Source organism: Antennarius striatus, chromosome 6 (assembly GCF_040054535.1).
Source record: "Antennarius striatus isolate MH-2024 chromosome 6, ASM4005453v1, whole genome shotgun sequence".
Classification (NCBI taxonomy): Eukaryota; Metazoa; Chordata; class Actinopteri; order Lophiiformes; family Antennariidae; genus Antennarius; species Antennarius striatus.
The window spans coordinates 5,800,722-5,944,900 of NC_090781.1; the positions used below are offsets into that span (position 1 = coordinate 5,800,722).

The window sequence follows — 144,179 nt, forward strand, 5'->3', positions numbered from 1 at the left end:
AATCATCTTCTCTTACACCAACTACCTTCATGTCTTCCCTCACTACATCCATAAACCTCCTTTTTGGTCTTCCTCTAGGCCTCCTGCCTGGCAGTTCAAAACTCAGCATCCTTCTACCAATATGTTCACTATCTCTCCTGTGGACATGTCCAAACCATCTCAGTCTGGCCTCTCTGACTTTATCTCCAAAACCTCTAACATGTGCTGTCCCTCTGATGTACTCATTCCTGATCCTATCCTTCCTGGTCACTCCCAGAGAGAACCTCAGCATCTTCATCTCTGCTACCTCCAGCTCTGTCTCCTGTCTTTTCCTCAGTGACACTGTCTCTAGGCCAAACAACATCGCTGGTCTCACCACAGTTTTGTACACCTTTCCTTTCATTTTAGCTGAAACTCTTCTATCACACATCACACCTGACACTTTCCTCCACCCGTTCCATCCTGCCTGGACACGCTTCTTCACCTCTTTTCCACGCTCTCCATTGCTCTGGACTGTTGACCCTAAGTACTTAAAATCCTCCACCTTCTTGATCTCTTCTCCCTGTAACCTCACTCTTCCACTTGGGTCCCTCTCATTCACACACATGTACTCTGTCTTACTGCGGTTAACCTTCATTCCTCTCCTTTCCAGGACAAACCTCCACCTCTCTAGCTTCTCCTCCACCTGTTCCCTGCTCTCACTGCAGATCACAATGTCATCTGCAAACATCATAGTCCATGGAGATTCCTGTCTAACCTCGTCTGTCAGCCTGTCCATCACCATAGCGAACAAGAAGGGGCTCAGAGCTGATCCCTGATGCAGTCCCACCTCCACCTTGAACTCCTCTGTCACACCTACAGCACACCTCACCACTGTCTTACAGTCCTCATACATGTCCTGCACTGCTCTAACATACTTCTCTGCCACTCCAGACTTCCTCATACAATACCACAGTTCCTCTCTGGGCACCCTGTCATAAGCTTTCTCCAGATCTACAAAAACACAATGCAGCTCCCATTGGCCTTCTCTGTACTTCTCTATCAACATCCTCAAAGCAAATACTGCATCTGTAGTACTCTTTTTTGGCATGAAACCATACTGCTGCTCACAAATGTTCACTTCTGCCTTCGTCTAGCTTCCACTACTCTCTCCCATAACTTCATTGTATGGCACATCAGCTTTATTCCTCTGTAGTTGCCACAACTCTGCACATCTCCCTTGTTCTTAAAAATGGGCACCAGCACACTTCTCCTCCATTCCTCAGGCATCTTCTCACTATCTAAGATCCTGTTGAACAACCCAGTCAGAAACTCTACTGCCACCTCTCCTAGACACTTCCAAACCACCACAGGTATATCATCAGGACCGACTGCCTTTCCACTCTTCATCCTCTTCAATGCCCTCCTCACTTCATCCTGACTAATCTTTGCTACATCCTGGTCCACAACAGTCACCTCTTCTAGTCTTTGTTCTCTCTCATTTTCCACGTTCATCAACTCTTCAAAGTACTCTTTCCATCTTCCCATCACACTAGTGGCACCTGTCAATAGACTTCCATCTCTATCCTTAATCACCCTAACCTGCTGCACATCCTTCCCATCTCTATCTCTCTGTCTTGCCAACCGGTATAGATCAGTCTCTCCCTCCTTACTGTCCAACCTAGCATACAAGTCCTCATAAGCTTCTTGTTTGGCCTTTGCTACCTCTACCTTCACCTTACGCTGCATCTCCCTATAGTCCTGTCTACTCTCCTCAGTCCGCTCAGTGTCCCACTTCTTCTTAGCTACCCTCTTTCTCTGTATACACTCCTGTACCTCCTCATTCCACCACCAAGTCTCCTTGTCTACTTTCCTTCCAGATGACACACCAAGTACTCTCCTACCTGTCTCCCTGATCACATTAGCTGTAGTTGTCCAGTCATCTGGAAGCACCTCCTTCCCACCCAGAGCCTGTCTTAACTCCTTCCTAAAAGTCATGCAACACTCTTCCTTTTTCAGCTTCCACCATTTCGTCTTCTGCTCTGCCTTTGCCCTCTTGATCTTCCTCACCACCAGAGTCATCCTACACACCACCATCCTATGCTGTTTGGCTACACTCTCACCTACCACTACTTTACAGTCACTGATCTCTTTCAGGTTACACCGTCTACACAAGATGTAGTCTACCTGTGTGCTCCTACCGCCACTCTTATAGGTCACCCTATGATCCTGCCTCTTCTGGAAGAAAGTATTCACTACAGCCATTTCCATCCTTTTTGCAAAGTCAACTACCATCTGTCCTTCTGCGTTCCCCTCCTGGATACCAAACCTGCCCATCACCTCCTCATCACCTCTGTTTCCTGCACCAACATGTCCATTGAAGTCTGCTCCAATGACAACTCTCTCACTTCTAGGCATGCTCTGCATCATTTCATCAAAGTCCGACCAGAATTTCTCCTTCTCCTCCAGCTCACATCCTACCTGTGGAGCATACCCGCTAACAACATTGAACATCACACCTTCGATTTCTAGCTTCAGACTCATCACTCTATCCCACACTCTTTTGACCTCCAGGACATTCCTAACAGACTCTTCCTTCAAGATAACTCCTACTCCATTTCTCTTTCCATCTACACCATGATAGAACAACTTGAACCCTGCTCCTAAACTTCTAGCCTTGCTACCTTTCCACCTGGTCTCCTGGACACACAGTATGTCTACCTTCCTTCTCTGCATCATGTCAACCAACTCTCTACCTTTTCCTGTCATAGTTCCAACATTCAACGTCCCTACTCTTAGTCCTATACTCTTGGTGTTCCTCTTCTGTTTCTTCGTGCGAACGCACTTTCCTCCTCTCCTTCTTCGACCAACAGTAATCCAATTTCCACCGGCGCCCTGTAGGTCAACAGCGCTGATGGCGGTCGTTGTTAACCCGGGCCTCGACCGATCCGGTATGGAAGTCATAGGTTTGATTCGCATCTTTGATTTGGCAAAAGTTTTACGCCGGATGCCCTTCCTGACGCAACCCTCTGTATTTATCCGGGCTTGGGACCGGGCTTGGGACCGGCACAATAAGACACTGGCTTGTGTCCTCTTGTGGCTACACACTGCTTTCAAATAGTAAAATAAAAATAAAAAAAATCAAATCAGTTGTAACCTTTCTCACAGCTTTTATCTGCAATTTTCCCTGAGTCCATTTAACTGAAATATAAATAAATAAAATAAAAAAAATCTATGGCACATAGACAGAACAATACTTCCCTCAAGGAGACATCATGTCTTGTAGAAACAAATGTAAAAATTTAACTGAATTTAAAACTGAAAATACATTACTATTCTGTGATGCTCACTTGTCTGAGGCTGACCCTGATATTTGATGGTGACTCATCTTTCATACAAGTTCATCAATGTTCAGGGTCAGGCTCTGAGCTGAGGAAATCCTCAGGATGGATTGAAGGTGTTTATCAGTCAGACAGCTCCTGTGTGATTTTTTTTCAGCTTCATCAGACAGAAATATTCTTCACCCACATACGTGTGTGAAGAATAGAGAGCGTCTGAGCTGAATGCCCAGCTGGGGCATTGTGTTGGGGATGAAACGTGCAAACTTGACAGAAGACACGTAGGGTTACTTTTTACCTCTTTGAACATGTGCTCTGTCTCCCACCTGGCTTAAAACCCCCTGCTCTCAGCGTCCACCTTCCTTTTAGTCATTTTTGAGTAGGAGAATAGCTTAATCCAACATCCGCTCTGACTGCTGATAAACCAAAGCTCGCTTGTTGCGCTTTATGACTTTTGGTACTGTTGCATTGTGAGAAATGTAGTTTTGGTGTGAGGCAAAATACCAGTGGGCTGATGTGGCCTGCGGGCCGGTTCTAATTGTAATTAAAAATTATCCCGCGGGCCACAAAGAAATCGTCATGGGCTAGATCTCACCCGCGGGCCTTGACTTTGACATATGTGAGCTAGAGCAACGGTCCCCAACCTTTTTTGCGCCACGGACCGGTTTCATCTAAGACAATATTTTCATGGACCTGCTTTCACTTGCTCAGTAATCGTTAATGATGCCAGGACAGCTGTAGTCTAATAATAAATTATCTGCAGTGGTTTATTGTAAAATCTAGACATCAACAGACAATAACAATCTTTTTTTCATATATTGATATTCAAAAATTTCTGTAAACTAAATAATTGTAAGAAATAATAATATTAAAAACTCGATTGAAGTGACTGCACTGATGACGTTTATTTTGAAATATAGCGACTTACAATCAGTGCATTGAACGTAGGAGAAATGCTGACCATTTCCAATAAAAGGGTAAACAAGTCAATCAAATAATAATTATTACAAAAATGACAATTAGTGGTTGGGGACTACTGATCTAGGGGTAACGGGATACAATGACACCTGAAGTGTGTTCCGTATGCCCGGTCTACTCCGCAGTTTGGTTGTCTTTATGGCAGAAAAGCCCCCTCCACCAAGACAGGAGGTTGGAAATGGAAGCAGGGTTTGCAATACTTTTTGGGCGATCTCAGGATAATCTTCCTTGACTTTAATCCAGAACACTGGCACGGTTGTGGGTACTTAATTTAGGGGTAATGGCTGATAACCTGTCACGTGACCGAGACCGGTCAAGTGGGACAGACGCATGCATTCGACTGTGCGTCATTCCGCACAGACGTCACTTTTCAAAATAGAACATCTTTCATACTCCGAAATAAATCAAACGGAAGTAATGTAAATGTGCGTCTGCATAGCATCTGCATAGCATCTGCATAGCATCTGCATAGTGTCTGCATAGCACCGCCTTCTCAGAGTGAGTATCCAATCACAGGACACGTACATGTCAGGACAACCTGGGATAGCTAGCAGTTCCTACAAGGCCAACTCGTGATCTGATTGGCCATCACATCTGTCTATTAACTATATGTTCCCATTCACTCACAGTGCAGGGAGACCTGTATTCTAGATTCTGAAGGTACTGCGCAGATTTCATCAACCTGGCAACACAAGCTAGCTGAATTCTGATTGGATAAAACCTCTCTAACCTAAAAAAAAGAACACTGACACTGACTTATGTCATATTTTATCCCAATTTATAATCATATTTGAACCTATTTATTTAAGGAAAATACATTAAAATATAATTAGGTTTTTGTTAGGTAAAAGGACTTTTATCCCGAAGTCCACCCAGAGCAGTTGTGCATGTTCAAAACCGGAGGGAAGAACAAGAAACAAATCGTCTCGTTTATCAAATATGTATTTTTGCCCTAATACAACATTTCTAAACAGATCTGGGTTCTCTGTCCCTAACACAAAATCTGGTGTTGTATGAACCGTGACAAAGGGCAGGAACAACACATTCCAGAGAATCTCAGATATTTATTATGCCCGTCTCTAGGCTCCACCGTAAAGATGAACCACTATACATTAGCTCATATACATCGTGTTGTTCTCTGGTTGGTTGCTTCTCCCTTATACGGTTCTCCAGTGTCAGTCTCCACCTACAACAGAGAACCAAACAAATTACACAGTCGTCGTCCGCTGCTAAACGGTGGACGCCCATTACACAATGTATTTAGCTATCACATTATTAAGTGAAATACAAAGTAAATACAAAAACTGAGACTTTATTTGATTATATTTTCCTTCAGTTTTATAACAAATATTATCATGATATCTGGTTATGTTAGACCACCAGAGAAGGCCTTGCTGGCCCAGACAGCCCACCACTGGAACCACTGATGACTGGGTTAGGTTTCTGGATGGAAGCAATAACAGATTTTGACCACTGAACTCTGACTGGTTTTTTTTTCAATTTGATGTTAGCTATTGTTTAGCTATTGTGTTAACTGAGAAACTTCATGGAAATCAAACAGAGTAATCGAGAGGCCCCCACGTGTTATTTGCGCTGACTAAAAGCTTGGCTTAGCCTCTACACCCCCGAGGATACAATTCATTCAGTAGAAGTAGAGATGTAACTCGAGTTTTTTGCATTTTTTAATCCAAATGATTGTGGAAAATGTGACTGAAGAAACACAGCAGCTGTAGGAGCTATGAACGACACTGACTGGAGCTGTGATTTGGTAATTGAACCTTAACAGAAGAGAAATAGAGCGGCGTGATTTTTTTCTTGAGAATAGAAGTAAAATTAAAGATTTACTCTTTTCCTGACTTAATAGTTATGAGTTCGAATTCTATATTATCTTAAACCGCTTCCAAAAATAGACCGGAAACACTATTGTGGATAATTTTAACCAACTTCGTCAGCCGCAAAGAAGCAATGGTCACAAAGTGGCAGGAAATGAACTAGCTCAGTGACACGTTCATTGTGTATTGCATCAAACGAGGCCCTTTATTTGTCACCCACAGAGGGCTTTTTTTTTTTTCTAATAAGCATACACAAGAAGAAGAAACGAATCCGCAGTATGCAAAATAAGAGTCGCTAGCAAAATCATGACACTGGTTTTGGATTAAAGATATTTTACAGTCTTCCTTCGACGTTGATACTATAAACGTTTCCAAACAGAATAATCTGTTAGTATGGGTCATTGGTGAGCTGATATGACCCGATTTTCCAAATTAAATTGTTGGTCATTTATTTTGAAGGTTCAAATCGGATGTGTAGTATTTTACCACCTGAATAATAATTTTGCTCTGTGAGCATAAGAAAGAAGAAAAGAGGGTTGTGTATACGGAGGAGGTGCTCGGTTCAAAGGCGAGTACGAAGTGCTTTTTATTATTTTTCACATATTTTGAGTGTTTCCACTTCCTTGTCCTGGCGGAAGGTTGAGCGGTTAAAATGGAGGCGGACAGATCCGGCGGCGGACCAAACCCGAACTCTGGAGGTAGCAGCGGAGTGGGGCGCAACCCAAACGGGCCCAAAGGAGCAATGGGCCAGGCGACACCAGCTTCGGCGACCGGGGTGATGGCAGCGGCAGCGACGGCGGTGGCGGCAGCAGCATCTACCGGGGCCGTAGCCGGATCGTCGCATACCAGAGAACTGCAGGACGGGGACTCGGGTATGACGCTTCCTGGGATTCTCCACTTCATCCAGTACGAATGGGGACGATTCCAGGCCGAGAAATACCGCTGGGAGGCTGAGAGGGACGAACTGAGGGTAAAATGTTATGTCTTTTAACCAGTGTTTGCAACGTTACCGACGAATATGGGCCGGAACAGATATTGCAAAGCTCACAGTGTAGCTTAGTGAAAGCACACATACAACAAAATCAAGTTTTGGTTGGCAAAATGATCAGTAGCTAATGTGAACGTTACCATAACATTGAATTGACCTGGATTTATTATTACTAGACAATGAAGGGAAACAGCATGACTCTTAACTGATGACCATACAAAAACCACTCACGCCATAAACACGAAGCACACCTGGTCATCATATTACCAATACAACCAGTTCCATTTTGTTTACAAATATATGCATAATCAGGTTTGAATTATGCTGACATTTTTTGTAGCAAAAAGTCAGCATAGTACATTTACATATTCTGCAGTCAAAGAGACAAGTAGAGGTACGATTCATCTACCTTTCTAATTAAGGAATCCGGTTGTCTTATTCTACAATGACAAATCAAGTGACCCTCTGTTTTTCTGTTGTCCTTAAAAGATAATGTCACATGGAGTGTGAACAGTGCCAGTGTGAACACAGCAGTATTTGGTTAACTTTTTGTCTGTGCTTCTGAGGTATTAAAGGGAACATTATGAATTGTGACCTGTGTCAAATGGATCAGGTAGTTATGTGACTGATGAACAGAGACTCATAAGTTTGTAATGCAGCAGCATTTTTCAAAGAAGTATTATATCAGTATCACTTATACTTTCTTCGACTGTCAATGCAGTCAAGTGCTGCCCTTGACTTGAAAATGTTTTAATCCAGACTAAAGGTAAAAACCTTGAACAAGGCAGCCATAGCCTGATTCCATAAAAATAATTTTGTCACATAAGAAAAATTTTTGTGATTTACATCAGTGTTTTGGCTTCTTGACCAAAGAAATTGGAGTGCTGAACTGTGTGTGAATTATGTACATTCCATTTTTATACCGCCGGGAGGAGATCAATTGTTTTAGCATTACATGCTGTCCATTGCACTCATTATGATGATGTCACCATGATATCATCGCTTCCCACCGATCTGTCTCATGCCAAGTTTAGTAATATCACCTCATCCCATGATCCACAAAACCTACTTCTTGTGTTTAGAATACTGTTTGTTTTCAGTAGTATGTGAGATATCAACAGAACATGTTTCATTACAGCAGATCTAGATCCAGATCTATTTTTAGTCATCATGGAGCTTCTTACCTTTTACAGCCACATTAAATCTGTGTGATTCACTGTTATCTCAGCTACATATTGATGGTGGTGTCATGTGTCTCTGTTTCTCCTTATCAACCATTCATTGTCAAAATGCCTGTTAGGTTTTTCCTACTACAGTATGTCCCATATTATAATCCAGATTAGGATTCTGATCTTGATTCTGTAGTCCCTTATGGTGGAACATTACAAGCTGTTCATGCCAGAATATTTTTTATTTTGATGGTCTTATTATTATTTTTAGTATGGAAAAAAAATTAATAAAGACCTCACGATGAGAAAAAGAAGATCCAGAATCAATATCATCAGCAGAATCCAATCCAAAACACCCCTTCACAAAATTTCACTAGAATCCATTTTCACCTTTTGGAGATACTGTGTGCCCCTTACCATCTGATGCCAGCCTCAGTCTGCCACTGATAGAGGTCATGAAAAGTGCCCTGATGATTCCAGCCATATGTCTCAGAAAAAAATAATTGAAATGTGTGAAAAGTCAAGATTCCCTTGTGGTTGCAGTGATGATGCCGGCAGAAGACAGAAGTTCTACTCTGCAACTCTCCAGCATTTATGTGTGTGAGGCACTGCATTGTTGGACAAAATTGCACTTACTCATCAAATTGTTTCAGGATTGAGGAAGTTTTTGGGAAATACACACATAAAGATGTATTTATTTGTTCTGTGCTCAGACTGAAAGCAGAAACAGTTCTTTTTTTCATTTTTAAACCCATCTGTGGGTTTCCTCCTGTTGCCAGTTTGCTTGTCATCAGGGTTGATGATGTTGTGCAACTCGCAAGCTTGACAAATGCAGAAAAAAAAGAGAAAAAGTACTGTTGTTTCTCATCTTGAGGCAACGTTATGCGTCCTTCCGGACTCGACGCTATGCGGTTATAAATAGATGCCTGATAAAGTATGAATGAAGAACAACAAACGGGCTGCACTTGCTGCTTTTATTCACATGTGAGAGGAAGACTGGGAATGGAGGTCAGAAGCGAGCCATCACCATGTCTGACATGTTGGGAGCTCGTTATTATCATCTGTCCACATTTACTGGATGTCATGTGGCTTCAGGTATTGTTAGGACCACAACCTGTGCTGAGAGGAGAACAGGATCACTGGCTTTCCGTGTAGCCTCCATTCTAACACTCAACAGCCGCAGGAGTCTGCATTTATCCAGGAGTGCTTTCAACATGCCAGTTAGCCTGCCCCCATGGCCATGTCCCGCTTAGAGTCCTCCTGCTCATATGTCACTTACACATGACATATTGGGCTTTTATTACATTCAAGACTAGCTCAAATGCTGCGGCAAAACCCATCAGCAGTATTTGATAGATCCCCCAATAAGGTTATCACCTTACTACTGAGTGGCAGTAGGAATTTCTGGGTTGGTAGCGCCTGTGACATTGTAACACGTGCGCTCTCTCTGAGTGGAATTTTGAGTGTGAATGTCCAGCTGTGGTTTCGTGTATCCAGTGACAGGCCAGTACTCCCGCCAGTTGGGACGTCCCGTTATGCCCATAGGACGGCAATAGTACAGGAGACAGGTGTCAGCAGCCATGTACCTCCAGGCTCCAGACACCAGAACTTAAGTGTGTTCTGTCAAATGACTGGATGACTGTGGCATGTTTGAACAAGTCTCATGTTATTCAATTCCTGATTGAAACCCTGATCCTCATAAAAATACAGTAGACAGTCAGAGAACGTATTCCAGAAGGAAAGGACATTCACCCGTTTCTCATTTCTTTTCTCGCATTTTTCAACTATTAAGAATAGATTGGATTACAGATTAGATTGCTGCTGACCCAGATGACATCACTTCCTGTTGAAAGTCACCTCTGGGGCCCTGGGTACGGTTCTCTAATTAATAGCTCTCTGTTCCCAGTAATACATACTGAATTATTACAGTGTTTAGCCTACAACCAAGCAGATGTGCAGAGCTCCTGTTATATGTACGGAAATACTTATTTTCGTCAGTTTTGCTGTATAATTTATTTTCTGGAAATAATTTTTTTGACGTGTTTCTCCAATTCACTTACACTTCTACCCAAATCTGGAAAACTAGTTAATTGTAACATGCACTGTTTTCGCAATACTTCTCAATACCTTCTCGTAATCACACTTAGGTGGCAAAACTTTTCGCTAAACACTATATGAACACAGTAACACACACCATCTAAGCTAACTGTCCCAGAACAGTTGGTCTTTGTCATAAGGATGAAGGTTTCAGAAGGTGGAGAGGATGGAAGAGAATCCTGCCCTTGACTGTGTTCTGCAACTGATGGAGCCTTTTCACTCCATCTGTCAGATCTCCATCCTGCTGTGGTGGAATGTTTAAAATAAAATACACACACAGCAAACGCAAATGTAATAAAGAAGTTGACAGAGTGGTAGGGACCATGCAACCTTGATGTTAAGCAGAGTGTTTACTCTTCCTGGACTCAGATGAGTATTGGATAATATGTTATACAAAGATGATATATTAATTTATATTATATAATGTATATTATATATTAATATTAATTAATCTTCTTCTTCTTTTCCTTTCGGCTTTTCCCTTCAGGGGTCGCCACAGCGAATCAATTTCCTCCATCTAACCCTGTCCTTTGAATCCTCTTCTCTCACACCAACTATCTTCATGTCTTCCCTCATTACATCCATAAACCTCCTCTTTGGTCTTCCTCTAGGCCTCCTGCCTGGCAGTTCAAAACTCAGCATCCTTCTACCAATATATTCACTATCTCTCCTCTGGACATGTCCAAACCATCTCAGTCTGGCCTCTCTGACTTTATCTCCAAAACCTCTAACATGTGCTGTCCCTCTGATGTATTCATTCCTGATCCTATCCTTCCTGGTCACTCCCAGAGAGAACCTCAGCATCTTCATCTCTGCTACCTCCAGCTCTGTCTCCTGTCTTTTCTTCAGTGACACTGTCTCTAGGCCAAACAACATTGCTAGTCTGACCACAGTTTTGTACACCTTTCCTTTCATTTTAGCTGAAACTCTTCTATCACACATCACACCTGACACTTTCCTCCATCCGTTCCATCCTGCATGTACACACTTTTTCACCTCTTTTCCACACTCTCCATTGCTCTGGACTGTTGACCCTAAGTACTTAAAATCCTCCACCTTCTTGATCTCTTCTCCCTGTAACCTCACTCTTCCACTTGGGTCCCTCTCATTCACACACATGTACTCTGTCTTACTGCGGCTTACCTTCATTCCTCTCCTTTCCAGGACAAACCTCCACCTCTCTAGCTTTCCTCCACCTGTTCCCTGCTCTCACTACAGATCACAATGTCATCTGCAAACATCATAGTCCATGGTGATTCCTGTCTAACCTCATCTGTCAGCCTGTCCATCACCATAGCGAACAAGAAGGGGCTCAGAGCTGATCCCTGATGCAGTCCCACCTCCACCTTGAACTCCTCTGTCACACCTACAGCACACCTCACCACTGTCTTACAGTCCTCATACATGTCCTGCACTGCTCTAACATACTTCTCTGCCACTCCAGACTTCCTCATACAATACCACAGTTCCTCTCTGGGCACCCTGTCATAAGCTTTCTCCAGATCTACAAAAACACAATGCAGCTCCCATTGGCCTTCTCTGTACTTCTCTATCAACATCCTCAAAGCAAATACTGCATCTGTAGTACTCTTTTTTGGCATGAAACCATACTGCTGCTCACAAATGTTCACTTCTGCCTTCGTCTAGCTTCCACTACTCTCTCCCATAACTTCATTGTATGGCACATCAGCTTTATTCCTCTGTAGTTGCCACAACTCTGCACATCTCCCTTGTTCTTAAAAATGGGCACCAGCACACTTCTTCTCCATTCCTCAGGCATCTTCTCACTATCTAAGATCCTGTTGAACAACCCAGTCAGAAACTCTACTGCCACCTCTCCTAGACACTTCCAAACCTCCACAGGTATATCATCAGGACCGACTGCCTTTCCACTCTTCATCCTCTTCAGTGCCCTCCTCACTTCATCCTGACTAATCTTTGCTACATCCTGGTCCACAACAGTCACCTCTTCTAGTCTTTGTTCTCTCTCATTTTCCACGTTCATCAACTCTTCAAAGTACTCTTTCCATCTTCCCATCACACTAGTGGCACCTGTCAATAGTTTTTTCCAGATTAAGACTATTATATGACACGTACAACTATTAAATCATTTATCGATATAAAGATAGATAGACCTTTATTTGTCCCACAGTGGGGAAATTCTAATTCTATTCTAATTAATTGGATACATTAATTGAATACTTGATGTAGTGGTTCTCTCCTGCGCGTTTCAACACATTCAGCTTCTTGTCTCTTTGGACTCGGAAAACTGCGACAGGGAGCTGAAGTGTTGTAGCAGCAGTGTTGACCCTTGGTTCAAGGAACAACGTGCAACACTGGAGCACAAGGATGTGATTGATGGTTATGGGTGTTGGAGCAGGTTGTAGCTCGCTTGTGTGAGTGGGTGTCGAAATGCATCCCCTGCCCCTGAAGGATGAATACGCATTCCATTTAGAGGCTGAAGCCGTGAAGCCATTGGTGGATTTGCCTTACAGCTTTTGTACATTCTCACTCAGATGTACACAAGTATGGATTTGTCACAGCATGAACGAGTGTTTGTTCAAGAGCCTCACAACAGCTAAAATGTGTGTAAAGGAACACTGTCACTGAGAAGCCAGCATAAATAATACATTTGATAATTAAGTCAGACTTTTTACAGTAATATTTATAAATACGCATATTTATATATGCTAATATATTTTTAGTACTTTGCCTTTGTTTTTTGCAGATAATGCGTTCCAGGAACCATACGTGATTAATGAATTTCACGATAGAGCGACAAACTATTTATTATTTATAGTAATTTAAACATTCATAACCCTCCCCATACTGATATTAAACCACTTTCTATCTATATTACCTTTTCCCACACTCTTATTGACTGTCTAATGCACTTTTGTGTCTCACGTAACTCCGAGACTCACAGACCTGAGTGCACTTCTGGATGCCCAACCCTAACCCTAACCCTTCACGTTCATTTTTGCTTCTTTCTTTGTTCCAATGATTATGAGTTGGAACAATTCTCCCAATAGCATTCAGTAACTTTTCCACAAAACTTTATGCACACAACAATCAAATTTTTCAATTGCTATTTTTTTTAATTATTGTGGCATGTTTGTTATTTTTAACAGATGTCTATGTCAACACTGCAGTCTCCCCCTGCAGTGTTGACATGGTTACTTATTTCTAAAATGATCTCATTATGAATTAACATCATGTCACGTTAATCAGGATTACTCTGAAGAAGTAGTGGTTTGCTTGTCAAGATTATCCTATCCTGGTCTTCGTGTGTGTGTGTGTGTGTGTGTGTGTGTGTGTGGCACGCGTGCCCCTTCATATGTGCATGTCTATAATGCAAATCCTTTTCTGGGTGATCAAGTAGCCTGAGTGCCTGCCCCTTGAGATAATGTCTTTAGATGTACGTGCAGACACGCAACGCCTACAGGAGCAGAACAACACATGATCCATTATAAGAGCAAGTAACACTGAAAGCTTTCATTTACATTATTAACATTGGACATAGAATTCTGTCTCATTCCAAAGTCTTCACATCTTTATGAAGCAAAAGAAAATACAAGCACACTTAAGATGTGTACATTGTAAGGGCTGAAGATACTGTGCAGTATTGGGACAGTGCTATGGATGACTGGATGGTATTTACTTGAAGTCTGTCACCCCACCTTAATCAAACGGTTTGAGTCAGTATCGGCGTCAGGGAACACCTGTGCCAAACATCATGCGGTTAGAGATTTGTTCAGTTGAAAATACACCAACTCACACAATAAAAACAGATTTTGAGCCCCCCTACATTTCAATTTTCCAAACATTTATTTATTTTTGTCTGCTTAATAATAAAATCTGCAAGACAACCTGGAAATTAAAATACAAAATCTACAATCCAGTCCCAGTAGTTCATGACTTACCAACAAAAGTATTATTTTCCATATCTGTTTTTGGTATAGATTTAAGTTCTTGTTTTTCAGAAATACATTAAATCTGTTTGGATGACTGAACCTGCATCATCTTGGCAACAAAAGCCAAAACTTTTACGTAGTTGGTTCATTTTTTACTTGGATTTAAACTGACTACAATCAACAATGCCAAAAATCAGTGTGTTCCAGATTTTTCTTTCATCAAGGACTATGCCATATTACATGATAAATTAAAGAATGTAGAAAAACTTCCTATGCAATATTATAGAATTCTAGAAGCAACCCTGCAACTTTCTTTTTTTTTTCAGAATCATACCAAACTTTAATTGGGTCTCTTCTTAACCGTGAAACATCTTCATACCAAGTTTGACAGAAACACAGTCAGTAGATTTAGCATAAATCAACAACATTAACAATTTTTAAAAAATATTTGAACATACTGTTTTTGTTTAAGGTTGCCCATTGTGAAGCATCATCTGGTTCATAGACTTGACCCAATAAGTTTTTTTCTTCCACTTCTGTCCTGCCTTGAATTGGTTTCCTCAAAGGAAGGCCTTCTCTAAATTTTGTTCTGTCAATCTCTGGCCAACCACTTTGTTGGCCTTTTCCTCACAAAACCGCTTTAATTGTCCAACAAAAGGCAAGAACAGACTGTCGCCGCCTCCATTTTGAAGGTAAAGTTATTTTATCTTTTAAACGAGGAAGGAAGCTGATGGAAAATGAGGGAGGAAACACACAAAGGAAGGACGTTATTTAGTGTGTGTTTGAATTTGGCCCAGCTGTGTGTTTTTTCTCTGCTGCTGTGCTCTGAGGCTTCGGTTAAGAGATGTTAAAAATAAAAGCCTTGTTCAACAACCCTTATTCTGGCTCCTCAGAAGTCAAAATAGTTATGGCAGAGTCCTGGTGTCTATGTAAACTTTGAGACATTTGAGGAGTGTCTGTTTCTTATGGGTACTTTGTGTTCCTTTCCATCCTCTGTGTGGTTTCAGGCTCAGGTGGCATTTCTACAGGGCGAGAGGAAAGGTCAAGAGAATATGAAGCAGGACCTGGTGAGGCGGATCAAAATGCTGGAGTATGCCCTCAAACAAGAGCGGTGAGACAAATGTCCCTGTGTCCTTGACATGTTAAACATTCACTATCAAATTTCATTGCTGAAATTTGATAGTGAATTTTTTTTTCTTGCGTTTGCTCCAAATGCTACCCTCATATGGCCTTTGTTGGGGTTACAGGGCTAAGCACCAGAAGCTAAAGACAGGAAACGACCAGAGTCCTGGAGAAAAGAAACCGGACATCGAGGCGGACCAACGTACGTTTAACCAGTGTTACTTGGAGTTATTATAGCCTCACCCTGTTGTTTCTTATAAGCACCTTTTCTTTTAGAGCTTCTGAAATGTTTCTGTTATTCTGCTTATGCCTTGCCGTTGCCTAACTTTTATCCAATCTTTTGTCTGTAGTTCCAAATGGGCCAGCCGAGTCAGACTCTGAACCAGCCAATCAGATGTCCTGGAAGGAGGGGCGTCAGCTACTACGCAAGTAAGTCCTGTCATCTCAGTATCATGCTAAAGTGTTTTAGCAAGCGCTTAATGACTGGTTTGAAGATAATCAAGATTACAAGCATTTCTTTATATGCGTCTTGGTCTATATTAATGCATGTGATTTCCTGTGACTATAGATATCTTGAGGAAGTGGGTTATTCAGACACCATTCTGGACATGCGGTCTAAACGTGTGCGTTCCCTGCTTGGGCGGAGCAGCCCAGAGGCCAATGGGTCTCCAACCAGTGAAACCTGTCCAGAGCCAGAGCCCCGGGCAGGTGGAGAGTCGTTGTTGGTCAGGCAGATAGAGGAACAAATCAAGAGGTGAGACGGCAGAAGCAAATTCCCTCCTGCTCTCTGCTGGTGTTCAACTGAAATAAATGGTAACCCAAAAAATATGCAAAACACTGCATTAGTACTGTAAATTCCACACTATTGGGTGCACTTGAAAATATGTCGTACCTCTGCCCATAATTCACAGGCATCAAGGTGTTGTAATGTGAGATATTTACTCCAAAGATTTTTAAAAATTTTAACTGCTGCTTTTTCTGTAACACGGCAGTAAATCAACAGTGCTATCTCCAATGTCTTGCCATCAATTCTTTGATGCCAAGCCTACTTGCAGCAGCTGTTTCCTATTTAAACAGCCAGATAGATTGCTGTTAACTTAAAGCTGCATCATATGGCTTTCTTTTCATGTTTCCTATCATAAGGGTGTGCATGATGTGCACAATTTGTCCAAAACACAACCACCCTGCGGTAGTCTTCTACGCCGCATTATCCCTTCTACCTGTATGTCTTTCTCTTGCTCTTCCTGCTGGAGAAAAGCTCTCCCTTGAGGCTGTTAGTACATAAAATCAACAACATTAACAATAGATTAACCCAATTGTTGTTTACACTGCATGGTTCAAAGCGGATGGAGAAAGTAGTGGCTTGTAGTCCGGAATTAACGGTAAAGCCAAAGATTTAATTTGTTTTTAGTTCTATTATTGAATAAATTATTAGTGAGAATTCTTCATGTTAATACTGACACCATAGACTCTTCAATCTTGTACCAGTCTTTATAGTCTGTCTGTTATCTAGTTGTCTTTTCACTGACATTTTGGTTCAGTGGACTAAGACTTGAGATGGCAAACACAAAGATATCTGACACAAAGCATGGAGGACATTTTGTGGGTTGGTTCTGGTCATGTTGTAAATTCCAACAAATCACAAACCCTAATTAGTGGCCAGTTTAACCACAGTCTTTCACTTATTAGAGTATTTCACAATATCCCAGTTAAATACTAGGTTATCGCATAGAATTGCTGTGCAGTAGTTTAAAATAGTAGTTTGACTGCAATCTGTTGTTGGACAGTGCTGTGAATAAAATGTAGAGTATCTAGTGTCTATAGTATTGTTTTAGGTAGAGGATAAATTTGATCTACTACATATAAAATGTTCAATTGGCAATAATGTAGTTTTACTTAGTACACTCACCACGCTGTTCACAGTGGACTAATTTAATTCTTTCGTTTAGTTGAGAGCTGAGTCAGCTTTGTGAATTGCACCCATGTGCACTTCTCTGGACGAGGAGGAATGTGATGACAGCCAAATAATAGCAGATCCTTGTTTGAGAAGTCCAAACAACAGAAAATATACTGTAGGTATCTGATAGGCATTTACATCTTTACTGTTTGGAAATATTAAAACTGGGAGAAGTTTATCCAAAGATTTGTTGTTTTAAAGCTCTTAATATTCTATTTATAAAAATAGGTAATTGCTACACTACTGACCATGGATACACTTTAAACATTCTAGTATAGTACAGTTCAGTTGAGGTAATGCAGCCTCAATCTGTAATTAGTTGTCCTTAATGCTTCCATTTTTGCAGGAACGCTGGCAAAGAAAGCTCTAAGGAACGTCTGGGTGGATCGGTGCTCGATAAGATTCCTTTCCTACATGGCTGTGAGGATGATGATGAAGACGACAGTGACGAGGAAGATGACTTCCAGGGCATAGCCACCGACTGTATCGATGGACCCCGCAAGAACAAGAAGTCTCGTGTAAAGGTTTGATCAGTGGTTCCAAGATGAAACAATACATAAGAACCGATCACAGGCGTGACTTGAGTTTCCTTGATCTACTCTCATTTTTCCAGATGGGTTCGGAGCCCATGACCACAGACCTGGACCCGGAGGATGAGGAGGACGAAGACGACTCGGAAGATGCCCTCAATGAATTTGACTTCTTGGGCTCGGGGGAGGATGGGGAGGGGGCGGGAGAGGCCCGGATCTCAGGGGACGGCCGGGAGTTAGGTACGATGTTTCCGTAGCAAAATCCATTAGCACGTTCACTGTCATACTCATCACCACCAGTGCACCTGGTGATGATGATTCTTTTGTTTTTGCCTCTCTTCTTGGCAATAAAACTAATGTCTTCTTTCCACCCACCTGCCTCTCTGTCCTGTTTGACTACCTGTCAGTCTGTGACTTATATTTTTGTCATCTCTGGGGGTAGATCTCATCTACTTTTTATAGTCAGAGGTCATTTTGTCTTGCCAGGTTTTGTATTTTTTCCCCCTACATTTCATCCTTTGAGCCATTTTCATATCTGTGCATTATCTTTGCAAAATGATATTTTTATAATGTTGTGTTTATGAAGTGAAAGAATGAAGTCTTTACTTTTTGCCTCCATTTACATCCATTTGTCCATCCCCTGCTTCACTGCATGACTGGATGTTTGTGTCTCCTCTTTCTGGGTTCAGAGAACCACAGGAACAAGTTACAAGGCATGATGTCAGACTTCCCTCCTAAACCCGCTTCACCCCCCTCTGTATCGGGACAGACTCGCTCCGGGGAAGGTAAGACTCCCCCTCCCGGTATGCCCCGTAGAAAAACATACTCTTCTCTCTCATATCCTTCTCCCAATGAATGACTTGAATCTCAAATTTAGCTCCTGTTTGTCTGATTCCCATTTAATGACCCGCGTAGGCTCACGTATAGTTATTCGTACAACTGTAAATATTTCCTCTGGTACACAGTGTGGGAGTAAGAATTGACAGGATGGAGTCTTGCCAGTTAGTTGATAGTATCTCTAATGTTTTACATTTTTAAAGTTGGAGGTTGTATTTATTGGACGTTGAGTCAGTAACTCTCACTCTTTTCCACGTCCCACCTGCAGGTGGTGCTCTGGGTTTCTCATCTGACGTATTCATTATGGACGCTGTTGGAGGAGGGGACATGAATCTGGGCGAGCTGGCTGATCTCACTGTTGCTAATGACAATGATCTCTCCATGGATGTAAATACACTCCCAAACAATACATAGATATCCACCCCTTACGTATGAGCAATCAAAATGGTTGATTCTGAACTTGAGTATGTTTTCTGTTAGATTCAGGACAGCCGAGACGAGTTCAAGAAGACGTGGAACCCTCGTTTTACACTGCGCAGCCACTTTGATGCCATTCGAGCTTTGACCTTTCACCCCAGCCAAGCTGTGCTGCTCACAGGCTCAGAGGATGGAACATTAAAACTGTGGAACCTCAACAAGGCCATGCACTCAAAAAAGTAAGAACTGCAGCATCCACAGGGAGTTCCACAAGGCAAATGGATTGTCAATTCATTCATCACTTTTTATATCTCATACCAAATAACAGTTGGAGAAATATGATAAAATAAATCCATAATAAAAGAATGGTATTATGAATGAATGCAGGGATTATACTTTAAAGATTGTCCCTCCTCAGGAATGCAGCGTTGGATGTTGAGCCCATCTACACATTCAGAGCACACAGGTAAGTTCAATCTGTGGTACCTGCAGGTTAAATGGGAAAGAAACTGACATTCATAATTTCAAAAATATATTACAACACTGGTCTCCCACTTTTTCTTGGTCCAGTGGAGCTGTTCTGTCTCTAACCATGGGCGAAGATGGTGACTCGTGCTACAGCGGCGGTCTGGACGGAACTGTCAGATGTTGGAAGATGCCCGACCTCAATGTGGATCCTTATGATAACTATGGTTAGTCTTTGTTTTGTAACTGAAGTAAAGGTACCCCATTGTTTTGGGTTGATAGTTTTGTTTGTCCTTTCAGATCCCGGCATTGAGAGCAGCGTGCTAGCTGGTCATGAGGATAGCGTGTGGGGTTTGACTTACTCGGCAGTCCACCACCGTCTGGCCTCATGCTCAGCCGATGGCACCATTCGCATCTGGGACCCACAGAACTCCTCTCCCTGCCTTTCTGTTTTCAACAAAGAGAGAGGTAGAATTACTGCATAGAGACTTTGTTTTGCCCTGTGTTATATCCACACCACACAACTTCATCATCTCACGTGTTCCCCCAGAGCACGGGACACCTACCTCAGTGGCATTTGTGGCCACTGACCCCAACCAGGTGGTGGTATCCTTTAACGGCGGTGAGACGCTGCTTTACGACCTCCATACAGAGCAGAGCGTCAGTGCGCTGGAGACACTGACCAAGGATGGTATGCTCTGTTTGCATCATGTTCCACAGGTTGAAGTCATAATTATATATTTAGATGAACAGATCAAACATGTTTGATGAAAACGAAGTTGTTCTTCTTTTGCAGGTAGTGAACTGATCAACCGTGTGGTCAGTCACCCGTCTGAACCTGTGTCCATCACTGCACACGAGAACCGCACCATTCGCTTCCTAGACAACACGACAGGCATGTGCGGGGGGTGGGGGGTGGTATTAGTCATGACTTTATTTACTCCTTAGAATCTGTTTTTATGAGTAATTTAAATTGATTTATTTAAGCCTGTTTTTTATGTTGACACAGGTAAAGTGGTTCATTCTATGGTTGCTCACCTGGATGCAGTCACCTGTCTCACCACAGACCCTAAAGGCACTTACCTCATCTCTGGCAGTGAGTCGCATTCAGCTCTACTACATCCAGAGTGCAATTAGTAGCGGCGGTGGGATGGGGTTGTTATCCCCTCTCCAGTTTTTACATCTCTACCTCTGCTGTATGAATTTTATCCTTGGGGGTGCAGAGGCTAAGCCAAGCTTTAATCCACTGAGGTATTGTACTGTACTTACGAGAATGATGCGCTGATGCACCTCCTGGTTATCAAAAGTCCGACACGCCACTGAGTTTGATTACTCTGTTTTATTTCCATTAACTTTAACTTATCTCAACCAATAGTTAAAATCAAATAGCAAAACATTCAGAGTTGAGCAGTCAAAAGGGGTAATGCTTCTGGGCAAAAACCAAACCCTGCCAACATTGGCTCCTACTTTTACCTGAGCACCAGTAAACCCCAGGAGACCCAATACATCATTTGACTTCTACAGGTAGACAACCTCATCAATAATTAAAAATATATATGAAATAACAGACAGGTTGTGATGGAGTCTTTTTACAAGTGGCCTATAGCAGTGGTCCCCAACCCCCAGGCTGTGGACCAGTACCAGTCTGTGGGTCATTTGGTACCGGGCCGCACAGAAAGAAAAAATAATTCATGTTACTTCCGTTTTATGTATTTCGGTGTCCGAAAGATGGTTTACTTTGAAAAGTGATGTCTGTGCAGAATGACACACAGACAAATGAATGCCTCTGTCCCGCTCGACAGGCCTCAGTTAAGTGATAGTTTGCCAGCCGCTACCCCTAAATTAGTGTGCTGGATTAAAATCAAGGCAGATTATCCTGAGATTGCCCAAAAAGTATCGAAAACCATGTTTCCATTTCAAACCTCCTGTCTTTATGGAGCAGAATTTTCTGCAGTGACCATAAAAAAAAACCAAAGTGGAGAGTAGGCCGGACATCTGGAACACACTTCAGGTGTCATTGTCTCCTGTTACCCCTAGATCAGTGGTCCCCAACCACTAATTCTCATTATTGTAATTATTATTATTTGATTGACTTGTTCGCCCTTTTTAATTGGAAATGGTCAGAATTTCTCCTACGTTGAATGCCCTGATTGTAAATTTCTATATTTAAAAATAAACCTCATCAGTGCAGTCACTTCAGTCGAATTTTTAATACAATTATTTCTTACTATTATTTCATTTACAGAGATGCTGATTACAAATTTATGAAAAAAAGGTTGTTTATTGTCTGTTGATGTCTGCATTTTACATAAAACCACTGCAGATGATTTACTAGGAGACTACAGCTGTCCTGGCGTCATGAACGATTATCTAGCAAATGAAGACCGGTCCGTGAAAATTTTGTCTTAGATGAAACCGGTTCCTGGCGCAAAAAAGGTTGGGGACCGCTGGCCTAAAGTCTACATCGCTGGAACTAACTTTCAACCTAACCCTGAATTGTTAGCAATCTCATGCACATAAATACATTGTGCGTTCATCCCCTGATCAGATGTTCAGATATGTTAACAAAAAGATGAAACTGTGCCTATCACATACAAACAGGAAAGCTGAAAAGTCCACATGAAGTCCGACATCAGAACAAACTGTTCATTTAGTCTGATATTTGCTGAGTTATTATGACACGTGAAATCTTAATCTGTGGGGAGTAAATGTTGCATTGTACACACCGTTACCGGTACACATTAAGCTAAATCCTCAATGTTCGCGTGATTCCCCATTATTCATGGTCCTGATGTCTAATCAGGTCATCCTCATCTTCATCTTCTACAACGTGGCGACACAGAAAATTAAATGTTTTGTTTGAAATTTAGGCTCATAGGGGCTACCATTAACCTAAAAAATATTTAGGCCTGGTGATTGCTTGATGGCTTTTTTCATGATAAAAAAGTCACCCACTGTTTGGCTTTCTTTTTTTTTGACAAATCCCACCCTGACTACAACCACACATGTCTGAACATCACAGACATGACGGGTGTCATAAAGACAGACACTTGCTTCCACTTGTAGAAGTTTTAAATGAAGCAGCTTTTAGTAATATTTCATCTCTTCTTTATAGAAGTGGAAAATTAATTTACTGATAAAGATAAAAATAACTGTCAGTGATTTTAAAAAACATGTATTTCTTAAAGTTTTGCAATGATTCACACAAAGTAGAGATTTACTCATACAGTTAAGGTTGAACAAACCACTAATAATTTATGTGTGAAATTTTATGTACTCTATTTTGATGTTAAACTTCTGGAGAAGGAAAAAATCACTTGACAAATCGAAACATGAAGTTTCACAAACCTAATAGATTGTGGCGCTGCCACACTTCCATTTATAGGCTCGATCGCAGTCGCTGCTGACTCAAATACACTGATTTAAGCTACTAGCTGGGATATTTTCACACCTGCTCAAATGGGCTTATCTTTTTGAAGGCCTACATAATGTCAGTATGTTTGTCTGCTCCTGTTGCAGGCCATGACTGCTCAGTGCGACTGTGGATGCTGGACAACAGGACATGCGTACAGGAGATCACAGCTCACAGGAAGAAGCATGACGAGGCCATTCATGACGTGGCCTTCCACCCGTCACAACCCTTCATCGCCAGTGCCGGAGCAGATGCACTCGCTAAGATATTTGTGTGACAGCACTGATGTTGTTCTGGTGAAACGGAGGTAAGTGGCTGTGGACTGCAGACCAGAGAGAGTTCATCAAGATTAGACAAGCTGCAGAACTTTTCCTGTTATTATCTGATGTTCATGAGACAGTGTGGGACACAGCACAATTTTTCCACATCAACAGATCGATCAGTCGTGCAATTGGTGTACTAACAGGAGTAAAGCAGCATCACGTTCTGCGGCTTAGGAACAAGGTAGCTGAAATTTATAACCATTACTTTATAACCATCAGGTGATGAAGATTAATGAAATGAAAAGCTTAGTTGAGTGTTTTTGTTTTTATTTTACTCACACTTGGAACCAAAAGTTTGTTTCTCCACTTTGAACCAATTTTTGTAAGGAATATTTCCCTTGAATAACCATCATTGTTGTGGAAGGGCAATATTTAATGTATTAAATTTATTTTTAAGTGCAATTTATAATGAGAAAGATCTACACCTGACCTCAAAACACTCAGAGTAGAGTCGCTGCTCCTTCATATCCAAAGGAGTCAGCTGAGATGGTATGGGCATCTGGTGCGGGGTGCCTCCCTAGGGAGGTGTTCCTGGCACGTACAGCTGGGAGGAGACCTCGGGGCAGACCAAGGACCAGATGGAGGGATTATATCTCAACACTGGCCTGGGAGCGCCTTGGGATCCCCCAGTTAGAGTTGGTGGATGTGGCCAAGGAAAGGGAAGTTTGGGACTCCCTGTTAAAGTTGCTGGCCCCACGACCTGACTCCGGATAAGTGGTGGAAGATGGATGGATGGATAGTTATTTTTTATTGTATTTTCCCCTGTGCTGTCAAATCTGGTACCAAAGGGAAACTAGGGAGTCACTTGTGTCACTGGTGGGTAGATTATATCAGGTCTCCATACAATTGATCATCTGAATACAATGACATTTCAAAGGCATGCTTTACTTTTTTTTTTTGTTTCTTGTATAACCAAATATACCGTTTGGATTTTTTTGGACTTGATGTTTTTTATTCTGTGGGGAACTTATGTGTGTTGTTCTTGACTCTATCTTCTTTTTTGCCTTTGCAGATATCTGGGCCAAAAGACACTGATGACCACAGTGGACAGATCTCGCCACAACACTCCTGTCCTGCCCTCCACAGACTGTGTCAACGCCACAGGGCGTCTGCTCCTTTCAGTCTCCCTCGTTGTTGTCTAATGCCTCAGTGACTTCTTGTAATACTAATCCCATTGCTTTTTATAACTCTGATCTTGGCTGCTCTGTTTTCAAAAATCCTGTCTGGAGTAACACTTTTATACACTACAATATCCTGTTCGGTTTTACAAAGCGTCTTTTGAGTGTGTGTTTGTCTGCAAGAACACACAGCTCGCATTTCACAGGCAATCACCAAGGAAACATTTGCATTGCACCGCAAATACAAATGCCTCATTTCTTTTTAGGTATCTTTTTTTAAATAGTTAACAGGCTGCTTGGGACTAACATTCATATTAACCACGCAGGACTAAAAACAGTGAACTTTTTTAGATAATTTCATCAGAAAAAGACCTGACTGACCTCCTCCGTGGGAATCAATGTATTATATTCCAAGCACTTCAGGTAGTGTGTGTGAAACTATGGGGTTGGAGAATGTTATACTTGGGTGTGTGTGATGTGAGGAGGCTTTAGACAGTCACTGAGCTGTGGAACAAATAGCTTTAATTTCAATGTAATGGCCAAGTGTCGTCTGTCTGGGTATTAAAACATCCCTGTGATTCTGCCTGTAACTGAGTGAGTGTGAGGGTCACTGTCACTCTGCTGTACACGATGAATGAACACATTTCACGTCATGTCAATCACGTTCTATTTGCACAGATGTACAAACTGAGTTCGGCTCCGAAAGCTGACGTTCTCAAAACACATCCAGCAGCCGCACAAGAACGTCTGCAGAGGCGGGAAGGCGGGAAGGATGTGAAACCGGTCTGTGTGTGCTTGGCAAACGAGGCAGATGTGTCATTTGGTGCTTTTAACTGTACAGAAGTTTGTGTGTTTGTATATGCACTACTCAACTCACGGTGCTATGAAAGACTTTGTCAGTTTTGATTCAGAATCAGGGATCTGTGTGTGTGTGTGTGTGTGTGTGTGTGTGTGTGTGTGTGTGTGAGAAAAACTGTCATCGGTCTAAAGATCTACATAAAATAAAGCTACTGTTTGTGTTGCGATTTGCTTCATTAGCTGTGGTAGCATTTCAGTGGAGGAAGTGGATAATGGTGGTCGTACGGCTTCAGGATGTTGGGTAGTGCAGAGCTTATGGTCATTCTATCACAGCGGTGACCCTCCGGACTGAAAATGTTCAGACAAGAGCAGCTCAGATTGTCTTTCCGTTTTATCCTGCAGTGAGTTGGTAGTGCTTGGCTTCCAGCTTCTTATTTATTGATTCATTAAAAAAAACAAAAAACTTGACAGTTATTGTGTGGAGATTTTCCCTTTTCTTGTTTGACGTGCATCAGTTGCACGGTAGCACACCAGCTATGTGGAGCTCCTCTGAAATGTTACACAGAGAGAAGTGAAGAACAGAAGGATGCCCATTTTAACTTCAGCCATTTTTGTCATTTGATATTACTGGTTCTGATATTTGTACCATGACAGTGGGCTGGTTGGTGGACAGCGGTCCTTTTGTAGAACACCTCCCATTTCTTTGAATGATGTGTCCTATATTCATATTCATAAGTGCTGGAGAGACCTTTAACATTAACAGCTGACATGATTTAAAAGTACTTAACTGTTAATATTCCTCTTTTTGGTTGGAGAGGAGAGATTGATTCTGTTTTGAGTTCACTGGGTTATATGGACCCCTCCCTGTTCATGATTGTTGGGTCAAACCACAGGTCAAAGGTAGCCCCTGGAGGAAGCACCTCTTTCTTATCACTACAGCACAGCATTCCATTTGCTTCTGAACAGGGTAGAAGACTGTCGTCTGGAATCAAAGAACAACTACGTGACATTCTTGCGCAGCTGCTGTCCATCATGTTCTTATTGAACCATTTGGCTTCCCTTTGCACTACGTCTATCAGTGGATGTTTTTATTGAGGAATGGAATTATTTCTTCAACAATCTGCAGTGAAGCCTACAAAGGGTGGAACCTGCTTTTGTTCATGATTGTGAGAATTACTGATGACTACGTTGATGCTTTCTCTTCACTACGACCCCCTTCCTCATCTAAGAATATAAAGACAAATCAGTTTGACACAACACAGAACAACAGTTGTAAATGATGACTAGAGATGTGCTATAAATGTCCGTTTTCTCATTTTCTTTCTTGCATCTCTTTAAGTTTGATTATTAGAATGTAAGAATACAGTATTATCATAAGTGAATCATTCCTCTTTGCTAGGCATAGAACTTGCTTGTGATTGATAATGGAAATGTATAGCTTGTAAAAAAAAAAAAAGGACAAATTTAAAAAAATGTGAAAATTTTTTAAAATGACTAAAAAAAATATTACCTGTCAGAGACCAAGGTAAAGGACTCTCATTCTTTGTGTTTTTATTTTTTAATTAGCAATTTATCACTGTGTGATATTTTGTATATCATATTAAGCTTAAACTTCCTCCAACTACAAGGGACAAGATACCTGCTTTTTATTAATTTGTTTTATTATATATTTTTGGACTGCATTCTAGCTTGTATCAAATAACTTTCTCTTTGTTTACGGGTCCCGTGTTATATGTCATAAAGGAAGAAAAGAAATGAAGATTTTTGTACAGTGACTTGACAGCTGTGTTTGTCTCCTTCTTTCTTGCCTTTTGATAAAGGGATACAAAATGTAAAGTGTCAACTAGACATAAAATCAATCTACCTTTCCTGTATTCAAAACCAGCAGAGAAATAACCTGTAATTACCTAAAATGCTCTAGTAGAGAAATTTAGTATTGCAATTAACTCTAAAAACACTAGGTGGCGCACTTCCTGTAAGCATGACTATGGAACTTAAAACTGAAACTGCCTGTTTTTACAAATGAACCAAAACAACTGGACAGTTTTCTCAGTCAAAAACTGTCTTTATAGTTTGTTCTGTTCTCATACGTTTAAAAAGTCCTCAAAGCTCATATAAAAAAAACCCCCAAACAATTATTAAAGTCTGATTTGGCTTAAAATATGCACGAAATTAATCTTGATTTGAAACATTTCACTTCTAGATTTGAGTGAAAGACCATTGTCATCGTGGGCTGGAATTTCTGCATCTCTCACTAAAATGTTTGTTGGATCATGATTTACTTACAAGGTATTTGTTAACTGTATGTATATGTGTGTTTTAATGTAATCACAAAAACTCCTGCTGATGAAATATTGAAAATGATTTCTACTGGTCAATGAGAGCCAAACCTATAAAAATAAGAAGAGCATGTTTTTGACTTGAATTGGTGGGATTTTTATTATAGCCACCCAAACACTTAAACAAGAACAGAAGTACTGTAAAATAATTGATAAATCCCATTGTTTATTGGCTCCATCTTTAGTGCTGTTTTATCCCAGAATAAAACAGGATTTATCTGAAGTCAATGGTACACTGGTGCTTTTTCTGAGTTCATGAAACGGTTTTATCTGTATTTTAAAGCCTTTTTCCTCCGACATCACAAATGTGTACTATAAACACCAATAAGTATTGCTTTTTGTTTTTCTCCCTACATAAAAATTCAATGACACATATTTGATCTGTTTCACATCTTAGTCACTAAAGTTTACCCTCTAAGGGGAGTATAAGATGTGGTTAAACTACTTCTATTTGTTTTATAAATTAGGATTGGGGATTAGAAACGGTTTGATTAGAAATGTATTTGTATGGAGACTAGTTTGGGTAATCTGTCATATGAAAATAAAAGCTTGTATTTTTATCATTAATTTTCATTTATTATCATTGATCCACAAAAATTGAGACATATCTAAAACGACACCAAAACCTTGAGTACTATACTCTCTCAAGTGAAAAAAAATGGGATTAACATTTTACACTAGCATGTTTCCATCAGCTTTGATGACAGCAGTAATCCTCCTCTTGGATTGGTACAACCTTTGAATAGTGACCCATTCTTCATTCAGAGTGAGTCTGGAGGATGTTCACGCTCTGTGGGTTTTCAGTGGGTTTTAGGCAGGACTCGTTGCTGACCAGTCCAAATAATGAGAGCTACCTTCAGCATTCCAAATGCGTTATCTCAGTCAAGTTGCCTCAGTTGTCGTTATCTGGATGTCATTTTCTAGCATTGGGTTTGTTTAAAAAACGGACGTGATCATCTGGGATAAGCCACATGAAACCATTAAGGTTCCTTTTTCCAAAATTTAGTCAAGACAAGTCCTGAAAATAATTTAGGTAAGTCCAAATCAAAAGTTATGAAACCTACTGTCCATATCAATGAAGAAATGTTCTGAATTTGGGCTACAAAAATTTGTCAAACTTTTTCTATTCCCTAGACTTCATGTTTACATGAAATGTGACCAATTAAGTAAGCTGTCACCAGAACAGTCCAATAGGCTAATTCTGACTTGAATATTGTATATAATATTTTCACATATTTTCTTGTGGTGGCAGTATTCGCAACAGGAGACATTAAGGTCTCTGATGACATAACATCAGCATTTGTTATAATGAACTGGAAATAGTTTTAAACTCTTAACAGGGTGAGGAGTGATGTAAACTGGTGATGAGGATTAAGTGTTTGGAGAGTTTAATTGTTAATATCCAGTGTTAAGAAGTAATGTGCTTTCTTTGTAAGATAATAATGGCAGTGAAGAGTGAGTTTAGCTTGTTCTTGCAAAGCTTTATTGGTATTTGCAAGAACCGCCCATCTGGTCATGAGTGTTTCCCTTTTTTTGGCTGAAGCCTGCAACCAAAATTTCAAGAAAATACATCTACCACTATTTGAGATCCTAATCTGTCAGGGTTGTATGCAAAAAATGGAAGAACAAGTGTTGTAGTGGGAAAGATTAGGCAGGAAACACGGCAACAGAGGGACAAAAAGGGGCAATAAGAGGAAGAGATGGGAGGGCATCTGAGCAAAGAGCTGCCCCCTCAGGCAATGTAAGAGGATCTTTTTCAGGCCTCAACTCAGGGAGGGAGCAAACAAGATAACCTCAAACCAAGGAAGGGGGAGAGGAAGAGGAAAGGGAGGAGGGAGAGGCTTAGTAGTAGGGAGCTTATTGGCTTCAGGTGGTGTCAGTCACTTCATTTCCTCCTTGGTTGTGACAGTAGCGCAGAGGGGAGGGAGGAGGAGGAGGAACCCTCACACTGTTCTGTCTCTGAGCTTTCTCACTGAGAAGACTGAGCTGGGGCAGAAACTGAAACAAGGCAAGACCGTGAAAACAGCTCAGTCCTTAACTTGGCTTCATGCTCACTGCTTCCTGTTGATGAAAGAGGCCATTTTGAACCTCAACTTGGAGGAGAGCTCAAAAAAGTTTGCTTTTGTTTTGTTTTTTTTCTCCCCCACGACTCGAGAGTTTCACAATCAAGCTTGGACTTTCTCCTTGGCAGGAAAACTTCCGTGGACAAGAGAGGTGAGACCGCGGAGAAGGTGGGAGAAGAGGAGGCTAATTTCACCCACCTCAGTGTGTTTTTTCTTCTTCTTGCATGACTCTCTCACATACATTGCTTTTACGCGTCATGCCGGGGCAATAACAGGAGCTGAGGGCCAGCAAAAACAGCGGCATAAAAGAGGAAAAACCCCACTTCCTGGATTTGGATTTCTCCTTTGATCCACACGGAGGGGGTGAACTCAAATCACAGAGGGAGCAGGTTTGTCTACCCCTCTCTCCTTGGCTGAGATCGATTTAATGACTGGGGGTTTTCTGAGAACTCTAGACTGTATTCTAGTGTGTGCCTCAAACTGAATGGCCAATGCTACCCCTTGCATGCCCTCAGGGGCCATATCCCAGGTCTTTTTCCCACCTGGGGGTTCCTCACCACCGGCTGTGGTGCATCAAGGGACTTCCTTATCCATGCACTCTTTGCCCACTCAGGGTGGTTTTCAGGTGATGGAGATGGCACCAGGGCAGGGTCCTGGTGGGTCTGTGATGCCCTCGCTGCTTCCCACCCCAGCAGGGGTGTCATTCATCATCCAGATCGGCCTCACCAGAGAATCTGTGTTTCTGCCCCAGTCTGCTGACTTGGCCTATGTGAAACAAATTGCCTGCTCCATTGTCGACACCAAGGTAGGAAACGTGTGTGTGTGTGTGTGTGTGTGTGTGTGTGTGTGTGTGTGTGTGTGTGTGTGTGTGTGTGTGTGTGTGTGTGTGTGTGTGTGTGTGTGTGTGTGTGTGAAGTGGATGTCTGCTTTCTCCAAGTGAGAAGCTGTTCATGCACATAGCAGTCATTCCTGGCTTTCAAAAACATTTTCGGTTTCTTCTAGTTTATAGCATCGCAATCTTTTCCAACACACTGTTTACTGTACACTCCGAATGAAAGTGCACACAAAAGTGAACAGAGAAATAAAAAAAACATTTAAACTCTGCAAATTTAGCACAGCAGACCTATGGCGGGATGTTAAGTGTCTGAGTGTCAGTGACTGGAGTAGATTTGTGGAACTTTCGCGCCATGCATGGCTCATCAGTGAAAACATGGAAAAATATTTCTCACTGGTTGTGGCAAAATAGCAAAATCTAGCTTAAGCCAAAATGCAGTATAACAAAATTAAGCACATTGACTTGTTTTCTAGAGCCATGTGAATCTGACAGAGATGCTGTGGTATGGCTGTCCAAATGCATTGCCCTGTGACCTTAGCTTGTCAGGTTCAAAAGTCTTCTTCACCTGTTTGTGGCTCAACTTCTTGGTTTTCATTCTTCTTCCTTTAGTGGAGACTAAATCTCTTTAAATGCTAGCTTCGCATTAAAACTGATCATAAACAAGACCTTGTGTCTTCAGTTAGCTTCGCAAATAATTATAATTTTGATTTTTCTTTCTACTCACAGAACACACCTCTTACTTTTATGCAAGTGTGTATTCAAATTGGACTTCCATTTGATATTTGTACTTGTTTGCTGTATCAACATCTTGAAATTATAGTGGTGTTCAGCATTTTATTTGCATGTCAATCAAAACCTACATTGAGTAGTAAACATATTGTCTTCCTTAAATTGAAAAAGAAGATGCCAGAACAAACATACCAGGTTGAGGAGGAGGGAGAAGTTGTAACATCCTCTTCGAAGCAGGAACAATAGGCCTTATGGGGAAATGCACTGTTCTTGTGAGAGAATGATGTCATTCAGGTATGTTGTATCATCTCTTATTGGTGTGGCAGCTTCAGGAGGCCGTGTGTTTATATCTACCTTTCAAACTGTATCATAATTGCATGAGCAGATTTCAACATCCTGTGATTTGTAGAACCATCAAAAGTCCAAAACAAATCAGGAAATACAAATATCTCCCCCCACCCATCTCACTCATCTAAACTGTATTCATTGTCTTCTGTACGGACTCTAATGGTTTGCTGATATCTGCTAATGTCTGCTTTGTGTGAGTCAGTGAAGTGGAATCAAGTCTCAAATACGATAACATGCACTTGTCACTTGTATTTCAACAGCGACTTGGAGATGAGGCTTTTGGCTTAAAAACAAAACAACTTGGTAACTTCACCCGTGGACAAGATTAAAAAGTGTGGGGTTTTTTTTATCAACTGCCACAAATCAATTACTTTCATGAATCCTGATTAAGACTGTGAGTTGAAAATACACATTTGCTCAGAGCTGCAATTCAGAGATTTACTCACGGTGTGCTCAGTAAATCTTGGAATACTGTACTCCATAGTGTAAATGTTTAAACTGAATCAATTACTGGTGCATTCAGGTGCAGTTATTTTTGTAAACTCTGAAATCTACAGGAGTGGTAGAGTCCTGGCAAGCAATGTGTGCTGCATTGGAGTGCACTGATGGCTACAAAAGTAGTTTAAAATGGAAGCTCTTTATTTTTTAACTTGATATTCTCAGAGAAACCAAAACTACTTTACAGTGTGACATAGATGTGGCCATTATGATGGGTTTTGTTACTCTTTTGATTTGTGTTTTTCCAGATGCCACAAATGCCAGAGTTCCTTCATTTTATACAAGTGTCCATAAAAAACCTCCACAAAATGTCCCAAAAGACCTATAGCTTGTTATACAATAAATTTTGAGTGGAAAAATAATTTTAATGTTAGAAACTCTCTCTATAAATTTGAGTTCATAAAAGAAACATGTTTATTGAAAGTCTTTAATGCTGGATGGCTTTTTGTAGGTCACTGCAATTAACCAGCAAGTTATATTTGGCTTTTTAGAAGCACTTCCTGGTCAGTATTTCAGTATAGCACTGAAATAGCACTATGGAACTTTGAATGTATTAAAAATATGACTTGGAGCATTGTTGACATCCCCAGGAAAACAGAAAATAATGTAATTGCTATTTATACATAAAATAGATGTATATAATCCAGCCCAACATATTGAGACATAATAGTTATGTGGCCTAATTTCCATCAGTTTACACATGTAAATACATTCCAAAGGGCTGCCTCAACCTTGTGATTTCATTGTGTGGTTACTTAATGACAAAATATAGCTGCTTATCTTATCTGCTTATGAAATGATGCAGTTCTGTGAACAGCATTACTGAAGGAAGAATGGCACTTGGTTATACTGAAGCATAGCAAAAGTCTGCCTGTATTCTTGGGTCACTCCACTGTGCATTGCCCTCTGCTTGCTTGTGTGCGTGTGCATTAGTGTGTGTGTGTGTGTGTGTGTGTGTGTGTGTATGTGTGTGTGTATGACGTTTTGGATGATTTCCCACCAGCAGCGACCTGCCGGTGTCAGGAAACACACCCAAAGGTCAGTTTGACATGTAGTAAATAGAGTTAATAAACTTGACTCTGTCACAAGTACCCTGACGTTAACCTTTCCTATATTTTGCACAGAGAGGAATGTTGACTGCATCTAAATTCATAATGGGTACAAATTTGTGCTTCCTGTCTCACAGTATCCACAAAGCTTGAAAGAAATATGGTTGTTCCGATGGTGATACTCACCAAAGTCAGAGAATATATATTTTGCCCACATTTCATATGACAGTTTTTTTTGAAGTGTGTGTTCATGTTGGAATGAATCTCTCTTGGATGTTGTTAATGTAACTATCTTGTAATATCGACTTCCTGAATAAATGTGATTTTAAAAATCTCTCTCATATGATTGTAGAAGAGATGATTGTGGAGAAGGGATAATTGTTTTTTTTTCTTCGCCTGATTTTTTAGTTTGATAAATGTTAAAATGATACATATTTCTTTGTTCAGAAAACACACAGTATTAATGAAAATTCTCTTTACGTGAATCGTTGTTGGATTTCGTGTCAATGCGATTATTTTGTAATTTGACTTTTCTAAATAAACGTGATGTTAAAAATCAAATCTCTCTCTCTCTCTGTCTCTCTCTGTCTCTCTCTCTCTCTCTCTCTCTCTCTTTCTCTCTCTCTCTTTCTCTCTCTCTCTCGACTGACCCTTTCCCTATAGTGAGCTTGTCTCTGTGCTCTAACGACTCCTTGTTGGACCCGATCAGCCTCAGTGACAGTAATAGAAAAAACATGTATAAATTGATTGTAAAGGTTCTAAACAATGACAAACAAACATAGGGATGACACACCATGGAGGGTTCACCTTGGGCTGACAGCGAATGTAAACCCTTCTTTGGAGTCTTTCTACAAACAGCCGTTAACAAAGAGAGTTGGAGATCTCCAATGAGGAGTTTTACACGGTGCTATAGCCGTCAACAGTTTTATTGTATTTTTAAATCCAAATATATTGGAAAACTGTCCGTTCTGTTCTCACAAGGAAACTATTTTTTACTGATTCCTAGAATGTCAGAGACTTGACAATCTATCCCTGTTTTTAGAGGGAATCTTTCTCTCATTCAGTCTTGTTTTTGACAGACAGATATACATTATAGGTTTGAAGCGCAGGAAAAATCAAAAAAAGGATTTGCAGATTCTAAACTTTCTTCTGGGCCAAGCAAAGATGGCGATTTATTTAAGCAGGAAGGAAAAGGTTGAAAGTTCATCTGACTTCAGTCCAGAAGCCATTTTAGAAGAATGTGTCAAACAAGAATCAGAATCGATTTTAACTATTTCAGAGCTATGAATGATTTAGACGCTATGGTGTGTCAAAGGTGTCTCGTGTTCCGTGTTAAATGAGGAACTCATGTTCAGTCAGTCTTTGGTTTAGTTCAAGTATATTTTGTCCACATTTCATAAGATAGTTTTCTCTTTCTCACTCTCTCTGTCTCTCTCTCTCACACACACACACACACACCCTCAGCAATCCCCCAAATCCCCTAAATGCAGAACTCCTGCCCTGCTAGGAGCTTTAGGTGGGAGATTTGGACAATAGACGGCTTGTCCGGGTTTGGCCAGCTGAATGCGACACATGACTTGAACTGTGTGTACATGCACAAATGCCTACATTGGTGTGTTTCAAGGGGCAGCAAAGGCAGTTTGGTACCCCACACCCCCGCCTACGGTCGTCTCTCCCATCCCAGAAAGGGTGAGTCACCAGTTCTGTTTATTCACTGGCTCCCTTCTTGTGTTCCATTGGCATGTTTTTCCATTCATTTTTCTGGGGAAGATCACCCTGTCCTCGGGCTTCAACTCCCAACACCAACCCAGAGTTGAGGAGAATCCAACAGCTACAGCGTCTTGATTGAAGCATTCATCTCAGTGTCAGACCAGAACTCAAAATACACCTTCAGTCACAAAGCTGAAGACGTGACAAGCCCCACAAATTTTATAGCCTATGTTAAACAAGTCACCCCCCCAGCCCCCAACACACCTCCAGATTGCCTGGAAAACAGAGATGTGTCTCCATTCAGCCATGATGTAACTCTGGTTCATTTGCTCTTGATCGGATAGACCTCACTGACTCCCTTCCTTTTGGCACTATTTCCTCTGAAATGTCATTCAATAATTTCTTAAAAGAGTTTCATGCTTTGCTGCTTTTAATGGCAACGTCTGTGATGTATGAAGAAAGTTTTCCTCTCCTCTTCTTTTGCTGGGATTAAAAACTTTAATTCTAACTTCAGCAATCCTTAGAATCTCTGCTTTCTCTCCTTATCCGTCCCTCTCCCATCCGTCTTGTCTGCCTCAACATCAATTCCTTACAGTCAGCCTTTTCCGCCTCCTATTCAACTTCCTGATCATTCACTTTCCTTTATCTTTGCTTTCATTCATTCGCTGCCTTCCCTGTGTCACCTTGTAATTTTATTGTTTAGAATGTTGAATACTTCAGATGTAACAGTGTGAGCAAATTAACACCATTTCCTTGTTGGATGAGACAGGGCATCACTGGTTTGGAGCGCATATAGAGGCTGTACGCCAGTCAGACAGAAAATTCAATGCTGGTCTTGTCACAGTAAATTCACCAACAAATACGGCATGGAAGGTCAACCAAGTGTCACGGCTTTGTCTGACTTCGAGCTTTGTTTTAAATATTTTCCCGATGTTGAAATCGGATACATTTCAATGTCAAGAAACCCGATTCCTGTATTTTGGTGATTTGGAAGATTTCCTCCTATCTTTCTTTAATTTAAGGCGGTAATGGTTTGTTTTGTGCTCGCTTTGTTCAGTTTTGCTGACTGAAGGTAACCATGTTGTCAATTAGAGTCACTGAGGGGGTGTCTTACTTTTGGAGGGTGAATACCATTTGTACTCTAGTTTATCCAGTCTGCTTGAAGACATTACACTTAAGAATGACCCAGGCCCTGTATTTAAAAGTGTATAGTACTCCAGGTTCTGCATCTGTGACCAGATCTGGTCTATATTCACTTGTAATCCAGATTGTGTGTGTGTGTGTGTGTGTGTGTGTATTTGTGTGTGTGTGTTTGTGTGTGTGTGTGTGTGGCTTTGTTGTCTCATAATTTAGACCTATAAATTCAAAATCATGTCATGTCTACTGAGCCTGACTGCAGACTCATCTGTAATGAGTTGCGACACAGTGTGTGAAGGAAACACTCCCTTCTCCATTCATTTAGTTTGTATGTGTTTTAACATTTTTGCTTAACTGAAAAGTTCAGAAGATTAAAGATGATCATTTATCAATTGTTATTAGTCCCCTGTAGGGGAAATTATTTTTCCATTCATGTTGTCAGTATTCATTACGCATACACACACACACACACACACACACACACACACACACACACACACACACACACAAAATGTGCTAGTCGGGCATGCAGGTGATAGTGAGGGGTAGCTCCCTCTTGGGGTGTCCCCAATGAGCAATTTATAAAGGGGACTGCACCTTGCTCATGGGGACCTCAGCGGTACTTCGGAAGTGAACTGGCACCTCTCCACTGCCAGTTCACACTCCAAAATTTTTACCAGACATGCGCAAAAAAACAGCCACTCTCCGGTACCCAACCCAAGACTTAGTGGACTGAGCTACTGCTGCTGCAACTGTCTGTAATTATAGACTCTTTATACATCATACCAGTGTTCTCAACAAATAATTGCAATCTTAGGTACACCTTTTGTTCATGACAGCTGCCTAGGATGTTATCCATAGATGGGTTTCAGAGCTGATATTGCCCCCAGAATATCAACACTACCTCCTAAACAAGCTGCACTGTGCAAACCAGTTTTGTGACAGTATTGCAAAAGGGGGGAGATTATCACAATTTATTCACATCTCAAAAATTTTAAAATTTGTATTTCATAACTGGTTTGTACAATTACCTTGCCCTTACCTGTCTTGGGGTTTAGATTTAGCTCTGCCTTTATTCTACAGTGGTAAAGGTTGAGGTCTATGTAGACATTTGTAGTTTGTCTTTTTATGTCTCTGCTCACTGCTTTACCTTCATCCTCATCAACTTCGGATTACTCAGTTTTGGCACCTTGTGGTAAACTATAATCCTCATTATTTGAGTATGTCAGCAGAAAAGGTTAAAGTTGTATGTGTATTTTCCAGTTACGGTAATTTTGTCCAGCTGTTGTCCAGCCATGATTGACATTGAAAAACTGACTGATGATAAGTCATAGCTGGGACATATATTAATTGCTGTTACCACATTCATGTTTTTATGTCAATTATAATTTCCTATTGTATTCCTATTGTGACTTGTTTTGTGGAGATTCACAGTTAATCCTGTCATGTTGTTGTTTTGTTTTGGAAAATGGTGACAACCTGGTTTAATTTATTTAATAATCTAACTTTAAAATTTAATCTGTGATTTTTTTGTTTTTGCAAGGTTGTTTTTTAGGAAGAGAAATTTGAACAGAAGTTTGTGTCTTTGATTAGACAGAAATACAAAGTAAAATCACACACAAACACATGCAGCTGTGAGTGAGAGGACTGGCCCTGGCCATTGTTTCCATCTCCGCTGTGGAAGGGGCTGTTTCTGTCTCTCTCCCAGGAGAAGCACTTTGGCCCTGGGAATGGGATCATACACACCGCCTCCTGTTTACCTCACTCTCTTGCACATATATTCTAAACACACACACGCGCGCGCGCGCACACACACACGCACACGCACACACACAAAATCGAATAGATTAAGGTCTGCTGAAGACAAGGCCATATTGTTTGCATGAAAACGACAGAGTTCCTCTTGCATCATAGATAGATTATTAATCCCGTAGGAAATTGTACATATCCACTGCTCAGGCATTACATAAAGAATAAATACTGGATAAACACCAGGAGAAAAAGAAACACTGACTTCACAGGACATACCGTACACTACACTAACAGACACATGCAGCATTAACAGGACTTATATACTAAACTATAAAATATAGACAGTATAAAATTACATTAAAATATACTGTAAACAGTATAAAATTAAGATATAAACAGTATAAAATTAAATCAATTCAACCGCATGCTAACCTCACCACTTCCCCCTGCTCTTCCTGAGAGAGTCATTGCCCCCCCTGATGGGACGGGGTACGAAGGAGGACCTCAGCCTCTCTGTGGAGGCGCTGTGTGACAGCAGTCTGCCGCTGAAGGTGCTTCTCTGCTGGGAGAAGGTGGTGTGCAGGGGGTGGCAGGTGTTGTTCATGATAGCCTTAACTTTAGACATGGTCCTGCTCTCCAGAACTGTCTCAAAAGAGTCCAGGCTCAGCCCGACCACTGAGCCCGCTCTACAGATGAGTCTGTTAAAACGGTCCATATCTCTTTTCCTGGCCCCACCACCCCAACACACAATGGCGAATGAGAGCACACTGGAGACTACGGACTGACAGAACTTGAGAAGGAGCTTAGGACAGATGTTGAAGGAGGCCAAGCCTCCTCAGGAAGTACATCCTGCTCTGCCCCTTCTTGTACACACAGTCCGAGCTGAGTGACCAGTCCTGTCTGCTGTCAAGCTGCAGTCCCGGGTACTTATAGTTTCGTACCACCTCCACCTCACTGCCCTCGATGATCACTGGCTGTGGAGACGGAGGTGCCTGCTGGAAATCCAGCACCATCTCCTTCGTCTTGGAGACGTTGAGCTGGAGCTGGTTCTGTTGGCACCACTCCGCGGAAGTCAGCCACCAATTCCCTGTACTCCCCCTCATCACCCTCCCGGATACATGCCACAATCGCAGTGTCATCGGAGTACATCTGTATGTGGTATGTATCCGAGTTGTGCTTGAAGTCCGATGTGTAGAGGGTGAAGATAATGGGGGAGAGCATGGTCCCCTGTGGTGCCCCCGTGCTGCTGGTCACCATAGAAGACAAACAGTCCCCCATCCGGACGTACTGGGGTCTGTCCATTAGGTAGTCCGTAATCCAGCTCACGAGGTACGGGTCCATAGCTATGGAGGTCAATTTGTCCTGCAGGAGCCGGAGCTGGATGGTGTTGAAGGCACTCAAAGTCAAAGAAGAGCACCCTGGCGGCACAGCCCCCGGCGTCCAGGTAGGAGAGTACACGGTGGAGGATGTACAAGACAGCATTGTCAACCCCAACCTTGGCCTGATAGGCGAACTGGGGAGGGTCCATTGCACCCTTCACCTGTGGACGCATGAGCTCCAGGACCAGTCGCTCTAGGGTCTTCATTACATAGGAGGTAAGAGCGACCGGTTGGTGGTCGTTGAGCTCAGTAGGGCGTCCTTTCTTGGGTACAGGGACAATGCAAGAGGTCTTTCACAGTGACGGGACCCTCCCCAGCCGCAGACTGAGGTTGAACAATAGCTGCAGGGGGTCCCCCAGTTCCGAAGCACAGGCTCGGAGGAGTCTTGGGGAGACCTTATCCGGTCCAGCCGCCTTTATAGGGACGGAGCCTCCTCAGCGTTGTCGTCACCAGGTCTGCAGTTATGACGGTCTTGGTCGTGGTGGGAGCAGGAGGTCGTGGAGCGGTTGGAAGTCCAGTAGTTGAGGTGGGGTCATTGAGCTTCGCAGTTCTTGGAGAGAGCTCGGGAGAAGTGGAAGGAAAGGAAGCACAGGAGGAGGGAGCATCAGTGGAGTGGTCTGCAGGGCTGGGAGAGGCCTGGGACGAGGAGCCGGGAGTGGTGGGGGAGCTGAACCGATTGAAAAAGCTGTTTAGTTCATTCGCTCGTTCAATATTCCCCTCCACAGTGCTGCGCCCTTTCCCGTGTCCGGGGATGGTTCTCATCCCATTCCAGACCTCCCGCACCTGGTTGCACCCCAGCTGCTTCTCCAGCTTCTTCCCGTACGCCTCCTTGGCCTCCCTCAGGCATAGTCTCACTTCATGCTGGGCCTTCCTCATCTCCTCCTCGTTCTTGCTCCTGAACGCCAGTTTCTTCCTGTTCAGGACAGCCTTGACTTCCTTGGTTACCCATGGTTTGTTGTTGGGGTAACACCTGACTGTCCTGACAAGGGCCACTGTGTCCACACAGAAGTTCATGTAATCTGTAAAAAACTGAGCTGCCCCCTCAATGTCTTCCCTTGTGAGCCCACTATGATATCCCAGTTGGTGGTCTGGAAGCAGTCCCTCAGCATCTCCTCCACTTCCGGGGACCACCTCCTGACCTGTTGCTGGCAGCCCTTTCACCAGCGGAATGTCGGTGGGCTGTAGGTGCACTAGCTTGTCGTCTGATTTACCTAGTGGAGGGAGGGGGGTGGCGGTGTATGCCTCCTTAGCATTAATGTAGGACAGATCGGTGGTTCTGTTCTTCTGTGTGGAGCACTCTACACACTGGACCTTTTTGGGGAGAGATGAGTCCAAGGTGACGTGGTTAAATAATGACGAGCGCCTCCGGGTGCCGGGTCCGAAGAGCAGAGGTGGTCCCACAGATGGTCTCTTGTGCAGTTTCAAACTAGCCCTTTCAACGCGACCCGCTCGGCATCCGCGATATCTCCGTCGGAGCTCGGCGGGGATGTGATCATGTGTTGCTGGGTCTCCTTTGACCTTCAGAGACATTAACTCATCCCTGTAGTGCACTAGTATATTGCTATACATTATCTAAATTTATTTATAATAATATACACAGAAACATAGAAAAAAAAGCAAAATTCAGCATAACAAACTCACTCTGGGCAGAGGAAACAGCAGCCTGCTTGCGCATGTGCAAAGGAAGTCACTGTGAATTCATTTGGAATGAAAACTGCTCTCCATCCACTAATGTCATAATCAGGGTTTGGGCTTGCTGCTCATCCATCCATCATAGAATAATTTGGTAACCGCTGCTAATCAGCCCAAACTTGTTCAGGTGAATACATACATAACAGTTAGCAAAACACTAGGAAGGTGACCAAGTGAAAGAAGAGGATTTTTTTAACCTGCAGGACATTTGATGAGTGTGTGGGGATAAAGCATGAACATTAGTTTTTACTCACATGTTTAAAATTGTTTTAACAGGAACAACCAACAGCTGCAGGCCATTGGCTCTACAGTATTGTTAAAGGGGTTGTAAAGTGTGTGTGTGTGTGTGTGTGTGTGTGTGTGTGTGTGTGTGTGTGTGTGTGTGTGTGTGTGTGTGTGTGTGTGTGTGTGTGTGTGTGTGTGTGTGTGTGTGTGTGTGTGTGATATTTGCATTATAACTGAGCAGCTATGCGTGACTGACCATGACTGGTCCCTGCTAGATGTTTTTTGATTGGTTCTGGGTAAAGTTAAAGACATTTGGTTATTCAAATCATTCACACAGCCACCCAGATCATAGGTTTGTGCATCAGGAGTAGATTTCTTCTAATCTGTAGCGATAGCTGAGTTTATGTGATCCAAAGAGGAACGTTTAAGAGAATGCACAAAACACATCTGTCTATTCACTATTTGTGGTGTGGTGTTACCTTTGATTCACATTTACTTGTTCAATCTCCTGAAGCTATGAATCAGTCTTTTTTGTTACCTTAGAGTCAGGGGGCAGATCCGTCTCCCTCTTTCTACAGTAGCCCAGAAAAGGCCAAGCTCAGAAGCACTTGCTCTCATGATGGCCAAATGCATTTTTTCCCTCTTTTTAGTACATGATGAGATCAGGGATGTTCATTTTGATGCATCTGCTAAATTCAACTGAAATCTAATATTTAAATATTTAAATTTTACTCATTACCAGATGGATCTTGTTTTTGTAGTTTATGCCAGTTTATTTAATGGTAGCATTTGGTAGTAGTTAATTCCTTAAAACTTATTTTAAAAGCAGATAAAAACAAACAAAAAAACCAACAACAAATTTTTGCCAGATCTAGTTGGAATGGAAAGCAAAAAGAAGCTGAGTTATTGGTAAAAACAAATAAATTTTTTTTAAAAAAATCACTGTTCACTGATTACTATGAATGTGTCTCTTGTTTGATAAAATGCCCTTCTTGTAATTGCAGAAATGCATAGAGGTGTACGGGACATGAGGACTTAATGTTCAGTAAAAAAAAAAAACAGTTGTTCAAAGTCCAAGATGTCTGTGAAGGTAAAAACACAAAAGATTAGATAGATAGATAGATACTTTAATAATCCCGGAGGAAATTGCATATATCCACTGCTCAGGCATTACATAACAAATAATACTGGATAAACACCAGGAGAAAAAGAAACACTGACATCAAAGGACATACCACAAGATATACATTACACTAACAGACAGAACACATGCAGCACTAACAGGACTTATATACTAAACTATAACTAAAATATAAACAGTATAAAAAGATTATAAAGTTATATACAGTGTATATATAACACCAATGATCGGCAGCCAATGGTCAATGTGTGTTGAGTTGGCTAACAATGATTGTGATAAATGGTAAAATGTTGTTAAAGTAATTACATATTTGTATAATATTTTATTTTTACATATAGTTTTCTATCAATAATTTTCTACCTACCTACCTATCTACCTCTATATTTTCATAGATCCTCCAAGTTGCGCAAATGTGGAGGAAGCGGTCCATAAAATGCGTGAAAGATATACATCTACTATACCATTACATCTACTACAGAGGTGTCGCTTTACTCTGACCTGCCTCGCAGCTCATTATATTCATGTGTAATTCGTACTGTCTCAGCTACATATCGCAGATGGCGTCATATTCTTGCCCTTGTCTAGGGATACAATAAATAATATGTCCCTCCAAATAAATTTTAAATCTCTCAGACCTGGATCTGTTAGCTCAAATAGTTGTGAAACATCATAAATTGTCTTACGGGTCTGTTGAGTTTAGAATAATGCTGAATTAAGACTGCTGCATTCCAGCTTTGGGCAAAGGGGACCTTATGATGCTAATCCAGAGATAAGCGTCGGTGAAAATGGTTTCGTACTGTAATCCAATTGGGAGCCAAAGAGCAGAGCTGAGCGACATTTAGTAGAGAGAACCATGTGGAGTCTGTGAGTCATGAGACATGAGGAGAGCATGGCAAATCAAGGACACACACACACACTCACATGTACACTAAGATTATTTTATAACACACAGAAAGGCTAAAGTGCGAGACCTGTTTGTAACTTTTTGCTTTTGAGGCTTGTGTTCCTTTATTCCACCTCAAACATTTGTGTAAATGCAACAGGGTTCTGTTTATTCCACTTCTGTGATGGCAGTGGAGGAAAAAACAGCGCTGAATCATCCAACTGTATGCGTGGGAGGTGGAAAGGCAGGATGGGGCTGTGATGTTTTGATCACCATTGTGCACATATCCCAAACCACAACACTTAAGAAGCAGCAGGTAGCACGTAATTCAAAGAAGAGGAGAAATCAACTGAAAATGGACTAGTTCATTTTTTTAAATCACGTTTCTCGAGACAAAGTTGATAATGTGTGTGTTAGATGTCACACATATTCCCCAAACAAGGTGTAGAACAAATTAGAATCATCTATGGTGATCTTTTACTGACATTATGAAATGCCATTTTCACAATGTCATGACATGGGTTCGTGAAAGATGATGTGATTAAAAGTTATGTTTCGGTTTTCAACATACTGTATGTTGATAATTTGAACCTAATCTAATGTGATAATGTGAAAACTGATCTAGAGAACAGCCCAAAAAATTAGACTGGTAGGACAGGTATGAAACACTGCTGAATTTGATTGTCGTAGCCATCAGAGCTACATATAAGATAGTTGTGAAGCTTTGCTTTTAAATGCCAAAAGTCAAACTGTGTTTCTGTGTTGTGATAACAATTAATAACAGAAAACATTCACATCAAGTTTCCACTGTCATGCTGACATTATAATGATTTTGATTTATAGGTGGATTTTGTATTTGGATCAAATCTTCGGGAAATCTGCTTTCACCATTGTGTTAATCCTCCATTTTCTCATTAATGCTTGAAGGCTTCCAGAACAAACTCGTCTCCCCTTGGTGAGGATTGTCTCTTCCTCTTGTCATGAATCAGTGAGTTCATTGCACAAAGTGGATTGGATCCAAGGTTAATATCATTTTACCTGCTCAGAACCAAGCCAAGGAAACAGACAGACGAGGGAGAGCGGAGGAGGAGGATGGATGAGGATTGTCTGCAAAGACTGGTTTAGAATAGTGGAGTGTTTCCTTTATCCCAGAGCCCCTCTCTCACGCCCAGTCACGGCGCTCATGTTACCTCCTCATCCTCCTTCATGCTCAAAGCAGAATGAGATGCTTTGTGCTTGTGTTTCTGCTCAAGACTAAGCCTCTTCCACTTACCGGTTGAACGCACGCACACACACACACACACACACACACACACACACACACACACACACACACACACACACACACACACACACACACACACACACACACACACACACTTTTCAGTTGATGGACTTTATGACTGATGTCTCCATTTTGTCCAGAGATATGCTTTGAATTCCATGTTTTATTTTTTGCATTTGTTCTTGTTTGAACGTTGTCCTTCTTGCTTTTAAAAACGTAAATTTCTGCAGGAATACGATTTTCATTATGGCACTGTTTACTTTTTCTTTTCTTTTTTTAAATTTAGAACAATGCAAATGAGAAATGTAGGTAACTATTATAAAAATCCTACTGACTGACAAACCAACCACCAGAAGAATAAGAGACAAAAAAATAACCACCTTTTCAGCGCTAGTGAGATTTTCAGACTTCTGGAATAAATCAAGGCTGGAGTGTTTTAATTGATAAACATGGACTCATTATGTTAGAGAAGAAATTTACATAAATCTGAGCTTTTACATTACAATCCCATAGTTAGTTGTTTGTAAATTTTCTTTTTTCAGTGTGACATGACAGGCTACATGAAATGACAGGATTTTTTATTAGTCATAAACATCCCAGCGGCATCAGCGTCCAGAGACGTCAGCAGCAACAGTCACTTTTCTAAAGCGGTCAGACTAGATGTTCTGCTTCAGAGTTGCAGACTGTATTTACAAGTTTGCTGTTCCACTTTATCCCATGTGTACTGTATTTAGTTACATTTGTATAAAGTGATATACTGTAAACTGTGAATATTTTGCCCTGTCAGCCGTGTCTGTAGGACATGCAGTAGAATGTAATCATGCAGTAATTATGGCTGTCTACTCATAGAGGCTGCAGTCAATTCTCATAGTCAAAATTACACCTTTTATATTTTATATATATATATATATATATATATATATATATATATATATATATATATATATTAGTGTAACTAATCTTCTGTTTTATGTTAGGAAATGAATTTCTTGTATTTTTATTTGGTTAAAGCCTGTTAAGTCAGTCTTTGATTTAAAGCTTGTTTTATTAGCTAAATTTGGCCGTATTCACACTGAAGCCTTTTTTGTACAAATGATGTGAATGAATGTAAATAAAATGATTCCATCTGTTTCTGTTGCCGAACAAGGTAACGCGGTTTTCAACAGGTCAGGACCCTTGTGATCTACACCTCTGGATCTTGAGAAGGATCCTGAATCCCACTTTGTGTCTCAGTGGCTGTTCCGTGTGTGTGTGTGTGTGTGGGAGTGATTGTGTGGGCGGTTCTCGCTCCAGACAAACAAGTGACACCTTGTATGGGAGATTCCACAACCACTGTGTGAGTTTGTGTTTAAATGAGTGTATTTTTGTTGTTTTGGATGATACAATTACTTTGAATTTATTATATATGAGTGAATTTTACAGAATTAATTACAGTACATTTGAATATATCACTGCTGCAATTTATGGTTGTACTCAGCCCCAACTGTGTTTCTACTTCATGTGCTGGAAGTTTGTGTCTGGGTGTGTGCATGGATGTTTACGTGTGTGTCTGTAGCATCCAGAAACACAATCCGGTTTAAATTCCTGACCTACAAGTTTCTACATACCAAAGATAATTGAAGAATCTCAGAGACTGAGAGAATTATTTGAAAACACACAGGTAAAAATACTAGTGTGAGTGCCAGTTTGCATTAGCTAGAGTATACACTGTACATTTACACACCAACCAATACAAAGAGCGAAAACATGCCCTTCCTCACTATCCTGTTTCAGAAAGAAGCTGTTTGTTGCATTATTCTTATTCACTCAACCTTTTTGCGAGGAGATTGATGTCAATTTGTAATGGGGGTCTTTTTTTTCCACCTCTGTGTCAGCAATGGAGGTAATAACCATGAAATCCAGTGAAGATTCCCAAGGTTCAACAACAATATTGGAAAAATGTACATGCTAGACATAAAGAAACTCACAATGGTCACCTGTGAATAAATGAGATCTAAGTATCGGAATTTTTTTCTTCACTTTTTTAATTCAAACTTTTCTTCTTAGTTGTGTCCGTACACATAATAATATCATGACTTGACATTATTGCAATTTCTCATCCCTCAACATTTCCTAGTGGAATTGCTCCATCTCGTTTTTATTGTGCATATCCACGAGCCACCTGAAAACACAACTGAAAAATTAGAAAATGAGAAGACAAACAGAAGACTCCATCCCTATCCATATCTGTCTGTGATGTGGAACCCTCACGTCTTCCTTCCTTTGTTTGCTTGTTTCATCCTGTTCATCATAAACAAATGGAAACCTGACAGAGAAGGGACTTCATTGCAGCACAATTGTGATTTCTGTGTAGGTGCTATTGCAAAGATCCTGATGACAGAATGGGTTCCACTTGCTTTGAGTCTGCCACCATGAAAAGGAGAAAACTCCAGTCCAACTGGAGTTTTCTCTTTTGTATATTTATTTCTGAATGTTTATGCTTGTTTGATTTCACAGGAAGGCTCATAGTATGTAAAAACAGCAAACTCAAAAAGGACTGTAACTATAAAAATCAACAAGCGAGTGAGTCAGTTCTCCTTTGTGACGTCATGAGACAATAGCAAAATGGACTTACGTCATGCAACTATTCAATCATCCCTTGTGTACACATTTGACTTTCCTTCTTTGTATCTGCCAGGCCCAGCAGGTGGTTAACGTCACGGCATCACTAAATTTGTTGCTGTGCTGGCAAAGGTCTGTCATTCCAGTGATTTAACATGAGAGATGTTTAAATAGAACAAATCTGCTTCTCTCTCTTTTTTTAGAGCAGTTCAGTTTGCAGTTCAGACTATGAGAGACTGAGAGCACAGGGAGGACAGAGAGAGTGTGGAGGGATGGAATGGTTGTCACTTTTGTCATCTGCTCTATCTCTTCGTCACCGTGTGACCTCACTGCGTCCTAAAATAGAGCGACGGGCCACTAATGTGTTTGTTCCGTCATCAACCCTCTCGACACAAAAGGAAAAATTCCTGCGTTACAGCAAGTTGTTGTCAGGAGCGAATGGGGGCAGATCATTGACGTCTTTACATGCTCGTTGTCACAGCAACCTTTCATTAAACACTTCATCACGTTCAGAAAGGTGGGGTTGCACTTTTTTGAGTCCTTCGGCCTTAATATAAAAGGATGGAGGGAGTTGTGCAACAGTTAGGGTATGTGTAAATACGGCTTAAGAAAATAGAGATGCATACACACTAAAATAACGCAGTGCACTACAAGCCTCCATCGAAAATAAGAGCATACACATGCACACACGTGTGCAGGAGGCCGTATGATTTGTTACACAGTAAGACGTGGATGTTTAAACAATGTCTGTTGTTTGAAGGGATGCAGCATGTTTCCTCTGGACTATAAAATGGCTGGATCAGGTTCCTGTTGTGATAACCAGCTTCTGTTGCAGAAATATGTCAACGTGGATGACCATGTAGGGCTGTGGAGATCACATGGTTTACACAGCTACGCATCATAAGTGGCATGTTTTTAAAAAAATGGTAATCCATGCAAATTCACAATTGTTGGTCTTGTGTTTTCATCTTCAGTGCTGCAGTGATTCAGCAGAACTGCAGTGTTTATGTAATGTACTTTACTGTAAACATGAGTCCAGCTCCTGTCATGCTGGAGTTCGACAACACTGCTGTTAAAGAAACAAGGCAGAAATGGCAAAGAACATCTTACCAGGGACATAAAAATGTTTTTTAAAATGGTTCTTACATATTTACAACAAAATGATAAGTTTACTTTTGAAAACTACCAAAAAGTTATTAATGTTGTGAGAGCTGTGGTATATACTGTATTTTAATTTAAAAATATTTTAATGACTGAATTGTCACCTCAGCTTGTGTGTATTTTCAGCCTGATATTGAACATTTCATCACTATTCCTCTCCCAGACAATAAGTTTAAAGATATGAACTATAAGCTCAAGCTTCCTTTGTTAGTCTGTTGACCTTGTGGGGAAATTTTTCAAGTGTTTGTATTGAAAAACCTCAGCAGCAATCTCAATCAATAGGTGTGTAAGATCCATCGTAAATATTATGTTCCTCATATATTACTTTCCAACTAAGTAAAAGCAAAACGAAGCGAAAGGTAGCCATGAGTTTACATAAATATAAATTCACAAGCTTGACCTTACTTACATTGTGGAGGTGCTATTGCTACTAAAATACAGCATGTGCTCATGAATGGTATTGCTTAAATTTAATTTGATTGAATCTTCGAAATAAATCTGATGCATGTGAGGGCTGATGCCAGGATTATGGAGGACAAGTGATGAGGTAGATGAATGAAGAAACCTGTTTTTCTCAACTGGACTGTCAAGTCTTGTAATTAGAAGAAGTACTTTATTTATATTTACACCTATTTTTTTTACAAGCCTTCAGAGTTGAAGTGAAACCGTCTCAAATGCAAATCGGCGTACCTGTGTGAGACAATTAGTGCCTTGATGAGGACACATGAACCTATTTGTGACGGGAAACTGCATACACCAGCCGAGATAAGGTGTCACCATTAGAGGAAGTTAATCTAATAACATGTAAGTAGAACATGCTTGAAATGAACTGGAGAAAGCAGAAGGAATTAGGTTGTTATTTCCTCTTGTACAGGTTCCAGACTAACTTCACTTGTAACTTATCAGACCTGGGCCTCTGTGTATGACCAAAACCAACAGAATGCACTCAGAGGAGGGGAATAATGGACAAAGCGTGTTGTTAAGCTTACCGGTATTTCTTTCACAAAAGTCTTATTCCATGACTTCACACAAATATGACAATATTGATATTTCTGTGTTTAGTGTACACAACAGAGATGTCACTTTTTTTAATATATATTGTTGAATGTTCATATCCCTTTGTGTGAGTGTTTAGACTAGTGATGCACCATTTGGATGAATGTGTTTGAACGTATTCCTGTTATTGAAAGTAGCAACAGCATGATTTAGCCCACGGCAACAGAGAGTGACAGCTATCACTGCTCAGCATGACGGTATGCGGGTTTCATCAGTTTAGCATTTTGTGTGGTTGTTAACTTCAATTAACAATAATCCCATTGTTTTAAATGATATTTATTTAGGGCTGGAGATAATTATTGTTTTATGATCATAAACAACACGAACAAATAAAAAGCTGTACATACTATCTTTTACATTGTATGTGTCTAAACATGTTAATATGACATTATAAACAACATTTTTTCTTCTCTTCTAAAAAAAATATATATCTAGATTTTATTGATCTTGAAACTCCGCTCCACTCATGACACATATCCTTCCAAGACAAACAGATCCATCATCCCAGAATTTAACCGTTTGAGAAAGCTGATTAGTTAAGTCACTGGCAAGGACAAGAGCTGCTGTCCAGCATTACCAGTATAACCGCTTCTGACGAAGACAATTACATTTAGGAAAATGTTAGTGGTGTTAAAGTTCTAAAAAGATGATGTTTGTGCTGCCTTTCAACAGTAATTCCACAGGTCGTGTGTTTGGTTTTCCTTCCACAGGAACTCATAAAACATACAGTACATGCGTGAGATTGTTATGTTTAAGAATAAGAAGGTAGAGTTTTCAAGGAGACTGGATAGCCTAGAAAAACTAAGGAGGACATGAGGGAGTGGTAAAGAAAGTCTAGTGCATAATTCATATCACTCATAATGGCTTCATTTGCCCAAAGAGCTGCAGGAATAGTCCAGGCAATACAAGGCAACCTGATCCCTGGTAACCCGAAGAAACCAGCCGGAGACACGGCCCTGCCTCCAGGCAAACCACACCACACTGTACTACAGTGCAGTATAATACAGCTGGCTCCACGCACACACAATCTCATGCAACAATATTGTCCTAGCCTGTACTCTGTATATATGTAATGTGCGCACAAAAAAACAGATGATTATGTAATTATGAGAAAAATAATGTCATTTTCCCCATGCTGATGTGCAGATTTTGTGCTGTTCCTATCCTATACTTTGCCGAAAGTTGGAAAAAAGAGCAAAGAAAAATGGCCATTTTCTCTGTGGTGACAGTGGTTTTGGAGAGTCGGTGGATATTTTTCTTTTTAGTAGAGCTGTAAAGACATGTGGTCTCCACAGACGTGGCAACTGCAGCTGTGGTTGGTGCATTGTGTAAGTTTTGGACAGAGGACACGTGATGGTACGGCTTGCCATGTGTCTTGATTTTCTCTGGAAAGAAGCAAACTACGCTAACACATTTGGGGTAAATGTCAAGAGACGCTGAGTGTCTGATAAATGACTTGGGCTGAGGATTGCCTGTGGATTTGGGCAGAGCTGGGAGTTTCCTCTGATCTGGGCTTTGTGGGTGTTTGTAATTGCATGTGGGAGTTGTTGGACTAATGCGTTGAAATCCCACGTACCCATACACAGCAGCATTTACATGATTTACTGTAGTCCTCCCATAGAGCTTTTGGGTTTTTAAGACTGGTAAGATTGGTGCCTCCTCTTGTTAATATCTGTATACAGTAGTCTAAATGAGCCAAAGCCAGTAATTGTTGTGGTTAAACTGTCTGCTCAGCAACAATTGCAAATTAAAAAAAAAATAATGAAACATAAAGCGTTCTCATTGACTGTAACTGGTCATGCTTAAAAATACGCCCAGTTTTGAATTCATCCATGAAGTTTCCACCCCGGCAGTAGATGGTATTTCATTTCAACACTGTACAAAATATCCCACAGTTTTGTACTGGAACCACTACCAGTAGTTTGTCCAAAGCTGTTACCATTCATTCTGTCAATGCAACAACATCCATTTATTTCCAAGCATGAATTGTTTATTAAATGTCAGTCGGGGTACTGTTTAATGTAGAGATCAGTCAATAATGCCACAAAAAATATGCTCTGTGATGTTTAGCCAGCACATGTAAAACCGGCATCAACGAGATGTCAAGATTCATTCATCTTCAGTAATGTTAGTTGATCTTATTCTTTGCTCAGACGGTGAGGAGATCCAGGAGATGTCGTGTCTCCCTAATTTGGAAACAATCTGAATAATACTGTACACAGCTATCTTACTTCCTTGGCAGCTCTCACTTTGTACTTATGTTGAATCAACACTTTTACTTGGTCTGCTACCGAGTCAGAGGCAGAATATTGATCCCCCATTATGTGTTTGTCATGCTCACAGATTCCTTGCAGAAATCAGCACTGACAGATACAGGCTGTCTCAGCCTGGAAGATATTAATTACATAATAAGGCAAACAAAATGTGTCTAAGCACCCTCTGGTTGAACCCAACCCTACTGTACTGGTAATTATAACACCACAAAGACCTAAATGCATATATTATTATATGTCAACTTACATCGTAACTGATTCAGACTAATGTGAAAATAAACGAATTGTGGGGCCCGCTAGCAGAGCGAAGAGAATCAAGAATTTCAACGGTAGTATCTACAAATGAATGAGTTTTTCCTGTTTTTATCTGGAGGCGGAATGGAACTGGCGTGAACCAACAGTGCTCTGCCCGTTCTTTAACCACATACCATACCACTGATCCAAAAGGAATGTCATTGCTCGTTTTTGTGCATACAGCACTTCAGACGTCCCACCACCACACCAGTTTGTTTGGGTGGATGTTATCGTCGTCATTGTCATCATCCATTTCCTGATATTTAGTGTACCATGTTTGGTGTTTCCACCTGTCTAACAGTAATGTTTCACTTTTTAGCAATAACATCCAGTCTATTCCACATGACCTGGCTGACTGATTTGACATTCCTCTGACCAAACCTCGGTCAAACTGTGTAGTCTGGTGGGGTGTTCTGATTTCCTAATTTTGCGACTCCATGGGACGTGTGCTCAATCTTGTTCTTGTCCCGTTCCCTGTAGTAGAATGACCTCCTGAACTCCTGGTCCTCCTGGTTTTACAAACTACCTTCTCATGTCCTGCTTGATGCAAGTCACTAGAAGGACAAAGGACATGTTCCCCAACCCTTCAGAAAACATGAAGCTGTCCCCCACTTTCTCGGTGGGGTGGGGGTGGTGCAATATAATTGATACTTTTAATAAAATGGGACCTTAATTTTGAAATACGTCACAAACAAACACATATTGGCCTTTTTTGAAAGGCAAAGTCTTGCTTTTATCTTATTTTTTAAATTAAAGTTATATATTAAACAAACATATACATTTTATTAATACTCACACTACTCGGCTTTATTTTTTTCCATCTGTTTGCCACTGCAGGTTTTACATCACTCGTCTTTATTGTGATATTTTTGTCGTAAACATATTTCTATTTATGTTTGAATATTTGTGGCGAAGTTAGGTTTGTGTAAATTTTGAAAGAAGGCTTCTGTGTGTTGTTAGCGTCTTGTTTTTGACAGACTGCTCAGTAGCAGTAGCCCACTGTGAGGCGTGGTAGATCACTGTGGAGCTTGGCAGTCAAGACTGGATTTGAGATGTGGTGATGATGAGTCCCAGTTGGGAAACTGAGGGGAAGGCTGTGTGTGTGTGTGTGTGTGTGTGTGTGTGTGTGTGTGTGTGTGTGTGTGTGTGTGTGTGTGTGTGTGTGTGTGTGTGTGTGTGTGTGTGTGTTTAGCAGCATAGGAGGGAAATAGGGGGAATGGAGGGTGTGTATTTCTGTTTGCAGGGAGAGGTCAGTGTGTTTGATTGTGTCGTTCTAAGGAGACCGGGGTTCCCCTTCCTGTAAGTCGTCAGTGAATCTTGACTCCATCAGGGGAAAAACAACAACAAGAGACACAGTGTGTGTGTGTGTGTGTGTACGGTCTCGCACGTGTTCTCTCTATTTCCCTGTGTATGTTGTAATGGTTAGGTGTGTGTTTGTGCGTGTGCGCACCTACGGCGTCCTGTTTTGTGTGCCCACTGTCATGAACCAGACATCATTAACTATTCAGGAGAGCTAGGTGTCCCTGTGACAGCCTGCTTTGCTCTGCTGACTTCTGACTGACACACACACATCGCTCATATATTTGGAATAGCTTCATGGAAACACTGTTTTGTTTGTGTGTATCGGTAGATAAAATGAGTCTCTCTTGTCTCGCTGTGAAATTGATTGTTGCACTTGATTTGTGAAATTGACTCCACATGTCTTTGATGCGAGTAGTTACATAGTCCAGTGTTACACCTTTATGAACTACATTCATAAAGTCAAAACATTTGGAGAGTGAACTGGCAGTGGGAGGTGCCAGGTCACCACCTGAGCACTGCTGAGGTGCCCTTGAACAAGGGCACCTCAGCAGCACCTCAACAAATATTTCTTGAATCATATGAAATGTAACACATTGCTTTTACAAAATCCTGCTTTTCTAATCTTTATCCTCCTGATCCCCTTTTCTTCTGTTGTCTTTGTATCATCTAGTTCCCAGAATGTGGCTTTTACGGCATCTATGACAAGATTCTGTTGTTCAAACATGACTCATCTACCAGCAACATTCTACAACTGGTTAAAGGAGCTGGCGACATTCAGGGGGGTGATCTGGTGGAGGTGGTCCTCTCTGGTAAGTCTTCTTCCTCTCTCCTTCCCTCCTCTCTCCTCACCTAATATGGATAACTTGTATCATTAATGTACAAATAGTTCATGTTCATATCTAAATTATGATCTCATTTCCTCCTGAAACCTGTCCTTATCTGCTTATTTTACTGCCACATATCTTATGCTGGCCTAATCTCTGATCTCCCTCTTTCAAATTATAGCTCTCACTTGCAAAGTGGAACATCCATGTAATTTTCCATCCTGCTTCCATCTTATCCATTCAGTCATGCCTTATTTTGCCCTTTTACAGCAATATGATTACATATTAACACCCTCTGTGACCACACTCTCCTCTTTTCATCCCTTTAAGCTGCAGCCACATTTGAAGATTTTCAGATTCGGCCCCACGCACTCAATGTGCACTCGTACCGAGCCCCCGCCTTCTGTGACCACTGTGGAGAAATGCTGTTCGGACTGGTCAGACAAGGACTCAAGTGTGATGGTGAGGGACAGGAAGGCCAAATATGAACAAGAAAATACTTCATTGAATTAATGTGCATCACAAATTTCTCTAACAAGTAGATTATAGTAAACCACAGCTCCTCACTGTCTTGTGTGTCTGTCTACCTCTGATTCTTTGATTCATGCTGCCCCCCACAGGATGTGGACTGAACTACCATAAGCGTTGTGCATTCAGCATCCCTAACAACTGCAGCGGAGCTCGCAAGCGGCGTCTGTCCACCACCTCACTGAGCAGCAGCCAGTCCCTGCGTCTGTCCACCACTGAGTCCGTGTTCAGCGTGGGAACATCCTCCAGCTGCGCAGAGGACATCAGCCTCATCCGCTCACACACACAGATGGTAGTGGTGGTTTCATGCATTCAGATTTCTCTCTGATTGTATTAACTCTTCATGTGCAATGTTTTTGTCAACTGGCAACAGTTTTTTGTTATTTGCAAATCCATTTTTCAGAGTAAATATTTGTAAGCTTTTCAGAATGATTACACAGCTACATTATTCTATTTTCACTCATGTTTCATTCTGCCAAAGACATCAGTGAGGATAACTCAAAGCCTCTGCAACTTAATCAAAAACTGCATGACTGCATTCCATTAATTTGTTTGAACCCTTAAAAGCTGATTAAATCAATTTAGGAAAATGCATTGCTGATTGATTTCCCTTTTACATTAATTATAACTGTATGAAGCCTTCCATGTGTCTTCCATAATGTGGGTGGAAACTAACTTCAATCAGTTGTAATCACTTTTATTTTTACTAAATTAAATACTGTGAAATCAATTAAACTGAATTAACACCTGAATCTGCAGTTTCCATCAGTTTTAAGGAGATTTATAGTGAGTATCAGCCAAAACCTAAATGTTTCAGTTCACATTCAAATGATATCGGTGAAAAAACCCTCTGCTTAGAACTTCAAAAGCAGACAGACACAGTTTGAAACTAGATGTTGTTGCATTTAGCATCTAAAAATATATTAGAATGTATGCTTCCTGTCCTGCTAGCCACGGACGCCAAGTGAGGCCCGGCGCTTCTACACAGGCCGACCTGTTCATTTGGACAAGATCCTGATGAGTAAGGTCAAAGTGCCTCACACATTTGCCGTCCACTCGTACACCCGACCAACAGTGTGTCAGTACTGCAAGCGGCTACTCCGAGGTCTTTTCCGGCAGGGCCTTCAGTGCAAAGGTGAGGGCTGGGGGGGTGAACTCATCTCTAAATGTCCAGTGTGAAGCAGGACATGAGTTCTGTCTGTCTGATTGTGAGCTGTGTTTGGTTTCTTTCAGACTGCAAGTTCAACTGCCATAAACGTTGTGCCTACAAGGTTCCCAACGATTGCCTTGGGGAAACAATTGGAGGTGAGGGAGGAGAAAAAGACATTATAATAGTCAACCATGCATACAGTATGCTTCAAGTTTGGTTTGAGTCAGTTTTCTCAACTGCATATTGTCAGAATAAGGTCACCTCCTAAACCATATATGATATGACACAGTATCTCTGACTGTAACTCATGGGCAATAATGTTTTTGTCTTCTCAGACAACAGAAGTAACTGTGGTAAGTATTTATGCATGTGAAACTGTACTCTTCCGATAGCGGTCTTGTTAGCACTCATAGCAATGGGAACTGTTTTTTTATGTTTTGTTATTGCACAGCATTTGAGGCACATTGTAATTCCTTCCATTCACTTTCTTCCCTTTTTTTTATTTTTGAAAATTTTCTTTAGATATGTTGAGTCCCACCGCAGATCCTGAGGTTCCCATGGACTACAGCTCCGAGTATGATTCAGCAGACAAGTCATCAATCGATGACTCGGACGAAGCCTGCAGCATCCCTGGGTCCTTTTCGCCTGAAAACAATAAGGGAGGAACTAGTGGTGATCAGAGGTATGAGTAAACACACTGATCTAGAAAATGACATAAAATAACACAACCTCAAACATTTCCTGTCTTTCCTCTTGTAGTGTTTACATCCCGCTGATGAGGGTGGTGCAGTCAGTGAGACAGACGACGCGGCGATCCAGTACAGCCATTAAAGAAGGATGGATGGTTCACTACAGTAATAAGGACACGCTGGTAAAATCTTTAGCTGCTATACAATCTCTCAACCCACTAAGTTACTACAGACTCACTGATATGATGCCATTTTACTGACTTATGCGTTTCACTGAAGCAAAAGTTTTTAGTTTTCCTTCCACTAACTTTTAGATATGTAAAGCCTTCTGCTCTGCTCATCGTTTCTTGTAGACAGCAATGATACTTGCAATTGTTTCCAGTTGAAAACCCAGTTTCTGCCTTTACTTTCTCCTTCTTTATTCCCTATATTTAATTCAGAAGAAAACTTTTTCCTGTCTCTCTCTCGTCTTGTTACTTCTTGTATTATCCCTCCTGTCTTTCCTGTTCTCCTTTTCTTTTTCTCACTTTTCTCTTTCTTTGTTTCCATCTTTTCATCATGCAGCTCCTGCACATCTTCATCATCTGGCCAGGTATCACTTCCTCTGGGCATCAGCTTCTAACTTTAAAATGTGTTGATGCTGCTCCCTGAACTTTGCTCTATCCCTCACTCTTTATTCTCTCTCCTTTTGAACCTCAATGTCCCACTGCACCATTCATCACTCCTTCTCATCCCTCCATCCTCCAACCCCAACAGAGAAAGAGGCACTACTGGCGTCTGGACTGCAAGTGTGTCATCCTTTTCCAGAACAACACCTCCAATAAATACTATAAGGTAAACAAAGCAATGAAAAGACTTGATCTCAATTCATTTGATGTGTGCAGCCTTTTTTTAAACTGCACCACTGTTGTATCCTGCCTGCAGGAGATCCCTCTGTCTGAGATCCTGGAGGTTCGTCCTGCTGGAAACTTCTCACTTGTCCCTCCAGGCACAAATCCTCACTGCTTCGAGCTCATCACCGGCACCATATGCTACTTTGTGGGAGAGAACGCCAACACTCTCCCTTCTCTGACGCCCAGCAATGCCCAGAGTCTTCCCTCCACCCCTCCCTCTCCCAGCCAAATGGCTCCTAACAGTGGAATCGGGCGTGAGGTGGCTAAGGCGTGGGAAAGTGCCATTCGGCAGGCCCTCATGCCGGTCATTTTTCAGGACGCACCACCGGCTGGAAACACGACTCACAGTAAGTTTGGAGTGACCAAATACAGTTGATGGTTTATGAGATTTATTGGCATCTGGTACCCTGAGATTTATGGACTGATGACACATTGGTAGCCAACTAGATGCTCCAGCCTGCCAACTCTTGCTGACTCACTGGAAAAGTCCGTTCCTTGTTTAATTCTTGCTGCCCTTGTTAAACCCAGTACAATGCACAAAGTTGTTTCCCATTTTTAGTTTGCAGAGCGGAGGGAGATTTTTTTATTTTTTTTTATTTGGATTAAACATAACACAGAACACACAAAATATAAACTGTTGATGAAATGATGCCTAAATAATAAAACGTGTGTTGTATTTTCAGGACAAGCCTCGATCAGCATATCAGTGTCCAACAGTCAAATTCAGGAGAATGTGGTATGACCTTTTTTTTTCAATTTGATCATCTAAGTTGAGAATAATGAGACATTGAAGAAAACAGTAAATGTTTGAAATAATGTGCTCCCGCAGGATATTGGTTCAGTGTACCAGATTTTTGCAGATGAAGTGCTGGGATCAGGACAGTTTGGAGTGGTGTATGGAGGTATGAATGTTTATGCCCAGTGATGCTGAGTGAGTTGCAGATTACTACAATGGAAAAGATCGAGTCTTAAGTTCAAAGCTCACGAGACAGTGAATCACACTGAATCTTTAACCGACCCATCCTCATTGGGGTTACTTTCAAGCCCTTTTCAGAATTAGCATGAAAAGAAAAGAAGAAATGTTTTAACATGAGTTTTTTATAATGATATAGCTTCCGTCATCAGTCTGACAATGTTAAACAGCTAGGGTTAGGGTTTTGGTGTGCGCTTCAGCTTGTCACATGTCACTCATCCTCCATTTCTTCATCAATGTTACTCACCCTCCATCTCTTCATCAGGAAAGCACAGGAAGACAGGAAGGGATGTAGCCGTCAAGGTCATTGACAAGCTTCGCTTTCCCACCAAGCAGGAGAGCCAGCTGAGGAATGAGGTGGCCATACTGCAGGTTAATACACTATACTCTTAAGTTCACTAGATTGAATATATATTAGATATCGATATTGGTAGAAGGATGCTGAGTTTTCAACGCCAGGCAGGAGGTGTAGAGGAAGACCAAAGAGGAGGTTTATGGATGTAGTGAAAGAGGATATGAAGGTAGTTGGTGTGAGGATGCAGAAGACAGGGTTAGATGGAGGCAACTGATTCACTGTTGCGACCCCTGAAGGGAAAAGCCGAAAGGAAGAAGAAGAAGATCGATGTTGCTCTAAAATATAAATATGAACCTACCTTGGGTTTGCAATGAGTCAATTAGATTAAAACATTCTGATTCATCTTTACAAGGAAATATGTGTTCTTACTTTACAGGAAGCAGCAACGTATGTTTATTTATGGTTTGGCAGTGTTATTCAGTTTTATGTTCATAATAAAGTGACAGAAACAAATGTCAGTGACACATCCTGCCAGGTTCCTGTGATTTGGGCTCCTAAATCCGTGTTACATCTTTTACCAGCAGATGGAGGCATGCATGTGTTTGGACACAAAATGACTCACCTGGCTTTTAACACTAAAAATATTCAGCAAAATTCTTTAGGTTTTTGATGGATGGATGGACAGACAGACAGACAAACAGACATCCTCGTGACTCATATAAAGGAGTAGTAAAATGTCAGGCTAGCTCCATAATGTTATAATTATCGTATTTCTGTTCTCGTTGCTGTGATTCACATTCTTCATTTGTCAACATTTTCTTCCTGTTCCTCTTTTTCATTCTGCCTCTGTCGACACTTCTCCCTTTTTTTTCTGTCAAACAATTCCAATATTATTTTCTGTCTTTCCTATATTCCCCATCTTCTTCCCTCTACCAGAGCTTACGTCACCTGGGCATTGTGAACCTTGAGTGCATGTTTGAAACTCCAGAGAAGGTGTTTGTGGTGATGGAGAAGCTTCATGGTGACATGCTGGAGATGATCTTGTCCAGTGAGAAAGGCCGATTGCCTGAGAGGCTCACAAAGTTTCTCATCACACAGGTTTCTATTCACTGACAAAAGGGGATTTTTGTGTGTGTACACCTGCTAGTATATGGACAGAGTTGCCAATGTTTTCTGTTAAAAAAATTTCTGACATCATTCCCAGAGTACAATTATTGTGATAAACCTCTGTGGGCACAAATGTGATGTGCACAAATGTGTCTCATATCCTGTTTTTGTGGTTTCCATTTTTTGTGCAGATTCTTGCAGCGCTGAGACATCTGCACTTTAAGAATATTGTACACTGTGATCTGAAACCTGAGAATGTGTTGCTTGCCTCTGCTGATCCCTTTCCCCAGGTATGAACACACAAACTGACACCCTCTCATGCTAGATTTTTTGCACTCTGTAATGAAAACATTGTTGCTCATGTTGAACACAGGATTAGACGCCCTTTATTTTATTTATTTTTTATTCTCAAAAGCTTTGCTATCATCTTTTTAGTCTGGTCAACAGAAAGGCTGAGTTCAACTCTATGATTGGTCTTTTGGATATAGCTGCTGCTCAATCAAATCAAGTGCATTATTCAAATTTGATTTAGTTTTAAAGGTAATCTTGTAAGTATTTGCTTCCCAAATACTGTATGAATTGAATTTGTTTTTTAATCCAGAAAGTACAAGTGACTTTAAATAATTACTGAACCACAGGGATTCGTCTACCAAAGAGACAGCCCAACTCCCAGCTTAATATCCCTCACTGTTTCTTCCACTTAGGTGAAGTTGTGTGACTTTGGTTTTGCCCGAATCATTGGAGAGAAATCTTTTCGTCGCTCCGTAGTCGGCACCCCTGCCTATTTGGCCCCAGAGGTTCTGCTTAACCAGGGCTACAACCGCTCACTGGACATGTGGTCGGTTGGAGTCATAATGTACGTCAGCTTGAGTGGAACGTTCCCATTTAATGAGGATGAAGATATCAACGATCAGATCCACAATGCCGCCTTCATGTACCCCCCCAACCCCTGGAAACAGCTGTCCAGTGATGGTAAACATAGAGCTGAGCCTATGTAGTCAAGCACATCTAGATTTTGGAGTGGAAATAATGGGATACTTCGCACAGGAAAACTGGTTTTCATCTACTTTGTGATGACACAGTCATATTAAACATTTATTTTTTTACCATAACAATTTATAGAAATAGAATTGTTCAGATGAAGGTGGAATGATTAGATATGTATATTTTTGTTGTAGTTCTTGTTGTCGACTGATTGTACTTTTTTGTATTCCCAGCAATTGACTTGATCAACAACCTGCTCCAGGTTAAGATGAGGAAACGCTACAGTGTCGACAAGAGTCTAAGCCACGTGTACCTACAGGTAGAACATAGGAACTGATTTCATGCATGCACTGTTTATTCATGAAAAACAACATGGCTTTGAGGTTTGAGGATAGGAAGCCCCTCATTTTCGGATATAGTTACTGCGAATAGCATCAGGTATTTATCTTTGAACAAACATGGCAGCCTTTTACTTTCATCCAGGACACTGTTGTTGTTCTTGCTGCAGCACCATTCATTTAGGTAGTAACAGCAGCACTGATAAAGATTGAACAGACCAGTAAAAGTCATTCCAGTTCTAATTGGCTCTCTCACACACACACACACACACACACACACACACACACACACACACACACACACACACACACACACACACACACACACACACATAACCTCAAGTCATTATTGAATGATTCACAGTAATCACATGAAAGCCCATTTTACCTTGATCTGATTTAAAGGATTCTAAATCTGAAACTTCATCCCTCCGTTTGCCCCCACTTCTCCATTTTCAGGACTATCAAACATGGCTGGACCTGCGGGAGCTGGAGACTAAACTTGGTGGACGCTACATAACCCATGAGAGCGATGACAGCCGCTGGCAAATGTTTGCCAAGGATAATACTCTGTCTTACCCCGCTCACCTTGTCCCTCCTCCTCCTGCACCAGCCTCGGATGATGAAGAGGGTGGGGAGGATGCAGACGTCCAAGGCCTCACTGAGAGGGTCAGCATCCTTTGACCCGAAAGAGAGAGACATAGCACTCAGTTTTCCAGCGGAAAAAAAAAATCACAGCTTTCTTTAGGCTGAGGTCATTAAAACATACTTCTAATTACATCTGCTTATGTATTTTTTATTAAATTATGTACAACCAGTCATGCAAAAAGTGCTTGATTGACTTTCATGAAAGCTGGTGGAAGGCTGGAACATGTGCCAAAGAAGGAACTGTTGGAATTAGGAACAGATCGGAAACAAACAATATGCAAAATTTGATAACAGGCAATACGTGTGACTCTTATCATAATGGAAGTTTTCATTATATTCAAGTGTGATTCCACTCAATAAATTCCAGAAAGAAACATTCTGCCTTCAATCAGGACATTTTCACACAATAAAAGGTGCCACTACAATACAGCAAAACCAATGAGCCTGTGAGACGACTGACTCTAAAAGCTGTAAATGCTTTTAGAGTCAGAATTATGTGTGTTCAGCCAGTAGTTGGTTCTGACACACAAAGAAATCACAAATCACTAACCGTCAGAATTTAATGTCCATCCAAACATTAAATATGTTCATAACCTCTTTCCCTACTTGAGTTAAGGCACTGAATAACGACCAGGAAAAGCATGTACCATATTGGAGTTTATATTTGTCTCATTGGACCTGGAATTCAAAATATCTATTATAAACTCCATAGTAATTTCAATAGCTTCTATTCCTCAACCCAGGAAACATCCCAAGTGCTAGACATTTGGAAACAGGTCTTAATTGTCAATTTCTACTTATGTGTTATAAACTCAAACATAATTATCCTCATTCATCTCATGGACTGCTTTCCATGATGTAGCATCACACATTCAATTCACAGGTGGACTAGAATTTTTAATCAAAAATTGTCAGAATAAAAAAAGCAGGATATAATTTCCTTGGTGCTTCATAATGAAAGAGGATGTATTCATTTCTTCCATAAGTCACAAAAAATAGTTTGGAATAGGTTTTTTAACCATGGTGTTTTTTAAACAAATATTTAATATTTGGAATGACGTTGCCTCCCATTTAGAGAAAAGCAATGCTTTTAGTATTTAAATAGACTGATGGTAATCACATTCAAACCACATGTACCTCCTCAGAAAAGATCGATTAAATCTTTTTTTAGTGCTTAATGAGGCAAAGGACCGGCTCCATTCTGGTAATTACCAATGTGCAGAGATGGAATTAAAACTCATAACAGTGTACCCACAATAGATGTCCTTTAGGGAAAATTCAAAGTATCAAAGTAGTGATCTGGTGATGATAAATGACATACTGGAACATATGCAGTATGTCTTATGACACAGGAAGTCTATCATACAGGACGTTTGTCAAACAGTGTGTCAGTATTTCTGTCTTTTTGCGCATCTCACACAGTATGTATGACACATATGAAATCTGATATACAACATATCTGTCACATAGTATGTCATATAGTATGTCACAACTACAGGTATGTCACATAATGTGTCTATCATACAGTGCATCTGTCATATAGCATGTTTGTCATGAAGTATGTCTGTTACACACTGTGTCTGTCATACATTGTGTCTGTCCAAGACAAGTGTGCCATCAAAATGCCTGGTTCCTCGCAATGTTAAAAGAAGACACGTCTTAAAATTTTTTTGGATGCGCCCTGTAATCTGGATCTACTCCAGGACACAGCAATTCCTCCTTGGGCACATGCTTCTGACTTCTATTACACTGCATGAGTAATTGAACTCAGCTCGATGCTGAACCTTGTACCAAGTTTCTTCAAGCTCTGTCGGGTAGTGATCATGAAAATGATGGAAAAATTATGAGTCAAAGTCTACCAATGTTAACAAATGTGAAAAAAAAGAAAAGCCCGGATCCAGCCCTTTACATGGATCCACATAAAATGCACAAAAAAAAAAAGGAAAACATTCCTCAATCTCTACAGCTGGATCTGAATCAAAATGAAGTGAGACAACTTGTCTTACTGAACTAGAGTTTGGAGAGTATGTGGTTTGACTACATGTCATAGCAATATTTTACATGTTTCTGTGAAGTAAAATTTTTAAAATGCATTATGAAACATTTGTTATGATGGTCCTATTATCATGTGTAACCGTGCTGTTAATGTAGCAGGCGAATATGTGTAGGTGTTTAAAGGATGCTATCATTGGCAATGGATAATACAAACTTATAACAATATTTTTTGTGTTGATTTATTGCTTCATTTGACCATAGACATCTGTCATCTTGGAACTGAAGCTGACTTAATAGATGGTACATTTTAAAGAATGATATATAAAGAAATAAAGACCCTGTTTATTTGTAAGTATTGACTAAAGAAATGATTTCATGAAGAAATACAGTTCCAGATAATGAGTTGACTTATTATTAAGAAAAGACAACTGTTATTCATTGAAAAACCTGTTTTTCTTATTTAAGAAAATAATCTCATTCATTCATTCGTTCATTCTCTTTCTCGAAAGAGGAGACAATCAGTAATTATCTCATTTTCAGGTGCTTAACTGAATGTGAGTACTGTATTTTTTTATGAAAACATTTAATTTTGGATACAGAATTCTAGGAAAATTTCCATAAAAATTACTCTGGTTGGATTCTCTCAAGTGACTAGAAGATTTTCATCTGAATCTGGAAACACAACATTCTTTTCCCCAGTGGAATGCATTGCTCCTTAAGAAACAGTCATAACTTGATGATTCATTCAGTTCTAGAATACTTACAGAGCACATGTGCTCTACTTTTCTACTCACAATTGGGCAGATTCATTCTATCCCATTCCAAATCTTACATATGCAGACTATAATTCCTGTTTATTTATATCACTGTTGTGAGAAAGCATGCATCATTGATTTAAATGATGTAAATGGTTTTGAGCACACAAAGGAACACTCAGCTGTCTGAGCCAAAAGAGCTTCGTTTTTTCATTTATATTATCCCCCACAGACCAAGTGGCACTCCAGAGTCCATTGTAGCCATAGAAGTAGAGAGAGAGAATTGTTTTCCATTCTGTCTTGAGCACCCTTCAGCCTGCTACTCCCACAAAAGTACATCCTCATACCTACTTGAAGCCATCTATCATTGGTAGCAAACACCTTTCCATTGTCTCTTCTCAGTGTCTTCATTGTGTAAATAAGCTTTATTACTTTCAGACTACCAGATGTCTTCATCTTCCTATCACATAGTAAACACTGTAGAAAGTGTCAAATATTAGAGAAATGTAAGTGATGAAATCTACTGACCTTCATCTTAACCAGTAAAATGATAAATCATGTGAGAAAAAGGAGAGACCTGTGGAATCATCCCACTATTCGGTCTGATCCACTGATGTCCTTCCTGCAAAAATTATACTCTGCTGTAACACAGGGTTTTAAGGTCAGTGCCTGCCACTGACAGTAGCGTCTTTGATATTCATGAACAAAAACCTTTACAGTATTTACAGAGTTCAGAGCATGCTCCGTAACTACTGCAGTATTGTTGAATCCTTAAAGTCTGGTAAGTGTTTTATTTTACTCATTCATTCTTTGTGAAACACTGAACCATCTGACAACCAGACTTCAACTGAAACGTATTAAAGTTGTATCAGTCCTCATGAGAGATGATCAAAAGGTTATAATCACCAATCCTGCCAAATCCAATACCATTGATTCCAGAACTGATGATGTGTTTAGAAACAAGATCCAATTTAAAATCAAAATAAATTTTGTTTCATAAAATTCATTTATTCATATAAATATATGTACTACTATATACTTCATGTATTGAGACTCAGATGGAATTAAATCAAAGGTAAGAGTAGTTCTTGCTGATTGGAAGTGATCACTACTCCTTTCTCTGCACCTACTGGTACTGAAACTCCCAGTAAAGTGAGTGTCATTGTAAAGAAACAACAGCTGGGTACTGTGAGATTTATTTTGGCATATGTTAGTCAGAGAGGTGTAAACAGGGGGTTGTTTGGGGACTACTGCCAGTAGTGGATTACATTTCATCCTTCAGAGAGTATTTCTATCAACAGAAACGTTTATGTAGGATTGACCCACCAGAAGATTTATAATGAAGCTCTATGACATAAAGAAAACAAGCATGATCTACTGCTGCAGGTGCACGTTAGTAAAAAAGACAGAAAGAAGTTATTTAAGTTCACTCACGTAAGTCAAGTGAAATATTTAGCATTAAGTCAGCAGAATGCATTGAGTTAAGCATCTGGATATGGCCTCATCACTCTCTGCTAAATATGTTCATATTTAGGTATTGGGGAGTGACGAACAACTTTTCTTGAATCCCCACTAGAGCCGATTCGTGGATGTAAGGACAATGGTGGGCCTAAAACTGCAAAAATGGGGAAGGTTTGTCTGATGACAACTACAGATATTGAGTTGTGTGTGTGTGTGTGTGTGCGTGCATGCGTGCGTGCCTGCCTGCCTGCCTGTCTGCGTGCGTGCGTGCGTGCGCATGTGTGTATCTGAACTCTATTTGCTCCATTTGTCCCTTGTTAATTGCATTTCTGAGAAAATGCTTATTTTGTAGAATTACGTCTGAGAGATGCTCTGGACATCAAATATGGAGGAATGGGAAGGACACCCATTTTTTAAATCTTCTTCTTTCACTCTTCATTCTATAAGATACGATTTTTTTGATTTTTGCAAAAACACTTAAATCACATTCAAACATTTTACAATTTTACATTAGATGAAAGCACTTAAGTCCTTCAGAAGAAGAAGATTTTTTTGCAAAAAACTTCAACATAAGAAGATGCATCAGGTTTGGTCGACACAAGAACAACTTGTTTGTAGACTGTTTATTGTAGGCTGTTGTAGGGTGAAGTAGATATAAACAAAGAAGATAGATTTAAGAAGTTTCAATTGGAAATTGAGCTCATCCTCCTTTTGGATGACGAAGAGCTCCCAAACCTCATTCTGTGTCCCCAGATTTTCCTCTTCTTCTAACTTCTTTTGAAGCCCTACAGTTTAGGTCAAAATAGGCCATCAGAACAACACAGGTCAAGGACTGATGTCCAGTTGTGCAGCATTTGAACAGCATCAGTTACCAGCTGGGTAATTTTGTAGAAAGTGAAAAGGTGATCCAGGTTCAACCTCAGCATCAGGAAATAGATTGAGAATGAGAAGGGAAATCGTGCTAGTACACATATAAACTAGTAAAACAAGCCACCATATGCCTTCATGTCTTGTTCATGTATTTTCCTGTCTTAGAAATCAGATACTATGAATGTGAATATCAGAAAATTGGATTCCTTGCCACACATGAATGTTCATGGGCTGCTGATGGTTCAGTCATTTTAAAAAGATATAGAGTCCATCCAATTTTAATTGAAGAGGAAACATTTCTTTCCTTTTTCTTGCCTGGGCAGCACGGCTGTGCAGTGGGTAGCATTGTCGCCGCAGAGCCAGGCGGTTCTGGGGTTCAAGCCCGCTCTGTGCGCAGTTTGCATGTTCTCCCCGTGCGTGGGTTCTCTCCGGGCTCTGCAGCTTCCTCCCACCTGCAAAAACATGCACTTCAGGTGATTTGTCCGGTCCCAAATTGCCCGTAGGTGTGTGCCTGAGTGTTTGCATGTTTGCATTTGACTCCGTGGTACACTGGCATCGCGCCTGGAGTGTACCCTGCCTCAAGCCCTCAGTAGCTGGGGTTGGCTCCAGCAACCCACGATCGGCGACGGCGTAAGATGCAGTATAGAAAATGGATGGTTTTACCTTAAAGGTAGGCATTAAATAAATGTTTAGTTTAGTCTGACAGGTGGGGTGTCATCTAGCTGGAGCAAGACATCAGTTCATACCATCTATTACCTCATTGGCAAAATATAAGAATCTTGCCTTGACTTCACGTCCACGGTGCCAGTTTGCGCCACCTCCTCAGTGCTATTGAATGTCTTAGTATTATCAGAGTTGTTTCCTAGAATGTTTCTCCTGTGTCAGGATCTGCAGTGCCAGTTTCCAGCTCATGGTGGAACAGCCACCCACCTCAAGGCTCTGTGTAATTGTCTAACCTCTCACATTTCCTGCCTACTGCCTGCTTTCATCAGCTGAACCTTCCTGTCAAGTTATAATAAACCTTTTACTCAATGTCATGTGTGGACACTCGCTGCATCTGCTGTCGGGTCCTGATAAAAATAGCTGGAGGCACAGCTGTGGCCGAGAAAAGGATCAGGTCAATGCTGGTGTTGGTTTACATTGAGAAATAAAATATCAGCAGAATGGTATTTGAGGTTTTATTGGAATAGTGTGACCTACAGATGGAAAGTGTTTTCTCCTTCAAGCTTGTGAGAAAAATGTGATGTTAACATATCTAAAAATATTTTAATGATGATCTTCTACTCTTGAGTTATAAATTGTATTTGTGTTTACTTTTTGCCAATATGACATCATCATCAAATATAACACAGCATGAACACACAAAACAAAAACCACATTAGCTCAGGAAATGTTCAGCCTTTTATTGTGAAATTCTGTATGATCACAAAACCTGATTGCACTTTCCTCATCTGTCTTTAGGACTACAGAGCAAAAGACCTACAGTTTAACTGTAATGTAAATTTGAATCGTGTCCTAGCTGTTGATCTTACTCCTGCACTCAGGAAAAATACTTTCTCAAAGTAAATCAGCAATGTAGAGCAATTTTCAAAATAACATTGAATCGCAGAGCAATCCTGGTTCTCAGACAGATGAAAAACCAGAAAGCACATCCTGGCTCATTTCACATCACAGTAACTGAATTGAAAAGCAGGTTCAGCATGATTCCTGAGTCGCTTTGCAGCTGTGAGTGAAAATCCACAATTAAATGTTTCAAAAGACGTGTTTCATAAATTCATCATGATAATAGTTTGTGTGTGTGTGTGTGTGTGTGTGTGTGTGTGTGTGTGTGTGTGTGTGTGTGTGTGTGTGTGTGTGTGTGTGTGTGTGTGTGTGTGTGTGTGTGTGTGTGTCATGGATTGCTCCTGCTTTGAACAGCCTGGCACATAATAATAATGTGTTCATTCCAAACAGATGTAGACAGAACTCTCACACAGTCACACGTCAAAACACTCGATAGCTATCAAGAAGAAAAAACACATTATGGATTGTGAGGCTAGAAAGTCCCTTTCAAAATATTGTAATGGGGGACATAACGTCAACCATTTCGTCATTGTAATCTACCTCTTTCAGACTCCACCACATTTCTTCACACTTCATATTCTCAATTCTAAAAATGATATAAGTAAATATGCACATGATACAATGATTCTGGGTCTATTGCACAGTGATAGCAACCCACTATCACTCTGTAATGCAGTAGTATGATAAGAACCGTCTTGGTGGTGGTGGACAAAAGGGTTTCACCTGCAGACAAAAGGTGACCACAGGTCTGACGATGTATCTCTGGGTTCGCATTGACTAGACAACCAGCTGGAAGCTTTTGTCTTGAGCTAGTACTCAAATTCAGAGTGTGAAGAAGAGCAGAAGCTTATCTTTCTTTTTTATATAATATGAGGTATCACAGACTGCTATGGTAACTTCACAGTGCAGTGGCATAAATATTTACTGTACATATTAACATAGAGGCTGCAGGCCGCGGTACAGATGCCTTTCATAAACATTTAAAGGATGTTGGACATTCCACTGATAGGGTTCCCATCAGTAAACGACTGCATCTGATAAGCTCACAGTTCAAACCGCTTGCTAGTGTCTACCCACCATATTTAAATTTATCAGTTTGCACCCATTGCTGGTCTAATATACATTTAAATTTTATTTAAAACATAAAAAAACTATGAGAGAATAAAATAAAGGAATTAAGATTTTGTGTGTTGTCACCTTGCTGTCTGACTACAGGGTTTCATTTCCCTGAATGCATTGTTCACGTCATACAGTCATTTTCAGGGTAATGTGGTGCACCACAGTCCATCATTTCTCTCCACCCATGAAGATCACATCCTCCGTGCGTGCGTGTAAAAACCAAACCTCCCCACCTACATGCATCTTCCCCTTTTATGCTTCACTCCATACCTACCCCACTCACTGTGTGCTGACATTTCAGCTGTGGCTGTCAACAGTAAGTTATCTTGACCTGAGAGGAAAAAAAGAACACACAGAGAGAGAGAGAGAGAGAGAGAGAGAGAGAGAGAGAGAGAGAGAGAGAGAGAGAGAGAGAGAGAGAGAGACAGAGAGAGAGAGAGAGAGAGAGAGAGAGAGAGAGAGAGAGAGAGAGAGAGAGAGAGAGAGAGAGACAGAGAGACAGAGAGACAGAGAGACAGAGAGACAGAGACAGAGAGCTGTGCTAGCTGTGATTTCAGAGTCAAGAGTATCATGGGGAACTGCAGCCGGTCAGTAGCATGATGAAGAGTCTCTCCTGAGTTTGTCTTTTGACCGTCTGGGACTGAATTTGAACAAACCAGCTCTGGAATGAGTCAGAAATTCCCCATCTCCTGAAACGCCATCTACAATCAAGAGATAGTTCTGACCACAAACAAAGGTGAGGCCATTACTTCTGGATTTAAGAGTTCTAAGAGTATACAAAAAGTTATAAAGACAGTAAATAAGTAAAATATTTATCATTCTGGTGTTAAGGGTAATGCTTACGTTTGGACAAGTCCCTTGTTTTCCTTTTTGTCCCCTGTTGAGTTGCTTTCAAGACCAAGACAGCATCCCTGCAGCTCCGTGTACCAGCATTGCAAATTTAATTAAGCTCCCAGGACAAATCTTTGCGAGGTGGAATATTTTGTGCAGTTTTGTGCAGTTATCACCACAACAGGTTAAAGGATGCAGCAGGAAATTGTTTAAACAGTGGAAATTCACAGGAGTGTGCTTGGCAGAGAGGGAGAGTGATGCACTGCTTTGGAATTAGGGAGGCAAGCGATGAAACATAAAATAAAATTTGTTTCACTGTTTTTTTTGAAGGAAGAGATTTGACACACGCTTTCCATCTCTGTAGGGAAACAGCTGCAGTTTTTGCACTTATAAAGTCTCTCTAGTGACAACACGTCTGTGTAATAACAACAAGGCTTAGTTCAGCTTAAAGTAATGTTAACACATAGTTGGCTTGACTACACAAATGGACAAGCTAAAGTATGGACGAGCTGTGTGAAGTAGGTTAGGATTATATGATCAGATAAAATGGTCATGCTTTAAAAGATAACCTGATGACAACAACATTTAAAGATCCTTCTAAAGCAGAGCAAACATGAATGAAACTTTATATCCTGGCCCATTGTTATAAGAGGGGAAGACCTCCTTGTGATTCATCAGAGCCAGACTGATGACAAAACAGCAGCGTGGTGAATACGTTTAGAGGAAGTCTACAATTTACAAGCAAAAATTTCCAGCAAAGTTTCCCCAACCCACATTACATGAAACCACTATGAATATTCCATTAAATTGAACCAATTTCCACATATGTTCACCTGCACTCACACACACCCACACACACACACGCACGCACGGACGCACGCACGCACGCACGCACGCACACACACACACACACACACACACACACATACACTCAAATAAACACACATGTTCTTGCAGACACATTATCATTCACCAAAGATGGTCTGCCTCTAAATGGCTTCTCCATTATTGAGTTTGGATGGGACGGTCTATCTCTGGTCAGGCGTTAATGGCATTAGATGCTTCCTGAGACTGTGAACACAGCAGGAACAGGCCCAAGCGATAGAACACAGCATGGGGAGGGGAGACAAATACGAACGACTGCTGCTGGGAGAAATAACCATGGCGATACAGATCACAAGCTTGGCTTCGTGATGCAGAATAAAATCTACATGAAAGCTAAGCGATGGGGGACTCGTATGATTTTTACAGTGAAAAAAGCCATGTGGCCTTTAAGGAAGTGATTCAAGTGATCTACACTTTTAGAATGAATTACAGTATGTTTCAATGACATTAATGTCTGTGGGCAGTCGTTTCTGTTTTTTCAATGTTTTTTCTTTTGCTGATCTAAATAATTTCGAACAGGAAGAAGTGCAGAGTAATATTCAAGAAGTGTCTGCCTGATATACGGGAATTATACGAACAGCTCCAAGACAAGATGGGACTGACTATGCATTTATATCCTAAATCAGGGTTGCATTGATTGATTAATTTATTTAGGGCATGACAGAGCTCACATTACTTATCCCTCAAACCAGAGTAAACACTTAAATCCCTCATTCAGGGGGAGATGCTGTGGGCGGTTCTAATGAGGATATCTAGTGTACGTATGTATTGTGTTTACAGTGCAGACAACATTTAATTCATCCAGTATACAGTAATAAAATTGTGTTTCTCAGTTGCTATGAGACAGAGACACTTATGAAGAATAAATGTGACATTTTCAAGTCCAATCCAATTTTCAAGACCAATCAGTGTAGTGAAGAAGTCATTTTTGTAATCTTGTGGCCCACGGTGCAATGTGTTCAACAGGCAACATGATATGCATCTTCAGTGAGGGAGAAACTTCATGTACCAAATGTCTGCTGAACTGTTGATATATGTTATTTAATTCTACCTGACAAATACACCCTAATTGAGATCTTGTTTGTTTTACAGGTGAATTTCCTATCATCAAAGTGACAAAAAAATGAGAGAAACAGTGAACATCACTATCCCGCCTACACGAACAACTACAAATGCTACAGAGTGCGTTGAAATTGGCGACAGCGCTGTCAGCGACTTCCTGATGTCTGTTTACATCCTTGCTTTTATATTTGGTTTGATCTTCAATGTGGTCACCCTGGGTCCCATCTGGCAGCAGATGCAACGGCAAAATGTTCTGGGTATCTTCCTGCTCAACCTGTCCATCTCTGACATACTCTTCCTTTTCACTATACCCCTTTGGATCAATTATTACCGGCAGGAACACAACTGGCAGCTCGGAGTCATCTCCTGCAGTATAGCGGGCTTCTTCTACTACTCCAACATGTATATCAGCATCTACCTACTCTGCTGCATCTCTGTGGACCGCTTCCTGGTGGTCACCTTCCCGCTCCGCTCCAAGACCCACCTCTCGTCACGTTACGTCTGGACACAGTGTGTCGTTGTTTACGTTGTAGTGGTTGTCCTCCATATTATGGTACTGGTCAACGATAACCTCAAAGATGCACATGATGACATGAACAACAATGACCGTTGTTATGAAACGTATCCTATGGAGAAACCCATTGCCTTGTTCAACATGCTGAGAGTGGGCTTTGGCTTCCTGCTACCCTTACTGGTGTTGGCTTTTAGCTACTGGAGGGTGCTGGCCACAGTGGGCCAGAGCCCCGGCTTGAGTCCACAAGCTAAGAGGAAGGTCCGCCTCCTGTCCTATGGCGTGATTGGGATTTTCTCTATGTGCTTTGCTCCATATCACATCCTTCTATTTGCTCGCTCCTTAGTCTTCTACCTCAGCGAGAAAAAAAGTTACTGCCAGTTTGAACAAAAAACACACTTTTACTTCTCTTGCACGCTGGCATTGTCCAGTCTGAACTGCGTGGTAGACCCTGTGCTGTATGTGTTGGTCAGTAATGGAGTCCAGGAAGAGGTGAGACTGTGTTGGAGGAGACACAGAAGGACACAGACGGACACAGACTGTGCTCTAAATGAATTTAACAGGGGAAACCAGAAATCAAATTTAATATAACAAAATAATCCAATGACTTGTATACATGCGTGTTTATTTTCATATAAGTATTAATATATTGTACATTATTATTCATAATAATGCATAAACACGGCCTCATTTTCACATTTCATGAATAGAAAGATTATTTTTGCCCTGTGATTAACCCTTTGAGTGTCCTTTTCATCACATCCTGCACACCGGGGAGGAGGTTGGTGCATGACATGCATGTCAGAGCTCTGTAACTGAATTGCACTCCCAGGTTCTGCTTTCTCAAGAGTTCTTCAGCAGTGATAATCCTGGGTTCATCGCTGGATATCGCTGGGGCTGAAGTGCACTTTTCGTTTCTATGTCCAAATTATTCAGTGTTACTGTGATTGTGATACTGTGACCCTGATGCAGCAAATGATGCATTAAATCTATAGCATGCTATAAGATAGTGGTTATTATATGATTCAAGTAAACCAGTGGTTTGAACCATCACTCAAGTTTTAGGTTCTATTGAAGGTTCCACAGGAAGAAAAAACTTTGTAGATGATAGTACATAGCACATGTTGATGATCTGGTGAGCTGGAAATTAAATCAGTAGAGTAGCTGAAGTAGGCAGATGGGTGAAGAATTTAAAAAAAAATAAAAATAAACTACAGACAGAACAACAGAAAGTAATAAAAAAAAGGAAGGATCATGTGATCCAGCTGCATTTAAGTTGTTGTTTTGTTTCATATCTTGTCAATTATTCACGAAGTGTTTCTCTCCTGCATCGACAGAACTCTTCTGAGGGAACATCAATACATTGCCAGCTGAGCACGTTGCATTTTCCAGCATGAACCTTCAGGTCAGCTTGGTTTGTTCAACCTGCTCTTTATTTGCAAAAGCTTATACTGCTGTGTCTGTGGTCTATAGATGACAAACAGCAATCATATCTGACTGGCTTTTACAAAATTTCTTGCAATAAAACATTAATAAAATTAATATATGGGTTACATTCTTTCATAATGTTTTAATTTAGCCCCTGAATGTAAGCTTCAATTCAAATATTTTCAAAGACCAACTATTTTCTATGTAAATAAAGCCTGACATAATTTTATTACTTTGCCCCATTAATTTTTATTCTGAGAAAGATAATGAATTACTGTAGTCACATATGAGTATGTTCCTTCATTGTGATACTAACAGCACTACTTTGTAAGATGAAAGCAGTGAGCGATGATCTGATACACGGTTTGAATTTGGTGCTTTCAGAATGGTTGACAAAAAAGCATGGCAAGCCATAATTAATAAAGTCTATATGAAGATAATTTTCCAGATGATGTCATGATCTTGCTGTATTTTTCCCCTCAGTACTTTCAACAGAGCTGGAGAAGTGGCACTTTAAAAAATCCTCATTTGTAGTTTGCAGTCGATTGTCCCGTGGAATTGGAACCAAGATATTAGAGATGCATTCCCTCTAGAAGGAGCTAATGCAGATTGCAGGCAGACTCACTTAAAAATCAATATTGCTTTTCTGACTCCTGATCCCACAATGCAGGACTGGCCTAATAGCTTATACACTACAGTATAAGCTTTCCTAAGATGCTTAGGCCCCGTCCACACGACGCCGGAACTTTTTGAAAACTCAACTTTTTTGTTCCGTTTACGCCTTCCGTCCACATGACAACGCAGATATCCGGAACGAAAACACAACTTTTTAAAAACGCTCGCCGAGGTGGATTCTTTAAAAAACACTGGGTCTGCGTTGTCGTGTGGACGGTGTATCCACAGCTTTTTAAAAACGCTGACGTCTTGCCTGCGACGATAACCTCTGTGACGTCATATTTATGGGCCCGTGTGTTGTGACAACAAAACATGGAGGATTCCTATTGGATAAAATTTTACTCAATACTGCCACCACATGGTTTGGCATGCTTGTAGTCGTCTTCGAAAATGCACTGGTGTGGACAGAGATATTTTTGAAAACGCTGTCGTGTGGAGGCGAATCATTTTCGATGCGTTCTTAAAAAGTTGCGTTTTCAAAAAAATCCGTCATCGTGTGGACGGGGCCTTAAGTATCGCAAGGCGTAACCTGAAAACCTCCACCGAACAGAGAGACTTTTTAAATCTACCTGCTATAGTAATAAAACCACTGCTCTTCTTTTGTTTACTGTCAGTCTCTAATGAACAAATCTTGATAATCAAAATAAAACCAAATGCATGCCTTAACCACAACTTTGAAGTAGGTTTTCATTAGATTTAATATTTAGTCAGCTAGGCAATAAAAATGGTATTCGATTATCATAAGTCACAGTACTATCTTTATCTCAACAGACCAGAAATATTTTTGTTATGTACATTTTTATTCAGGTTTCACCAATGCATATTTATCATATTTCTGTATGTTGTTATTTATTTGCTATTTTTCCTGTTTTTCCTTTTCGCCCATCTTTAAACATAAATGCTTTATGTACTAGACACTTGACAGTATATGACACACTGACACACAGCAACTATTTGGTTTCAGTGACTGCATAATTGTGTAGTGTTTTTATACACACACTCATACACACACACAAACACATGTGCGTAAACACACTCACTAATGTGTAGATGTGGTTGTCACTATCATGTAGGATTGTAAAATAAGTATATTAAAGGTAAACAATAAAATCCATCACTTTATTTGACTGACAGAAAACAAGAAAACAACTTTTTTTTCACATACTCATAATGAAATATCTACAGTATGTCTTTATTTGTCTTAGCTACACATAACTTTTAACACGAAGTACAAAATTATACAGATTATCACTGCCATTTATTTGACCAATCACCCTAAACAGCTTATAATGATCAAAACAACATTCATTTTTACTTTTTATGAACATGCAGATATATTTCTAGTTAGATTTCAGATAGAATGAGCAGGTCTTCATATTTACATACACATACAGTACATATTCCTTCTCATACTCGTACTATATAGCTACTCATGACCGTAATTTTATATTTTTGTTGGCCCAAAATATTTTCCTGTAGTCTATATTTTTAAATATGCTCTTCTTCACTTTCCCTTTGCCAGAGCTCTGAATCTTACATGACTTAAGTGAAATCCAGCTAGCAGCCAAGGGACAAACAAATATCAACTCTTGCACTGCAAGATGGTTGTACCCATTCACTCCTCTGGAATGCAATGGTAAAACCATTATTTACATATTGTTATTTACATATATTATTTACAAGTTTACACCACTGAAGTGGCAAAGATTGCATCTTAACCACTTTAGTCCTTCTTTCTAATGTCGTCACTGTGTCCTTTAATAAAACACTTCTGAGATCTTACTGTAAAAATCACACTGATAATGTAATAATACAATTTACTTTACAATACTCTTCTTTGTTCATTTTTACTAAAATAATAATAAGAATAAATTAAATCTGTAGTTAGAGGGTCGATAACTATGTCTGGTATGCTCCACAGTAACATTATATACAGCATATCACACTTCTCATGTTGTAAAATTTTTACAACATTATTCATTCACTCTTCATTCATACTTGGTGATGGTAGACTATCTATGTAGCCACAGCTGCCCTGGGGCAGACTGACGGAGGCGTGGCTGCCAATCTGCGCCTACGGCCCCTCCGACCACCAGTGGAACAATCACACACATTCACACACCAGCGAGTGCCCCACTGGAGGCAAGGAGGGTAAAGTGTCTTGCCCAAGGACACAACAACAAATGACTCGGCGGGAGCGGGAATCAAACTGCCAATCTTAAATCATTGGACGACCCGCGATACCACTGAGCCACGTTCGCCCCAAAAACGCGTTTGTTTTGTGTTCGACTTCCAGATTTTGTTTGACTTCTAAGACAAAAAAGTTTGTTTTTGGTGGAATTCCAATTTGTTCGATGTCTAAAGCATTCAAAAACCAAGATTTGCTTGTAATCTGATTGTTAGGATGGAGGGGGCAGGGTGCTTCAGTACATCAGCTTTCATCACAGCTACACGTTTTTTTTTGTCCCTGCCACTTTGGATGAGTTTCACAAATAGTGCTTTGTCTCTTTTGAACTGATTGACTTTTCTGAGGGACAGTCTGTCGTCCATCTGCATTGTGAATGCATTATGAAACTTCTTTATCTAAAGCAAATAAACATATTTTTTACTATATAAGCAGGACACCTTATTAAATCTGAAAAAACTCGACAGCCTTCAACCCTCTGAGGTACGTTACCAATCTCTTGATATTTTTCCTTTAATTTTATTATTTCTAAAGCCTTCAATCTTTTTATATTACTTTTTTAATGTTTTGTTTTTATTGACACAATTTTATTGTATCAATAAAATCAATTGACACAATAAATCAATCATGTATGTAAAACGCACAACATATAGCCTATGTGAACAAATATGCATTACATATACAGATGCTACGCAAATATGTGAAATCATGTGATGAAACATACACCATCAGAACAGTGGGAACTGTAAATATCTACTTAAATAAACATATATAATATATAATAAGTCTTATGTAATTAATAAATAATGTCCATCGCACCCTTGTGGGGTGGTATCTGTGTGTCATCCTCAAGCTTGGGTCCTCTACCAAAGGCCTGGGAGTCTGAGGATTCTGCGCAGTATCTTAGCTGTTCCAAGGGCTGCGCTCTTCTGGACTTCAGATGTTGTTCCAGGAATTTGCTGGAGCCCCTCGTCAAATTTGGGGGTCACTGCCCCACCACGGGGACAACATTAACCTTGATCTTCCACATATGTTCCAGCTGTTCTTTCAATCCTTGATACTTATGAACTGTTTCATGTTCCTTCTTTCTGATGTTGGCGTCAGCTGGAATCGCCATACCTATCACCACGGCTCTCTTCTGCCCTTTGTCCACCACCACTATGTCCGGTTTGTTAGCCAGGAGCTATCCAAAGCTGTTCTGTGTTCTCATGCTAATGAGCCTCATTAGTATCCAAAGGTGGAACTTGCATTTAAACGACCCCCCTTTGACACTCCCATCAACAATCGTTGAGGAGTCACATGGGTTTCAACGATGGTCGTTGGAATGTGAATAGCACTGACCACATCCCACAGGGTTAATAAGCTGGGACAAGACCAGCCAACTTTAGAACTGAAGAAGTCTCTTGGATGAGAGACGAAACGTCTTCAAGAACTTTCTTAAAGTCCAGTGGATTCCTCTAAACAGCTTTGGATAACCATGACCTGCATAACTTAGAATCTACACAGACATTCAGCCAGAAGTTGTTTGTCAGTCTGGAAGCTGAAGTCCCACAGTATATATATTGTTATATATTAACAATAACCATTTGGAGGACAGCCATTTAGTAATAGGGAAAAAATAAACAAGGTAAAATCATGTTTTGCTCATACCTCATCCACCTTGTATCCACCTTCATTTACTGTTTAAAGCATGTCATGCAACCGTCGTAGTAAATCCTGGCATCAGCCTCCGGCATAAGTACACTAAAGAGCCTTTCAGCCTGAGGGTTTGTTTATGCCACAGCCTGCATTTTCAAGGCTGCAGGATCTGCTGTCTACACCAACAAAAAAGAAAAAAAATCGATTGCAATCCCGGTGGATGGCATTGGCATGTCCATCGTCAAGTTAAAACTAAAGCCTGGTCTGACTTTGGCAACAAACACTACATTGACAAATGGTGAATGATGGAAAATGTACGAAATACTTTGAGAAATGGATATTGAGTAGTTGGTCTATTTTCTCTTGGAACTCTCAGATTCTAACAATGGTGCTGGAGGTGTTTGTTAACCTGTATGCAAGGACTTGTGCTTCACTTGGCAGTTGAGGCCCAATGAGAAATCAGCTCCTGGATGTCGCTCTCTCCATCACGCCCCTCTGGCGAGGGTGACAAGGACAGAGGTAGCCTCTCAGGTGCAAGCGTACCTTGCTGTGCAGCGAAGCGTAGATGAAGGGGTTGTAACACGCAGAACTCATAGCCACTAAATGACAGCAGATTTGTAAGATGTTTATGTAGCGCTTGCCTATGATCATGAAGTCTGGGTCCAGGTCCAGCAGCAGATTCAGCACCTGCACCGTGAAATGGAAATACTTTACTCACAGGCAATATCAAACCCATCATGATGTCAACCACTGGTTTGGTAAATATGTTAATGAAGCCCCATGTTTGGCATTACCACCTTTTGACGCCTTCTTTGTTAATAGCTAGTAATGACCATGTCAGGGGAAAAGGTGGAGCTGTGGATGTAATGATTTGCTATTCCTGTCCTGAGACCCTCTGACTAAAACATCAAGATCAAGCCTTATTTTGCAGATGATAATTGGAAGTAATTACCATTATCGATTGAAACATGGGTCTGAAAAATTACATAATTTAAATTAAGTGAAGTAATTAATTAGACAGAAGAAAGACCTTTTTTAAAAAAAAACAAAAAACGAATTAAATCTTAAAGGGAAATTAGTGGCACACTCTAGATCACGTGTCAAGCTCAAGGCCTAGCGGCCAAATGTGGCCCGCCACATCACTTGATGTGGCCCATGAGACCATAAAAGGTCAGAGTCTCTAAAAATAAACAGGTCAAAAGTGTGCCTTTGACCAAACTACATTTCCCACAATGCAGTAATTCAGCCCATTTTAACTGACAAAAATGTTTTGAACAAAGCTAATGTTCTAACTTGTATTTGATGTTTTTCTATATTCGCTCAGATAGTTTGATCCTTGATTGATGAGTTATGTAGGTTTCATAACCTGACAAATATAACAGAAACAAACAAACATGTTTTTTCTGTGTAACTGTAATTTCATTCAACATTAAGGAGTAGTTACATTTATTTTGCATAACATCGAGTTACTCTGAAACAATTATTAGTTACATCTGGCCCTTTGAGGACAGCCATTATGCTGACCTGGTTCTTGGTGATAATGAGTTTGACACCCCTGTTCTGGTTAGTCCCCTGTTCTAGTTAGTCACATGCATATATATATAAAAAAATGTCCCTCTCACCCTTGTGGGGTGGTATCTGTGTGTCATCCTCAAGCTCGGGTCCTCTACCAGAGGCCTGGGAGTCTGAGGGTTCTGCGCAGTATCTTAGCTGTTCCTAGGACTGCGCTCTTCTGGACTGAGGCTTCAGATGTTGTTCCAGGAATCTGCTGGAGCCACTCTTCCAGTTTGGGGGTCACTGCCCCAAGTGCTCCTACTACCACGGGGACCACATTAACCTTAACCTTCCACATCTGTTCCAGCTGTTCTTTCAACCCTTGATTTTCTCAATCTTTTCGTGTTCCTTCTTCCTGATGTTGGCATCAGCTGGAATCGCCACATCTATCACCACTGCTCTCTTCTGCTCTTTGTCCATCACCACAATGTCCGGTTTGTTAGCCAGTAGCTGTTTGTCGGTCTGGAAGCTGAAGTCCCACAGGATCTTAGCCTTGCTGTTCTCAACCACCTTCGGTGGTATGTCCCATTGGGATTTGGGTACTTCTAGTCCATACCGGGTACAGATGTTCCTGTACACTATCACAGCTACTTGGTTGTGCCTTTCCATGTATGCTGAGCTGGCGAGCATCTTACACCCTGCTACCACATGCTGGACTGACTCTGGGGCTTCTTTACATAGCCTGCACCTTGGGTCAGATCTACTGTGGTAGATATTGGCCTCTATTGCCCTTGTACTTAGGGCCTGTTCTTGTGCTGCCATGATCAGTGCCTCTGTGCTGTCTGTCAGTCCAGCTTTATTCAGCCATTGGTAGGTCTTCTTGATATCAGCCACTTCCTCTATCTGACGGTGGTACATGCCGTGTAGGGGCTTGTCCCTCCATGTTGTCTCCTCCTCCTCCTCCTCCTCAGGTTTCTGCTGTCTAAGGCATTCACTGAGCAGTTCATCTGTTGGGGCCATCTTCCTGATGTACTCTTGGATTTTTGATGTCTCATCCTGGACAGTGGCCCTGATGCTCACTAGTCCTCGGCCTCCCTCTTTCCGCTTAGTGTACAGCCTCAGGATGCTGGACTTGGGGTGAAACCCACCATGCATGGTGAGGAGCTTTCTAGTCTTGATATCTGTGGCTTCTATCTCCTCCTTTGGCCAGCTTATGATCCCAGCGGGGTATCTGATGACCGGCAGTGCATACATGTTGATGGCTCGGACCTTGTTCTTGCCATTCAGCTGACTTCTCAGGACTTGCCTTACTCTCTGGAGGTATTTGGCTGTGGATGACTTCCTTGCGGCCTCCTCATGGTTGCCATTAGCCTGTGGGATTCCAAGGTATTTGTAGCTGTCCTTGATGTCTTCTATCCTGCCCCCTGGTAGGTTGACCCCTTCAGTTCTGATCATCTTGCCTCTTCTTGATACCATCCGGCCACATTTGTCTAATCCGAATGACATCCCTATGTCGTCGCTGTAGATCCTGGTGGTGTGGATCAGTGAGTCAATTTCTCGCTCATTCCTGGCATACAGCTTGATGTCATCCATGTAGAGGAGATGGCTGATTGTTGTCCCGCTTCGGAATCGGTATCCGTAGCCACTCTTTGTGATGATGTGACTGAGGGGGTTCAGGCCTATGCAGAACAGCAGTGGTGATAGTGCATCCCCTTGGTATATGCCGCACTTGATGTTAACTTGGGCAATTGGCTTGGAGTTAGTCTCCAGGGTTGTCTTCCACTTCCCCATTGAGTTCTTGATGAAGGCTCTTAGTGTCCTGTTGATCTTATACAGTTCCAGACATTCCAGTATCCACGTGTGTGGCATTGAGTCGTAGGCTTTCTGGTAGTCAATCCAGGCGGTGCACAAGTTGGTCTGTCTATTCTTACAGGCTCTGTGTACTACTCTGTCCACCAGTAGCTGGTGCTTGGCTCCCCTGGTGTTACTACCAACTCCTTTCTGTGTCCCGCTCATATATTGATCCATGTGCCTACTCATCTTAGCTGCCATGATGCCTGACAGGAGCTTCCATGTTGTACTGAGACAGGTTATTGGCCGGTAGTTGGATGGGGTAGATTCCTTCTGTGGGTCTTTCATGATCAGGACTGTCCTGCCTTCAGTCAACCATTCTGGGTGCGTCCCATCCCTTAGCAGCTGGTTCATCTGTGCTGCTAGACGCTCGTGGAGTGCTGTCAGCTTCTTTAGCCAGTATGTATGGATCATATCGGGGCCCGGTGCTGACCAACTCTTCATCTTTGACACTCTTTCTTGGATGTCTGCCATTGAGATGGTTACTGGTTCTTGTTCTGGGAGGCAGCTGTGGTCAGTCCTTAGGTCCACTAGCCACTGGGCATCGGTGTTGTGTGATGCTACTCTTTCCCATATGCCCTTCCAGTATTTCTCCACCTCAGCTCTTGGTGGGTCTGGCCGGATGCTATTTCCCTGCCACTGAGAGTACACCTTTGCTGGTTGAGTGGAGAAGGTCTTGTTTATTCTCCTGGCCTCAATCTCCTTGGTGTATCGCTTCAGTCGGGTAGCCAGAGCTGTTAGTCTCTGTTTGGCAGTTTCGAGTGCTTCAGGTATGGAGAGCTTGCTGTATTTCCTGGGTGCCCCTTTATTCACCATGTTCCCCTTCTGTAGCTCGGCTAGCTGGCTGACTTCTCTCCGTGTCGCCTTTATCTTGGCCTCTAACCGTCTCTTCCATGGAGGGTATTGTTTGTTATGCCCTGTGTTGATCTTGTATCCCAGCATCTCGAGGATTACTGTTGCTGTACTGTGGATCAACTTGTTGGTCTCAGTTATGTTCCCTGTGGGGATGGTTCTTATTGCAGCATTCACATCTTCTAGCAGATCTTCTGAAGGTACTTGACAACTTAGCTTCGGTATTTGTCGGAGGCTCCAGGTTTCCATTTGGGTCACGATCTTCCTTCGCAGGTCAGCAGCTCTTGTATTGAGGCTGTCTATGTCTCTTGGGGCTTGGTACCCAATCACGGATTGTGGGGGGGGTGATATCCCCCCGCTGACCTGGCGTCCTGGCTCCCCCTTGCCGTAGCATTGTTGTTGTATTTCATCGATCTCTAGTTGTGACAGCAGTTTTCGGTTACGGTTATATATATATATATGTGTGTGTGTGTGTGTGTGTGTACAGGCTCTGAACACACAAACACACAAGGGGAGGTAGAGTGGTGGGCAGGGTGCCTTGGCAGTGCTCCAGAGGTGAGCTGACAGCTCCCACTGTGAGCTCACACTCCAAGTGTTTTTGGGCAGGCGCAGGAATTGAACCGCCAATCTTGGAAGATTGAACGACCCGCTCTACTGCCCACTCTACCCCCATGTTCTCCGAAGCTTTGCTTACAACCAGTCTTTTAAGAGAATGCAGATTTAATGCACTTCTGCCTTGGCTTTATTTTACAGTTTACATATAAAATGCAGTAGGTAGCGTTACTGGCTAAATTTAATCACAATAAATCTGTGAAATACAATACAATATTGTTCGGTAGAAATAAATCTGTATATGCTTTGCATACAACAAATCAGGTGTAATCCTGCTGCGAATGTGATCTGTATGTGGAAAGTCCTTGCAAAGTACCTGAGACAAAAGGGTCCAGATATGTGCAACCAGGTGACAGCCATAGACTTAATTGACATAACTGAAAACAGCACTGGCTGCAGGCAGTGGGTACAAAATGTATTCATTTGCAAATTAACTGGTTTTATGGACTGGCTGATTCTTAGGCAGTGAAGTAATCCTTTTGTTTAGCTGGCCGATGACAGAGCCTTATATTGGCAGCTCTTTTGTGTTTCAAACAGGTGTTTTTCCAGCATGTAACAACTTTCCCAGTATTTTATGGCTTCGTTTGCAATGTTTTTGATGACATTAGATTGAAAATAAAGCTACTTTGGCAAAAATCAATGAATTTGATGAGCTGAAAAAATAAGTAAATTTAATCGTTAGTATGAAGAGCACTTTATAATTTCTCTTGCTCATTTTACCAAGAAGGCACACCTTGAACATATCAGGTGATCCCCTTCCATATGCAGTCAAATAGTGGTACAACAATAGTATACTATAAAAACTTGATGTCTTCTTCTGTTCATATGAAGATGAAATTATAATCTGCTGTGATTTTACATGTCTCATTGTGGTGACAATGAAGTTTTTTGCACAATGATGGCCTTTTAATGATACATGAAACTAAATTCTTTCAAGGACGGTTAAAGCTCCACTTTGTCTAAGACATCACTGCTTGGCGATTTTGTATTACCAGATAAATGGATGATTGAGATCTCCCTCCTCCTAATAGCTTCCCAGTCACAGTCTGCAAACCCTGTTTTTCATTATGTGGCCTCTTGTTTGCATGTAACAGATTGACTGTAAGACTCACCTGCAGGGGTAGCCAACACAGTGCAAAAGCCAACACTGAGGCCACCAGGAGAGAAAAGGTCCTCTTCCTCTTTTGGCTCCAGAGCTGCTGGCTGTTGGATGGCTCCCCTGGTACCGAATATCGTTTCAGGCTGATGGTAATAGCAAAATAAGATATGCTGACTGACAAGAGTGGGATCATATAAGAGGCTATGAGAATGAAGCAGGAATAGAGCAGCCTTAGACTGCCACTGCTGGGCCAGAATTCCTCACACACAACCAGGTCAATGCCACTTGGTCGTAGGTCGACATAGCGCGTGTAGAGAGATGGTGGTGCAGCCAAGGCCAGCGATAAGAGCCAGATGCCCACTACCACCATACCACACCCCCACACAGAGATCCTCCTCCTTATTGGGTGAGCTGAGACAAGGGAAAATAATACATTCATCCATACCATGTTTCCAATTTTAAAATTCTGTTGATTAAAAAGTGGATCTGACAGACCTGTCATGAGAAAAAATTTCTTACCTACAACAATGTAGCGATCTATGGCGATGGCAGTGAGTGAAAGTACTGATGCAAACACCGTGGCACATTGTACCAAGGGGACTAGGTGACAGAAGGGCCTCCCAAAAGCCCAGCCATGGCTGTCAAAGGCATAAGACACAGTCAGTGGTACACAACTCAAACACATCAGAAGGTCCCCGACTGCTAGGTTACCAATAAAAAAGTTGGTGGCGTTGTGGAGTTTCTTGTCTGCCATGATACAAGCCAAAAGGAAGGAGTTCCCAACTCCTGCAACAACCACTATGAGGGAGTAGAGAGGCACAAAGAGGCACTTGTAATGTAGAAGAAGCTCCAATCCAACAAACATATCCAGGGGATCACTGTAATTTAGTCCTTGGCTCTGTCTGCCCTCAAGTCTGTCTAGTTCAGTTTCCCGACTGGTGTTAGTGGTCACATCCATCATGATATCCATGTCTCTAGAAGGCCAACCTAGAATGAAAGCATGATCAACAAAAAATCAAGACACTGCAGGAAAAAAATAAGAAAACAACCTATTATTTGAGATTCCTCTTTGAGCACATAAACATTGGGAACTGACTGAATCTGAAGGTCACTGAATTTCCTCTGCATGTGTTATTGAATTTTGTCATTCTGATTTGATCACATTAATTTTTGCAAAAATCACAGAAACACAGCGAACACCACGTATGTTACTGATTCAAAGTTAACTTGAGCAACTCCAATTACACGTGTACAGGTCTTGCATTGGTAGTTTTGTTTTCTGAAACGATTTTGGGATGTGGCGATATTTGTCATTCACTCATTCATCCTCTGCCGCTTTATCCGCCGTAGCGGGTCATGGGGAGCTGGAGCCTATCTCAGCTGGCATAGGGCGTGAGGCGGGGGACATTCCTGGCATGAGGCCAGTGCACCGCGGAGCTACACACAAAGACAGACAACCATGCACACACACACTCACTCCTACGGGCAATTTGAGACCGGCCAATTAACTTGATGTGTATGTTCTTGGAGGTGGGAGGAAGCCGGAGAACCCGGAGAGAACCCACACAGACACAGGGACAGCATGCAAACTCCGCACAGAGCAGAACTCGAACCCGGAACCGCCGTGTTGTGAGGCGACAGCGCTACCCACTGCGCCACCGTGCCGCCCAGCAATATTTGTATTTCAGAAAAAAAGTCTAAGGAGAATTTTTTTTTTTTCAATTTTATATACAGATTTTGATCCCCGAAGGAGACACTCTAGTTAGTCGTTAGTTCAAACACATGCATACAAATTAGTGAGTACAGGCCCCTGTAGCACACACACACAAGGGGGCCTGTAGGCATGCAAGGGGAGGTAGAGTGGCGGGCAGCTCCTCCTTGGTGTGCTCTACCGTGCACTCCACCATTAAGCCACTGCCGCCCCTGAAAAAAAGTTGTTTTAGAAAAAGCTTTTTAAAATTGTTAAAAACTCATTTAGTCTTATGTTTAAGTCTCAGGGTATTCCCGGTACAAATAAATAGATAGGCCTACCTTATTCATTCTCCACATTACCAACATAACAAAAATTTGTTGTTGCAATTACACATTTAATTCAAAATATAATTCAATAAGGAACATAAGGGCTGGTAAGGAAAGGAAAAAAGACTTCAGCACCACCCAGATAAACCACTGATTTTAAATTCCAAGCTCCTTCAAACACCTTCAGACACTCATACAGTCATTCTCTCAATCAGTAAAACTCATCTTTAGCCCATCACTTACACAGACACCTCAGTAGAGAGCAATACTAAAGCAAGGAGAAGATTCAAAAAGAGGGAGCTGAGTTGAAAAGACAGATCATGATTTTCATAGAAAATGAGATTGAATGCTCTTCTAAAGTAGTTGTGATCAGTCTAAGAGATAATATGAGATAGCTGAGAATACAGAGCAAGCTTGGATGAGAACCCTTGATCCTATAACATTAGATGGAAACAAGTTCATCAGAGCTTTACGGTCATTTCAACCTGGTATAAGTAGTTACAAACTGTTCTTGCAGCACTGTTCCGCAACATATGAATGTGGAGCGATGTAAAGTACACAGTTGGTTTTTTTTGCTTTGTTTTTTTTAAGGGGGGCAGTTTACACAGTTTATCGTCAAACATGGTAAAAAAGCACAGACAACATGAAACAGGAAACAGAAAACAGCATACAGCACTGCTTGAAATTCATATTTGAAAAATACAGGGAGTCCCCAACTCACAAACAAGGTAGGTTTGAGAGGCTGTTCATAAGCTGAATTGTTCGTAAGTTTTTATCAATTAAATTTCCATCTATACAGTAATTGTAAGAAGGAACTGAGTAAGACAAAGGCGATAAGTGTTGGAGATGTGTGAGTATGGAGCAGTGCTGCTTGGGGGGGTTGGCAGAACTGGGAACTCATTAGATGTGGCGTGAAGAGATTTAAACATTGTATACAGTGGTACCTCTACTTACGAAATTAATTGGTTCTGCAAGAAATTTCGTAAGTAGAACATTTTGTAAGTAGAGACGCGTTTTCCATGCAAATGCCCTAATCCATTCCAAGCCCCCCAAAATTCAGACACAAGTGTTTTATGAAGCATAAAAATGCATCAAAACATGTAAAGAAAACATGTTACAAATAGATTATTACACAATAAATGAGAGTTGTGTATAATGTAAAAAAAACAAAGAACAAAGAATAAAATTGATGGTCATCTACCTTTTAACTGCTGTCCTCATTGTTTTTTGCCCTCTTTGGTTCATACACTCTTGCCTCACCATTAACAACATAGTGTATTGCAGTCCTCCTTTTGAACTTCTCCAACCACCCACGCAATGCCTTAAACTCCTTAAACTTCCTTATGTTTTAATAACGTGGCGATTGTAGACGCATTAGCAATTCAGCATTTCATGAACATTAAGATGTCTACAAATGTTCGTAAGTTGGATGTTTGTGTCTCAGAGAGCACCTGTATTGAGGCACTTAAAGTCTAAACCATGTAAACGTTACTGAAAATTTTGAAGAAAAAACAGTAAACATGCTAGAGACTGCTGAAATGTTTGTCAGTTGGGGTGACAGTGTCTGGTCAGTGTTGTGTGTACGTGTGCTTGTGCTGTGTGTGCTGTGCTGGGCTGAGTTTCCAGGCCAGTCTCTGTATGCCAAAAACTGTAGTTGTGGGGGCTTGAAGTAAGGAACTGTTCCAGAGTCTGGCTGTGAGGGCATAAATGCTTCATTAGTTTTTCAGCAGAAGGATGAAAGGTTTGTGAGAGGGTTGCGTTGAGGGGTCATACTCAATGCCCCCGGCTTTCCAGATGCAGCGCATGTTACAAATGTAGTCGATCCAGTTTATGTGGTTTGGGTAACTTATTAAGATGCTTCCTGAGACACTGCCTTTGGTGGTTTTCTAGTCATGTCGACCTGGGAAAAGACCAAGACAGACCTTGCTTTGACAGCCTGGGATAGCCATGTGCTGCTGGAGAAGTTTTTTTTTTCTTTTTTTTTTTCTGAACGGTCCCTCTAAATTGTATTTACCAGCGATCTTTTCATAATCTACGGGTGGAGGGGTCGGGTGTGGTGTGTGTGTGTGTGTGTGTTGGGGAGGTGACCCACAGTAGGTGATAACAGTTTGTCTTTCTCTTTAATTATCTTCAGCAGGACAAACATTTTATCTCAATTTCAACATTTACCAGTTTCCTCCAAAGACCACCAACATGCGTCAACAGCCTCGCAAGCAGAAAAAACTGAGAATGTGGAAACACTTTTAATAGGTTTAAAACACCAAGCACACAATAGCAAAGTGGCAGCTACAAAGAAGGGATGCTTCATTGATTGGATTTAACAAGCCTCAAGCCTCATTAATCGGTTATTGCATCCACTTCCAAAAAAACAAAATTTCCACAGAGCATCAGGCTTTTCTGATAAATGTGCTGTACAAAGGTAAGTCCATTATTTGACCATTGCAGTTTTTGACTTTACTTTACTACTAGTCACTTCGATAATCCTAATTTTTTACAACATTCCTACATCAGCTCCATAGTTACAGTGATTCATGGGCCAGGAAAAAACAACAGGCAGTGACATATTTGCTGGCAAGGAAAATTGTAACATATAAAATTGTCTGAGAGCACCAGGTACCTGCTTGTGGAGAAGAAACCATTCACTTGTGAACTGACTTACCATCCATTTGGCTCGACAGTTGATGCTTTTTTTTTTTTTTTTTTTTACCTTTCTTTGCTAATTTTGAGGTGTAGACAAGACAAATGAATGGAATGCAGTCCAATGTTCCATTACATGAAAGATTAAAGTGGTGCTGTGAGCTCGTGTTGATATAACATGGTGATTTGCAGCATGTGTAACATTAACCATGTTGACTAGTTCAATCCAGGGTAGCAGGATGCAAAATTTGTAATCTCATCTCATTTGCATCAACACATCCGAAAAAAAAAAAGGGCTAATGGGTAGAAGCCATCTGCCTTATGAAGTTCCCGTCCCAAGAATAAACGAAACACCTCTCTCATTACAATATGTTTTCAACCCATTCATGCAATTAATACAATAAATATTGACAGTAATTGTTGCACATTGTTGTTTCAACCCATCCATTCAGTCCCAATAGATGTCTTCACACATCTACATCAGTTCCTATCGTGAACATTGTTTAGTGTCCTTTAGCAGCTCCAATGTGTCCTAGATCATGGTTACATTGACATTCTTCGAAGGAAAAACAAGTTTTCTAAATGTGATAGATGTTAATCTCGAAGTTAATCTCGCCAGTGTTTTATAGTTGCTGTATAACAATGTTATGAACATATTATCCAATAACCATATCAAGAGTTAACCAACATTTACATCAGTTCTGTAGCCTTGCAATGTCAAATCTTTATATTCTTTTTTTAATTAATTAATTTTTTAATGTAGTTCTTACATTCTTCTGTAAAAATGCTGTGTTTCCTCTCAATTAATAGTTGGAATCACAATTCTGGAAATGTGCTGGCATATTTTGTGGTAAACAGTTGTTGTCCACCTTATATACAAGAACAGTCCTATAGCTTATGAGGTCATGTATCTTTAGTAATTTGGATGTAATGAATAATTGATTTGTGTGCGCTCTATAAGGAGCATTCTTAGTTTTTTTTTCTGTAGTAAGAATAAAGACTACCACTTTTATGTGTTTCCCCACACTTTAGCACAGTAGTCCTGATAGGGTAGGACTAATGCATACTAAATTATATGAAGTGCCTTTTGATTTAGCAGTTTTTGGGTTTTCTATAGTATGGACACACTTAAGGCTAGTTTATTGCATGTCCTCAATTATCACCCCTATCACTTTGTATTCAGTAACCCGTTCATCAAGGCATGAGACTTCCTAAACACGATTTTATCTTGAGATCAAGAGATAACATTTTTATCTCAAGTAAATAAAATGTATATTCTCAGTAAGTACAAACGACTAACCTTTTGTCTCTTTCATCACAAAGCAAAGGATCCATAGTTTACTGAAATACACATATGTGTTTTGTTGATCTATGAATTCTCCTCATGTCTGAGATCTAAGGAGTCAAAATCAGGTCTGATCATATTAATCTGATGTTCATTTTTGATTAATGTTATTTCATTAGACAGAACATTTTTGTTATTTTTTTTCTGAAAAAATCAAGTTAAAATAAATCATTACCATGAGCAAAGGAAATTTGTCAACTAGAGATGACAAAATAGTTGAAGCATGACCTGTATGTATTTCATACAGGTCATGTCATGACTGTGAGGTTCATCATTGTCGTAAAGCAGAGTTATGATCCCATTTAGAGTTGGAGGCCCTCTGTGGAGTTGTCACCAAATGCAAAGTTTGTAAGAATCCCAATTATGAATCTTGATCAACCTTCTTTTGATAATATCTAGGCTGATACAGGAATTTTAAAATGTTTTAAAATGTATGCAGATGTCTGCAGACCAGATTGCACATCTATGCAATCAATTTGAAGGCTGCGTTACATTTTTCCACATTCAACTTAGAAGCCTTTAGTAACCCTTGCTTGGTATACAGCACTTTCCTTTAAAGGTAGCATCTCCAGGTAGATGATTGCGTTGTCTCTGATTTGTAATTCGTAATGCACTTGTCTATAATCAACAACAGGAATATGTTTCTGATCCAATCTAGTCTTATGCCTCAATTGAGGTGGATGAAACCCACCCTTTCCTAGAAACGCTGTTGCCATGGCCTTTGTTGGATCCATCAAAACCCTGCAGATAATGTGAGGCGTGATGAGAATTGAGAACCCTCAAAATGCAAAACAGAAGAGAACTCCTGATAACTCCTCCCACTCTTTTTTCTCAGCTCTTTTTTCTGACTTTCTTGAAGTGTACATATCTTACTCTCACTAATTTTCTGAGCACCAGAACATTTTGATGTTTGGATGTTTTGGAATATTTGAATCAATTAAGTCCAGGCTGATGCTGGTTTTAATTTGAGTGTGTGAAATGTTGCTGTTTTTGCTTAACCTATGGGCTGATAATCTGCTGCTGGTTAAATGTTCTTATTTTCTCTTGACCCTTTCTGCAAAAGTAAAAAACACTAACAGGAGCTGGCTCTTCTAAGTAACACTCACAATTTCAGCCAAGGAACAACTACAAATTATAATGTGCAAATGCATTGTACCGAGGGACGAACAACACAAGCCATGATTTTAGGGCTATTTCATTGTGTTAGTCTGAAAGCCAGACGAAACAAACTATGTGGTGACAGACAGCATTTTGGAGACACTCCACAAAGCAAAAGCCAGGAGACACAACACAACCAGATACAGAAACATGTCACAAATACAGCACAAGGTAGAACAGCACAAAATAGACAGAGGCGTGGAAGTGTTTTCAACAGAAATGACTGCAGGAGATGATTAATCGTACCTTTGTTTATCTTATATTTACATCATAGACTATCCGCTGTTCTGCTGTGTATGCATGGAAAGTGAATCCATACATCTTAAAACAGTAACAACAAGTGTGTCTGCCCATGTTCCCTGTTTCCGTATGTTTCTCTATTTTGATGTCTTTGTTTATTATCTGCACTGTATTTCGTAAATGCTTTCCATGTTTCCCAATTCTTAAAAAAGTAAGACTTGATGGACAGATAAATGATGCTTCACCACTTGCCAAACTACTTTTCTTTGCCGTTTCAACTATGTTGTAGTAAATGGATTACAAAAAAATATTTAAAATACCCCAACACTGTAAATCTAAGCTATGCCGAACAATCACATCTGATTCATAATCTGCTGCTTGTCCCATAATTGGGAAAATAGATTTAAATATGGGTGAGGATCAAAGTACACACAATATGTTTGAGAAGCTGCTCAAATTATGTTTATGTCAATCTCAATTAATTCAATAACTGCAGTTTGATTTCACGATTTCCCAGAAAAAGGGTTACATGAAGCATTCACTGACAAAAACATAGGGGTTTGAAATTAATCCTCTGCTTTCGTTGAAATAAGCCCCTTATATAATAGCAGACTGAGGCAACTGCTGCTTGATCCAACATGTTTTTGCCTCTGCAACAATGTTTGCCTGATGATCCTAGAGAACTATGATTTTTCATTATTAAAAAATTCACACAGCTATTTGACTCTCTTCTGTGATTTCCTTACAATTGTGATGCATTCATGTCAGCATTCATTTCATTTTTTTTACATTTATGCCAAGCTCTTTAATGCTGATTAGAAGACATCAATGTGAAAAGTGATATTTGTCATTAAGCAAATTAACAGAAAATCATCACAAATAAAACAGGTAATTCATATTATATATTAAATTTCACTCACAAAACCAAATATAAAGAGGAAAACCATTGATATAATATTTGCATGCGTGTGAATGTAAATGCATGCAATGAATCAGCTAATAAGTTTCTTACCTAAAATTGGAGACTTCGATGATATCCCTTTCTTGTTTTGTCTTGGTTTCAGCGAAAATGTTTTTTTTTTCTTTATTGTTCTCTCATTGTTGCATTTTCACTCAACTCCTGTTCCTTCCAGCAGCGGATCTCAAATCTCAAATTTAAATGCTTCTCACTTGCTTATAGTGAGGACCACAGTAATGAGTCAGGCGGAGAGATGATGTTGCCTCACTCAGCACCCAGTGAGAATGACAGGGGGGTGCGAAGAAAAGGGATAACCTCAAATCCTTGTAAATCATATTGCCTCCTACCTATTGTCCTTTATTTGCCGTCATTTGTGTGTGTTAATGCGCACACACACACACACACACACACACACACACACACACACACACACACACACACACACACACACACACACACACACATACAGAGAGAGAGAGAGAGAGAGAGAGAGAGAGAGAGAGAGAGAGAGAGAGAGAGAGAGAGAGAGAGAGAGAGAGAGAGAGAGAGAGAGAGAGAGAGAGAGAGAGAGAGAGAGAGAGAGAGAGAGAGAGAGAGAGTGCCGACCTGTTGAGCAGCTAAGGAGAGAATTAGTCTGTTCTGTTTGCTTTATTTGACGCATGAAAGCCTTGTTTGTCGGCAGACTCTCCAGCTACTCAAAAGGGAACAGAAATAAAAAGAGCAACCTTGAGAAAAAAACAAACAAATGTACCATTACCTTTGCGTCAGGATGACACAACATATAAGAAAAAAATATTGTGGCTGCATCAACAAATTAATGAGGCGCAGACACTCATAGATGACTTAACTGAATTCCGTTTTCTGTTTCAGAATTATAAACAAGTTTGGTAAGACATAAACACTTCTACTAATCCTGAATGCCTTTACAGACTGATCACAATTTCTGCATGCACACTTAAAAGCACACAAGTGCTCAAAAGGTGGCATGCATCAACAGCAGGCAGTGCTTTTAATGTAATTTATCCTTCTTTTGCCTTCTGTAATGTAGTGCCCTCTCAAAGAAACCCCTGCTGACACATTGACAGCAACAGCTGAAATAATGTTGAGAGAGTTTTTCCTCCTCTCTGCTATTCTTTTTATCACTCCGCTGAAGGCTTCTCCTTGTCACTATTGTCAGATGTATGATGAAAAGCCGACCGCATCAACTGGAGGACCAGTTCGATACAAGATGGACCACTCAATAAAAAACACTTTTCTGGAAAGCCCTGACAAGTCTGAGTAACAACAAGAACGGTGCAAAAAAAGAGCTTGTAAAGCCAATCACTGTAGGATCGCTGTAGCTCAGTGGATGAAACATTACCAATGTTTTTTTAAGGAAGCTTAATGCTTACTTCAATTTGATGATTGCTTTGTAATGCAAATGTAAAAAACGCAATATTAAAAAGAGATTGACTTTTTAGCTGCAGATTTAAAAACAAATAGTTAAATAAACACATAGTATCTAAAGTGCATAAATACAGGTTGAGTTGTTTGACAGAAACAGCATTTTATTATTACACAAATATATTACACAAATTTTTCCTTCAACAGACTACAGTACATGGATCGATGCCTGCAAAGATATTTCATACAGACGACTTGAGCACTGATGGGATAAGCTACACATTTTAAATTTGAGCCCTTATTTAAAATACAATTTTTAAAAAAAATCTCTCTTAATGATATTAATGGAATGCTGCGTGTGCCACACCTTCAGCTCAACCACCATCCCAACTTCCACCTGTTGGTTTGGTCAGAAACTTTAAGGGTGACTGCAGCCTAAATGCCAAAGCTTTTACGTGTGGGTTGATGGATGCTTTGTCTGATTATTATTCTAAACTGTTCCCTTTGCCTGAATACCAATCATGATTGCTTTTAATGTATCTTGATGAGTAAGTTCACAGACTTGAAGTACTGCTTTCAAGCTGCACATTAATCTAACCTTGTTATCTGTTTTCTGTAGCTATCTGTAAAACTGTCCTGCCAGGATAATCAGGTCCTTATATTTTATATTTTACATGCATTTTTTTCAGGTTGCTGACAATGCGTGAAAGCGAATGTGTAAATACGTGTCTTTGATTTAAATTTTGTTTGCTGTCAAATTTATGAAAATGTGTATCTGTGCTAGTGTCTAATGTGTATCCAGCTAGTGCGACAGCAGTCATTCATCCTTTCCAAAATCATTCAGATGTACATTGGAGGGGAAATCTTCAGATCTTTAATTAAACATTTTAATGAATGATTTTAAATTAACAGTGTACCGATATGAAAACATTGTGAAAGCAACAGCCCTAGCAATAAACCTGCAGGGAATTATGATCACAATCTATGAGTTTGTACTGAGTTAATATGTTTTTATATAAGGCACAAACCCCTGGTGAAAATGGTGTCACTACCTGTGTGCAATAAATCAAATTGTAAGTAAAGATACATGTGTTGTTGAAACCTAGTTTTCCATCACAGCAGGGAGCTGAGTTCTCCAGCGTGCTGAAACCGAAATCAAAAACAGGAGAACACAACAACAAATTAATAAACACAAGAGCATATTACAAATTACTATGACAACTCAGCAGTGGTGGGCCGTCAGGGCCTGCAAGGCCTTCTCTGCTGGCCTAAAAAATATCTAAATCACAGATTGATGTTATTATATTTTGTCCATGAATACTTATTAAATAATTCCAAATTGTCTGTCAGCTTCCTTTCATTGCTTTTCTCCTGGTTGCGCTGCTTCCAGACGTGTGTTTTCATATTTAAGCATTTAACCAATCACATTTCAGCCATTACTTGTTGCCAGGTCAGAAATCTAGCTGGACGCCTTCACAATCAGGTTCAGAGGGCGCACAGCATAAAATAAGTGTCGGTAAAATTGTTGCTTTAACCAATCAGATTTAGGGTTGGTGACACCAACGCCTTCTGGCAAGCGTATGTAACGTCATCGTTGACACACCCTCTGATTGTATAGTGAGAGAGTGAACTAGCCAGAGCTAGCAAACTGCATCTGTAGAGAGCTGCACAAGCAAATATATTGTTGTGTTGATTTAATAGCGATTTTGTCAACCCACAATGGCTGAAGGAGGAGAAGAAATGGATTTGGTTGCAGATTTACTGTGAAAGCCATTTTTAAGACGGACTTTTCAAGAAAAGCTGGACATCCTTAAGAAAGGTCTGGCAATTCCGAAGCTAGCAAGCCTGTCACAACCGGGAAAAGGATTTCTCCACCACTTTCAGTCGCAGTACACATCCAGAGTGGTCAATACAGTATTTGAGAAGAGAAATGCTCTAAAGGAACTGTTACATCACATCCTGGCATCATGATGAGTACGACGAGGAATCTGTGCGCTGTACTGATGGATTGAAAGCACATCTGGATGATTTTGAGTTTTGTTTTTTGCTTCACACATTTAATGGCATTTTTGAGCATTCAGACCTGCTGTTTTCAATACTACAGGACAAAAAACTGGATGTACAGTTTTGTCTGGCAAGGGTAAAGGAGTTTTGTGAAATAGCTGAACAAGAGAGGAGCCGATACGAGGAATTCTACGAGGCCACTGAACGCAGCGCTGCCACTCCGAGCGCATGTAGAGGTCAAGTGCGGGATCCTCGTGCGCACTACAACAACTCCACAGCAGGGTTCTGGACATTATTATTTGCCAGACACAGACCAGATTTCACGACCACAAAAAACTGATGTTTGTCTCCCTCCTCGACCCGCAGAAGTTTCGGGAATACCAGAAAACTTTCCCGCATGCTGCCTTCTCCAGCTTAACGAAGAGCCACGGAACACTTTTAGATCTGCCTCTGCTAAGAACACAACTGACTGTAATGTATCCCATGGATGATTTTGCAGGAAAATCTGATCTTCTTGACTGATCTCCATGACAACCCTCAGCAGAAAAATATGAGTGAGAGCATGGGGCAGCTGTACACATTTGTGTGTTTGGTGGTGACCATCCCCTTGTCCACTGTTTCTGTCGAACAGACATGTTCAGCCCTAAATCAAATAAAAACTTATGCCAGAAATACGACAGGGCAGGCTCGACTTTCAGCATTAGCTTCGATGGCGATAGAAAAGGACTTCTTGATGGAACTGAAATGCACGGATAATCTGTACAACAGAGTAACTGAAATCTTATTCAGGAAAGAAAAGAGGATGGATTTGGTGTACAAATAAAAATAATTTTTGGTGAGTAAAATGTGGCTATATTCCTAAATAATATTGCAATTTTATGAAGTAATTATTGATGCTTTTTATGTGTGTCGCAAGTCAGCATATAACAAAGTCAAAGCATAGTAACTTTGGGAAATGTAGGGATCTCCTCTTGACAAAGATCAGAAATTTACATAGTAATAAAGCAAATTCTGACTTGGTTTTAGGGATTTTATTTTGTGTAATCATGGTTTAATCTCTTTGTGAAACGGTTGATCTATATTAAACTTTGTTGTCTGAATCTGATTACGTTCCTGAAGAAATTGGCCTTCAGTGTAAAATAGAAATGTTAATAAGAAATTCTCAACAAGATATTTTTTGAAGTGGAATACATTCTTGGACTTTTGCTGGTTGGTTTTTTGGTCGAGAAAAACCCTGTTAGCCTTCTAACCTTGCCACCATGTTTTGTGAAGGCTTTCCTTGTGCATGGTGAATGTACAACAGATCTGACAAACATTAAATATCAAGCTGCTATTTTTTCTGAAGTGGTTAAGAGGCACTTAAAACAAATTTATCAAGTCAAATGAACTAAGTCTAAGTTCAGTTGGGTTTCTCTGTCTGTTAAAGCGCTGAAGGAAATTTTAATTTCATTGTTCAGGTCTTTACATGGGAAAAGCATTTAAATCCTTTGATTATCTTTTCACCCTTAGGTTTGTTCTCCAGGGTTGTTCTGGTTTATTGCTCAGGTTTATTGCATACGAAGTACTGATAACATTCCAAGACCTTCTAACCTTTAGGGTTAGAAGGACATTTGGTGAAATCTATCCACAGGATTTACTCCCCCAGACACACACTTGGTTCTTTTGTTTAACTGTAATAGTAATATTAGTAACTGTAATAGTAATATTCAATGGTTATTTTGGTTATTATTAATGTGGCAGGATAGTGCTACACTCTCCACCGTGAGGGGGTAGTGTAGCAGACAATTAGCGAGTGCCGAATAAATAGACCTGGTCGGACCCTTCTCAATCCTTTTTCCGCTTCCTCTTCCTCCTTTACGGAGCTGACAGCTGGGCGTGGCAGCGTTTTGCGGTGAGCAGTTGAGTTGGAACATAAGGTAGGCATGCTCGTTCTCCTCGATCTGTTCAGTGTATGGGCCCCGTATTTACTCCGGTTTTGCCCCATCCGGCAGTGTGGTGTTACTGGGACCTGGGCTGTCTCCCTTGGGCCGGTGCGCGTGCGGTGCGCATCCTGAGGGTAAGACGCTTAGTTGTCTGTCTTTTTAAATCAAGCTGCTGAAGGTCTGGTTGCGTTATGGGTTATGGTTCTCTCCCAGAACCACCTCTCCTGGTCTGGGCTGCGGGCTTCCTCCTCCTGCAGCGAGTGACACCTCAATCCTGCTCTCCGGTAGGATGTTTATCTGTAACTTTTTATTTTGTAATGTCCTATAGTCGTATTTTAATTAGGTTAATTTGTTTATTTTGCAGTGCGCGGCCGTCATCGCCACTGAGAGCTCACTGCTGTTTTGGTTCTTGGTTCCTTGTTCTCTGTTCGTTGTATTATTTTTTTTCCCCCTGCATCTGTGTGTCTGCTCCGGGGTTTGGCTCATCTGGAGGCCTCCACCACCACAATTTGGCGCTGATTCGGCCTATATCGGGCCAGACACCATTACCGGTGGTCAAGACCGTATCATACCGCGTCCTCAACGCGAGCCAAGAGAGGACATCCCGACCCTCTAATTGACGCTGAGCCACTACCCCTGGAGGGTGGTTTTAATTGGAGGGGCAGACTCTCCCCATTTTTTTTAGTTTATTTATCTGTTATTTCTTCCGTTGAGTTATTATTGATCAGTTTGGGGGTTATATTTGACTTATTGTGTAGTAATCTTTTTTTTTTCTCTTTTGGATAATTTGTGTGTTAAACAGTTTATTTTGGGTTTATTGCTATTTGGTTATCGTGTGTGAGGGTTGCCTTGCTTTTTTTGTTTCTAATTGTGTTCTTTTCGTTGACAGGTGCTGCGGGCCCAGAGCGGCAGCGGTCCCCCTGGAGGTGGTTCCTTATTCCCATTTTGGTTTGCTGTGTCACGGGTGCAGTGTAGTTTTTTTGGATCTCTCCCCTTTTTGTTACTGCTGTCGTGGTAAGCCCCAGCCCTGTTTTTGGTAATCCCTCATACTCTTTATAATCATATTTGTAGTATTCTTTTCATCTGTCCTCATTTTAAAATAAATGTTTAATAAAGTCTTTTTTTTATAATTGGAAATCACACTCTGGTCCTGTGGAGTATTCTTGAACCGTGTGCCTTGGATCAATTCAAAACCTGCACATCCATAAGTCTTGTGCATATCCTGGGATGAAAGCCCCCAGGTGGCGTTGTCGGCAACGGCTTCACGGCGCTCGCCTTGCCACATTTGGCGTTGTCGGCAGGATCCACAAATTAAAAAGGACAGAGATGTGATTTCCATTTTTAAAAAGAAAAAAATGTTTGTAGTGTATGTACTGAACAGTTGATTCAGGTTTTAAAATAGAACCAAAACAGCAGTAACGCAACAGTCATCTTTTATACCCAAAATCATTATCTTTTCCCTTCCTATCGGAGGTCTGGGTGTGGTAGTTTCGTTGTCGGTATGGAGGAGGAAGTGCAGCAGCTCAAGGAGCTTGTGCTGCAGCTTAAGGCAGACAATGAGCGGCTGCTCCAGGAGCGTGCTGCGTCTCGTTCGGCCCTTGGTGGGGCGGCGTCAGTGTCCTCTGGTGCAGATGGTGGTGCTCCTCCTGTTGTGACGGAGCGGCTGGTGGTTATTCCCAGGGACCACAGATGTCCCATGTTTAACGGTAGGTCAGGTATCGGGGTTGCTGAGTGGATTGAGGAGATACAGGCATGCATGCGAGCCCGCCACCTCTCTGTTGCTGACCAGGCCCTCTTTATCATAAACCATTTGGAGGGAGAAGCGCGTGAGGAGATTAGGTTTCGACCAGGTGTAGAGCGTAATGATTCAGCTCGCATTTTTTCCATCTTGCAAGAGCTGTACGGCCATTCCCTGTCCTATGTCACTCTGCAGCAGGCTTTCTTGGCGAGGCAACAACAGGAAGGTGAGTCTCTACAGGAGTTTTCGTTAGCCTTGTTAGCTTTAATGCAGAGGGTCAAGCAGTGCGCTCCTGATGGGATGCCAAACTCTGAAATTCTGCTGCGCGATCAGTTCGTAGAGCATGTCCTTGACAGTTCTCTGCGACGGGAACTAAAACAAATGGTTCGGCGCCAGCCCTCTGCTTCACTACTAGAGGTGCGTGGGGAGGCCATTAGATGGGAGAGGGAGGGTCTTCCGGGGGGTTCTCGTGGGCGCAGTTGCTCTCTTCCCTCCGCTCATGGGTTACAGTTTAGCGTCCAGGGTCGTTCTGTCCCGGCCCCGGCGGTTGTCCCCCAGGGGCCTGGTTTAGCTGAACTGATAGACCTCTTAAAGAGTCAACAAGAGCAGCTTAACCAGCTTACCCGCACCGTAGCTTCCTTGCAGGCCCCCCGAACCCAAAGTCGGACATCACACAATTCTGTCATATGCCGAAGGTGTCAACAGCCTGGGCACTTTGCCCGTGAGTGCGATGGGGAGCGAGTTCCATCTCGTGCTCATGCTCACTCTGTCACTGGGCTAACTTCTAACCCTTCTAGGCCTGCTTTGTCCACTCAGCAGCCGGAAAACTGAAGCCCGCTGAGCTTTTGAGCCACGGCTCGGTGGGGGCTCCTCCAGGCTCTGTGGAAAGTAAGCTGGCTGGTTTAATGTCCCCCTGTCCAAATGTAAATGTGTTGATGGGTGACGTCTCGGTGTCGTGTTTGGTGGATACTGGGTCCATGGTTTCCACCATCACTGAACGTTTTTTTCAGGAGCATTTCGCACCTTGGGACCATGATCGCCTGCAGTCCTGCAATTGGTTGCGGCTCCGGGCAGCTAATGGGTTAGCCATTCCATATGTTGGCTATTTAGAGCTTGATGTGACCCTTTGTGACAAGGTATTGTCCCGTTGTGGGATCTTGGTTGTGAAGAACCCTCCTGTAGCTGTGACCTCAGTCCCTGGAGTTTTGGGGATGAACATTATCAGACGTTGCTATCAAGATCTTTTTGGGGCCTATGGCCGGTCTCTGTTCGAGGCACCCTCGGTGCTACAAGCCCCTGGCCCAGTCATTGAGGCCCTTCAGAAATGTCACCAGGCCACAGCCCAGGTTCCCAAAAACCCTACTGGTCCAGTAAGGGTGCAAGGTAAGCGGGCCCTTCGTATCCCTGGTGGGGTAATGAAGATAGTGGCCAGCACTTGCTCATCACATCTTTCCGATCAGGCTGTGCTGTTTGAGCCCCCTGATTCTGGTCTGCCACATGGATTGCTGGTGTCTCCCTGTCTGGTTCTTGTTGTCCGGGGTATGGCTTATATTCCGGTGGTCAACGTGGGGACAACTGATATTCTCTTGCACCCACGGACCTGTCTGGGTGCTCTCAGTAGCGCCCAAGTTGCCAGTCTACCCACAGGGGTAACTGAGGTGAGGCCGACTACAGCTACCGTCTCCTCCCAAGTAGCTTCTGGCCCAACCTCAGGGGTTGCCCCACAGGTAGACCTGTCCATGTTGACAGAGGAGGAGCAGGTGGAGGTGAGGTCCTTGTTGCAGGAATACAGCTCAGTCTTTGCAGCCCATGAGGGCGACTTGGGCTGTGCCAACCTCACCTCCCATGACATTCCTCTCCTGGATGATATCCCTGTGAGGCAGAGATACCGCCGTATCCCCCCCTCTGAGTACGAAGCTGTAAAAGCTCACATCAACCAGCTGCTTGAGGCACAGGTCATTAAGGAGAGTAGTAGCCCTTATGCCTCGCCCATTGTTTTGGTCCGCAAGAAGGACGGCAGTTTGCGCTTGTGCGTAGATTACCGTCTTCTTAACAGTAAGACTAGGAGAGATGCTTTCCCTTTGCCGCGCATTGAGGAAAGCCTAGATGCACTCAGTGGTGCCCGCTGGTTCTCAACCATTGATCTTGCCAGTGGGTACAACCAGGTACCAGTGTCGGAGCCAGATCGGCCTAAGACCGCTTTTTGTACCCCATTTGGACTTTTCGAGTTCAATCGGATGCCTTTTGGGCTGTGTAATGCCCCAAGTACTTTTCAGCGGCTGATGCAGAGAATGTTTGGAGATCAGCAAGGTCAGTCTCTCCTTCTGTACCTTGATGATATTGTCATCTTCTCCTCCTCCGTGTCCCAACATCTGCAGCGGTTGAAAGTTGTGCTCGGTCGCCTTCAAAAGGAAGGCTTGAAGGCCAAACTTGAGAAGTGCACCTTCTTCCAGACGGAAGTTAAGTACTTGGGCCATGTCGTTTCCAGTGAGGGTGTCTCCACAGACCCCGAAAAGATTGAGGCTGTGTCCAAATGGGAACGGCCCCGTCATGTTTCTGAGCTACGCTCTTTTTTGGGTTTCGCCAGCTACTACCGGCGTTTTGTGGAGGGCTTTGCCCAATTGGCCAGTCCTTTGCATAAGTTAGTGGCTGAGCTCACCAGCAAAAAGTCCAGAAAAGGGTCTGAGGCTTTACTTTACTTGAGGTTTTGAGGCCTTGAAGTCAAGGTTAGTGTCAGCCCCGGTGTTGACTTATGCCGACTTTTCTCGTCCTTTCATTTTGGAAGTTGACGCTAGTCACAGTGGCCTTGGGGCTGTGCTTTCCCAAGAGACCGACCGAGGCGTTCAGCCTGTAGCTTATGCCAGCCGAGGCCTCAGGCCCACTGAGTGCAACCTCGATAATTACAGCTCCATGAAGTTGGAATTTTTGGCGTTGAAGTGGGCCATGACCGAAAAGTTTCGTGAATACCTGCTGGGCCATAAGTGTCTGGTTTTCACTGATAACAACCCGTTGAGCTACCTGCAGTCTGCCAAGCTTGGAGCCACTGAGCACCGCTGGGCTGCTCAACTGGCTGCATTTGATTTTGAGATAAAGTATCGGTCAGGTCACAGTAATCGCAATGCTGACGCACTTTCTCGGCAGTATTTGTCTGGTTCTGGCTTGGCTGAGAGTGTTGTGCCAGGCACATCAATCCCCAATGCCCTCCAGCTTGCAGCGCGTTCAGACCTGAGGGTTGTGGCTACCCAGGGTATTGTCTCTGCTTTTCCCTCTCACTCCTCCGCTGATATCCGTGCCTTGCAGGAGGCAGATCCCCTTGTAAGGGAAGTTCTGGTGTTTTGGCGGAGACAGGCTAGGCCAACTCCCACCGAGAGACCGCAGGTTTCAAAGCCAGCGATGGCTCTGTTGCATCAGTGGGACCGTTTGGTTGAAAGGGAGGGTGTACTCCACCGACAGGTCTTTCCGCCTCATGGCGGGGGTGAATCCTTCCAGCTGATTTTGCCGGCTGTCCTGAAGCACGAGACATTAAACCGGTTGCATCAGGAGCATGGCCACCAGGGCATTGACCGGACCACCGACCTGGTGAGGCAGCGCTGCTACTGGCCGGGGATATCCACAGACATTAAACGGTGAGTCCAAGAGTGCGAGCGTTGCCAGGTTGCTAAAGACTCTGGTTCAGTTCCACATAGTTTCATGGGTCACTTGCTTGCCTCAGAACCCAATGAAATTGTGGCTGTCGATTTTACCCTGCTTGAGCCTTCCCGCAACGGTGTGGAAAATGTCTTGATTATGACGGATGTTTTTAGCAAGTTCACTGTTGCTGTCCCCACACGGGACCAACGGGCCTCCACTGTGGCCCAGGTCCTCATTACTGAGTGGTTTTACAAATTTGGTGTTCCGAGCCGTCTGCACTCAGACCAGGGTAGAAGCTTTGAGAGTGCCCTGATTCACCAGCTTTGCTGTTTGTATGAGGTAGCTAAATCTCGCACTACTCCGTACCATCCGGCGGGCAATGGGCAGTGTGAGCGATTCAACAGAACCCTCCATAACCTTTTGCGCACTCTTCCAGCTTCCAAGAAATGGGACTGGGTCTCCTGTCTACCTCAAGTGTTGTTTTCATACAATACCACCCCTCATCAGGGTACCGGAGAATCCCCTTTCTATCTGATGTTTGGTAGAGAACCTCGTCTCCCCATTGATTTCCTTTTAGGGCGAGTTCAGGATCCTGTGCGGGGGGAAGTACAGGATTGGGTTGTTGAGCATCAAGCCAGACTTAATGTGGCCTTTGAGGGTGCTCGGGAGCGACTGCTGGCTGCCGCTGGGTGTCGAAAGGAGCGCCACGATCAGCGAGTTCGTGAGTCGCCATTACCAGTGGGTCAGCTGGTGTACCTAAAAGATCACAGTGCTAGGGGTCGGCATAAAATCCAGGATGTTTGGAGCCCTGTTGTTCACCAGGTACTAACAGCTCCAGAAAATCAAGGGGCAGTCTACACTGTTGCTCCAGTACATAACTTGCACCAGGCCCGAACAGTCCATCAAGACATGTTGAAAGCTGTTCTTGGCCCCGAGGCTCGAGTAGCCCCTCATAGGGCCCGCTCGCCTTCCAGATCAGAACAGGTGGAGGCTGACTCCCTCAGTGATGGTGACTTGTGGCTCTTGGTACCCGAAACACCCTTGCCTCCTGCGGGCCCGAGTAGTTCCTCTGCTGAAATCCATCCAGAGATTCAGGCCAGCTCAAGTGCGTTACCTACATTCAGGGGCATTTTACCATCTGTTCATTCTTTGTCCCCCTCAGAGCAACCCAGTACCAGTCAGCATGTTCCGCGTTGGACTGCTCGCACTACAGCTGGCCACCATCCCAATCTTCACCATCTCCCCTTACCTGCAGGCCAGCATGGTAATCCCGCACAGCTTGGGTCTAATGCCCAAATCGCCATTTTTAGGCCCTGGTGTTAGCATATGCGAGTTTCTGTTTCATCGTCGTGCCGACGATGCAAAATCTGGGGGTAGATGTGGCAGGATAGTGCTACACTCCCCACCGTGAGGGGGTAGTGTAGCAGACAATTAGCGAGTGCCGAATAAATAGACCTGGTCGGACCCTTCTCCATCCTTTTTCCGCTTCCTCTTCCTCCTTTACGGAGCCGACAGCTGGGCGTGGCAGCGTTTTGCGGTGAGCAGTTGAGTTGGAACATAAGGTAGGCAGGCTCGTTCTCCTCGATCTGTTCAGTGTATGGGCCCCGTATTTACTCCGGTTTTGCCCCATCCGGCAGTGTGGTGTTACTGGGACCTGGGCTGTCTCCCTTGGGCCGGTGCGCATCCTGAGGGTAAGACGCTTAGTTGTCTATCTTTTTAAATCAAGCTGCTGAAGGTCTGGTTGCGTTATGGGTTATGGTTCTCTCCCAGAACCACCTCTCCTGGTCTGGGCTGCGGGCTTCCTCCTCCTGCAGCGAGTGACACCTCAATCCTGCTCTCCGGTAGGATGTTTATCTGTAACTTTTTATTTTGTAATGTCCTATAGTCGTATTTTAATTTGTTTATTTTGCAGTGCGCGGCCGTCATCGCCACTGAAAGCTCACTGCTGTTTTGGTTCTTGGTTCCTCGTTCTCTGTTCGTTGTATTATTTTTTTTCCCCCTGCATCTGTGTGTCTGCTCTGGGGTTTGGCTCATCTGGAGGCCTCCACCACCACAATCCGGCGCTGATTCGGCCTATATCGGGCCAGACACCATTACCGGTGGTCAAGGCCGTATCAACGCGAGCCAAGAGAGGGCATCCCAACCCCATAATTGACGCTGAGCCACTACCCCTGGAGGGTGGTTTTAATTGGATGGGCAGACTCTCCCCATTTTTTTTAGTTTATTTATCTGTTATTTCTTCCGTTGAGTTATTATTGATCAGTTTGGCGGGTTATATTTGATTTATTGTGTAGTAATCTTTTTTTTTCCTCTTTTGGATAATTTGTGTGTTAAACAGTTTATTTTGGGTTTATTGCTATTTGGTTATCGTGTGTGAGGGTTGCCTTGCTTTTTTTGTTTCTAATTGTGTTCTTTTCGTTGACAGGTGCTGTGGGCCCAGAGCGGCAGCGGTCCCCCTGGTGGTGGTTCCTTATTCACGTTTTGGTTTGCTGTGTCACGGATGCAGTGTAGTTTTTTTGGATCTCTCTACTTTTTGTTACCGCTGTCGTGGTAAGCCCCAGCCCTGTTTTTGGTAATCCCTCATACTCTTTATAATCATATTTGTAGTATTCTTTTCGTCTGTCCTCATTTTAAAATAAATGTTTAATAAAGTCTTTTTTTTATAATTGGAAATCACACTCTGGTCCTGTGGAGTATTCTTGAACCGTGTGCCTTGGATCAATTCAAAACCTGCACATCCATAAGTCTTGTGCATATCCTGGGGTGAAAGCCCCCAGGTGGCGTTGTCGGCAACGGCTTCACGCCGCTCGCCTTGCCACATTAATATTTTGTTTATTATTAATATTTTGTTTATTCTTACCATGTCAAAGGACGTTAGGTTCCACACTAGTGTGAACTTCTTGTCACGTGGTGTATGACATCACGCATTCACCTGTGGGGCTGCGGGTCGCTAATGATGTCACCTGCAATAAAAGCCAGTGAGAAGACAGCGTTGGGTGTGTGTGTCCGCGAAAGAGAGAGAGATCCGGAAGCGCCGAAAGCAGCCGGCATTGGAGTTACCTGATCAGCCGCAGGCTACCGGAACAGACCTTTGTGGAGGAGTTATATGAACTATAACCAACACCGGGACGATAAGTCGGTCATGTTGAACATTTTTATGGATTTTGCCGGTGAGGACTCGACTAAACGATGGCGAGCTAGGACTCTGATTCAGAGCGGGGACAACCGATGCAGAGAACTTCGCCTGGTCTGGTAGGAGGCTCTGGAAGCCGGTCCCCCACGTCACCTCCGGACACACCCACATACACACACGCACACATACGCAATTGCCAACGGACCAATTACGGCTTGGAACTTGACACTGGATTATTTTGGACAATCAGTGTGTTGATAAATATTGTATGTTGGTTTATCTGAAATGTACTTTACTTTAGTTAATTTTATTCCTTCTGCAGAGTGTAAATATTGGGGTTCACTGTATATATATATATTTTTCACAAATTAATATAACATACTATTTGCACATAAAGTTCTGTGTTTGTGTGGTTCATTGCACCACTACCTCCATGAGTCAAATCGGTCTTCTGATTGAGTAGTCCAAAAGCTAATATCTTTAAATAATGTAGCCTGGAAATTTGCTACAGAGGTCTGCTCACAGGATACAATCAACACTTGCGGAATAACCTCAGTTTCCCAGCCTTTGAAGTTGTAGTTTATGGACCCTGAGGTTATCATGCATTCACCATTTATCTGTTTCACTGTCCCTTCAACATTTGTTTCTCAGACTGTCCCTTTGAATTTAATTGCATTCCTGTAAAAGAGTCATGTAACATCATGCGTCTTCAAAAGTATAAATACCACTGTCTTGTCTTTGTCCTTCTCGTACCACATCCACCATTGTTCTGTAGTATTGGAGAATGACCCGGAGCTCTGTAAGTAAAGTACCGTGAACTTCCAACTATCGTCTCAAGAGTCATCTGTATGCCCTGATCATCTTAACGAATGCACTGCGGAGCTAGTAGGTCGGACTCCGCTTCAGAGCTTTGAAATGCCTCTTGCCATGATTAAGTGCTATATAAATAACACTTGATTGATTGATTGATTGATTGATTGATAAAGACATTCACTCTATCTATATGCCATTCTCTTTCTGTCTTTCCCTCTTCCTTTAATCTGTCCCCATATCAATTGTATTTCTTTTCCAACCAACTGGTCAAGGCGAATGGCCGCCATCCAGAGTCTGGATCCTGTCCAGAGTTTCTTTCTCAATTATGGAGTTTATCCCCATCGCTTATGCTTGCTCTGCAGGGTTCTATTGGATTTCTGTGCTTGTAAAAGCGCTTCAAAATGTCTGTTGATATGATCAAATAATTGACAAATAAAAGATGATTGATTGATTGATTGATTGATTTGTTACATAGTATTCACATCATTATGTTAAAAATAATACACAAAAAGGCTTGGAACTTGCATTTGTAAAATGGATTGAATTTGAGAAATTCAATCCATTTGTGCTGCCATTATGTTGCTATGGCCATGTCATAAGGGCCACCAGCATGCTGGGTCTGATTGTAACGTACAGTGTAAGATAATTCCGCAAGAGGATGTTTGAGTCCTGCTCTGTGCGGACTTTGCATGCTCTGCCCTTGTCTACATGGGTTCTCTCCGGGTTCTTCGGCTTCCTCCTACCTCCAAACACATGCACTTCAGGTGAATTGGCCAGTCTCAAATTGCCCGTGTGACCTGGCGTCCCACCCAGATTGTACCCTGCCTCACGACCCAAGTCCGCTGGGATTGGCTCCAACAAACCCAAGACACTCGACAGCAGAAGAAGCGGGTTTTCAAGATGAATGAATAAATGAATGATAGTTTTACCTTATGAACCGGTAAGGTGTCCGGTCTGATTATGTGACTCTTATTTTGAAAAAACTGTGGCGACGTTCTCTGCTTTCTGTTGCAGGCTGGCAGTGGCTGTGCAGTCAAGGGATGGTACACTATCTACTTCCACACCTGTCACCTATGAGTGATCAACACTTCTCTTCTTAATCCCATAAAACCCCAGCCTCAGGCGCGAGTTGATTGTGATGCAGCTCACATGTCTCCTCATCACTTTTCACTGCTCCAGCGCCCAGCCTTGCCTTTTTGTCCCATTCCAGATCTGATCCTGGACCCTGGTATTTTGTTCTTCTCCTATTTTGAGTTATCTTTCTTCTGTTTTTTTTAAACTTTTTGTCAGGGTTCTCAGTCCACGACCAGCTTTTCGGTTGATTTTCACATTCTGGCTGCAGGGATTGGCTAGGATGAACTGACCTTGAAGGCCCTTTATTTGTGTAACCTGTCCAAGAAAAGGATGTTTATTTACTGAGATGAGCCTTCTTTCCTAGAAGAACTGATTTTCCTTCCATTAAACTGGACAACCACTTAAGGCAATGTAGGATAGAGAGTAGTTAAGTCACATAGATGTGTCTTGGAGTGCTATTCGCATTCCAACGACCATTGTTGTCACCTGTCTGGCTCCTCAATGATTATTGGTGGGGGTGCCAAAGGTGGTCGCTGAGATGTGAGTTTCACCTTTGCATTCTAATGAGGGTCATTAGCATGAGACACATCACCTGGGTCAATCTGTTGAGACAATCTTTTTGGGAGTTTTGAAAGGACATGGTTGTAAATGGGAGAAAGGTGATGTCGCAGACCACCCCCCCTGTTCAGAGATGGCTTCTCCACTTTGTCATGGATGGCCTCTTTGAGAGAGGGGTGAAAGAAGAAGAACAAGAAACTCCTAGTCACTCTTGTCCCATGTCTCAATAGATTTTGTGACTGGATTACCCCTTCTGATGGAAATACAGCAATATAGTAATACTATTATTGATCATTTTTCCAAGTCTGTTCCTTACATTCCTCATGAGACAGCTAATCTCCTGGTGTACCACATTTTCAAGTTTTCATGGTGACTCCGTGGATATCGTTTCTGATCGTGGTCCTTAGTTCCCTTTTGCAGTCTGGAGGGAAGGTTATGGCCCTGAGGAGTGTTCCTGATCTCCTGACATCTCAGGAGATCAGGATCACAGGGGTACTGTAGTGATTATGCTACTCTTATTTTGAAAAGACTTTTTCCTTGTGGATGTTTTCTGCTCTCTGTTGCAGGCTGGGCGGGGCTGTGCACTTGAGAGGTGACACATTATCTACCTCCACACCTGTCACCTATGAGTAATCAACACTTTCTTATTCCCGTCCAACCTCTTCAGCCTCTGTTCTGCTTTTGAGTCAATTCCTTGTGCTTGATGATTTCAAAGTAATAATAGGTTTAATTTTCTAATGACAGTTCTGAATTTGTATATGATAGACAATGCTTCTTATTTATTTAGTGTTCTGATTGGTTGTCAGTCCTGTCATGATCAGGCTTTTGGAAAACATATACTGTTTGTAATGTCTAAGTTTATACTTAAGGGTATTTATGAAAGCTGGCCGAAATGCCAGCTTTTTTCAGAATCATTTGTTTCATCTGTGGCAACTATAGAAATTATTCTTTAATGTCAGATCATGGCATATAGAATTTCCGATTTTGATTGTTCCAGAACATTATTGTAAGAAAAGTACAGCACGCTTTCCTTGTTAAATGTCATTTTGTCTGAGTTTGAATTAGCGCTGCCCAGGGACACCCTTTGTAACAACAGTCATGACAGATTGAAATCTGGTCTCATCTCAGCTCAGACTCTGATGCGTCTGTTTGGACATGAACCACCATCTCAAAGGAGACACTGTCAATATGGAAGGTGGAAGGTAGGTACTGTAAATTCAAAGAATTGAGGCAGCTGAGATTAAGAGATAGTGTTGTTGATCTAAACAGAAGATTACAGTATTTTCCGCACTATAAGGCATGCCTAAAAGCCTAAAATTTTCTCATAAACCCGTATTGCGCCTTATGATCCGGTGCGTTTTATATATGGGTTAATATTCATATTAATATTGGTTAAAAACATGATCGCTGAAAAAAAGCCAGCAGTCTGGCCGGCAGTCATGCCGCAGTCCGCCACCAGAGGAGCTCCCTCACAAGGCACACGGGCCCACGCCCCCTAACAACGGTAGTCAAGGGGCGTCACCAAAGTCCTGGCTCTGACTGAGCTGCTCTCAGACGGTAGAACCGACTGTAGGAGCACCGGTGATTACGTGGCAAAACATAAGGAACTTTCAACAATTCTATTAATAAAGTTTGACTGACTGACTGATCTCAGTATTTCCTAACTATTTGGCGTCGGAAATAACCCACTTTAAACTTAATTGGTCTTAAAAATGCCATTGTGCTGTCATCTGGAATCTAGTGACGGTCCATTCTATCAGTCTGTGGAAACACACGGAGAAACTGCCATAAAGGTGAATGAAAGACCCTCAAAGCTGAACTTCCAGCCTTTTCTGAAATTTCAAGAGCAGAGTCACTGCCCTGCAGAGGTGCCAATGGGTGTGCTGCAATTGATTTACAAATGTAGTTGATACCTCTTGGCAGGCGTCGGAGGGGCGCATTCAGGCTTGTGTATTCTGTGACGTGCTGTGAGATTCATGGCGGTGAGACACCGACGTTAAAGTCAGTTCTAGGAGTAAAACAGTGTCATTTTGCCAGTAAATTAGCAGCCTGACATTAAAAACTAGTTAAAAAATTGTTTAGGACACACACAGCAGCAAATAGCTGCACCTCGACTACCGATCGATCGAAACAATATTTAATTAATAAACGAAGACGAACATCGGAGCTTAAATATCTGCTTCGAACTTCAGATCAGGAAATAATCCGCTCTGTTTGCACTGACTGCACTCGTAATGAATTTAACCAGTTTTTAATATCAGGTTTTTTAATATGCGTGTTGACTTCTTTCTAAGATGGCAAAGTGATCAAGTCTTCAGGTTTCCTTGATGAGGATCAGAATGGCTTATTGACATAGCAATAGGAGCAATTCAAAGGTAGTCAGGAAGTCATGAATGTAATCATGACTGCCTGAGCAGCGCCACTCTATCTAGTGGACGGATTGCACAACTACAGCCGCTGCAGTTTATCAAATAAATTTTATTTATTTTTTATTGTGTGCGCCTTATAATCCGGTGCGCCTTATATATGAAATAAATTATAAAACAAACAAATTACTGAGGGTGCGCCTTATAGTCCAGTGCGGCTTATAGTGCGGAACATACTGTGTTGTATTGGTTTAAGTCAAATGCATGAATCAAACAGATACTACGATTTAAGTGAAATTAAATCTGGATGACATGATTGTAGCAGACAACACCATCTTAAAATGTCATTCTCCGATGCCAAACTTATTAAAGAGAATGATGTGAAAATATATTCCACAGCAACCAAATGGTGATACCTGAGTCACTGTGATTTTTCTTACTCTGTGGCAAGCATGTCAATGGAGTTCATGGCACAGCAGTAAATACACTAAGGTGCAGCCAAAGAGAAATAAAAAGCTCTTTGTCTCATTTCAATTTGAAGTGTAAATGAAGTTAAATAGAAAACAGTACACTATATATAGTTCACCTGTCAGTGAGAAGCTTTTTAAATTTAGAAAACGAATTACATGACATCAGTCAATTTCGCAAAACAGAATTTTCTGTGTCACACATGAAATTGTCACTCGTCGTTGCCGTTTTCTCACTTTCCCCTTGTTCCAAGGTGTTTTTATGCTTGAAACAATTACGTTTTTAGAGAATAGTGACACATCCATCCAATTCAATTCTATTCAATTCAATCCATTCAATTCAATATTCAATATTCAGGTCATCACAAATTCAAATTATTGTCAGTCAGTCAGTCAGTCAGTAGGGCTCTTGCGATGGGGAGGTGTCCTGTCCCTGTGCGTTGAGCCAACCAGATGACTCAGTTTTTTCCAACGCTGGTAGTCTTGTGCCAGCTGCTCTGCATCCTCCACAGCAAATCCCTGTTGTCGGAGGTCACCCGCAATGACGTCAAGCCATCAAGTGCGGGTCTTGCCTCGAGGTCGCTTCCAGCTCTAAGCACTTTGTTAGAAACCCGCTGGGGCCACCTGATGTTTTTCGATGGTTCTGAGAGCCCTACTATCAAAACCATCTATACTGGCAGCCAGGGTCTTATTTAAGGGCCAAGTTTTCGAGCCGTAGAGTAGGATGGAGAGGACAGCAGAGTTGTAAATTCATGAGACGGTCTGGTGCCGCCAGAGTGGCTTCCAGAGAGACTGCAGAGCTGATGCTGTCAGAGCTCTTCTGCAGAGAATCTCTGGTTTAAGGCCCCCATTGGCCCCCAGATACATAAAGTTCTTAACAGGCGCCACAGTGCTATCACCCAGCTGCAGGGGAGGTGGATCCGGTCCGTCACTGACATGCATGAATTTGGTTTTGGTCCAGCTCAATCGAAGGCCAAGCTTCTGTACCTCTTCTCTGTATATGTCCAGGGCGTCTCTAAGCTGGCTGTAGGATGTGCTGAGCAGAATGGTTTCGTTAGCATATTCCAGGTCGGTCAGATGGTAGTTGCCGGGGGACACCCCAGGGATTCGCTCACAGACCCTGGACATCAGATGGTCAATGATGCAGTTAAAAACGTCAGGAGCGGACATGCAGCCCTGGCGAACGCCACTGGAGATGGGGAACTAGTCGGAGTCTCTACCGTTGATACAGACACAGCTCTCTGCGTTGTTGGAGAGCAGCTTGAGCACGGCAATGATCTTAGGTGGTGCTCCAAGGGTCTGTACAATACCTCAGAGCGAGGCATGGCAGATGAGGTCAAATCAATGAACCTGATGTATAGATGGCGATCTTTGCGGAATTCATGGGTCCCATGAATTCCCATGAATTCATGCGGAATTCATGGGTCTTCTCTATGAGCAGGCCAACGGTAGAGATGTGGTCTGTAGTGGAGCGGTTAGGCATAAAGCCAGCCTTTTGGAGACGGCAGTGACTTCTGATGGCTGGGAGAGCACAGGTGAGCAAGATCCTGGTGGGAGCTTGCTGGGAATGGAGAGAAGTGTGATGCCTCTGTGGTTGCTGCAGGCTAGCGTGTCACCATTACGTTTCAAGAAGGGTAGGATGACTCTTCTGGTCTCTCTGTCTTCCACACATGGTTGAAGGTGTGTGTGAGCCATTAACAAGACTGTCACCGCTAGATTTTAGCAACTCAGCTACAGATACCAAGGGCTTTCCTGTTGTTAAGTTTTTTCCGCTTATCCGGAATCGGGTCGCGGGGGCAGCAGCTTCAACAGGGAGCCCCAAACTTCCCTTTCCCCGGCCACATCCACCAGCTCTGACTGGGGGATCCCAAGGCGTTCCCAGGCCAGTATTGAGATATAATCCGTCCACCTGGTCCTGGGTCTGCCCTGAGGTCTCCTCCCAGCTGGACGTGCCAGAAACACCTCTCTAGGGAGGCGTCCCGGAGACATCCACACCAGATGCCCAAACCACCTCAACTGACTCCTTTCCACGCGAAGGAGCAGTGACTCTACTCTGAGCCCCTCGCGAACAGCAGTGTTTCTCACCTTATCTCTAAGGGAGACACCAGCTATCCGTCTCAGAAAGCCCATTTCAGCCGCTTGTATCCGCGGTCTCGTTCTTTCGGTCATGACCCATCGCTCATGACCATAGGTGAGGGTAGGAACGAAGATTGAACGGTAGATGGAGAGCTTTGCCTCTCGGCTTAGCTCCCTCTTTGTGACAACAGTGTGGTAAAGCGACTGCAATACCGCTCCTGCTGCCCCAATTCTCCGTCCAATCTCACGCTCCATTGTTTCCTCATTCGTGAACAGGACCCCAAGATACTTAAACTCCTTCACTTGTGGAAAAACCTCATTCCCCACTCAGAGAAGGCAGTCCACTGGTTTCCTGCTGAGGACCATGGCCTCAGATTTGGAGGTGCTAATCCTCATCCCTTCACACTCAGCTGCGAACCAGACCAGTGAGCGCTACAGGTCACAGGCTGATGACGCAAACATGACCACATCATCTGCAAAAAGCAGCGATGTAATCCTCAGGCCACCAAACTGTAAAGCCTCCTCACCACGACTACGCCTCGATATCCTGTCTGTCACAGGGCAGATAGTGCCCTATATATGACTGATTAAGGACAATGTACATGCACACACACAGTATACAATTGGGCCCAATTCTAATTAACACTACCGGTCGGTTTGGGTGCATGGTGTTTGGCTGTGTGTAATGAAACAAACATTTCAATATACAGTATAACATGTCCACGCAGTATCATGCTAAGGTTGGAATACATTCAAGATCTTTGGTGCAAAGTTAGAAATTCACAAAATGATGTGTAGACTTGAAAGAGGGGCAAATTTATTGGTTTGTTTGTCACCTGTGTCTCCTCTGCAGTACTGGCACTTCTGGTGGGCGGGCAAACAGACCAGGCCTCTACCATCTAGCTCATATAGAGGAGTTCCCGCCGGAATGTGCCAAGTACTGTAGAGGAGGAGGGGGTTTTGACATGTAACAATGCTAAACTGATTTCCATACAATGTACATGCCATATTGATATGAAGTCATGCCCAAAGTAGTGTTTGAGAGTAACCTATTTATTGTGGGTCTTTTCATGATATGTAGTTTAAACGTGAGCTTGTAGATGAGCTGTTGGGTAATTGGATCAGTAGTTGGTAGGCTCCTCTCACCTATGAAAGGGAGCTGGATGCCAGGCACCTGGTTATGCCAGTATGGTTGAGTGGGCGACAGCCCTGGTACGCCCGTGTTTGATAGCTGCCAGGGCCCATAGGAGGGCATAGCCTTTCGTGCAGTTTTCCTTTGTTTTTGCCTGAGTTTAGCCTTGATTCTTTTTTTTTGGTTTTGTTTTGTTTCTATTTTGTTCTTGGCCAACTTTATTTTCGCTGGAAATATATTGTTTGTTCATCACTTGTACAGTACATGCTGCACTGGTTCTGGGGAAAGAGGAAAATAAAAATCGTTGGTGTTGGCTGTGTTGGACTTGAGGATCTTTGTCTTGTCTTTGTGGATGTTGAGTCCTAGTTGTGCCGATATGGCTGCCACGCTGTTGGTCTTCTCCTGCATCTGTTGTTGGGTGTGCAACAGTAGTGCCAGATCGTCTGCGTAATCCAGGTCATCCAGTTGGGTCCAAGGTGTCCACTGAATTCCAAACCTTCTCTGTGCCCTGGAGGTCTTCATTGTCCAGTCAATGGCTAGGAGGAAGAGAAAGGGAGAGAGCAGGCAACCTTGCCTGAGTTCCTGATGATGGAAACAATCTTGGCCGGCACCCCATAATGTCGGAGAAGCTTCCAGAGGGACTCTCGGTCTAGGCTATCGAAGGCTTTCTCATAGTCAACAAAATTAATGTATAGGGGTGAGTTCCACTCTATTGACTGCTCCACGATGATGCGCAGTGTTGCGATTTGGTTTATGCAGTCGCAATCACACTAGATGGCGACGCAATGGAGGAAGTCGAAGCCTTTACTTACCTAAGCAGTGTAATTGACACGCAGGGCTGCACAGATGCTGATGTTACAGCACATATTCAAAAAGCCTGCGCAGCATTCATCCAGTTATGCAACATCTGGAATTCCAAAGACCTGACTCCTAAAACCAAAGTCAGGTTCTTCAACAGCAACGTGAAGGCGTTCCTCTTATACGGAGCAGTGACCTGGAGAACTACAGTGGCCACCATCAAGAAAGAGCAATTCTTCATTAGCAGCTGCCTGCGTAGGATCCTCCATGTTCGATGGCCAGATACCATCACTAATGCAGGACTCTGGCACAGAACAAATCAGCTGCCTGTGGAAGAAGAGATAATACAACGCAGATGGTGATGGATAGGCCACACCCTAAGGAAACCAGCAAACACCATCATAAGACAAGCATTAAGATGGAACCCACAGGAGAAGCGCAAAAGGGGCCGTCCAAGAAACACCTGGCGCAGAGACCTGGAGGCAGACATTAAGACCATGAAGATGACCTGGAACCAGCTGGAGAGAACAGCAAAAGATAGAGATACCTGGAGATTTCTTGTTGGTGGCCTATGCCCCAGAAGGGGTAGTAGGCGTAAGTAAGTAAGTAAACCAGATATCCATCCGCCTGTCCAGTTCGGTGAAGTGACAGATATTGAAGGTATGGTCACAGCCCTACAAATTTGTGCTGTTTATATCTAAACCTTTAGTCGAACATGGTGAATCCTTTTTAGTGAGCTATGACCTGAGCCAATTATTTAGTTACATTTCTCAATAACATGTCTAGCAGTGATTCTAGTTAATATTGTGTCCTTTGTGATAAAAATCCTTATCTCTCTCTCTCTCAAGAGGGTGCTGCGGTGAAATGTATTTCAGCCACAAAAACAACACCAGGCGTGGAGTGGGGATTTTATTTTCATGTGCGTTTAGACCCTGCTCTGTCTTGGTAGAGGACATTATGCCGGGCCACGTTTTAAAAATAAGAGCAGAGGTTGAAAAACAGACATTGATCTTTATTTGTGTGTATGCCCTAACTGTGGGCACAGATAGAGTGGCTTGTTTGAAAACTTTAAATGATGAATTCCAGAAATGCAGCATAGGCAATCACATGTTTTTAGGAGGGGATTTTAACGGCATAGCACAGGTAGACTACATCTTGTGTAGACGGTGTAATTTGAAGGAGATCAGTGACTGATCAGTTTCCTCCCTACCTCAGTTCGGGGGGCAGACACCCTCTCACTATTTAAGACTAGACTTAAAACTTTTCTTTTTCATAAATTTTACTATTAATGGCAACTTAGGTTAATACGTTTATATTCATACAGACCTACACTGCTGGAGACTCAACATCCAGACTCACTGAGTTCCTCTCTCCTCTCTCTTCTCTCCAACCATCTCTGTTACTCCTCCTCCTCTCTGACCTCACTCTTCAAGTCTCCAATCACACCGTACTAACTAAACTTCTTCCCTGGAGTCTCTGTGCTCTATGTTCTCCCAGGTTTTTCTCAGGTTCACCCCTCATCCGCCCATCTGCTATGGACCTGCTCTTCCCATCCCACTCGTACCACCCCTAACCTAATTATCGGCTGGGGTCCGGCTTCCTTTTTCCTCCGCGCCACCATACTGTTCCACCCCTCATCCGCCCATCCGCTGTGGACCATCTGCTGTGGACCTGCACCTCCCATCCACCATTATCACCCCCCACCTATCCATCGACTGGGGTCCTGCTGCCTGTCTTCGTTGGTGTCATCTTACTTTTCCACCCCTCATCCGCCCAGCCGCCGTGGACCTTCCTCTGTGCACCTTATCCTCCAAGCCCACCAGTACCACCCCTCAACTATCCATCGGCTGGGGTCCTGCTTCCTTTCTTCCTCCGTGCCGCCATACAGTCATCCACACAGCTGTAATTGTGCCTTGACTTTCCATCCATCCATCCATCTTCCACCGCTTATCCGGAATCGGGTCGCGGGGGCAGCAGCTTCAACAGGGAGCCCCAAACTTCCCTTTCCCGGGCCACATCCACCAGCTCTGACTGGGGGATCCCAAGGCGTTCCCAGGCCAGTGTTGAGATATAATCCCTCCACCTGGTCCTGGGTCTGCCCCGAGGTCTCCTCCCAGCTGGACGTGCCAGAAACACCTCCCTAGGGAGGCGTCCCAGAGGCATCCGCACCAGATGCCCAAACCACCTCAACTGACTCCTTTCCACGCGAAGGAGCAGCGGCTCTACTCTGGGCCCCTCGCGAACAGCAGTGTTTCTCACCTTATCTCTAAGGGAGACACCAGCTATCCGCCTGAGAAAGCCCATTTCAGCCGCTTGTATCCGCGATCTCGTTCTTTCGGTCATGACCCATCGCTCATGACCATAGGTGAGGGTAGGAACGAAGATTGAACGGTAGATGGAGAGCTTTGCCTCTCGGCTTAGCTCCCTCTTTGTGACAACAGTGCGGTAAAGCGACTGCAATACCGCTCCTGCTGCCCCAATTCTCCGTCCAATCTCACGCTCCATTGTTCCCTCACTCGTGAACAGGACCCCAAGATACTTAAACTCCTTCACTTGTGGAAGGACCTCATTCCCCACCTGGAGAAGGCATTCCACCGGTTTCCTGCTGAGGACCATGGCCTCAGATTTGGAGGTGCTAATCCTCATCCCCGCCGCTTCACACTCGGCTGCAAACCGGACCAGTGAGCGCTGCAGGTCACAGGCTGATGACGCAAACAGGACTACATCATCTGCAAAAAGCAGTGATGCAATCCTCAGGCCACCAAACAGTAAACCCTCCTCACCACGACTACGCCTCGATATCCTGTCCATGAAAATCACAAACAGAATTGGTGATAAAGCGCAGCCCTGGCGAAGGCCAACAGCTACTCGGAACAAGTCCGACTTACTGCCGAGAACCCGAACGCAGCTCTCACTTTGGGCGTACAGGGATTGGATGGCCCTGAGAAGAGGCCCCCTCACTCCATACTCCCGCAGTACTTCCCACAGTATATCCCTGGGGACTCGATCATATGCCTTCTCCAAGTCCACAAAACACATGTAGACTGGATGGGCATACTCCCAAGCCCCCTCTAGGATCCCTGTGAGAGTAAAAAGCTGGTCCGTTGTTCCACGACCAGGACGGAACCCACATTGTTCCTCCTCAATCTGAGGCTCGACAATCGGCCGGACCCTCCTTTCCAGCACCTTGAGTAAACTTTCCCAGGGAGGCTGAGGAGTGTGATGCCCCTGTAATTGGCACACACCCTCTGGTCCCCCTTTTTAAAAAGAGGAACCACCACCCCAGTCTGCCACTCTTTCGGCACTGTCCCAGATTTCCACGCAATGTTAAAGAGGCGTGTCATCCACGACAGCCCCTCAACACCCAGAGCCTTCAGCATTTCCGGGCGAATCTCATCAATACCCGGGGCTTTGCCACCGTGCAGTTGTTTAACTACCTCGGTGACTTCGCCCCGAGAGATTGACTCTGATCCCCCATCATCCTCCAGCTCTGCCTCTGCAACAGAGGACGGGTCAGTTGGGGTAGTTGGATTCAGGAGTTCCTCAAAGTGTTCCTTCCACCGACCGACAACCTCCTCAGTTGAGGTCAACAGTGTCCCATCTTTGCTGTATACAGCTTGGATGGTTCCCCGTTTCCCCCTCCTGAGGTGTCGGACAGTCCTCCAGAACAACTTTGGTGCCGTCCGATAGTCCTTCTCCATGGCCTCTCCGAACTCCTCCCACACCCTCTGTTTTGCCTCCATCACAGCTGAGGCTGCAGTCCTTTTGGCCTGTCGGTACCCTGCAACTGCTTCAGGAGTCCCCAGGGACAACATGCCCCTGAAGGCCTCCTTCTTTAGTTGGACGGCTTCCCTGACCACCGGGGTCCACCACGGTGTTCGAGGGTTAGCGCCCCTTGAGGCACCCAAGACCTTGAGACCACAGCTCTCAGCTGCAGCTTCAGCAATGGAAGCTTTGAACATCGACCATTCAGGTTCAATGCCCCCAGCCTCCACAGGGATGCACGAGAAGCTCCTTCGAAGGTGTGAATTGAAGGCCTCACGGACAGAGTCCTCCTCCAGACGTTCCCAGTTCACCCGCACTACTCGTTTGGGCTTACCAGGTCTATCCAAAGGTTTCCTCCGCCAACGGACCCAACTCACCACCAGGTGGTGATCAGTTGACAGCTCTGCCCCTCTCTTCACCCGAGTGTCCAAAACACACGGTCGAAGATCAGATGATACGATCACAAGATCAATCATTGACCTCCGACCCAGGGTGCTCTGGTACCAGGTACACTTATGAGCATCCTTGTGTTCGAACATGGTGTTAGTTATGAACAATCCGTGACTAGCACAGAAGTCCAACAACATAACACCGCTCGGGTTCAGATCAGGGAGGCCATTCCTCCCAATCACACCCCTCCAAGTGTCTCCATCATTGCCGACGTGTGCGTTGAAGTCCCCCAGGAGAACAATGGAGTCCCCTGCAGGGATCCCTTCAAGGACCCCATTTAGGGACCCCAAGAAGGCCGAATACTCTGAACTGATATTTGGTGCATATGCACTAATAACAGTCAGAGTTTTCCCCCCCACAGCCTTAAGGCATAGGGAAGCGACCCTCTCATCCACCGGGGTAAACTCCAACACAGCGGCGCTCAGCCGGGGGCTTGTGAGTATCCCCACACCCGCCCTGCGCCTCACGCCTGACGCAACTCCGGAGTAAAACAAGGTCCAACCCCTATCCAGGAGTTTGGATCCAGAACCGAGGCTATGCGTGGAGGTAAGCCCCACCAGATCCAACTGGTAGCGCTCCACCTCCAACACAAGTTCCGGCTCCTTCCCCGCCAGTGAGGTGACATTCCACGTCCCCAAAGCCAACTTCTGCCGCCCGGGTCTGGTCCGTCGTGACCCCCTGTCGTCACTGCCACCCATATGGCAGCGCACCCGACCCCATCGGTCTGCCCTGCGGGTGGTGGGTCCACAGGGGTGGGAAGAATCCACGTTGCCTTTTCGGGCTAAGCCCGGCCGGGCCCCGTGGCAGACCTGGCCACCAGGCGCTCGCTGACGGGCCCTCCGTCCAGGCCTGGCTCCAGACGTGGGCCCCGGGCTTCCTCCGGGCAGGGTCACAGTTTTCCCTTTTCCGTTTTTCATGGGATATTTGAACCATTCTTTGTCTGGCCCTTCACCTGAGACCTGTTTGCCTTGGGTGACCCTACCAGGAGTACAAGACTCCCGACAACATAGCTCCCAGGATCCTTAGGGCACACAAACCTCTCCACCACGGTAAGGTGATGGTTCCTTGGAGAGGTGCCTTGACTTTAGCAACCTTAATACTGTCTCTATCTGGCCTATCTGTCACTCTCTCTCTGTCTCTCTCTCTCTGATGTTGTTCTTGTCTTCCTTTGATTTCTTTTCCACCCAACCGGTCGAGGCGGATGGCCGCCCAAAAGAGTCTGGGTCCTGCCCGGAGTTTCTTCCTCATGGAGGGAGTTTTTCCCCGCCACTGTCGCTTATGCTTGCTCTGGAGGGTTCAGTTGGGTTTCTCTGTCTGTTAAAGCGCTTTGAAATGTCTGCTGTCATGATTAAGCGCTATATAAATAAAACTTGATTGATTGATTGACTGCAAAGTAGTGGTAGGTGAGAGTGTAGCCAAACAGCATAGGATTGTGGTGTGTAGGATCAATCTGGTGGTGAGGAAGATGAAGAGGGCAACGGCAAAGCAGAGGACAAAAGATGAAAAAGGAAGAGTATTTCAGGACTTTTAGGAAGGAGTTAAGACAGGCTCTGGGTGGTCAGGAGGTGGTTCCAGATGACTGGACAACTACAGCTAATGGGATCAGGGAGACAGGTAGGGGAGTACTTGCTGTGTAATCTGGAAGGAAAGTAGATAAGGAGACTTGGTGGTGGGATGAGGAGGTACAGGAGTGTATACAGAGAAAGAGGTTAGCTAAGAAATTAGCTATGATGACTTGTATGCTAGGTTGGACAGTAAGGAGGGAGAAACTGATCTATACAGGTTGGCAAGACAGAGAGACAGAGATGGGAAGGATGTGCAGCAGGTTTAAGGCGATTAAGGATAGGGATGGAAGTGTATTGATAGGTATCAGTAGTGTGATGGGAAGATGGAAAGAGTACTTTGAAGAGTTGATGATTGAGGAAAATGAGAGAGAACAAAGACTAGAAGAGGTGGCTGTTGTGGACCAGGAAGTAGCAAAGATCAGTCAGGATGAAGTGAGGAGGGCATTGAAGAGGATGAAGAGTGAAAAAGCACTCGGTCCTGATGATATACCTGTGGAGGTACGGAAGTGTCTAGGAGAGGTGGCAGTAGAGCTTCTGACTGGGTTGTTCAACAGGATCTTAGATCGTGAGAAGATGCGTGAGGAATGGAGGAGAAGTGTGCCGGTGCCCATTTTTAAGAACAAGGGAGATGTGCAGGGTTGTGGCGACTACAGAGGAATAAAGCTGATGAGTCATACAATGAAGTAATGGGAGAGTAATTGAAGCTAGACTGTGAGGGAAGTCAGCAATTGTGAGCAGCAGTATGGTTTCTTGCCAAAAAGAGTACTACAGATGCAGTATTTGGTTTGAGGATGTTGATAGAGAAGTACAGAGAAGGCCAGACGGAGCTGCATTGTGTTTTTGTAGATCTGGAGAAAGCTTACGACAGGGTGCCCAGAGAGGAACTGTGGTATTGTATGAGGAAGTCTGGTCTAACATAGCAGTATGTTAGATCTTTAGTGAGAACAAGGAACAGGTGGAGGAGAAGCTAAAGAGTTGGTGGGTTTTCCTTGAAAGGAGAGAAATGAAGGTTAGCCGCAGTAAGACAGAGTACATGTGTGTAAATGAGAAGGACCAAAGTGGAAAGTGAGTGTGGAGTGAGGTTACAGGGAGAAGAGATCAAGAAGGTGGAGGATTTTAAGTACCTAGGGTTAACAGTCCAGAGCAATGGAGAGTGTGGAAAAGAGGTGAAGAAGCTTGTACAGGCAGAATGGAACGGGTGGAGAAAAGTGTCAGGTGTGATGTGTGATAAAAGAGTTTCAACTAAAATGAAAGTAAAGTGTACAAAACTGTGGTGAGACCAGCAATGTTGTCTGGTTCAGAGACAAGTGTCACTGAGGAAAAGACAGGAGACAGAGCTGGAGGTAGCAGAGATGAAGATGCTGAGGTTCTCTCTGGGAGTGACCAGGAAGGATAGGATCAGGAATGAGTACATCAGAGGGACAGCACATGTTAGAGGTTTTGGAGATAAAGTCAGAGAGGCCAGACTGAGATGGTTTGGACATGTCCAGACGAGAGATAGTGAATATATTGGTAGAAGGATGCTGAGTTTTGAACTGCCAGGCAGGAGGCCTAGAGGAAGATCAAAGAGGTTTATGGATGTAGTGAAAGAGGACATGAGGGTAGTTGGTGTGAGAGAAGAGGATGCAGAAGACAGGGTTAGGTGGAGGCAACTTATTTGTTGTGGCGACACCTGAAGGGAAACGCCGAAAGGAAAAGACTCGTGTAACGCTTTTCTAGTCTGTCTACTTAAAATGCTTTACAATAGCAGAATTCATCCTAACACATCAACATTCACTCAGTGGTGGTGACAAGGACCACCTGCTTTTTAGGAGCAATAACCATTCACACCATCATTCACACACCAGTGCAAAAGCCACTGGGGGCAATTTGGGGTTCAATATCTGAAGATTCGACCATCTGATAAGCAAACGACCACTCTACCACTGAGCCACAACCATTTGGATTACCATTGACCAGTGCATTCATACTGCAGACATGTCCGTTTATTTATTTATTTATTTATTCAGTTCATTTTTCTTCTTTCCAGACATGTTATTACAACATATTTCACTTTCATCAGTGTAGAAACATCATCCGCAACATCCGAAAAGAAAAAAAAAAGGGTTGATGGGTAGAAGCCATCGGCTTGTAAGATTCCCGTCCCCTAAATTATCAACAAAAACATCTCTGTCATTAGAATATGTAATCAACAAACTCAGACATTAAAAGTCTTCAACCAGCTCATACACTGAATTTTGACAGATGTTCATACCCTTATCCACTTCCAGACATTAGCCTTTTACCCTAGAGTATAACCATGTTTACATTCTTCCAAGGAACACAAGGTTTGTTAACATCATGGATAGTCAAAACTAGATGTTGACCTTGCCAGTGTTCTCCACAAGAATATAATGATCATATTAACCTCTTTCAGCAGACAGTGTTCATACAAGAATTAACCAGTTTGTTACAGACACTTGAACAGTTTCACATGGTATTATATTGTCAAAAGATATCAACATGCTCTTTAAAGTCTCAAGTTAATGTTATCCCATGTTATCACAAATACATGTTGTTGTTTTTTGTTTGTTTTGGTTTTGTTTGTTTTTTTGTTCATTAGTCCATGTTTCTGACATCAATGGTGTAGATTTTTCGACTGTTCCGTGAAATACTTGACGTGTCCAAAATTAGTAGAGCTCCCAATATTGAAGTGACTCTGTTGTACTGATCTTTGGTGTAGTAACAATTCTTGTCCGTCTTTATTGCTCATATTTCACCAACTCCTCTGCACTCCTGATCACCATTGTTTTCATCTGGTCCGGAGAAAGCCCCTTTGTCTTGATGAAGATCCTGCAGTTGTTCGTCCAGGTGTTGTCGATCAGTCCATTCTTCTTCAGTTGTCGAGCTTTTTTGGAGATATCAGCATTCTTTTTAGTGAGATTCTCATTAATGTAGACATTTTTTCCTTTCAGGTTGAAGCCTTGTTTCAGAAGAGCAATTTTGTGTTTACGATTGTTGAATTTTATCAGCACTGCAGGTGGTCTCCTACCTCCAGATGGTAATGGGTAACATGTCTCAATTTGGTCCGGATCTATAGTTATCTCCAAGTCCCTCAGTTGAGAACTCACTTGTTGCTCCAGAGATTCGATGTCAGCGCTAGCCATAGCATTTCCGTAATTCCTCGGCTTGATTTTGATTCCAGTGATAATCACATCATTTATACGAATGCTTTGTTCCAAGTCATCCATTCTTTGTTGTCCCTCTTCCAAGACAACAATTTTTCGGTCTCTTTCATCCATGTCTTTCCGCATTTTCTTCATTTTGTCCTTCATTTCTTCCAAGGCATCTAGCACCGGTTTGAGCTTTTCTTCCAACTTTTTATCAAAGTCACTCCCTAACTCCAATCCAATCCAATCCAAACTTTATTTGTTGAGCACTTTACCACAACTGCAGTCGACCAAAGTGCTGTACAGGCGAATGAATAAAAAGAACAAACATTATAGATAAGACAAAATGGCTCAAATATTATAAGTAAAGTTAATCAACTAGAAACATAAAACATAAAATATGGATAAAAACAAAAGCAAATAATCAGAGCAATAAAGTAAGATAAAAAAGATAAGACAAAATAAAATCAGGTGTCTATCTAGATGTTAAAAGCCAAGGCGAAGAGGTAGGTCTTCACGCGAGATTTAAAAACAGACAGAGAAGAGGCCTGTCTGATTTGCTGAGGCAGATCATTCCACAATTTGGGTGCCACAACAGCAAAGGCACGGTCCCCTCTGAGCTTCTGTTTGGTTTTAGGCACATCCAGGAGCAGCTGATCAGCTGACCTGAGAGAGCGAGCAGGTACATAGCGGTGTAGAAGCTCAGAGAGGTAAGGTGGGGCAAGGGCATTCAGGGATTTAAAAGTAAATAAAAGAATTTTAAAATGGATTCTAAAATGTATGGGCAGCCAGTGGAGTGAGGCTAAAATGGGGGTAATGTGCTCATGTTTACGGGTGCTGGTCAACAGACGTGCAGCAGCATTTTGGACCATCTGGAGACGGGAGATGGAAGAAGCACTAACCCCCACATAAAGAGAATTACAATAGTCCAGCCTAGTGGTGACAAAGGCGTGGATGACTGTTTCGAAATGTTGCCTCGAAAGAATAGGTTTTATTATGGCCAGCTGCCTCAAATGATAAAAGCTGGACTTCACTACTGCCCTGATCTGGCTGTCAAGCTTGAGACCTGAGTCCATTTTTACCCCAAGATTAGTGATGGCTGGCCTGACATGCTGGGCCAAAGAACCCAGATCTGGAAGGGGTGTACCAGCGGTGCCACCAAAAAACATCACTTCAGTTTTCTTTTCATTAAAACTCAAAAAGTTCAGGGCCATCCAGGCCTTAATGTCATCAAGACATTTAACTAATGCAGCGATAGAGTACGCATTGTTCTTTTTGAGTGGAACATAAATCTGGCTGTCATCCGCATAACAGTGGTAGTGAATCCCATGATTCCTAAGTATTGAGCCGAGCGGGAGCAGATAGAGAGAGAAGAGAAGAGGGCCCAGAACTGAGCCCTGTGGGACCCCACACAGGAGAGGAGCAGAGGAGGACACTGAGTCGCCAAGGCTGACACAGAACGTTCTATCTGCCAAGTACGACCTGATCCACTCCAGTGCTATGCCCCTGATGCCCACCCACTGCTCCAAGCGGGAGATCAGGATTTCATGGTCAACTGTATCAAATGCAGCAGTTAAGTCTAAAAGCACTAAAATAACACAGTCACCAGAGTCAGTAGCTAAAAAGATATCATTAAAAACTCTTAAAAGAGCTGATTCTGTGCTGTGCAGGGTTTTAAAACCGGATTGGAAAACCTCAAGAATATTGTAGTCTTTCAGAAAGTCTGTTAATTGACTGTAGACTATCTTCTCAAGGATTTTTGAGAGAAAAGGTAGTTTGGAGATCGGCCTGAAATTGGTAAGATCTGTAGGATCTAGCCCAGGTTTTTTAATCACAGGTTGCACTATTGCGTGTTTAAAATAGACAGGGACGACACCTGAGGAGAGACTGCTATTAATAATTGTGAGAAGGGAAGTTCCAACAGTGGGGAAAACCTCTTTAAGCAGTCGAGGAGGGACAGCATCATTTGGAGAACCTGAGGGCCTCAACTGACCAACAATCTCCTGTAAAAAGGACAGTGTCACGGGTTCAAACTGCTCAAAAACAGCAGAGGAGGTGACAGAGATTGAGGGGTCGTAAGCAGGAGGTGAGATGAGAGCCCTTATAGAAGTGACCTTGTCAATAAAGAAGTGAAGAAAATTTTCACAGACAACAGGAGAAGTCTCTATACCAGCAGTCTGCTTGGCATTAAGAGCTGAATCAATTGTTTTAAACAAAACACGAGGTTTGTGACAGTTAGAGAGGATAATATTAGATAAGTGTTCTGTTTTCGCTTTTTTCACAGTTTTTTGATAATGACGCCAGCAGTCCCTCAACATTTGAAGAGACACCTGCAGTTTGTCCTTTTTCCATTTGCGCTCAGCTTTACGGCACTCACGTCTGGCAGCACGAGTCGAGTCATTTAACTTATCAAAGTTGCTCTTTAACTCACTCTTTAATTCTTTCATAGAGACCATCTGGTCTTTAGTATCCTCCGATTTTCCTTTTGGTTTCGTCATTTTGCAGAGAATAAGTGAGAGTCAGTCTGGGTATGAGTTAGAGAGATAGAGACAACAGGAGACAGAAGAAAGACGTCTGCTCCCGTTGAGAGCCGGAAGTTTAAACGAAACATAGTTACATATAAGTGTTCATTATTTCTTTTTGTATTATTACTATTTCCATTATCAGTGCAATCCGTAAGTGCTTTTTTAATTCATTTTCATTTCATTTTGACTGAAATGACCATCTAGTTTTGTAAACAGTTGTTATGGGGGAAAAGCTCACTGGATTTTATTTGATTTTACTTTTACTTGCAATGAAAAAAAATGTTATGGAGTTGAATGTTAAACATATGTATTAAGGCAGGGGTGTCAAACTCATTTTCACTGAGGGCCACATCAGTATAACGACTGTCCTCAAAGGGCCAGATGTAACTTATAAATGTAATTAAATGTTAGTCAGTGACAGGCAGAAAATGCCAAGCAGTTAACCTGTATCATCTAAATTACACGTCTGGGGAACCAGCGACTACTGTGAAAGAGCAGTTGGCAGCCAGGAAAGTCTGGTAGGCAATCGGGAAAGACCGGTGGACGACAGGAGAGACCGTAACAGGAGTGGGCGGTTAGTTACCTTACCCACTAGCTTCTCACGAGGAAGCACCTTCAATCTGACTATGACAAGGCATAAAGGAAAACAACCCGAAGGCCCTCCGAGAGGTGGGATGAAAGATGGGCCTACTCTGACAGATCAAACGGTAACAAACGGAATGAACAACGATAATGAGAAGATTCTCCGAACATGTAAATGCAGGTGGCAGAAGGTGACTTCATTCAAAGGGCTGCGGATCCATCAACAGAAGATGAAGTGTGGGAGGACTCCCAACCAGCATGACCGCACTGCTTCAGCAGGTCAGACGGAAGAGACCCAAAGCCAGGGGAAAAACTACAGCGCAGCGGGACCTAGCAATGCTGAGAGGGAAACCTCAGAGGAGGCAGAAGAGGAGGTGGCGGAAGCTCCCAAGAGTGATGTTTATGCTGTCCCCCCGAGAGTTGCACAGCCAGAGAGCCAGAGGAAACATCGAGAAAGGCGTGGGAAGATCAAGTGGTCAGAGGCAAAGGACAAAGAGGAGTGGCGCAGGCTGGATGACTATCTGAAAGAAGTGCTGGAGAATTCATTACGAGGAACAGCTGAACATAAGCTAACCTCGATGAGCAATATCATCTATGAGGAATGCAAGGAGAGGTTTGGAGAATGCGGGACCAAGCGAGCCTCAGTCCAAAAGCAGAAAGGCCGGAGGAAGAGATCCATTGATGAGCTCGTAAGCAAAAGGCGCCAACTGTGTAAGAGGTGGAGGAGAGCAGCCCCAGATGAGAAAGAAGGCCTCAAGGTGCTGTGGGAGGACATCAAGAAGAGGCTTGCCAAACTGCGTCGGGTGGAGAGACTTAGGAAGCGCCGGAAGCGGAAGGAGAAGGAACGAAAAGACTTCTTCAAACATCCTTTCCGGTTTGCCCATCAGCTGCTGGATGAAAAGAGAAGTGGCAAGCTCTCAATCTCGAAGGAGGATCTGGAGGACCACATCAAAGGCCAGTACACGGATGCAGCTAGAGCGCTATCACTTGGCTCACCAGGCCATGTGCCACGTCCAGACTCCCCAAGGTCCCCTTTCGACACCTCTCCACCTAGGCTGAGTGAGGTGAATGAAGTCCTGAAAAGGGCCAGATCAGCCTCGGCACCAGGTCTGAATGGGCTCCCATACAAGGTCTACAGAGCTGCCCCCAAGTGACGAAGATCTTGTAGAAGCTTATGAGAGTTGCATGGAAGAAACAAGAAATTCCAGCAGAGTGGCAAGAGGCAGTTGGAATATTTATTCCTAAGGAGCAAAACTCCAGAGAGCTTAGTCAGTTCAGAACAATTGCTTTGTTGAACGTGGAGGGAAAAGTCTTTTTCTCGGTCCTGGCAAGGAGAATGACGAACTTCCTCAGCATTAACAGCTACATTGACACAAGTTGCCAAAAAGCTGGACTGCCAGGCTGTCCGGGCTGCGTTGAACATGCATCTGTGATCTTGGAGCAGATACAGTGCGCTAAGAGGGAGAGGAGTGACCTACAGATAGTATGGCTCGACCTAGCAAACGCCTATGGCTCAGTACCACACAAGCTAGTCGAGTTTGCCTTAGAATTCTTCCACGTGCCTGAGTGTGTCAGTAACATCATAGCCAAGTACTACGACAACCTGCACATGTGCTTCTCCATAAATGGCTATATGTCTGGTTGGCAGCGGCTGGAAGTCGGAATCGCCATGGGCTGCTCAATATCACCACTTCTCTTTGTGGCCGCATTTGAAGTATTGCTCATCGGAGCGAGGCAAATGGGAAGAGGCCTGAAATCAACATCAGGAGGGAGAGTCCCTGCTCTGAGAGGATACATGGACGATGTGACAAGCATCCTTCAAACCGCCTCATGTACAACACGACTCCTCAAGCGGTTCGATGAACTGACAGTCTAGACAAGGATGAAGATCAAACCTGCAAAGTCCAGGAGCCTTCCGATCAGAAAAGGGGTGAGGGATGACAGGACGGTGTTCACGGTGGGAGGAGAGAACATACCACTCTTGGCAGAGCAGCCCATCCGAAGCCTCGGGAGGGAGTACACACCAGAACTCTCGGATAAGCAGGTGGGGCGAGCAGTTCAAAAACAGCTGAGAGAGGGTCTTGCAAAGATCGACAATAGCCAACTCCCAGGGAAACTGAAGGTGTGGTGTTACCAATTCACACTCTTCCAGCGTGTGATGTGGCCACTGAGAGTAGGGGAAATTCCAATTTCCCTAGTCAGCAAGATGGATGGCATTGCCAATAAGTACATCCGGAAGTGGTTGGGTCTTCCTCGCTGCTTCTCGGACACAGGCCTGTTCAGAAAGAACATCCTGTAGCTTCCTCTGAAGTCGATCAGCCTAAGATACAAGCAGGAGAAAACCCGCCTGGTCCTTGAACTGAGGGAATCCAGAGACGATGCGGCGAAGGACACAGCGGTGGATGTCCGTACTGGGCAGAAATGGAAAGCCCAGGAGGAAGTGGAGCAAGCTGTCTCTAGGCTGCAACACAAGGAGGTCTTGGGGAGAGTCCAAGTCGGCCGAGCAGGGTTGTGCTGTGGGCAACCTGTCCAGTTCTGGTCCAAAGCCACAGGGGAGCAGAGGAAGACCATGGTGGTGGATGAGGTCTCACAAGGGGAGAAGGTCAGCTACTTCATCAAGGCCGTGTCCCAGGGTAAGCAAGGAGCATGGACTCGCTGGGAGGACACTATCAACAAAGTCATAACCTGGGATGACATCTGGCGAACTCCACAATCACGACTCAGCTTCCTTGTGAGGGCAGCCTATGACACCCTCCCATGCCCCCAAAACCTTGCTCGGTGGTTTGGAAGTGAGGGCAAATGCTACCTGTGCAGCAAGGACAATGCAGGTCTCCAACACATCCTGTCAGGGTGCAACATCGCACTGATACAGGGCCACTTCTGGTGGCGGCACAATCAGGTGCTGAGGAAGCTGGCAGAGCAGTTGGAAAGATGCAGAGTCAGGGCAAACAACTCCTCTGAGTCCCATCGACAAAACATCACCTTCATTAAACCAGGAGAGGCAGGTCAGAAAGTGTGGGGAAGATCAGAATGTCTGCTTACCCCTGGAAAGAGATGGGAAATGTGCGTCGACCTGGACAAGCAGCTAGTCTTTCCAACAGAGATCACACTGACAACTCTTAGGCCGGACATTGTGATGTGGTCCACAGCTGCAAAGAAAGTCCTAATCATTGAACTGACTGTGCCCTGGGAAGAGGGGATACCAGGAGCGCACGAGTTCAAGCGGTCAAAGTACAGCGACCTGGCAGAGGAGTGCAGAGGAGGAGGCTGGTCCGCGACTATTCACCCGGTGGAGGTCGGATGCAGGGGCTTTGTGGGGCGTTCTGCAATTCAACTCCTCCGTGCTACGGGAATGGCTGGTCCCAGCCTGAAGAGGGTCATCAAGGAGATGGAAGAAGAGGCAGAAAAAGCAAGTTTCTGGGTGTGGCTACGAAGGAGGGACAGCAGTTGGGGCTCAACACCCCAGTGAGATCAGTTGCGGGGAGTGGTGTGGGGAGACGTCCCCACAAAGCCACTGCCCCCCCACCGGGAGGTGTCCTGACTAGGGGGTGAAACATCAGTGAACGGTGGCACCAGCTGATGACCCTGCAGCTAATCTCAAAGTGCACTGGAGGAGGTGCGACAGGCAGAAAATGCCAAGCAGTTAACCTGTATCATCTAAAGTCAATGTAATGTAAAATAAATGTAACTACTCAATATTAAATAACTGAGAATTTATTACTGATTTAAGTCACAAACATACACAGAAAAACATTGCACAGAAAAAATGTTTGCTTGTTGCTCTGTTATAACACATATCCTTCTAATTAACTTTGTACAAAACAATTTTGTCAAAGTTAAAATGCACTTAATTACTGCATTTATTTTTAGACCCCTTTTATGCTCTTGCGGGCCATATTAAATGATGTGGCGGTCCACATTTGCCCCCCAGTCCTTGAGTTTGACCCATGTGTTCTAAGGTTTTATTTTAAGCCAGTTTTCAAAGTGATTTACATATTCATTTTCAGTTTTAGCTTAAAAATATGCATCAACTATATACTGTACACCTATATATTTGAATAAACTCACTTGAAAGCCTAACAGTGTTACATTTTAACTCCACCCGCTACCTGTCCAACCAATCACGGCGCATCTTCCAGAATGAATCATGTGAACAATTTGGCATAAGGTATCGGGCAGCGAGGCTTTTTGTTGCGTTGTCGTCCATGTGACAACGCAGATATCTGTGACGAAAATTCTGGCCAAAGTGAAGTTTTTTTGGAAACCCCTGGTCTGTGTTGTTGTGTGGACACTGTAACTGAAACATTTTCTATTTAGGGGGCGTCTTCCTGTGACGAAATCCGCTGTGACGTTACTTTGAGTGACCCGTGTCTACATGTGCAAATATAATGGACAGAGTTAAAACTGGCTTTTTTCTGAAGTATAACAGCTCCACGTCAAAGACATGTTGATAAACATGCTTGACAGTTGGATATTTGTTCGTCTATTTCTTTCTTTATGAGTCATAAAGTTTATATATTCATTCATTCATTCATGTTCCACGCCAAAGACGCCGACGCCAGTTCTGGGTCAGACTGGGATGTGCTGCCTGCTGGTGGGAGAAATCTGTGATGGGTGCGCTTGGTTTATAATACCAATACACTTGTTTTCATATGTTTGAAATGAAGTCTGATTATATTGTTTATCGTGGAATTTCCATGGGTTCCCTTGCCTGTGTAATGCGGCGCGTTGAGTGACGGAAGACCCGGTCCCCTGGGGCTTGGCTGATCCGCGCAGAGGGACGCATGTGATCCATACATCATTTATCTCTTCACTGTGACTTTATTCTTCTACACCGCCACAGTGTCACACTCCCACAAGTGCCCCGTTCACCCTCTCATCTTCATTACTCCAGCCTCAGCTGCCTGGGATGATGCTCCGTTCTGACAGACGCTTCTAATGGATACTCAATCATCGTCACTCAGTTTAAAGTTAATTAAATGTGGCTTTGAAATGGATGTAAATCGGTATTTGTTATTCTGTAAAGGATCCGTTTAGTTTTACACACCAAATTCAACCTGACTTTAGTGACACTGTGAGGTTTCCACATACTGAAAGGTGTGGTCAACTGTTTGTTTAATTGATTAGTGAATTACTTATCATTCTGATATATTAAGATATATATATATATATATATAAGATATATATATCTGATATATTAAGATCGGCGGTTCGATTCCCGCTCCCGCCCCCCCAAAAATACCCGGAGGTGAGCTAACAGTGGGAGGTGTCAGCTCATCTCCGGAGCACTGCCGAGGCACCCTTGAGCAAGGTGCCGTCCCCTTTACAAATTGCTCATTTGAGGCGCACCAAGAAGGAGCTGCCTGCCACTCTACCTCCCCTGCATGCCTACAGGCCCCTTTGTGTGTGTGTGTGATACAGGGGCCTGTACTCACAAATAAGTATGCATGCGTTTGTAATCAGTAGCTAGAGTGTGCTTTCTTAATTTCCCTTCAGGGATCAAACCAGTATATAAAAAAAAAAATATGGCTGGAGGAAATCTCTTCCTGTGCTGCAGCAGAGGCTTTGCCATCTGATATCTTTACGCTCCCGGGTCTTGGGAAGCTCTCTGCTACATTTGTTTTCATATGTATGGTATGAAGTCTGATATTGTTTTTTTGTGGAATTTCCACGGGTTCCTGCTAGTACTTCTTAAATAGTCCACCTATAGTCAAAGTTAACATCCAATAACCCAATCACTTTGCCAGTCTTCTACCCAGTCACGTGCGGTGAGGTTGATGGCTGGTGAGGCACTGACTTCATCATAATCAGATTTACAAACATATGAATCTACAGTGTAGCTTGTTCACCATTTAATTAGCAACAGTGAGTGGGTTTTATTTAAAGTCTAATAGCAGGATTATTTACACATACAAACTAACGCACAAATAAGCACATTTGATAACAAAAACTTTACCTACATGTTTGTTTATATGTTGATATATAATGCTGAACTCATTTCCCCCAGGCCAAAGCGAACCCCTGTGACGAAGAAGAAAAATAAAAATAGCGGTAAGAAAGAAAAGAGAAGAAAACATGAGAAGAGATAACAGAAAATGGAGAAACGTAGCGACAATCTGGAGAAAAGTGGGTCAGTTTTCGGATGGTAGCAAGGTTGGTGCAACTCACCATTCATTTACAAATGTGATTGCACTTTAGTTTACATATTTAAATGTTTAGATATTAAGATGTTTTTCAAGACTCAAGTCTGAATAAGGACTTTTTGAACACCAAATTTAATTTTTATACAGAAAATAATTACAGTACATCTGAAACAAATGATTATAACAATATATTCGATAGAAAAAGCATATTATTTTGCCTCATTGAAATCATGCAAAAACGGTACTTATAAACGAAGTCCATGCGCCGCTGCTTCTGCACAAAAGTATTGACAACTTTATTGTAGCTTGCTGTCACTTATATTGTGGCCGAGGAGTCCCAAAAAAATCCCTAGGATCACCAATGCCTCCTACCATGAGGCAAGAGAACTGCATGGCTCACTTAGTGCCTCTTCCCAGCTTTTTAGGATCGCTCAACTGAAGAAAGACGTTACACACATACACTTGTTGGCAAAAAAGCATAACATTATATACTGTACATTAGCTAAACTATAGAAATTTAGCTCATATAGCAAACGTGTTTGAACATTTTAATAGCGAGATAGAGAGATAGCATCTTCCCAGCTGTTTTAGGATCGCTCAACTCAAGAAAGACATTACAGTTGTTGGCAAAAAACACTGTACATTGTATACATTAGCTAAACTGTGGAAATTTAGCTCATATAGCAAACCTGTTTGAATATTTTAATTGCACGATAGACAGATAGCATTACAGTCTTTCTGTTTAGCTATCTGCACAGTTAGCCGAGTCATTGCGCAATCCATGGTGATATCAGCAGGCTGCTGCCTCACCACAGGTCTCTTCTCAGTATTTCAGCAGTAAATGTGAAAATTCAGCAATTTTGGGTAAAAATAAGCATCCAACTTTATAATAACTTTATAATAAACATGACTGGATAAATATATAATTTAATGTATTTCTTCCGTTTTCCTTTTTCTTTCTTTCGTGGTAGTAGGTGCAGCCGTACCTCACTTGCCTCACCTGACTGCACGTCACTGCTTCTACACTACCTTCCTTACCTCATCTTTCTTCATGAACTCTGAACTCAGGAGAGGAAATTGCAGATAAAAGCAGCTGAAATAGGTTTTCTTGATAAAATGGCAAGAGAAGAGAGACAACGAAAGACAGGGTGCATCCACAAGGAGCACCCTGTCTTTCGCCTCAAAAGGAGTAAGTAATTTGAGGCAGTTTGGACATTTGCATGTCCCAGGACACCTCAATGGCAATGTTCAAATGTGTAAAGACTTTACACACAGAAATGTGTGGAGGAATTATGTTGTGACGGCTTCCTGCATAGCAGGGGCTGCTGCTGTGTGTGTGTGTGTGTGTGTGTGTGTGGTGGGTGTGTCTTTCTGTGATTGTGTTCTGCAGGTAACCAGCCACTCTCTGCCACTCCAGACTTCCTCATACAATACCACAGTTCCTCTCTGGGCACCCTGTCATAAGCTTTCTCCAGATCTACAAAAACACAATGCAGCTCCCTCTGGCCCTCTCTGTACTTCTCTATCAACATCCTCAAAGCAAATGCTGCATCTGTAGTACTCTTTTTTGGCATGAAACCATACTGCTGCTACAGATAAGATCTGTAACTTTTGTCATAAAAAAGGGCATTGGAAAGCAGACTGTTATGCTTTTAAAAGTAAATCAGCCGTTTGAACATTTGATCATTGATTCTGTTGGCCCGCTGCCTTGTTCCAGATCTGGCGCAGTCTACCTCCTCACAGTGATGTGTCAAAGTACCCGTTACCCAGCTGCTTACCCATTGCGCACAATAACAGCTAGGTCTGTGGTTCGTGCTCTCACTCAATTTATAAGCACAATAGAGCATCTGCTCACCATGCGCAAAGTCAGGAGGGCACTAGAACGTTTCCATCAAACCCTGAAATCGCTGCTGCTGGCTTATTTTGTTCAAATGGAGTCAGATTGGGAGGAGGGGTTGCCCTGGTTGATGCTGGCCACTCGAGAGGTAACACAGGAAAGCACTGGATTCAGTCCAGATTATTTGGTGTTTGGGCACTCAGTACTCACTACGTGGTCAGTGAAAAGAAGCAGACCTGCCTAAGAATGTAATTGATTATGTGAATAGTTTTCGACATAGGCTTTCTGCGGCTGGGGAGTTGGCCAAACAGAACCTGTCATCCGTACAAGAAAAAATGAAAACCCTGTACAACAGATGGGCTGAGCACCGTGTGTTTAATGTGGGGGACCAGGTATTGGCGCTGTTGTCCATTGTCACTTTGCTGTTCCAAGCTAAGTTTACTGGTCCACACATCTCCAGACCTTCATGAGGACCAGCTTCCCACCATTCATCGCCAGTTCGTTTCTACTGCTTGTCAGTATCTGCACCTTGGCTCTCTCAAACTCGCACCTTAACTTTTTTGATAACTCTGTTCTCTCCATGTTCCGGTTCCAGTGTGCTGCCTGTTTGAGTATTACCATTCCAGCCGCCTGCCTGCCTTCATTTCTCATCTCCTGCCGATTCACTTGCTCAGCCTGATCATCTGGTCCATCATCTCATCACATTTGTTGTCAAATAAATCTCTTTTTTCCTTTTACCTGACGTCTGCTCATTTGGGTCCTACAGCAAGCCATGATAGGTACAATCTTGCCTACAATTTTTCCAAGTCTCTGTTGCCTCCATTTACCTAGACTTGCTGATTCAGAGAAGTGACCCACCAATGTCTGTTGGACTTTCCTCAAACTGAAGGTGTCATAGGAATGCAAATATTCTAAGAAGCTTTCAAAGCAGTCTTCCTTAATGAGATCTTCCAACAATCTTTGGTGGACGGAACGCTGGCACTGAAACTATGGGTTTTTACATTGGATCTCATCCAGAATGCACATTCCCAGGGTTTTATAGGTATAGTTCAACAGGTTTAATTACCATGGAGGTGAATGCTCGAGCCACTGTCCAACACTGGTCTTTCTTCCTGAAATGGTATATAAACTCTGACAAGTATTTACTCTTCCTGGAAAAAATACATGACAAAAGCACTCTGTCCTTGGCATAGCAATCATGTAGTTTTTGAAAGTCTTGACAAGCAATGCTACACAAATAGACTTTAAAATCAACTTCGAAAGCTGATCTTATTTCTAGAGGTTTCATTGAAAGCTTTTTCAACAATTTGTAAGAGTTCTGTGATACAGCTGTCAGAGAACTCTGCCAGTGAGCTAGATTTAGCTGCAACAAACTGAACATATTCTTCAATTATTTTGCATGTTGTTCGACTTCCAACTTCTAGAGTCTGTTGTTGTTTTGAAAACATATGCTTTAATCTGCTGCGGTATCCAAAGTGCTCATCATGTACATTGAACTGTACACTGAAGTCTGGTTTTGCCTAATGACTTAAAAAAATTTTCATGTGTTTGTGGAGCCTGCGGCTGGTCAGATTCTCTTTCAGAATATTGACTACTCTTGCCTCTTGCAGTAATATCATCCATTTCTGAAGCTCTAAATTCAAACTTGGACAACGTCTTACTCCACACACCCTCAAATTTTTCTTCTAGATCGGCATATTGAATACGAATTTTGGTTGACTTGCTGCTCTCTATCAGTTCATGTATCATTGATTCCCGTTCTAGTTTCTATGAGGTCTCAAATTCTGTCACATGATGTCTTTAGTTACTCTCTCTTGGAGATCATCCATGTAGCCCATTCAAACTGGCTTGAACATGTTAATATTGAGGAGGTCATCCTTTTCAAATTGACCTCTACTTGTGACTTGAGTTTGTTTACGTCTGTTTTTCTTCTCTAGCTTCACTCTTCAACTTACTCAGAACAGTATTTTGTGTCACAGCATCTAAACCCTTTGCATTTGTTGTGAAAAATTGAGGTTGTTGCTCCCATGAACCAGTTTTCTATGTGTTTCAGGAAACTAGTCTCCCACTGGGAAAACGCACAATAAACACAATAAACAACTTATGCCAGCCTATACCACAAAAGTCCTCGCAAAAGAAGCTGTTTCTCTCTAAATTGTACTGATTCCTTATCCATACCTCTCAAGACATCCACCACCATTACTTTTTTACAGACCGCCCGTTCATCCATAGTAAATCCTTGCTCATGTGCTAGTTTTGCTGCTGCCTCAAGTGTTACAAGTTTCAGTTGCTCTGGTAAACAATCATTCATTATGTAACACAGCCTATTAGCCAGTTCATTCTCACTCAAATCTTTTCCTTACATCACTGAACTCCAGGAAGCCCTAGTCAGCTTCACGATTCTGATCAACAAATCCCACAGTGCTGTTGTCATTGATCTCTTTGTCTGATAGGTCAATGAATATGATCTTGCTGGCCTTACCTTTTTAAGAAGCAATAAGTTGTTTTTCCTTCTCTAAGATTTCCACAGAGAAAACAACCACAGCTGAAGACATTTGACAAAGAAGGTTTAAGTGTTTCTCATGTATACCAGCATCACCACATACAGTAGGTTAGCAATGACCATAGGCAAAGGGAAACCATCCTTGGCAGTTTCTCCAGTGGGTAGATATCCAATCTCTATCAGGCCATTGGGAAGTCTTCTTGGCAACTGTCCTCTATTAATACCCCTGTCGAGAAATGTTTCACTAGATTATATAAGATTGTTTAGGACCTGTGACTTGGAGGCACTACATCGACAAGCTTTACAAAAGAAGCAGTTGACATTCATGTGCAAGCCAAATCTCCCACTTGGACATTCCTATCCCTGTTTTTTATCCAGAAAGTGAGATCTCCACTGGCTCACTATACCTCTCAAAGGCCAGAGAAAAAACATCCTGGTTCCTCTGGATTTGTGTTTGGAAGGACCAGGGGAACTGCAAACTGGCATTGTGCCATGTGAGTTGCCATTTCCTGCCGAAGGAAAGTGTTGGCAGACATTAAGACAGCTGTAACTAGATCAAGGTGGTTGATGGCACACTGACTTTCATCAAAACTGTTGGTAGTCTTCTCAGCTAATTTTATGCCATTGTAACATCATGCTGAGGCTTGCATCGAGGACTCCTGGCATCTGGTTCATGCAGCCAGAGACATTGTAGGTATGCATTTGGTAGATCCTTGAGCTCTTGAGGAGATTATCTCAAGAGTCCAAGTGCTTATGTCCAATATAGATGCTGAATTCACAGGTGGGGGAAGCGGACCCACCAGGTCCACGTTGACATGGTCAAACCGTTTCTGTGGAATGACTAACAGCTCCAGAGGTGCATTAATGTGTTTGTGCATCTTGGCACGCTGACAGGGCACGCAGGCAGCAGCCCATCCCTGGACGTCCTTCTGGAGGCCCGGCCAGACGAACCTTGCCCCCACCAGCTTTACCGAAGCTTTAACGCCAGGGTGTGAAAGGGCATGCACAGAGTCAAAAACCCAGCGGCGCCAGCTGGAGGGGACCAAGGGGCGGGGCTGCCCTAGGGAAACGTCACAGAGAAGTGTGGCCCCGCAGCCCTGAAAAGCCACATCCTCCAGGCGCAGTCCATTTTCTGCCAACCGGAACGCCTGTATCTCCCCATCTGTGAGCTGGTCAGCGGTCATGGCAGAGTAGTCCACCCCCAAATGCACAGAGGTGACCTGTGCTCTGGAGAGGCAGTCAGCAACCAGGTTATCCTTCCCTACCAAATGGCGAATGTCAGTTGTAAATTCCAAAATGGCAGAGAGGCGGCGCTGCTGCCTCGCAGACCACGGCTCAGTAGTGAGAGGCTTGTGGTTCACAAAGGCGGTGAACTCGCGGCCCTCCAGCAGGAACCTGAAGTGACGTGTAGCCAGGAAAAGAGCCAGCAGCTCCCTGTCAAATGTACTGTACCGCCGCTCACTGTCCCTCAGCGTCCGGCTGAAGAAGGCCAGGGGCTGCCATGCGCCTCTCACCCGCTGCTCGCAGACCGCCCCCACCGCAGAATCTGAGGCATCTGTCGTCAGGGCCACAGGAGCAGCAGCTGATGGGTGTGCCAGCAGGGCAGCATTGTCGAATGCGGCCTTGGCGTCCTCAAAAGCCTGCACCTCAGCACCTCGTACAGTGGGCGCATGAGGTGAGCCGCCCTGGGAATGAACCGGCTGTAAAAGTTCACCATGCCGAGGAACTCCTGCAAGGCCCTAACAGTCCGGGGTTGAGGAAAGGCAGAAATGGCCTCAACCTTGGCAGGCAGGGGGACAGCTTCTCAGGGGCAAGACACGGTGTCCCAAGAAGTCAATAGCAGTCCGGCCAAACTGACACTTGGCCGGGTTCACAATAAGTCCATGTTCACTTAACCGAGCAAACAGCAAAGGAAGATGTGACAGGTGCTTGTCTACAGAAGCACTGGCCACCAGGATGTCATCCAGGTAAATGAAAATAAAGGGCATGTCTCGCAGGATGGAGTCCATCATCCTTTGAAAAGTCTGCGCTGCCCCTTTAAGGCCGAACGGCATCCGCAAAAACTCGAATAATCCGAACGGAGTGATGACAGAAGTCTTAGGAATGTCCTGCGGGTGGACTGGCACCTGATGGTAACCCCGCACCAAATCCACCTTTGAAAAGATTACTGCCCCTGCCAGGTGCACAGAGAAATCCTGGATGTGCGGGACAGGGTACCTGTCCGGGGTGGTGGCATTATTGAGGCGCCGGGAATCCCCGCAGAGACGCCAACCCCCCTCCGGCTTAGGAACCATATGCAGGGGGATACCCATGGACTATCTGAGCGGCGCACGATGCCGAGCTGCTCCATTGTGGCAAATTCTGTCTTTGCAATTGCCAGCTTGGCAGGATCAAGACGCCGCACCCGGGCGAAAACCGGCGGATCAGCTGTGGTGATGGGATGAATAGAATACAGTTTTTTTTCAGTCACTTACAAGCATTTGTCCAAACAGTCGTCACATTTTCAAAACTCTAAACACAATGAGCACAGCATTGGTTTTTAGTGGCCATACCATTCACACATTTCATTCGGCTTTCACACAATATGCAGTCAGTGAACATACTACCACAATGCTTACATTTTCTTTACAGACATACCTCCCAACAAAATTATGGATTGTTTGTTATTGTTTTCGAATGTTTTCGAACACACAACATCCCACAATAGCAACAATATTCCAAACCTTATATACAGTACACACTGCTTCTGCAATGATATCAGTTCAAATACAATACATCGCAGCTGATAAACAATTCAATAATTGACACACAGCTGATCATTGCCATGGGTGGATCCGGCATACCAAGCGGTTCTATCCCAGGTGCATCGCCTTGGATGATATCAGATGTAGATGAAAAAATATGGCCAAACCCTGAAGATTGTAGAGATTAAAGACAGTAGTTTTGTGTTTTTTTTAATGTAAGCCCCCCCCCCCCCTTGCTTTTTCTGGGCTTTTTGCTGTTGTTTTTTTGTTATTTTATTTTTCTTTTGCACAGAATGCTCTTGTGTGCTTCATGGATATTTTATTCACTGTATGCTTTTTCTGTTCTATCATATTGTAAACAGTATTTTTACTGTAACCCCTGTAATAAACAGAAAAGGAAAAAAACTGATTTGCTTTTTACTGGAATACTTTTGAATGTGAACATTACATGTGTACATACAGTTCCAGAAATTTTGTGTACATTTTGCATGCAAATACCAGTAAAACTGAAACGCTAAAATCTATGTAATTTTTATAATGTCAACAATACCCAGCATTTTGAAACCTGGTGTGCTTTTCTTCACTGCATGTACCTTATGAACTGAAAACAAGCATTTTCTTTGACATAATTTCATTTTGAGTTGAATTTCCAGTGTTTTGGTAAAGTTAGTGTGTGCAGAGAAAGATGTGTTCTATTTTGAAAAAGAAGAGTATGTATTTAACAAAATGTGTTTTTGAGAAGAAAATTATCCATTTGGTCAATTGTGTTTTGTAGGTGTGAGTCTGTGTTAAGAGTTTGGAAAAAAGTATTTCAAGTATGGGTAAGCGCTTATTAGCGACTGAAAAAAAACCCTGGAAGATAACACAGAGAAGCAGATTAAAAACTATATATCCACAATCAAGGAAAGGCAATAATTCATTTGCATATTTCTTCTTCTTCTTCTTTTCCATTCGGCTTTTCCCTTCAGGGGTCGCCACAGCGAATCAATTTCCTCCATCTAGCCCTGTCCTTTGAATCCTCTTCTCTCACACCAACTACCTTCATGTCTTCCCTCATTACATCCATAAACCTCCTCTTTGGTCTTCCTCTAGGCCTCCTGCCTGGCAGTTCAAAACTCAGCATCCTTCTACCAATATATTCACTATCTCTCCTCTGGACATGTCCAAACCATCTCAGTCTGGCCTCTCTGACTTTATCTCCAAAACCTCTAACATGTGCTGTCCCTCTGATGTACTCATTCCTGATCCTATCCTTCCTGGTCACTCCCAGAGAGAACCTCAGCATCTTCATCTCTGCTACCTCCAGCTCTGTCTCCTGTCTTTTCTTCAGTGACACTGTCTCTAGACCAAACAACATGAACAACATGAACTCCTCTGTCACACCTACAGCACACCTCACCACTGTCTTACAGTCCTCATACATGTCCTGCACCGCTCTAACATACTTCTCTGCCACTCCAGACTTCCTCATACAATACCACAGTTCCTCTCTGGGCACCCTGTCGTAAGCTTTCTCCATATCTACAAAAACACAATGCAGCTCCCTCTGGCCTTCTCTGTACTTCTCTATCAACATCCTCAAAGCAAATGCTGCATCTGTAGTACTCTTTTTTGGCATGAAACCATACTGCTGCTCACAAATGTTCACTTCTGCCCTTAGTCTAGCTTCCACTACTCTCTCCCATAACGTCATTGTATGGCTAATCAGCTTTATTCCTCTGTAGTTGCCACAACTTTGCCCATCTCCCTTGTTCTTAAAAATGGGCACCAGCACACTTCTCCTCCATTCCTCAGGCATCTTCTCACTATCTAAGATCCTGTTGAACAACCCAGTCAGAAACTCTACTGCCACCTCTCCTAGACACTTCCATACCTCTACAGGTATATCATCAGGGCTGCCTTTCCACTCTTCATCCTCTTCAATGCCCTCCTCACTTCATCCTGACTAATCTTTGCTATATCCTGGTCCACAACAGTCGCCTCTTCTAGTCTTTGTTCTCTCTCATTTTCCACGTTCATCAACTCTTCAAAGTACTCTTTCCATCTTCCCATCACACTACTGGCACCTGTCAATAGACTTCCATCCCTATCCTTAATCACCCTAACCTGCTGCACGTCCTTCCCATCTCTATCTCTCTGTCTTGCCAACCGGTGTAGATCAGTCTCTCCCTCCTTACTGTCCAACCTAGCATACAAGTCATCATAAGCTTCTTGTTTGGCCTTTGCTACCTCTACCTTCACCTTACGCTGCATCTCCCTGTACTCCTGTCTACTCTCCTCAGTCCTCTCAGTGTCCCACTTCCTCTTGGCTAACCTCTTTCTCTGTATACACTCCTGTACCTCCTCATTCCACCACCAAGTCTCTTTATCTACTTTCCTTCCAGATGACACACCAAGTATTCTCTTACCTGTCTCCCTGATCACATTAGCCGTAGTTGTCCAGTCATCTGGAAGCACCTCCTGACCACCCAGAGCCTGTCTTAACACCCTCCTGAAAGTCATGCAACACTCTTCCTTTTTCAGCTTCCACCATTTCGTCTTCTGCTCTGCCTTTGCCCTCTTGATCTTCCTCACCACCAGAGTCATCCTACACACCACCATCCTATGCTGTTTGGCTACACTCTCACCTACCACTACTTTGCAGTCACTGATCTCCTTCAGGTTACACCGTCTACACAAGATGTAGTCTACCTGTGTGCTCCTACCACCACTCTTATATGTCACTCTATGTTCCTGCCTCTTCTGGAAGAAAGTATTCACTACAGCCATTTCCATCGTTTTTGCAAAGTCAACTACCATCTGTCCTTCTGCGTTCCTCTCCTGGATACCAAGCCTGCCCATCACATCTTCATCACCTCTGTTTCCTGCACCAACATGTTCATTGAAGTCTGCTCCAATGACAACTCTCTCACTTCTAGGCATGCTCTGCATCACTTCATCAAAGTCCGACCAGAATTTCTCCTTCTCCTCCAGCTCACATCCTACCTGTGGAGCATACCCGCTAACAACATTGAACATCACACCTTCTATTTCTAGTTTCAGACTCATCACTCTATCGGACACTCTTTTTACCTCCAGGACATTCCTAACAAACTCCTCCTTCAAGATAACTCCTACTCCATTTCTCTTCCCATCTACACCATGA

The 144,179-nt window shown here is 42.6% G+C and overlaps 4 protein-coding genes and 2 pseudogenes across 7 annotated transcripts; 3 read left to right on the top strand and 3 right to left on the bottom strand.

Moving 5' to 3' along the window:
- The first annotated feature begins 6,377 nt into the window (after window positions 1-6,377).
- strn4 (striatin, calmodulin binding protein 4) lies at window positions 6,378-28,134 on the top strand. Of its 2 annotated transcripts, none has more exons than XM_068318136.1 (18): window positions 6,378-7,076; window positions 15,282-15,385; window positions 15,522-15,598; window positions 15,747-15,825; window positions 15,965-16,150; window positions 17,700-17,871; window positions 17,967-18,123; window positions 18,573-18,668; window positions 18,989-19,107; window positions 19,201-19,376; window positions 19,556-19,603; window positions 19,708-19,829; window positions 19,903-20,070; window positions 20,153-20,293; window positions 20,399-20,497; window positions 20,612-20,698; window positions 23,122-23,321; window positions 24,350-28,134. In XM_068318136.1, exons 1-17 carry the CDS (start codon window positions 6,759-6,761, stop codon window positions 23,289-23,291), a joined length of 2,319 nt encoding a protein of 772 aa, XP_068174237.1. In that variant the 5' UTR covers window positions 6,378-6,758; the 3' UTR covers window positions 23,292-23,321; window positions 24,350-28,134. The 2 variants fall into 2 exon arrangements, with proteins under 2 accessions (XP_068174237.1, XP_068174236.1); XM_068318135.1 differs by having other exon boundaries at window positions 6,380-7,076; window positions 17,700-17,877.
- Window positions 28,135-29,547: 1,413 nt separating this feature from the next.
- prkd2 (protein kinase D2) lies at window positions 29,548-63,654 on the top strand. Of its 3 annotated transcripts, none has more exons than XM_068318132.1 (19): window positions 29,549-30,460; window positions 53,676-53,814; window positions 54,160-54,291; window positions 54,450-54,649; window positions 55,309-55,492; window positions 55,591-55,662; window positions 55,843-55,860; window positions 56,030-56,189; window positions 56,267-56,378; window positions 56,953-57,030; window positions 57,121-57,436; window positions 57,773-57,825; window positions 57,919-57,991; window positions 58,328-58,434; window positions 59,294-59,455; window positions 59,656-59,754; window positions 60,169-60,436; window positions 60,682-60,767; window positions 61,246-63,654. In XM_068318132.1, the coding sequence occupies exons 1-19, from the start codon at window positions 30,140-30,142 to the stop codon at window positions 61,468-61,470; spliced, it is 2,805 nt and encodes a 934-aa protein (XP_068174233.1). In that variant the 5' UTR covers window positions 29,549-30,139; the 3' UTR covers window positions 61,471-63,654. The 3 variants fall into 3 exon arrangements, with proteins under 3 accessions (XP_068174234.1, XP_068174233.1, XP_068174235.1); XM_068318134.1 differs by lacking the exon at window positions 29,549-30,460 and adding an exon at window positions 31,432-31,513; XM_068318133.1 differs by lacking the exon at window positions 55,843-55,860 and having other exon boundaries at window positions 29,548-30,460.
- Window positions 63,655-69,642: 5,988 nt separating this feature from the next.
- On the top strand, window positions 69,643-75,691 carry gpr184 (G protein-coupled receptor 184). Its single transcript, XM_068318142.1, has 2 exons — window positions 69,643-69,933; window positions 72,006-75,691. Exon 2 carries the CDS (start codon window positions 72,037-72,039, stop codon window positions 73,075-73,077), a length of 1,041 nt encoding a protein of 346 aa, XP_068174243.1. The 5' UTR covers window positions 69,643-69,933; window positions 72,006-72,036; the 3' UTR covers window positions 73,078-75,691.
- A 3,180-nt stretch (window positions 75,692-78,871) lies between these two features.
- On the bottom strand, window positions 78,872-85,290 carry si:dkey-202l22.3 (7 transmembrane receptor domain-containing protein). Its single transcript, XM_068318143.1, has 3 exons — window positions 84,840-85,290; window positions 84,334-84,731; window positions 78,872-79,099 (listed from the first exon to the last, which is right to left on the bottom strand). Exons 1-3 carry the CDS (start codon window positions 85,288-85,290, stop codon window positions 78,872-78,874), a joined length of 1,077 nt encoding a protein of 358 aa, XP_068174244.1.
- A 50,587-nt stretch (window positions 85,291-135,877) lies between these two features.
- LOC137596741 (uncharacterized) lies at window positions 135,878-137,536 on the bottom strand (annotated as a pseudogene).
- Window positions 137,537-137,888: 352 nt separating this feature from the next.
- Window positions 137,889-138,922, bottom strand: LOC137596742 (up-regulator of cell proliferation-like; annotated as a pseudogene).
- Window positions 138,923-144,179: the final 5,257 nt, after the last annotated feature.

Excerpts from the sequence above, each read along its gene's own strand:
- strn4 (XM_068318135.1), top strand. The coding sequence starts at position 6,759 with ATGGAGGCGGACAGATCCGGCGGCGGACCAAACCCGAACTCTGGAGGT. Across the intron at positions 15,599-15,746 it reads GGACATCGAGGCGGACCAAC|TTCCAAATGGGCCAGCCGAG; the intron begins GTACGTTTAACC and ends TTTTGTCTGTAG. Across the intron at positions 18,669-18,988 it reads ACAGACTCGCTCCGGGGAAG|GTGGTGCTCTGGGTTTCTCA; the intron begins GTAAGACTCCCC and ends TCCCACCTGCAG.
- prkd2 (XM_068318132.1), top strand. The coding sequence starts at position 30,140 with ATGGCCAATGCTACCCCTTGCATGCCCTCAGGGGCCATATCCCAGGTC. Across the intron at positions 54,292-54,449 it reads ACAAGGACTCAAGTGTGATG|GATGTGGACTGAACTACCAT; the intron begins GTGAGGGACAGG and ends TGCCCCCCACAG. Across the intron at positions 54,650-55,308 it reads TCCGCTCACACACACAGATG|CCACGGACGCCAAGTGAGGC; the intron begins GTAGTGGTGGTT and ends CTGTCCTGCTAG.
- gpr184 (XM_068318142.1), top strand. The coding sequence starts at position 72,037 with ATGAGAGAAACAGTGAACATCACTATCCCGCCTACACGAACAACTACA.
- si:dkey-202l22.3 (XM_068318143.1), bottom strand. The coding sequence starts at position 85,290 with ATGGATATCATGATGGATGTGACCACTAACACCAGTCGGGAAACTGAA. Across the intron at positions 84,732-84,839 it reads AGATCGCTACATTGTTGTAG|CTCACCCAATAAGGAGGAGG; the intron begins GTAAGAAATTTT and ends CCCTTGTCTCAG. Across the intron at positions 79,100-84,333 it reads TGTGTTGGCTACCCCTGCAG|GTGCTGAATCTGCTGCTGGA; the intron begins GTGAGTCTTACA and ends TTCACGGTGCAG.